The following is a 144,179-nucleotide window of genomic DNA, read 5'->3' as shown; positions in this document are numbered from 1 at the left end:
GGGCAGTCCAGAAATGTCCCATCAGTTGGTCCCTAGCGGGTGTCTTGACTAGCCCCTCAAAATCGAGGAGGGGAGGCTGGGCTCCTCCAGTGGTTCCCCAGGGGATTCAGGTTCCGGCGCCCCCTCCGACTCCGATTCCGGACCCGTCAACCGTTTGCTTTCGGGCTGCACAGGCAATGGGTAGTCCTCGCTCTCGTCTTCGGCCGGCTCTGACCTTTTCCTCAGCTCGTGCCTCCACAGGGCTGCAAACAGCGGACAATCTCGTCCAACTAGGAGAGGTACCGGCAACTCTAGTACGGTACTCATCATCAACCGGCAGTTGCCTTGTGGCGTCACGATGTTGGCCCATACGGTTGGATACCACTTTGTGTCACCGTGAACACAGGAAATAAACATCTCCCTACCATGTTCGGTCCCCTGGTTCAGCAGGCTCGTGGTTGCGAGCGTAACCATACTTCCGGAGTCTAATAGAGATTCCGTGTCGTGTCCGTCAACCTGGGTGCAGTTGATTCGTGGTGCACCAAACAGGAGGTGACGTAGTTAACTGCGTGACCCACCTCGCCTCCGGGGCTTGCTGATGGCATCGACTCCTCTCCAGCTGGGCAAATCCAGGCAATGTGCCCCGGGTGCCACACTCAAAACACCTCCTTTGGTCTCCATCTACCTGGGGTTGTCAATGGCGGGTCGGCCCTACCCCAGCCGTTTCTCCACGGGTTTGCGGTCCTTTGGCCCTGCCGACTGTCAGTTCGGGGTACACAGCGGGGGGGCGGTCCTTCCGTACCCTCGAACGGGTCCTCGGCCCGGCTCCCACTCAGCAGGGCCTGAGTGTTCTGATGCGTCTCCACTGCGTCCAGGAGGCCCTCCAAGGTCTGGAGCGTGCATAGACTCGCTGCCATCTTCATGTCGTGGGGTAGAGCTTGTAGGAATCGATCCAGGACCACTTTGTCTAGGATGGAGAGGGTGTATACGTCGGTAAGGAGCCATGCCCTGGTGACGCGCAGTAGGTCACTCATCTGGGCTCGGGGGGATGCGTCGGCTACGAACCTCCAGTTGTGGAACAGTTGAGCCCGATGGGCCAGGCTGTATCCGTAGCGGCTGAGTATCTCCTATTTGAGTCCATTGTAGTTAGCTGCCTGTTCGTCGTTCAGGTCCCAATACGCCTTTTGGGCATTCCCAGAGAGGAACGGGGCCAGCAGACTTGCCCCCTTTGGCCTTGGCCATCCTTCCCATAGTGCTGTCCGTTCAAATGTACAGAGGTATGTTTCGATGTCGTCGTCTTCCATTAGTTTGGGTAAAAACTGGTTTGGATGTGATTCAGTAGACGCCCCTCCTTGGAGCTTCCTGATTTCCTCAACGAGGAAAGCGTGCCTTCCTGAACCGCCTGTTGTGCTTGTTGGGCCCGGACGAACTGAGCTATCAACTCGTCCATGCTGATGCTTCGTAAACGTCAACCTTGATCTGACCACATTATCAGAATGCTCGCATTCTCCACCACTTGTGGCAGACCAGGGGGTTTGGTCGAAACGTTTAAACAGATCAGACACCGACAGAGTAGGATTAGCTCGGTTCCAAGGGTGTTTATTTGAATAACAAACCAAAAGAAATGAATAGGACTCTCCCATGTGACCCTCTCCGGGATACCGTCTTCTTGGCTCCGTGTCTTGCTGTATCCTGTGGGGAACAAAAACTGAGCTCCCTCCTTTTATCTCTCAAACCGTCCCCAACTATATGGGAATAACTTTGATTACTTTGATTACTCACCAACCACAATCAGCCCCAATTAGTCCTGGCCGGAGAGCCCGTCGAGACCTGGCACGTCCAGCAGAGGGAGCCATCGCCTCGTGATGTAGACTCCGTCTTTCACCAGGCCTTGACGAATCTCTCTCTGGTGGCTGACCTGCTGTACGCCACAGTATATATATATATAATATGACATTTTAAATGTCTTTATTCTTTTGGAACTTCTGTGAGTGTAATGTTTACTCAAACAGAGAGAGATGCTATGTTACCTACAGTTAGCTATGGCTATGGCTATCCATCACTGGAACTTTTCCAATTTAAGGTAGGCTTTTGATTTTATTAATTTATTGCCACCGGGGTCTGCCGGTGTAACTGCTAAACTGCTTGATAACTGTATACTGTACTGCATGATTGTAGCAGGTTTAATAATGTATTAGTTGTTGTAGTTATGCTGTTGCCTTGATTTTAGCTTATATGTTGACAACGATGTAAGCTGTGTGTAGCAGTTATGATATGAAGGTTTGGCTTGGAAAGTTTTTTTTGCCTGGTCACAGACAGCTGATGTGTTGAAGCGAAAGGGGGAGAAAAAAAAAATATATATATTTCACCTTTATTTAAAACCTCTTGACACTACAGGGGGTGCTGTTTCAACTTGGACATTTATCGTTCCCAAATTAAACTGCCTCGTACTCAATTCTTGCTCGTACAATATGCATATTATTATTACTATTGGATAGAAAACAATCTCTAGTTTCTAAAACCGTTTGAATTATATCTGTGGGTGAACCAGAACTCTTTCTGCAGCGAAATCCATGACAGGAACTGCGACGGTCTGAAAACGAGGCTCTGTTCTCAGATCAGTTTAAAGCTCTGTATGTATCCTATGGGTCGACATGAACTGCACCCGCCTTCCCCTGGATGTCAGTAACCAATGAGAAGTGGAATGGAGTGTCTACGTAGTTCTCAGAGCTTATAAAAGGCCAAGGATCGAAGTGAGCTCTCTTTTCGTCGTTCGTCATTTCCGTCTGTAATTTAATTCGATATAGGTGTTAGAAACATCATAACAAAGTTATTTTAAACCGAGTTATATCAGTTTATGCGAGTATATTGCTATTTTCGGAATTTCCTTAGTATTGCGTTTTGGGGATTTGGGCATGTTGTGGCCACATAGCTATTGTTAGCTGCTAATTCCGAAGTTGAAGACGACGTTTTACAACCAAGCAACGATTCTTTTGGACAAAGGACACCTTGCCCAAGATTCTGATGGAAGCTCGTCCAAAAGTAAGAGCTATTTATGATGTTATTCCGTATTTATGTGGAAAAATGTAAACGCATTTGTCCGCCATTATTGCGGCACTAGTCTGGCTGTAACGCACACTGTATGTCTAGTAACGTTAATTTTAAAAATCTAACTCAGCGGTTGCATTAATAACTAATGCATCTTTCATTTGCTGTCCAACCTGTATTTTTTTGTCAATCTAATCGATAAATAATCGTAAACTTAGGTGCCTTTCCAAGATGGCGCCGGCCAGAATGCATGACCTGTTGCCACTGATCACATTGTATAACCACGATTTGTGCTGCTAAATATGCACATTTTCGAAAACAAAACCTATATGCATTGTGTAATATGATGTTACAGGACTGTCATCTGACGAAGTATATCAAGGTGAGTCAAAAATTATATATCTTTTGCTGTATTGTTACGATCGCTAACCTGTGCTGCTGGTAAATTGCTTGTGTTTCTGGCTATTGTGCTAAGCTAATATAATGCTATATTGTGTTTTCGCTGTAAAACACTTAAAAAATCTGACATATTGGCTGGATTCACAAGATGTTGGGCTTTCATTTGCTGTACGCTGTGTATTTTTCAGAAATGTTTTAAGATGAGTAATTAGGTATTTGACGTTGGTCTCTGTAATTATTCTGGCAGCTTCGGCACTATTTCAGATTGCAGCTGCAATGTAGAACTGTGATTTATACCTGAAATATGCACATTTTTCTAAAAAAACATATGCTATACAATAAATATGTTATCAGACTGTCATCTTATGAAGTTGTTTCTTGGTTAGTGGCTATTTATATCTTTATTTGGTTGAATTAGTGATGGCTACTGATGGAGTAAAAAACTCGTGGAGTAAAAAAAGTGGTGTCTTTTGCTAACGTGGTTAGCTAATAGATTTACATATTGTGTCTTCCCTGTAAAACATTTTAAAAATCAGAAATGATGGCTGGATTCACAAGATGTGTATCTTTCATCTGGTGTCTTGGACTTGTGATTTAATGATATTTAGATGCTAGTATTTACTTGTGACGCTATGCTAGGCTATGCTAGTCAGCTTTTTTACTGTGGGGGGTGCTCCCGGATCCGGGTTTGGGAGGAATTAGAGGTTAACCAGGTAGGCTAGTTGAGAACAAGTTCTCATTTACAACTGCGACCTGGCCAAGATAAAGCATAGCAGTGTGAACAGACAACAACACAGAGTTACACATGGAGTAAACAATAAACAAGTCAATAACACAGTAGGAAAAAAATGAGTCTATATACATTGTGTGCAAAAGGCATGAGGAGGTAGGCAATAAATAGGCCATAGGAGTGAATAATTACAATTTAGCAGATTAACACTGGAGTGATAAATCATCAGATGATCAATGTGCAAGTAGAGATACTGGTGTGCAAAAGAGCAGAAAAGTAAATAAATAAAAACAGTAAGGGGATGAGGTAGGTAAATTGGGTGGGCTGTTTACAGATGGACTATGTACAGCTGCAGCGATCGGTTAGCTGCTCAGATAGCTGATGTTTAAAGTTGGTGAGGGAAATAAGTCTCCAACTTCAGCGATTTTTGCAATTCGTTCCAGTCACAGGCAGCAAAGAACTGGAAGGAAAGGCGGCCAAATGAGGTGTTGGCTTTTGGGATGATCAGTGAGATATACCTGCTGGAGCGCGTGCTACGGGTGGGTGTTGTTATCGTGACCAGTGAACTGAGATAAGGCGGAGCTTTACCTAGCATGGACTTATAGATGTGAGAGGAGAAATGTGAGAGGAAATGTGAGAGGAGGAGAGAGTGTAGAGAGTGTATAGATGCAAGAAGGAATTATACAACGATCTGGCTGTTATGAAAGTGAACTGTGTTATCAGGGGTGTATTCATTCCGCCGATTCAGTTGAAAAAAAATCTTAAACGGAAGCAAACGGAACAAAACGGGGATAAACATACCTGAATTTGTCCAATAGAAACTCATGTTTGCAACTGTTGGACTAATGATAGTGCAAGCCGGAATTGAAACATTCTGTTGATTTCCATAACAATTTTCTATTGTTAATCATTATTAATAACTCTTGTTCTATTGTAACATTGTGCTTTGGCACTATCAATATGTCATGCCAATAAAGCTAATTGGAGAGAGGGAGAGGGAGAGATCCTTCAGCCTGTATAACTTTATACTACTTTCATATAGTGAGTGATTGATTGGAAGACGTCTAGATTCTCACAGGTACACTAACTGGTTAAAATTTTGTTTATCTCTTTTAGACCCGCCCCCCTCAGAGAGAGACACACAGCTGCATTTTTTTACAAAAAGATAGATTCAGAGTTAGATTCATTTGAATTTTTCAGCAGGTACGTAATGCAGGATACTACCCTCCACAGCATGCCTTCGCTCCAGATCAAAACTCCAAACCTACAACATAATTTTGACCAAAATGAATCAGGGAGATTACTCCTTCCAAGGTTTTCTTTTTCCAAGCTATACGGAGGGTGCTCTAGCAAACAAACAGCAGAAACCTGAGGACACCATCCAACCTGGAACTGAGTGAGTAGTGTTTGGTCTGATGCTATTTTGAAAGCCAAGAAGAAAAATGTTGAGTGCTGAATGTTGAGTTAAGGCTCCCAGGCTTGCAAGGACAGACCAGATGCAAATTCAATTAGCACTAAGGTGTGAAGTAAAAGGTGTCGAGGCCTTTGGGCCCAACAAGTGGCAGGAGCCTTTTGACGCATCCTCTGAAGCCCCCTCCTGCTGTTCAAAGACCGTTTACTGGCATTTTCTACAAGAAATCTGCCTCCAGAAATATAAGCTTCTCCTATTGCCTGCTGCACTGCTGCTTGGATTCCACCTGGCGATCTGTTCGCCGTCTACCCTGGCCTGTCTCCCCCTGTCTGGTACAGGTACCCCCACCACACTCACCCCTCTCTCCCGAGCCGCGCTGTTGGGGCGAGTGACTCAGAACTTACAATGAGTAAGTTACACATTTTTTTCTTGTGCATTTTGCTATTTGCCTCATGACTCCTTCATGCTTTGTTGACTACAAACTTTCTTTACCCAACCGTGGAACAGACTATGTTTGTTCCCACACTCGGGACTCTGACTATCTATTGGTTACACAGACTTTTGGCCTCCCATCCCAGTCTAACCACCTCTCGCATGCTTTGTATTCATGTTACCTGATGAAATTGCTGTACAATATGATCTTGTTTCCATCTGATGCACATTTAGATGTCATAAATCAGCACTGCAGAGCTCTCCCTGTCCTATGTCGTACTTTGATTGTATTACTGTTGATGATATCTGGAAATGTGCATGCACACCCAATCCCAATGATGATAACATTCACTATAGCTTTGACCAATTCCCCCTAGGTTGTAAAGCTAGGGTTAATAATAATTAGGCAAAGACTCAGCTTCTGCAAAAGGTTGGTTCTTTATTCACAAGAACGTTCTAAAGTCAACCAAAATTTGAACAGTCTTTATAACCCCCTCTACGCACACACACACACACACACACACACACCTACACACACACACACACACACACACACACACACACACACACACACACACACACACACACACACACACACACACACACACACACACACACACACACACAGGTTTATCTCTTTTCTACCAGCCTTGGCAGTTTCTCGCCGTTCTCTCCTCTCCTCCCTAGATTAGAGAGGCAGAAGGGCTCTGTTGTCAGCTTTTTCAAAGTTATCATGTGTAGTCTACAAGCCTCTGTTTTCTCCACATATTTCTCCCTCTTAACTTGTCCCACACATGTATTAATGGAATATAGTCTTATACGTTTCAGGGTGGAATTCTTCAGTCATTACTTTAAACATATAAATTCCCTTATCATCCATCTACTGTTGCTAGCCCCAATTCTGACTTGTGCGCTGATATCTGCTTCACTGAGTTCTGCACTCGTAAAAGCCTGGGTTTTCTGCACGTTAACACGAGAAGCTTATTACCTAAAATGGATCAATTGAAAGTGTGGGTACAAAACTCCAATCCAGATGTGTTGGTCATTACTGAGACGTGGTTAAGGAAGAGTGTTTTGAATACTGATGTTAACCTTTCTGGTTATAACTGTTTTTGGTAAGACAGATCTTCCAAAGGTGGGGGATTGGCCAGGGATCACCTTCAGTGCTCGGTTGTATCAGTCTGGTGTTTTCTATAATGACCTTAGTGATCACTGTTTTATAGCCTGTGTTCGTAATGGCTCCCTCAGTGAAACAACCTGTCCTGATTTGTCATAGACGCTTGCTAAAAAACTTTAATGAGCAAGCCTTCCTTCATGACCTGGCCTCTGTAAATTGGTATAGAGTCAGCATGATCCCCTCTGTCGAATATGCTAGGACCTTCTTTTCTTATATTTTCAGTGGTATTGTTTACAAACACGCCCCCATAAAGAAAATAAAAATAAGAGAAATAAGAAGAGAAGAAAGAAATAAGAAGAAGAGAAATAAGTGCACTCAGGCTATCTGGAATACTTTACTTTAAGGAGCAGTTCTCTCTCTGTGGGTCTAACACCAAAAAGTTATGGAAAATGGTTAAAGACCTGGAGAATAAACCCTCCACCTCACAGCTGCCCATGTCCCTTGATGATGATGTGGTTGTTACTAACAAGAAGCACATGGCTGAGCTCTTTAATCACCACTTCATTAAGTAAGGATTCTTCTTTGACTCAGCCATGCCTCCTTGTCCGTCCAACATTTCCTCATCTCCCATCTTCTAATGCGACTATCCACGATGCTTCTCCCTCTTTTTCCTCTGCCCCGCTACAAAGTTTCTCCCTGCAGGCAGTCACTGAGTCCGAGGTGCTAAAGGAGCTCTTTAAACTAGACCGCAAAAAACCATCTGGGTCAGATGGTTTAGACCCTTTCATCTTTAAGGTTTCATCTTTAAGGCCCCTATCATCGACAAGCCTATCTCCAACCTTTTTAACCTGTCTCTCGTTTCTGGGGAGATTCCCATTGCTTGGAAGGCAGCCACGGTTTGTCCTTTATTTAAAGGGGGAGATCAAGCTGGTCATAACTGTTACTGGCCTATTTCTATTTGCCCTGTTTATCAAAAGTGTTGGAACAACTTGTCAATAATCAACTGACTGGCTTTCTTGATGTCTATAGTATTCTCTCGGGTATGCAGTCTGGTTTCCGCTCAGGTTATGGATGTGTCATTGCAACCTTAAAGGTCCTCAGTGATGTCACCATTGCCCTTGATTCTACACAATATTGTGCTGCTATTTTTATTGACTTGGCCAAAGCTTTTGATAAGATAGACCATTCCATTCTTGTGGGCCGGCTAAGGAGTATTGGTGTCTCTGAGTGGTCTTTGGGCTGGTTTGCTAACTACCTCTCTCAAAGAGAGTGCAGTGTATAAAGTCAGAAAGTCTGCTGTCTCAGCCACTGCCTGTCACCAAGGGAGTACCCCAAGGCTCGATCTTAGGCCCCACGCTCTTCTCTATTTACAGTAACAATATAGCTCAGACAGTAGGAAGCTCTCTCATTCATTTATATGCTGATGATTCTGTCTTATACTCAGCTGGCCCCTCCCCGGATTTTGTGTTAAATGCTCTACAACAAAGCTTTCTTAGTGTCCAACAAGCTTTCTCTACCTTTAACCTTGTTCTGAACGCCTCCAAAACAAAGGTCATGTGGTTCGGTAAGAAGAATGCCCCTCCTCCCACAGGTGTTATTACTACCTCTGAGGGTTTAGAGCTTGAGGTAGTCACCTCATACAAGTATTTGGGAGTATGGCTAGACGGTGCACTGTCCTTCTCTCAGCACATATCAAAGCTGCAGGCTAAAGTTAAATCTAGACTTGGTTTCCTCTATTATAATCGCTCCTCTTTCATCCCAGCATCTACGCTGCTGTGTAACTAGATGTTTCTTGCTATGGTGCTGTGTTCTGATAATATTTTCATTGCGAAACCCAAACGCATCGTTCAATATGCTCATGTTTGGTTGCTGAAGGGATGTCAATGATTGCAAGGATCAATCATATTCCTGCTCTACTGTTGTCAGTCAATAGCGGCTACAAACTAGTTGGTTAAGTAGAATTAGCCTCGGGTGTAGCCTATCATATAGGTACTCGTTTGTTCCCAATAACAGCTTTCGGGCAGATTCGGCGCATTCCATGAACACACATCCCATCATGGGGAATCATCCCTGTCATACAAGAAGGTAGTAGCATATGCTAGGCTAGCATACAGGCAATGCGTCAATATACATGAGTGAGTAGCAATGTTTTCTAATCATGAGCAGGAGAGGATGTTATCATGGTAATTCGATAGTATTTCAGTCATATGCATACGTTTATCTTTTAGTGCAGCATCAATATCACTAGTCGTTTTCACTGCGCATCGCACAGCTCATGAGAACACTGGAATTATGCATACTATCAGTGAGGGGCTATATTTCACAGGTCATCCCAGTCACATTAGCATTAGTAGTGTCTTGCACCGGCAGTCACACCTTAAATAATGCACAAATCATTATGACTATGGTTATTATCTTGGAACCCTATTCCCTTACACAATTTAAGATAGAACACAATTCAACTTAATTTGCAGACTGGTCTGGATTATTGTGCTTGTATTTCTACACTCTTGCTGGTTTCAGCTCTGAGCAATCAGAGTATCTGCGTTCATTAGTGCATATTTGTTGCATAAGTCACACTATTAGCATACATGTACGGTATCATTTCAGTCAACATAGTTATATGTACTTCATTCTCATTTGCATGAGTAGATTTAGGTCTAATCATGTGTCATGCATTTTACATAGGTGGTCCTCCCTGTCAGTCCATAATGCATTCTAGTAGTATTATTCTAGGGATTGATCTTATTCTATCATATGCTATTGTATTGTATGCAATTGTAGCGATCATTTAACTGTAGTCATCGTGTATTAGTACTGGTATTAAATAATTTTCTGTCCATTTTGTTATTTTCATGTCTTACATAAAAGTTATATTATGTGTTTAGGCCTCAACTCTTAATGGTGTGGTGAATGCTTGCACATTCAGGTGTTACGGATATTCTTTGCTTCATTTTCTAAACACAGTATGTATATGGTATGGCTGACTATATTGCATCATGGGAGTACGGTGCTGGTTCCGTATACAGTACATAACCTAGGTGGATGTTGTGTTATTCATGCATGTTCTGTATCATCTGCACATAGTTATGGCATGGGTGCTTTTACTGCTATTGCAAGAGCACACAGTGAGGTTGTGGTTACTAGTAGTGGTAGGGGGAAATGGTAGGGGGTAGTGGTAGTAGTGGTAGGGGGTAGTGGTAGTAATGGTAGGGGGTAGTGGTAGTAGTGGTAGGGGGTAGTGGTAGTAATGGTAGGGGGTAGTGGTAGTAATGGTAGGGGGTAGTGGTAGGGGGAAATGGTAGGGGGTAGTGGTAGTAGTGGTAGGGGGTAGTGGTAGTAATGGTAGGGGGTAGTGGTAGTAATGGTAGGGGGTAGTGGTAGTAATGGTAGGGGGTATTCCTTCCACAGCATCTGCTGGGGCATTGCAGTAAGATGGCACATCATTTTACGATAGTAAGCAAGTTTATGTGCATTATCATACATGCTTGTACGTAGTGCGTGTGCCCCTTATGTTCCGATTGCAGCTCACTAAGCGTGACTCATATCTACCAACTTGTGCTGGTCCAAATGTGTGGGTTCTAAATGAACTGTTCAGCAGTCAAGTAGCGTGATATCTTGTGCCACTCGAATGGCGTAGTCTGTCGTCAGCTAAACATTACTGGGTCTTTTCATCACTAGCATATATTCACAGTGGTACAGTCTCATTTTAAATTGATACTTCTGCCTAACCCTAACCTTTCGTGCTGAGTTTTTGAGTTATCACCCTGGACCTTGGTGGGGAATTTGACACGTATAGCTGTGCGATGACTAATCAAGGCTTGCTATAGTTTCACCGTGTTGGTTGGGCTGTTGATACTAGCATTAACTAGCATGTGGTGGGCTTGCTAAACACCCACGTGGCGATCAATGTTGACGATCAAGCATTCATTGCCTCTTATTGGAAGGTCTGTTAGAGCTTTCCCACATCTACACCAGCTCTTCACAGATCTACACACACCTCTGTGTTGTTTCACGCAACAACACAAGGCCTCTTATCCCCAGCTCTGACGTAGCTCAGAGAAAAGGTGTCATTTTTCTTCATGTAACAGAGTGAGAGGGAGTGGCGTGTACAGTATGTGTGTGAGATGGAGAGAGAGAGAGCAGAGAGCATATAGAGAGGGAAAGAGAGAGAGAGGGAAAAAGATAAATAAATAATCTCATCAGTTATAGAACCAATTGGCCTCTATGGTTGTGAGGTCTGGGGTCCACTTACCAACCAAGAACTCTACAAAAATGCAGAATTCTACAAAAATATCCTTCACTTTCGATGCAAAACTGCAAATAATACATGCAGAATTAGGACTATACCCGCTAAATATCCAAAATCCAGAAAGGAGCTGTTAACCACCTAAAAGGAAGCGATGGCCAAACCTTCCATCACAAAGCCCTAACCTGCAAAGAGTGGCATAATACCTGACCACTGTGACTGACCCAAAACTAAGAATAGCCTTGACTATGTACAGATTAATTAAGCATAGCCTTGCTATCTGCCATAGGCAGACCTGGCTCTCGAGAGATGTGCCCAAAATGAGGTGGAAACTGAGCTGCACTTTCTAACCTCCTGTCAATTGTATGACCATATTAGAGACACATATTTCACAGACCCACAAAGAATTTGGTAAAAAAACAAATATCTGTTTGGCAAAACACCACAGTGTAAATTCACAGCAGCAAGATTTGTGACCTGTTGCTATAAGAAAACGGCAACCAGTTGAGTGCAAACACCATTGTAAATAAACCAATAATTATGTAAATGTTTTCCCCTTGCCATTCGTACTTCAACTATTTGCATATTGCTCAAACACTGTATTTAGCTAACAATATAGCATTTTAAATGCCGATAATCATAAAAAAACTTTTGTGAGTAATGTTTACTGTTGCTTTATTTAATTGTTTTGTTTATTTCTTTATTCATTTGCAATGTAAATATGTAATCCCATGAAAAGAGAGAGAATAAAAGAGAAGGAGAATAAAGAGAGAGAATAAGAGAGAGAGAGAATAAAAGAGAGAGAGAATAAAAGAGTGAGAGAATAAGAGAGAGAGAGAATAAAAAGAGAGAGATAGAGAGAGAGTTCCAAACTGAGCAGCAGCTGCTGAAAAAAATGAGCTCCAACAAATATTGAAATTTACATTGTGAAGTACATTGGAAAAGGCAAGTACATTGAAAAAGCAACATCTCAGTCTGGCCAATGAAAAGAAAAGATTAAGATGGGCAAAAGAACACAGACACTGGACAGAGAGACACTGGACAGAGGAACTCTGCCCAGAAGGAAGCACAAATGCTGATGCTCCAGATACACAACTAGTCTAAAGAAGGCCTGTTTTATTGCTTCTTTAATCAGCAGAACAGTTTTCAGCTGTGCTAACATAATTGCAAAAGGGTTTTCTAATGATCAATTAGCCTTTTAAAATGATTAACTTGGATTAGGTAATACAACGTGCCATTGGAACACAGGAGTGATGGTTGCTGAAATTGGGCCTCTGTACGCCTATGTAGATTTACCATAAAAAATCTGCCATGTCCAGCTACAATAGTCATTTACAACATTAACAATGTCTACACTGTATTTCTGATCAATTTGACAAAAAAAAAAATATTTCAAAACAAGGACATTTCTAAGCGACCCAAACTTTTGAATGATGTACATTTTTTAAACTTTTTTTCAATGTACTTTACTCAAACCAGTGAATACCACTTATTATAAATCAGATCATTAACTATCAGCTCTTGGAATATCCAGGGCCTATACTCTTCACATTTTGGTTATAAAACAACAAATCCATCATAATCGTCCTGGAAACATGGTGCCGTGGAGACAATGATACTGGAATCATCTTTGGCATAAGCAGGAATTAGAACTGAATGAAATGAAAAAAGGTACTAACCACACTTGGCTAAAACTTAACAAAGGTGCAATCTATTGTGACAATGATGTATACATACAGTTGAAGTCGGAAGTTTTCATACACCTTAGCCAAATAGATTTAAACTCAGTTTTTCACAATTCTTGACATTTAATCCTAGTAAAAATTCCCTGCCTAAGGTCACCACTTTATTTTAAGAATGTGAAATGTCAGAATAATGGTAGAGAGAATGATTTATTTCAGCATTTATTTATTTCATCACATTCCCAGTGGGTCAGAAGTTCACATACTTTGAATTAGTATTTGGCAGCATTGCCTTCAAATTGTTTAACTCGGGTCAAACGTTTCGGGTAGCCTTCGACAAGCTTCCCACAATAAGTTGGGTGAATTTTGTCCTATTCCTCCTGACAGAGCTGGTGTAACTGAGTCAGGTTGGTAGGCCTCCTTGCTTGCACACGCTTTTTTAGTTCTGCCCACAAATTTTCTATAGGATTGAGGTCAGGGCTTTGTGATGGCCACTCAAATACCTTGACGTTGCTGTCCTTAAGCCATTTTGCCACAACTTTTGGAAGTATGCTTGGGGTCATTGTCCATTTGGAAGACACATTTGCGACCAAGCTTTAACTTCTGACCGATGTCTTGATGTTGCTTCAATATATCCATATAATTTTCCGTCCTCATGATGCCATCTATTTTGTGAAGTGCACCAGTCCCTCCTGCAGCAAAGCACCCCCACAACATGATGCTGCCACCCCCGTGCTTCATGGTGGTGGTAGTAGTAGTAGTAATGATGGTAGTTGTAGTACTAACGTAATGGTGAAGATGACAGTTAGTTATAGTTTCATTTTCCAAGTTTAGATTTTTATATTTATTATATTTCTACTATTGACTGTTACCATTTTTTATTTATTTATTTATTACAATTTAATATTATTATTTGTTATTCTTAATTATTTTGTTACAATGTATATTGTATACATTGTTGCTTTGGCAATATCGACACAACATTTTTCATGCCAATAAAGCAGCTTGAATTTGAGAGAGAGAATGAAAGAGAGAGAGAGAGAATAAAAGAGAGAGAGCATGAGAGAGAGAGCATGAGAGACAGAGAGAGAGCATAATAGCATAGGTGTCACAATCGTTATAATAAGTAGCCCATCCTTTATTTTGGAATAGAAAACTTTAAAGAACAAAACAACAAAACGAGCAAACGAAACATGAAGCTAGAAATAGTGCTCACAGGCAACTATACATAGACAAGATCCCACAAAGCACAAAGGGGAAATGGCTGCCTAAATATGATCCCCAATCAGAGACAACGATAAACAGCTGCCTCTGATTGGGAACCATAACAGGCCAACATAGACATATAAACACCCAGATGACCCACCCTCGTCACACCCTGACCTAACAAACATAGAGAATAAAAAGCTCTCTATGGTCAGGGCGTGACAATAGGAGAGAGAACATTGACAGATAAAGAAAGCAGAGAACAGAGAGAGAGCATGAGAGAGCGAGAGCGTGAGAGAGAGAGAGCGCGAGAGAGAGAGAGAGAGAGGAGAGAGAGAGAGAGAGCATAATAGCATAAGAGAGAGAACATTCACAGATAAAGAAAGCAGAGAACAGAGATAGAGATCACAGTGAGAGAGCCGAGAGAGGGAGAGATAGCCATCAGAGCAGCGATAAAGATGCTAAGTAAACAACAGGTGTAGACTAAGAATGAAATGCTTACTTAGAGAGAAAGAACATGTCTACAACATGCTGATCTCAGCTGATTCCTCCTTCCCGTCCAGACGATAGACATTCGTCCAACCAATGGCCACTACCACTGGCTAAAAGTTGTAAGTGATCCAACCAGTTACATACTGTTGTTTTGTTTTTGTGGTTTTTATCATGACTTCACTACATGTTTTGTGATGTTTTATTTGTGATGACCATGACTGTGTTATTGTATTCTACATGTGTGTGTATCAGTGGAGGCTCCTCAGAGGAGGAAGGGGAGGACCATCCTCCTCAGTGAAATTTCACAAAAACAAAAAAAATTGAAACATTAAAAATGTATCCTTTTTAGATAAAACTGTATTAAATATATTCATATGTCACCAAATAATTGATTGAATAACACTTTTTTTTGCAATGAAAGTCCACATTACCTTCAACAGCACAGTCTGGGGTAGCACCATGGTGCAGCCGGAGGACAGCTAGCTTCCGTCCTCCTCTGGCTACATTTACTTTAATACAAAACCTAGGAGGCTCGTAGGCCTCACCCCCTTCCATAGACATACATGGTAATTATTTCCACTTCCGGAGGACGTCCTCCAACCAATCAAAGCTTTTGCAGTATGAAGTGACATGTTGTCCATCCAGGGTCCAGAGTTTTCCTAGTTAGGTTAACATGTAAGGAAAAAAATTGCCCCACCGCTCTGGGACCTATGGTTGCACCAGCCTGCTTGTAGTTGTCAGTTATCGTCAGGTATGTAGATGATCAGGGCTTTATTCAGGAATGTTTCTTGGGATACTTTGATGTGTCAAGTGGGAAAGATGCACGGTCTGTGTTTGACTTCATGAATTTTGAGATGTCTGAGTTTAAGTTCATAGAGAAACTTGTTTTCCAAACATACGATGGTGCAGCTGTAATGGAACGTATCTGCTATTTAAATGTACAGCTAAGTCCCCTCCTGTTCCCTGATTAAGAGGTGATGACTACTCCACTCCACTACCTTTGTCAACTTTCTCCTGACATGAACTGAAGCCACGTCTCATGTGCCCACTCATTCACTGGCACATTGAATGTTTCCCCTCCAAGCACTGTGAGTACCCCTATACATTTTCTCTCATTCCTGTATGTAGAGTCAATTACATACACACTCACATTATTACACATCAATGATTTTACTCCTTGCTTGGACTAATTCATTCTTAGCTCATTTGTCTAACTGTGTTGTCACTGTTGTGTTACTGTTTTTTGTCTTCCCAGTCAAATCCTGTCCTGCACTGGTCAAGCCTCTGAACACCTCAACTCATTCCTCATACCCTCATTCAATCACTGCTGTGATCCCTTTCCCAAACAGTGTAAGTAGCCCTCTCGTTCCCATTCCCCATAATATTGTACTATAAATGTATTTATTAAATGCTTTAGGTTAAGAACTTCTTGCAGCACGGATCCCTTTAGCGGGATCATTTTCATAAACAACCGCTGAATTGCAAAGCGCCAAATTCAAAAATAATACTAAAAATATTTATAATCATGACATCACAAGAGAAATATACCAAAACACAGCATAGCTTGTTGTTAATCCACCTATCGTGTCAGATTTTGAAAATATGCTTTATAGCGAAAGCAATCCAAGCGTTTGTGAGTTTATCAATCACTAGACAAAACAGTAAGAACAGCTAGCCGCAAATTAGCTTGGTCACGAAAGTCAGAAAAGCAATAAAAATTAATCGCTTACCTTTGATAATCTTCGGATGTTTGCACTCACGAGACTCCCAGTTACACAATAAATGTTATTTTCGTTCAATAAAGATTTGTTTTATAACAAAAAAATGTTAAAAGGCACTTCCGGGTTGGATTTCCTCAGGTTTTCGCCTGCAGAATCAGTTATGTTATACTCACAGACAATATTTTGACAGTTTTGGAAACTTTAGAGTGTTTTCTATCCTAATCTGTCAATTATATGCATATTATAGCATCTGGACCTGAGAAATAGTCCGTTTACCTTGGGAACGTTATTTTTCCAAACATAAAAATTCTGCCCCTTAGCTGAAAGAAGTTAAAATAATTCGTTTTTTTTACGATATTTGAAACACACTTTGTCGTCTCCGTGCGTTACGCGCCTATACCGTGGGTCTCCCATCCTCCTCAATTTTGCAGGTCACCAACCTCCACTGGTGTGTATAAATGTATATTTAATGTGTACTTTATGCTGTATTATACAGGGCGCTTGGAAAAGAGACCTAGGTCTCAATATGTCTTCCCTGTCAAAATAGAGGTTAAATAAAAAATAAAAATAAACATCTTAGTGATTGGTTAGTGGGAATAGGTAGAAGCTGCCTTTAATCAATGATTCAGAGTCAGATATGTATTAATCCCTCTCATGGTTAAGGCTTGGATTAGGGGTAGAGTGATCTGATCCTAGGACTGTGGTCAGGGACGGACTGGGACCAGAAATCGGCCCTGGTATTTCTAACATACCAGCCCATTTTATTGAATTACCCACACCGGCCTATTTCTCCCTTGAGGCCCCCATTATTAGCCAATTAATCATAATTTTGTGCAATAAAAAAAAAAAAATGTAGACAGGCCCACTGGGCTACAGGTGGACCGGCCCATCTGGCATTTGCCAGAATTGCCATATGGCCAGTCCAACCCTGCCTACAGATGGACAGGCCCATCTGGTATTTGCCAGAATTGCCCTATCGCCAGTCCAACTCTGCCTGTGGTTGAGATTTACACGTTGGTGACTAATGTGTGAAAAAGAGGTGTCTGACCAGGCAATGGTGATGACACTACACAGTACACACGCACGCACGCACACACACACTACACTTTGCCACCTCTGTCACTCTTTCCGCAGAGGCCACGGAGGTCAGAGAGACACTGTCAGAGGTTCAACATGCTGTTAACCCCTGAGCTCCCCTACTTCCCCCCTTCATCCCCCTCTGCCTCTACCTTCCCACTCCTTCCCCCTTTCCTCCCCTTCCTCCCCCCTCTACCTCCCCCTACTCTTCCCTTCTCTACCTCCACCCCCCTAGCCCCCTCTCTAGCTCAATGCTACTATCAACAGGAAACATCTTTCTCACTCCAGGAAGTGTTACTCTCTAATTGGCCGACATGATTCGCTGAGAACTTCTGCACTCGGCCAATAGGAGGAGGATTATTTTAAGAGGTATAAAAGGAAGGGAGGCCCTTCCAGACATATCAGAGAGCAAACAGTTGTCTTCACACAGATGACTACTCTGTGTGTGTGTGTGTCTGTGTGTGTGGGTCTGTGTCTGTGTGTGTGTCTGTGTGTGTGTGTGTGTGTGTGTGTGTGTGTGTGTGTGTGTGTGTGTGTGTGTGTGTGTGTGTGTGTGTGTGTGTGTGTGTGTGTGTGTGTGTGTGTGTGTGTGTGTGTGTGTGTGTGTGTGTGTGTGTGTGTGTGAACACCCTGACAGCATTACTAAGCACATCTGGGTCTGTTGATTCAATAAACTCATAACGATACCACAAAACCTCCTGATGAAAAGAGGAAGTGAACACACAAACTGCAAAAAACGTTGACATTATCAAACAAGTTCATAAATATGACTATTAACACACAAAATGTATAATATTATTATAACAATAGTAGGTATAATCATTCTATTTTGCATTTGCCTGTTGGCCATCATCCATACACTCATAACATATTGTTACAGTAATAATGAATACATTTAGTGATTTGATTATTCAGCCATCTATAATAGATTACATAGTATTCCCTATATACCAGGGTCCATAGGGTATAGTCAAAAGTAGTGCACTATTAAGGTAATAAGGTGCCATTTGGGATGCAGAAATACAGTGTACATGTGTATGTGGGTGTAAGGGGAGATGGTTTGCGTGAGTTCCATTGTCTTTACATTGGCATTTCATCACAGTGTTATTTGGAACTGAATTGTGTTACTATTTCTTACTAACTGCATCCTGACCATATCATTCCACTATGGCACCATGCTGTTTTTAGACCAGGCATCATCCCCACTGTGATTGTTCAAGTTCTTGCCAACTTTGTCATGTTTTCTGTTTCAATGGAGAACCGACAGCATGAGAGCAGAGCCCAAAAATATGTGTGTGTATGTGTGTGTATGTATGTGTGTGTGAGCAAGCGACAGGAGCGCTGACGGAATTCCTTCATGAGTAAGCAACAGAGACAAAGCTCCGGAGACAAAGGGGTTCGGAATTCTCAGGAAGGAGAACAATCACGGAGCTTGCGCACATTCCAAGAAATGCACTAAACTCAAAATTCACAAGACCCATTTGTCAAATGGCACTCTATTCCCTATATAGTGCACTACTTTTGACAGGAGCGCTATGGGCCCTGGCGAAAAGTAGTCCACTACATAGCGAATAGGGTGTAATTTGGGACACATCGAATGTGTTCCGGCATTCTGGCGTAAGGCTCTGTCTTTCAAGAGATTGGAGGATAGCTTTTTGGTGTTTGGCAAGTGCAGCAAGGTGATTGGCAAAAATATATACCACTTGGAGTAGGTAGGGAAGTACAAAACATTTCAAAACATTGAAGATCGATGCAAATGCTGACGTCTTTTCTCCCTTTCATTGATGTTGAGGGAGGGAGTAAGTTTCAGCCTCTTCATTCAAACATGTGAGACTTTTTAGTGTTCAGTTGTTCGATCCAACTTTTTTTTTACAGGATCGATCAGAGCATTTATAGATTCTCTATCAAAAAGTTATTGGTCTGGTCTGCGTTTAAAACCAACAGGGAAACTCTTCACCATGAGGCTGGCATTGTTCTCTAACTTGTGGTACGTGTGGGTTACCTATGTGGTGTGCATCTCTGTTGAACTGGCTTCTTCTTAGCTTCTCTCTTTGTCTCTCCCTCCCTTATTTTTCTTCATTTTCACTCTCTCTTGCTCTGTCTATCTCGCTCCCTCTCTCCCCTCACAGTGCCTTGCAAAAGTATTCACCCCCTTGGCGTTTTTCCTATTTTGTTGCATTACAACCTGTAATTTAAATAGATTTTTATTTGGATTTCATGTAATGATATACACAAATAGTCCAAATTGGTGAAGTGAAATGAAAAAAATAACTAAACAAAAAAAAACGGAAAAGTGATGCGTGCAAATGTATTCACCCCCTTTGCTATGAAGACCCTAAATAAGATCTAGTACAACCAATTACCTTCAGAAGTCACATAATTAGTTAGATTGCACACAGGTGGACTTTATTTGTGTCACATGATCTGTCACATGATCTCAGTATATATACACCTGTTCTGAAAGGCCCCAGAGTCTGCAACACCACTAAGCAAGGGGCACCACCAAGCAAGCGGCACTATGAAGACCAAGGTGCTCTCCAAACAGGTCAGGGACAAAGTTGTGGAGAAGTACAGATCAGGGTTGGGTTATAAAAAAATATCAGAAACTTTGAACATCCCACGGAGCACCATTAAATCCATTATTAAAAAATTGAAAGAATATGGCACCGCAAACCTGCCAAGAGAGGGCCGCCTACCAAAACTCACCAGGCAAGGAGCTCATTAATCAGAGAGGCAACAAAGAGACCAAAGATAACCCTGAAGGAGCTGCAAAACTCCACAGCTGAGATTGGAATATCTGTCCATAGGACCACTTTAAGCCATACACTCCACAAAGCTGGGCTTTATGGAAGAGTGGCCAGAAAAAAATAAGCAAACATGTTTGGTGTTCGCCAAAATGCATGTGGGAGACTCCCAAACATATGGAAGAAGGTACTCTGGTCAGATGAGACTAAAATTATGCTTTTTGGCCATCAAGGAAAACGCTATGTCTGGCGCAAACCCAACACCTCGCATCACCCTGAGAACACCATCCCCATGCTGTGGGGATGTTTTTAATCAGCAGGGACTGGGAAACTGGTCAGAATTGAATGAATGATGGATGGCGCTAAATACAGGGAAATTCTTGAGGGAAACCTGTTTCAGTCTTCAGAGATTTGAGACTGGGACAGAGGTTCCCCTTCCAGCAGGACACTGACCCTAAGCATACTGCTAAAGCAACACTCGAGTGGTTTAAGGGGAAACATTTAAATGTCTTGGAATGGCCTAGTCAAAGCCCAGACCTCAATCCAATTGAGAATCTGTGGTATGACTTAAAGATTGCCTGTACACCAGCGGAACCCATCCAACTTGAAGGAGCTGGAGCAGGTTTGCCTTGAAGAATGGGCAAAAATCCCAGTGGCTAGATGTGCCAATCTTATAGAGACATACCCCAAGAGAAGTGCAGCTGTGATTGCTGTTAAAGGTGGCTCTACAAAGTATTGACTTTGGGGGGTGAATAGTTATGCACGCTCAAGTTTTCTGTTTTTTTGTCTTGTTTGTCGCACCACCAAAAATATTTTGCATCTTCAAAGCGGTAGCCATGTTGTGTAAATAAAATGATACAACCCCCCCCAAAATCTATTTTAAATCCAGGTTGTAAGGCAACAAAATAGGAAAAATGCCAAGGGGGTGAATACTTTTGCAAGCCACTGTAATCTCTCCCTCTTCATGACAAATCTCTTCAGATTGAAACAACTAACATGTTTGACAGTGTACGCACCAGTTGGGCCAGGGAGGAGGATGGAAGATGAGAGAGAAGAATAAATCTTAACAGGGTCCACCTCCAAGTCTGCAACAACAAATTACCACGGGCATTCGTCTTTTACTTTCTCAGACGTATATACACAACTGGTGTTCATGTGTGTCTACTACATCTGGGATTTGAAAACACACACACGTCACAGTTCAGTTTTCACATCACAGATTGATTGGACCACATGTACACCAACTGTCCTGCAGTAGGGGGAGAATGATTTCATGACAGTGTGTATAGACCAACAGCATCAGCACATGACAATAACACACATTTTCTTCCATGACTACATTTCTTCACAAACAGATCCACTTTAAAAACAAAGAGGCAGGCACACACACACACACACACACACACACACACACACACACACACACACACACACACACACACACACACACACACACACACACACACACACACACACACACACACACACACACACACACACACACACACACACACACACACACACACACACACACACACAGTAGTGTCTGGGCATGGGGTCAAATTAGAGGAGAAACCAAGACTCTCATTTAGCTCTATCATGTCACCCACATCAAGAATGACTAAAGAATTATAAATGAGGTAGAAATGTACGTATGTATTAGGGTTAGGGCAAGGAGTTTAAGGTCCAGAGTTGCTCCTGCAACTGGCACATGCTTTCACTCTCTATCTATTTGTCTCCCCTCCCGTCTCTCTCTCTACACTATATTGGGACATTTATTCCATTGTCCCTGGTGATGGAGTAAAACAGGTGCAGTAAAGCCATGTGAAACATGCAAAACAAAAACAACAGAGAGGAAAACTGTGATTACTAATGGTAAGCAGCATCACGTGATGCCGAACTGCACGCGTTCACACAGATGTGCACACACCAGAGGGGGCCCAGGGGAGTCTCAGACCCACTGAATGAGACATGAGTCCTCCTAAATGCAACAAAGTCAAACTTTGGGGGGTGGGGGGGGGGCTCTAAATAATGCACATTTAACCATTCTTCTATTTGTTTAAAATGCATTTTGTACGGCGACAGCAGTAATATTACAATAAAAGCTTATTCCAAATTAAACTAACTCCCCCACCTCTGTCATGGTTTAAACCATATTTTATTCATGCTGCACTTGTCATCCCGGGACATATCATTCCTTGCACTTTTCAGATGTCTCAACTTTTCTTTCTACAAAAAAATGTCATTTTGTCAGCCAGACGCATCAATTAATTTAGGTTACAAGAGTGTAGACCCAATGACAATCGGCGAATGTCATTACACTTTTTGGTGTTTTGTAACAGATGTCTCTTTCCATTCATCAAATGGCGTGGGTGCAAGGTGCACTGTTTAGATGCAGTTAGCCTACTTTTTAAAGGGATTTGTTTGACAATAAGATGAAAACAAAAAACATAATGACTGGTTGTGTTCATGCCAAATTAAAAGGTAATACAAAAACTAATGTCATTACTATTAGGCCCATAAAAAAATGATGTGCACGTGCAAGTATGTGCACATAGCTGTCCAGCGAAAAAAATGGAGACCCCCCAAATGTCACGGTATAATTTGAAATTTGGCAAACACACACACTCTGAGAAGGAAACGATGGCCTAACTGTGAGAAGATTCACTAGTAGTGAAAACAGGAAGTGGTTTAAACCAACGGCATTAAAGCAGAGAACACCACTCTGAAGCACCCAGCCTGCCTCTCTCTCTGACACTTCGACACTCAACAGTAATATGACACACAGCACTCACTAGTCTCTATCAATTACACTTTTAAGCATTTATCTTTTATCTTCATGTTATTCTCAACTCCATGAACATTGAACAGTGCAAACCTATGATAACACTTAATGTCAGCATTTGCCATGTTTTCAAGTCTACTCTCTGAACTTGTGCAATAACAACACTCATTTTTTATTTCCATTTCAAAATATTTTGCTACGATGTGCTTCATTGAACACAGCCCTGTTTGTGGAATGTCCAGGTAGCTTAACATAGCATACGGTGGCATGAAGGACAGGTAGATTAGTGGTCCTGTGTTATTATAACAGCTGGTCTGTGGTATGCCTGCCTGGTGTTAAGTGTGATTATGATCTGTTAACTGCTAGTATGACTGGGATGAGAGCCAGAGCAAAGCAGCTGCAAAGTTCCTTAAGAGGTTAATGCCCCACAGCTCCAGGCCAGTCATCTAACCTGAGTGCATTAAGTGTTTTTATCCCTGACCGTCCCTGCCCCTTATGGAATGCTGTTTGGGTCAACCTGGCCCCTGCCCTCGCTGGTCCCTATCTGTCACAGGTTGAAGTGTGTGACCTGTCCTGCCTAGTGGCTGTAGTAGGAGAACCCTGACCCTACTTAGTGCCTGCCTCTTTGTAGGAGTAGTGTCCAGACACGCTTAGACAACAACAACAAAAGGACAATTAATGGCGTCCAGTCATTATCATGGAGGGATTAGAGTGTTTGGTTTAGAGCAGAATGCCTGGTGCAACAAGACACTCTGACCACTGTTTAAGGCTCTTGTGAGCATCTAAGCGTGACAACCAGCTCTGACAGTATGGATGGGCTCCCAAATAAGATGGATCTGATAGGTGACTAAGGTAGGTGCAGCTGGGTGTTAGGGGTCTTAAGGGGGCAGTCAAGGTTGGGATAGGGGCCCCTCCAGGCTCCGAGGGGCCACAACCTCCTTCACCCTCAGATCAGCGTCCATTTTGACCTCTGAACCAAAATGGCCGTCGAGACTGATGAAGATGTTGATTGATCTAGATGGAGGGGGGTAAGAGAGAGTGGAAGGGGGGACAGAGTGAGAGGAAGTGACAGAGAGAGACAGAAAGAGTGTGATAAAAAGTGAGAGAGAGAGAGAGAGAGAGAGAGAGAGAGAGAGAGAGAGAGAGAGAGAGAGAGAGAGAGAGAGAGAGAGAGAGAGAGAGAGAGAGAGAGAGAGAGAGAGAGAGAGAGAGAGAGAGAGAGAGAGAGAGAGAGAGAGAGAGAGAGAGAGAGAGAGAGAGAGAGAGAGAGAGAGAGAGAGAGAGAGAGAGAGAGAGAGAGAGAGAGAGAGAGAGAGAGAGAGAGAGAGAGAGAGAGAGAGAGAGAGAGAGATGGGAGTAATGACCACACTGGCCTCCAAAGCCCCCCACTATGCATGCTATTGCTGAGCACTGGACATGTGTGTATAAAACACTCACTATTATTCAGTGTGTGAGACAGCGTGCAATGATCCCATCTTAGGACCAGTTGGGTGGTGAATAAGAAACACACAGAGAGAGAAGCACACATCATGGCTGAGTTATGTCAGCCAGTCCCTAGTGTGTGGTAACATTACCCTGACACAAACCGAGAGAGAGACGGCAGGGTAGACAAATAGATAGAGAGTGAAAGCATGTGCCAGTTGCAGGAGCAACTCTGGGACTTAAACTCCTTGCACTAACCCTAATACATACGTACATTTCTACCTCATTTATAATGCTTTAGTCATTCTTGATGTGGGTGACATGATAGAGCTAAATGAGAGTCTTGGTTTCTCCTCTAATTTGACCCCATGCCCAGACACTACTGTGTGTGTGTGTGCGTGTGTGCGCGTGTGCGTGTGTGTGTGTGTGTGTGTGTGTGTGTGTGTGTGTGTGTGTGTGTGTGTGTGTGTGTGTGTTCAGCAATTTACCTGTCTTACATCCTCTCGCTTGTGCACAGATGGGTGCAAATGGTGGAAATATTTGAGGAGTGTCCTTAAAAACATGATCAAAAGTGCTAATTTATGGCAGTTGGTTATGGCATGAATTTTGACAGCGGAACACAGCCTATTCAGCCATGACACACACTGTCCATTTCCGTATGGAACAAGATGAGCCTAATGTGCTTCTGAGGCCAGTATACTTCGTATTTAGAAACATAAAAAACAAATGTCCTCTCAATGAAGGCTTTTTTTTGTCTGCCCAATGCAATCGCAAAGTCAATAAAGGGTTTTGGCTCATGAGACCGCTTGGAAATACATCTTAATCACCAAAGCTTTATTAATTTAAAATATGAAGTTTGAGAGGAGTAAAACAGTGAGCTGACCTTCCCTTTTTATCTATGCATTGTTGTCCTGTTTTGGACGTGCATAAAACCCCCTCCATGACGTAGGCTTCGTGTCCTTGCCCATAATCAAACGAGAGATGAGAATCTCTGTGAATACCGGTGAACCTTGTATTTAGAAGTTACCTGTACAAATTACTTGTTTTCCTTTTAATTTTATTACAACCAAACTTATTAGAATTCTTCACCTTCCTGGTTTTATGGTGACAACATCCGTGGTGCGCTTGTAATGCAGCTTCTGGAGATGTGTGAATGCGATCTGATCTGTAAGATGGTTCCGTTTATGTTCATAAAACATAGGCCTATTTGGCAACAGTAGAATGGTGAGTGGACATTCCATTTCTCTTTATATTGGATCTTTGTCCAGCTACTGTGAAAAGTTTGGAGGTGTGTAAAACCCTCCAAAGTCTGCATTGTTTTAATATTATATGCACACGGGGAGAAATTATGGTGCCTGTAAGTGTGACATAGCCTATTTAAAACGAATTGTTGTTTATTTTTGTTTACAATTTGATTAGAGCTATTCTGTAACTTTTTATGCCTTATCAATAATGAATTTAATGTTGCTTATTGACAATGTTTGGCATGTCCATGCTCAGCCATAATGAAATGTACAGTAAGCCTAGACCCTAATTCAGTGTGAATGCTATTGAAGCCATGCAATTACTTAGAATGTGGACTGAAAATGGGTTCAAGTTAACGTACTTAGCAAAGATAGGTCTGCATTTTGTTATTTCGTTTCTGTAAGCTATTTAACAAACTATAACAGACTAATATTGGAATTGGAGTTGATACCAAGTCAATACATAAAAGACCATATATACACAACTTGAAGCAACCACATATTTCGCTATGGAGCACGTTCTGATGAGCCAGTGAGGGGCCAAGCCTCGGCACACCCACAACTTGTTTATTCATCAAAACCCAGCCCTTTTGTGCCAACACCAGCAAGTGCGCCGATAATTGTGATACTGAAAATAGCAGAAATATTTCTGACACACCCCTGGACCTATAGCACCACCGCCTGCGCTTAGATTTACAATTACATTAGGTTTGTTAAAAGAATGCCATAAGACTGATGATCTGCTTCTAACACCTACTTGATAGAACACGTCTATCCCTCTCCCGTCCACAACCTTCATCAGTTTTTTTTAAACCTTTATTTAACTAGGCAAGCCAATTAAGAACAATTTCTTATTTACAATAAGATCAACTGCCTGATCAGGGGCAGAATGACAGATTAGTACCTTGTCAGCTCGGGGACTTGAACTTGCAACCTTTCGGTTACTAGGCCAACGCTCTAACCACTAGGCTACCCTGCCGCCCATACCTTGTTAAGTGACTCGCTAGAGATCGGCCACACAGAGCTATTGTTAAGACACAACTTACATAACCTAAACACAGCACTACAGATAACACAAAGCCTACCCAACCTACACACAGCACTACAACTAACACACAACCTCCCAGACACAGAAGAACATCTAAAAGTTGGTCCCAAATTAACAAGTCACTGAAACTATACTGAAAGCATGTGAGGTTTTAAAATAATAATCTCATGGCCTCAAAGTTAGCAAAGAAGCACTACAAGTCTACATTCACAAATTATTCATCTCTATCAACCTCACATATAGTTATGTATATCAATGAAAAATAAGAATGCCCTCAATGACTGGCTGACTGAGAGAGTGGCTGTGTCCCAAATGGCATTCCCCGTATAGTGTACTACTGCTATGGGCTCTGTTCAAAAGTAGTGGACTGTATAGGGAGTAGAGTGCCTTTGGAACACAAACTCAGTTGCCTGGCCAGGTGAAGAAGAGGAAATGCCAAGAGCACTCCTTCCTACTAGAATGTTTGTATTAGTGTTTTACAAATGTCACCGTTTTGAGGTGTGTACACTATAAAGTGCAGTGCAGACTGGATCACTCCATCAACCTGAGTATGGCTTCAATGGGGAACCTGTGTATGGGCTGGGGCTAGTCAGTTGAAACAGCTGGCACAGTTTAGCTCGGCATGATCAAATGTGCTCAGTTCTGTCTGTGGTTGGAGTGCAATAGAAAAAACACAGGCCTCTTTGGTTTGCAGAGGACAGACTGAGGCTTTATACTGTTATATCTAAGTAACTGAGGGTATCCATCTATCTAACACTGAATGCTTCACAAATGTAGTGCTTCAAAGCTCAAAAGCATAGAAAATGGAGAATGACCAATACTACACCAAAAAATGCTGGGTTGTTTGATTGACACTTACAGGCGTTGGGTCACTTAGTTGGGTTGTTTCCTTTAGAAACTGCTTGGTTATTGATGCTGGGTGCTGGGTTATTGATGCTGGCTTATTGAGATATGACCCTGCGGAGCACCTCAAAAGACTAGTGGTGTGGCTTAGTAGGGGTGATGCTTTCAGATAGTTTTCTTTGGCCACCAGTGAGCGTAAATGTCATTCCGGTTCATCTGTTCTGTTGTATTATTGTCACATGTAAAGGTTGAACACTAACACTTCTGAAGCTTGAAAGTGACTTACACACGTGTATGAGTTTTCAAGACACTATGCATATCCAAATGTTGGGATATGTAAATAATACATATCCTAACAGTGTATCTCAATGTTGGGATATTATATTAGAATATGTAATGTGCAAAAAACAAAACATTTCATTTGCAGTGTACAAACTTAACTTGATGATATGCTATTGGACCAATAACAGATCTGATTAATTCATCTATATGGGCCAAATAATGATGATCCACACTTCTTCAAAAATATATACAGTATAATAATCTATTGAGCTCACAAGTAACACATGAATCTATTATTATGCTGGGAAATTATAATACGGCTTAAAGTACCTCAATGGATCATGAAGGAAATCACACTACAAGCTATCACCCTCATGCAATAAAATGCAAATTAATTACTTAAAAATCATACAATGTGATTTTCTGGATTTTTAGATTCCGTCTCTCACAGTTGAAGTGTACCTATGATAAAAATTACAGACCTCTACATGCTTTGTAAGTAGGAAAACCTGCAAAATCGGCAGTGTATCAAATACTTGTTCTGCCCACTGTATATCCAATAACGTTCCAACCGGAGCATTCCTTCGTGTCTGTAAAAGTTATGGAACTCAAGGCGATATCATGAGGAATGCGCGTGACCAGGAACTGGCAATCTGCCAGACCACTGACTGAAACACCTCCCATCCGGTCCCACATCACAGTATAAACTTCATTCAACGTTCTACCGACTGTTGACATCTAGTGGAAGGCGTAGGAAGTACAAACAAAACCATATCTTCCTGGGATTTGAATAGGCGATGAGTAGAAAAAACACCAGCCTCAGAATTTCCACTTCCTGTTTGGAAGTTTGCCTGCCATATGAGTTCTGTTATACTCACAGACATATTTCAAACAGTTTTAGAAACTTCAGTGTTTTCTATCCAATAGTAATAATAATATGCATATATTAGCATCTGGGACAGAGTAGGAGGCAGTTCAATTTGGGCACGCTATTCATCCAAAGTGAAAATGCTGCCCCCTATCGCTAAAAAGTTAATCTTAGACTTGGGACCGCACAGCCACTCCACTGAATAGGACGCTTATGATTGCTTTGCAATGCTTTCAGTTAGCCATTGATTCCTTCCAAACCACTCATTGTTGAATTTGTGATTTTCAACTTGTTGTTTATGTCCAATGGCCGATGAGCACGGATACGTTTTTTTTCTATAATTTCTCCTCTTTATTTCTCTTCATATGACAAGGATTAAAAAGGATTTGCCAGTAGATTGTCGACTTGATTCATGACGATGACTGATAGCTAAGATTTTCTTAGTATGATGTTGACATGATCAGGCCAACCAAAACTACTGTAGATATAACGTGATTTGACGTAATTTTATCTGTGTCCAATGACCTTGAACCTTCTTGGATGGGCAATTCTAATGTAACTCTATGGCAGCACCCAAGGGGCTAGAATTTTAGAGCTCTGCCCTTAGACTTGGCGATGACATAGTGTCCCTATGAGTGACAGAACACTGAGCCAATCCCGATGCAACGCTCCATATTTTCTGCTGGCTTGCCCCACCACCACAAAAAGCCCTGAGCTAGGCTGAAACACCTGCATTTTGAAGCTGCCTTACTCAAGAAAACAAAAAAGAGACCATGCGGCTTTATTAACTCAATGATATATATATATTTTTACATTGTTTGCAAACTGATATGTGACACGTATTAATGCCAAAATAACATGCAAAACAGGCAAGCCCCCCAAAAATGTATATATATATATATTCTTTTACATTTACGCTAAAAATGTGGGGCTTAAAACAGATGGGGCTCTGCAAAATATTTTAAGCATATGTTTCCTTTTCAGTCTCCTCCATCTCCACTGAATGATGTTAACTGTAAGGATTTCTTTCCTAATAATAATAAAGTAAAATCAACAAATGTACAGAAAGACCTGTGTGAAGGCCAATTTACCGAAGAGGAAAAACTTGAGGAAATGAAAACACCAAGGCTTGATGGTATACCAGTAGAGTTATATCAGACCTTTTTTGATGTACTCAAAGATCCATTATTAGCATGTTCTAACTACTCCTATAAAATGGTAAACGTTCAGGTACTCAATAAGGTCTGATTTCATTACTACTGAAACAGGACCCAGGTGGTAAGTATAAAGATCAAGTCCATTTAAAAAACTGGAGGACTCTTTCACTTTAAAATCCTGGTGAAATGCATAGCACATATAATTAAACAGGTTTTGCCAGATATTGTTCATCGGAAGGAACAATATCTGGCAAAACCTGTTTAATTGTCTCCCTTATCTATGTATTATGGCCATCAAAATGATAGCTATTGAAATCAGATCCAACAAAAACATCAAGGGGTTAGAATTCCACGGATTAAAAACAAAAGAGTCAATGTATGCCGATGTCTGAAGTTTTTTCTTAAATCCACAATCTGGATCCCTGCACAGTCTCATTTAAAATCTTGATCTCTTTTCTAGCCTCTCTGGACTAAAACCCAATTATGACAAGTGTACCATATTACGTATTGGATCGTTAACTACCTTGTAGTTTACCAATAACGTGAGCGGATGGTGAAGTAGACATACTTGCCATTTATATCGCAAAAACTATAAATGAACTTACCACAACTAATTTCAAAAGAAAGTTTGCAAAAATAGATACGATTCTGCAACCATGGAGAGGTTAGTACTTGTCTATTTATGGAAATATCACATTGGTCAACTCTTTGGTCCTATCACAGTTAACCTCTCTGGTACAAGAGAGGTTAACCTCGACAACAGCCAGTGAAATTGCAGGGCGCCAAATTCAAACAACAGAAATCCCATAATTAAAATTCTTCAAACATACAAGTATTATCCACCATTTTAAAGATAAACTTCTTGTAAATCCAACCACAGTGTCCGATTTCAAAAAGGCTTTACTGCGAAAGCACACTATGTGATTATGTTAGGTCAGCACCTAGTCACAGAAAACCATACAGCCATTTTCCAGCCAAGGAGAGGGCTCACAAGTCAGAAATAGTGATTAAATTAATCACTAACATTTGATGATCTTCATCAGATGGCACTCATAGGACTTCATGTTACACAATACATGTACATGTATATGGGCCATACAACAATCTCAGCTCTGTAGATTTAGCTGTAAAGAGACAGAATCACTAGATCATTTATTCTGGTATTATTCTATGTAGCTTGTTTCTGGTCACAGGTTCAGGAATGGTTAAAAAACCACAACATTCACTTAAAATTAACCTTACAAATAGCCTTGTTGGGCTATTTGGAAAGCCGTAGTCAGTCAATCAATAGTATAATAATACTCGTAGTAAAGGTTTTCATCTTTAGCTCACAATATGTGGATACTATACGATTACAAAAGTTCAAAATTCATGTGGAAAATGTATGGCACATGGAAACTAAAGGAGGGTTGTCTACGGTGATAGGTGGGATGGGCTGAGAGTGGCTAAGGTGTGCGATTAAAGAGCTCATGTTCGGTAATGTATTAGTGTTATGTGGTTGCTGTATATAAAAGTACCATGTATGTAAAATGTATATGTAAAGTCTGATATGCAAAATGTATATATAGCAAAAAAGCTGTAAAAACAAAAACATATATTTGTGTTCTTCAAAGAGTGGGTGGGTGGTGGTTGGGTTAATAAAAAAAGACAAAATAATAATAACTGAACATGATGAACAGGAATGACATTTACTCTTACGGGTGGCCACAAATAGTTATATGAAAGCCACGTCCCTAATAGGTCACCTCTCCTGAAGATAACCTATGATTGCATTAAAAAGACCCAGCTGCTGGGTCAACCCAACTGATGGTTAAAATAAAAACGGATGGTTAAATTACCCAAATGTGTGTTATCCAAACAACCCAACCTAACTGGCTCATTCAAAATAACCCAGCGTGTGTTCTGTCCAATATTTACCCAGCATGGGGTTACCAAATAACCCACATTACAACATGGACAGATATACTGTAGGACCAGGCAGCCCTACGAAATCTCTGGTTCATGTAGACCATTCTCATTAATAACAGGAAAATTGCCTTTCTTTGCACTTTGAGAGAAAAAAAAGCACAGCCAGCACAGGCCGGTGTGTGGCATGCCGAGAAACCAGTATCCTTCTGAATGTTAACAGATAATAAATTGGGCCCCATCTCTCCTCTACACTGCTTTCGCTCTACCTCTCGCTCTCTCACTTTCACTCAATTATATCCACATGTAGTTGTTACTAGCATGTTAAGGAAAGTGAGAGCTAAATACTTTGGAGAGGTGGGTTTCCCTAACACATAGTGAAAGCTAAATTCGTCTCTGAGACCTATGTTTGGGTTAGGGTCCTATCAGACTGTGGAATGTGTGTTAGTACAGAGGTGTTGTTGAATGTGTGTGTGTGTGCGCGGAGACTATTAATATGGACATTTACTACACAAAACCTCAAACACAGTTCATAATAATGTACTATTTAACCTTAATCATTACCACTTTTGTGTGTCTCCTACACTCTACACTGGAATCATACTGTATATATATATATATATATATATATATATATATATATATATATATATATACACTGATGAGGATGGATGCAGGGCACTAGTACACATATAGCACATATAGCACCCAATCTGTTTCACCTGTCTTTGTGATTGTCTCCACCCCCCTCCAGATGTCGCCCATCTTCCCCATTATCCCCTGTGTATTTATACCTGTGTTCTCTGTTTGTCTGTTGCCAATTCGTTTTGTTCATTCATACCTACCATACCTACCTACTGTTTTTCCCCTTGCTCCTGTCCTGTCTATAGTGCCTGTTTTCTAGTTTTCCCGGTTTTGATCTTTCTGCCTGCCCTGACCCTGCCTTCCGTCCCGTACCTTTGCCCCACTATGGATTACCGACCTCTGCCTGACCTGACTCTGAGCCTGCCTGCCGTCCTGCTTTTTTCACTGCCCGTGTTCGATTTAATAAGCTGTTGTTACTTCGACCTTGTCTGCACCTGGGTCTTACCTTCAAACGTGTTACTAATAATGTGGAAAAAAGTCTAAATCCCAGAAAGTCTAGATCTGTCAAATTGGTCATCTCAAGAAAGACTAATCATATTTTAAGATTTTGTAAGGTTTAGGGGAGACTTCTTTGGGCTTACGATTGTATTTATCACTAACAATCTGGTGGAAACATGATATGTACACATGTACTAAACAATATTACTGTAACTATGCAATCAGATAGCTTTTGTCCCGATAGTGCTAACTTTTGGTTGTTCTTTCAATTTGTTTTTGTTTGTTTGTTTGGGGTTTTGTTTTTAACATTGAAAGTTTTCGGTTCTTTAGTCATGGGAATGATTTTAAATTGCGTCCAAAATGGCTCCCTTATCCCTATATAGTACAATACTTTTGACCATGGGCCAATAGGGTTCTGGTCAAAAGTATTGCACTATGTAGGGAATAGGGTGCCTTTTGTCTTGACTGTTCTTTGCCTAGCCTAGTCCTACAGATGTCAGAACTGTGAACACAGGTCTTTCTCTCTCCTTTCCACAAATATTTGAGGTGAACTGAAATTAGAACAGGAAAGGGGCCAAGTCTTTGAATCTCACGCCATTCATTGGCACGTGCTAACCTTCTTCGGTTTAACATTTCTTCTTTCCCCCTCCGCCTCTTTTTTATTTTCCCCCCTCCAACAGGAGGTCTCAGGAAGTCTCTGAATGCTATCATTCTGGGATTTGGCCGTGTGTGTGTGTGCGCGTGTGTGAGAGCAGGAAAACGAGCCTGGCACTCTTCCTGAGTGGCCTGCGGTGGAAATAGTGTAATAAGACAGGCAAGGGGTGTGTGGTTAAAAATAACCAGCATATAAAAGCCTAGAGCAGGAGTAGAATCCCACTCACTCTCACACACACACTCCCTCCTCACTGACTCTCTAGCAGGACGTCCTAGCTGCCTGGCCTGTGCAGCTCTCCCTCGCTCTCCCGCTCCAGCTCCAGCTCATGACAGAGATGATATAAATGTAACACCCAGATAAGGAGTGGGTTACAATGGAATTGACAGCCCTCTCTGTGTAGTGAAGGGTAGGATGTGTACCAGTATGTCAGACCTACAGTACCAGTCAAAAGTTTGGACACACCTACTCATTCAAGGGTTTTTCTTTATTTTACAATTGTCTACATTGTAGAATACATTGAGATTCTTTTAAGTAGCCACCCTTTGCCTTGATGACAGCTTTGCACACTCTTGGCAGTCTCTCATCCAGCTTCACCAACAGTCCTGAAGGAGTTCCCACATATATTGAGCACCTGTTCGCCTCTTTTCCTTCACTCTGTGGTCCAACTCATCCCAAATCATCTCAATTGGGTTGAGGTCGGGTGATTGTGGAGGCCAGGTCATCTGATGCAACACTCCATCGCTCTCCTTCTTGGTGAAATAGCCCTTACACAGCCTGGAGGTGTGTTGGGTCATTGTCCTGTTGAAAAACAAATGATATTCCCACTAAGCGCAAACCAGATGGTATGGCTTATCGCTGCAGAATGCTGTGGTAGCCATGCTGGTTAAGTGTGCCTTCAATTCTAAATAAATAACAGACAGTGTCACCAGCAAAGCACCCCCACACTTCTTCCTCTATGCTTCACCACACATGCAGAGATCCGTTGACCTACTCTGCGTCTCACAAAGACACGCCAGTTGGAACCAAAAAATCTCACATTTGGACTCATCAGACCAAATGACAGATTTCCATTGGTCTAATGCCCATGGTTCATGTTTCTTGGCCCAAGCAAGTCTCTTCTTCTTATAGGTGTCCTTCAGTAGTGGTTTCTTTGCAGTAATTTGAGCATGAAGGCCTGATTCACACAGTCTCCTCTGAACAGTTGATGTTGAGATGTGTCTGTTACTTGAACTCTGTAAAGCATTTATTTGAGCTGCAAATTCTGAGGTAGTTGACTCTAATGAACTTATCCTCTGCAGCAGAGGTAACTCTAGGTCTTCCTTTCCTGTGGCGGTCCTCATGAGAGCTAGTTTCATCATAGCGCTTGATGGTTTTTGTGACTGCACTTGAAGAAACTTTCAAAGTTCTTGACATTTTCCGGATTGACTGACCTTCATGTCTTAAAGTAATGATGGACTGTCGTTTCTCATTGCTTATTTGAGCTGTTCTTGTCAAAATATGGACTTTACCAAATAGGGCTATCTTCTGTATACCACCCCTACCTTGTCACAACTCAACTGATTGGCTCAAACGCATTAAAAAAAAAAATCCACACATTAACTTAAGGCACTGTTAATTGAAATGCATTGAAATGCATTCCAGGTGACTACCGCATGAAGCTGGTTGAGGGAATGCCAAGAGTGTGCAAAGCTATCATCAAGGCAAAAGGTGGCTATTTGAAGAAAATCAAATGTAAAATATATTTTGATTTGTTTAACACTTTTTTGGTTACTACATGATTCCATACGTGTTACTTCATAGTTTTAATGAGTAGGTGTGTCCAAACTTTTGACTGGTACAGTATATATTTATTCCTTCTAGTCAGTGCATAGTTGTGAAATTGTGTTTTGTATTGCCCAATAGTCAAACTATTGTGTAAATCTTTAATTCAAGGAAAACCAGCTCTTTGGGCGCTACTCGTTCTGTAGAACCATTACTCATCAACATACAACCCTGTCACTGTCACTCAAAACAACAAGTTCATACGTGGTTCCTCTTCAGCAGACTTGCTTATGTTAGAGTGGGACAGGTTATAGCCAAATAAATCCGACCTACATAGTCAAGCAAATTAAACTCAATTAGCTCGAGTGGTCTATGCGAATGCCCTACTCATCTGCATCCTCAAGACATTTGATCAATCATGGTCCATTCCATCCCTTTATTAATGAATTATACCACAAAGATGCAACTAAAAAACTAATTGAAGAAAACTGTCCAAAACAAGCTTCAGTGAAGAGGCATTGTTGAGGTAGCCTCGTTCAACCATCCTGATCTCGCAAGCTTACACGAGAGCTCAGCGGTTAGGATGGTGGATCAGGCTTTTGTTGAGAATACCTTTTGCTCATTTAGGACTTTTTGATTGTAGAATGTAAGTCAAGTAAGTCAAGTCTCACTCTGTTTGAATTATGCTGAGTTCCTCACACTCTCGTTAGCTACAAGCATACTGTTCAGTATCACATAGCTTAGAGAGAGCTGTCTGGTTGCGTCCCAAAAGGTGCCGTATTCCCTATATAGTGCACTCTTTTTGACCAGGGCCCATAAGGGCTCTGGTCAAAAGTAGTGCACTATGTAAGAATTAGGGTTGCATTTGGGACGGAACTGTCTGATTCACACCCTGAGAGGAAGTGGTACGACAGAAGACCACTCTCACTGGTGGCTGTTCAGGGACAAGTGGTAGTGTTAGGGTTAGAGCCAGGGTTAGGGTCAGACGGTCAGGCACTCACACACACACACACACACACGCATGCACACACGCAAACACACTCTTCCGCTTCCTTTCCAGGACTACTGGAACTGACGCACGTTCCACAGAACAAAACACAGACTCCAGCAAAAAAATCCACAGACAAAAGAAGAAGAAAAACTTGAATCTCTCAGCAAGCAATAATGCTGTTCAGAGAGATTGTAATATCGCAACACCTTTTTATACCTTATAATAACGTCATTAAATCTATAATGGAGATGTTAAGAAAGGCTACCCAAAAATGTTATCTCCAGGATATCTTCAGTCGGAGATGACAACCCATCAACCTTAGTGAACTGAAAACATCAGTGTTACACTATGTTGCTCTTATACCTGTGTAGTAAAGCAATAACAACATTGTTACAAAGTAATTAGAGGTTGTAATGACAGTTAGCCCAAATATCTACAATCAATGGATAGGCCTACGTGTCAGTTGTACGCCTAACTGATTATTGTTGAGATAACATTATGCTTATTTAATCTCGTTCATGAGGCAACAACATAAGTGAGATAAAAGTGAAATAAAAAAATATGTAGCATTTTGTTTGTCACAATAACATGATAAAATGTGTCACAATAACAAGATATCTGAGATAAAGAAAAGACTGTTGCAATACTACGACCTAATTAGCCTCCAAGACTACTGGCATCAAAAGCAGAACAGGCAAATATTGCTTTCTTCTTGGTGGCAGACTTCTATTGGTAAAACACAGAAAAACAAAACAAAATACTTGGTAAGGAAAACAATAGTGTCGGGTCGGAGCTCCTCGGGCCGTCATAAATGAAATCAATGGCCCTAAAGGTGGCAATGCAAATGTCATCAACCCCATCAACATTCTGACCACCGGTTCCAACCACCATTCGTTACTTACACCTGAATAGGTGTAAGCCATCAAATACCTCCAACTTTTCCTGTTTAAATGTGACATCCCAAGTATACATACAGTAAAGAACACCTACCAAAGGGTAAAACAAGAAATACATTGAGACACAACTGCATTCAAGAAATTGGTTTGATGGGACGTCGTGATATCATCAGCCTCCCCTTCCTTGAGGAACAATAGAGGAGAAAAAAAGAACAAAAGAGGACCCCACTAATTGGAGACTGGGGTGCTATTGGGAAAACAGTTTCAGGTGATCCTGGCACCTGATATAGTTGCATTTAGGCAAGTCTGCTGAGCAGTGACAAAGCATCCTAGCACTAGTGAAAGTCAAGGAGCCACAGCTAAGGTTGGTGCCACAAGTCTACTAATTTCTCTTAAGTGGAGATTTTATATTTTCTCCCTCTCTCACCTGTCCATCTCATCATTTGAATTCCATGCTGTCAATGTCACTTGTCCACTCAAGCTTAACATTATTGTCATCTATCACCCACCAGGTGCCCTTGGAGAGTTCCTCAATGAGCTTGAACCCTTGATAAGCAAATTTTCGGATGATGGCTCACCGCTCTTCATACGTGGCAACTTCAACCTCCTGACGTCTGCCTTCAATTAATTTCTTTCCAACTCTCTCTTTCCCCTTCTTGCCTCTTTTGACCTCACCCTTTCCCAATCCCCTCCAACTCACAAGGCAGGCAATACGCGTACCCTCATCTTTACTAGAGGATGCTTGCCTACTGATCTCACTGCAACCCCCATTCAGGTCTATGATCACTACTTTGTTTCCTGTCTCCCTTTCCTCCAACACTAACCACTCAACCCCTACCTAGATGGTCATGTGCCATCGCAATCTTAGCTCTTTCTCTCCCACTATTCTCTCCTCTTCTATCCTGTCATCTCTCCCTTCTGCTCACTGCTTCTCAATCCTGTCTCCTGATTCTGCCTCTTCGAAACTACTTTCCTCCCTTTCATCACATTCCCAGTGGGTCAGAAGTTTACATACAATCAATTAGTATTTGGTAGCATTGCCTTCAAATTGTTTAACTTGGGTCAAACGTTTCAGGTAGCCTTCGACAAGCTTCCCACAATAAGTTGTGTGAATTTTGGCCCATTCCTCCTGACAGAGCTGGTGTAATTGAGTCAGGTTTGTAGGCCTCCTTGCTCGCACACACTTTTTCAGTTCTGCCCACAAATGTTCTATAGGATTGAGGTTAGGGCTTTGTGATGGCCACTGCAATACCTTGACTTTGTGGTCCTTAAGCCATAACTTTGGAAGTATGCTTGGGGTCATTGTCCATTTGGAAGACCCATTTGCGACCAAGCTTTAACTTCCTGACTGACGTCTTGAGATGTTGCTTCAATATATACACATAAGTTTCCGTCCTCATGATGCCATCTATTTTGTGAAGTGCACCAGTTACTCCTGCAGCAAAGCACCCCCACAACATGATGCTGCCACCCCCGTGCTTCACGGTTGGGATGGTGTTCTTCGGCTCGCAAGCTTCCCCCTTTTTCCTCCAAACATAACGATGGTCCTTATGGCCAAACAGTTCTATTTTTGTTTCATCAGACCAGAGGAAATTTCTCCAAAAAGTACGACCTTTGTCCCCATGTGCAAACCATAGTCTGGCTTTTTTATGGAGGTTTTGGAGCAGTGGCTTCTTCCTTGCTGAGCGGCCTTTCAGGTTATTTCGATATAGGACTCGTTTTACTGTGGATATAGATACTTTTGTACCCGTTTCCTCCAGCATCTTCACAAGGTCCTTTGCTGTTGTTCTGGGATTGATTCGCACTTTTTGCACCAAAGTACGTTCATCTCTAGGAGACAGAACGCACCTCCTTCCTGAGCGGTATGCCGGCTGCGTGGTCCCATGGTGTTTATACTTGCGTACTATTGTTTGTACAGATGAACGTGGTACCTTTAGGCCTTTGGAAATTGCTCCCAAGGATGAACCAGAATTGTGGAGGTCTACAATTTTTTTCTGAGGTCTTGGCAGATTCATTTTGATTTTCCCATGATGTCAAGCAAAGAGGCACTGAGTTTGAAGGTAGGCCTTGACATACATCCACAGGTACACCTCCAAGTGACTCAAATGATGTCAATTAGTCTATCAGAAGCTTCTAAAGCCATGACATAATTTTCTGGAATTTTCCAAGCTGTTGAAAGGCACAGTCTACTTGGTGTATGTCAACTTCTGACCCACTGGAATTGTGATACAGTGAATTATAAGTGAAATAATCTGTCTGTAAGCAATTGTTGGAAAATTACTTGTGTAAGTAGATGTCCTACCGACTTGCCAAAACTATAGGTTGTTAACATGAAATTTGTGGAGTGGTTGAAAAACAATTGTTACATCACTCCGACCTAAGTGTATGTGAACTTATTGCTTCAACTGTATGTGTAACCAAGGGTGTAATCTTTACACCAATTCTGTTGCAAAACGTTTAGTCTGTTTTGCAACAGAGTTTATATTTGACCAATTCAGGTAGGTCCCTCCCCGTTTCGTTTGCTCCCCTTTGGTTCTTAAAGAGTAAACAATTTCCATAATGAATACACCCCTGCTTGCAAGTGTTTGCCAACTTTCGAGTCTTACAACCCTGTTGTGCCGAAAAGCTCCCCCCTGCCAGAATGTGAACGCGCACGCACTCAATTCTTCATTGCTGAGGCTTGCTTGCTGGTTGAGATTTCTGATCACATTAGGCTGCGTTTCATTAGATTTTTTATGTCGGTTTGATCACAGGGGAGGCACTAGTAATGTCTGCAGTTTTCGGTTTGGCTATTTGTTTCAGGTGTATAGTCAATAAATAAATCTCTTTGCCAAAATTAGTCATCCCTCCCATGCATTATTCGACTAGTAGATGTTCTGGAATGTTTATCGCTTGCCAACATTTTACTCCCTCTTCTATGTTTAATATAACACACATACATGAATTATTAATTTGGTTGCCTAACCTGACGTGAAGTTTGTTCTCTAGAAAGTATTTGACTCTGATGTGTGCCACAGAAAGCATTTGACTTTAGCCACAATATAAGGAAATTAGAAGGGGGGGGTAATTTCGGCAAGGCCATTTTCTTGCCTGCCGAAACCCCCCCCCCCTTCTATCTTGGGACTGCGAGGCCTGGCACACTTCAGAATAATTTTGGCTACCTATCATGCCCTCTGATTGTGTGCCACTGGAAGTATTAGACTCTAGTCACAAAAGGAAGTGGCTATCCCCCATCCCAACTTGCTTTTCCTTCATTTTTTTACACTTTTTCTGTTTTAGTTTTTAAGAATGTAGGTAGAGTAGTAATAATAAAATAATAATAATTGTACTCTGTGCGAAAAAGAAAGTTCAAATATATAAGTCAACATGAGTAAATTGTTATAATAATAGAAAAAAATGTATATGTATAATAATAATAATTGAATAAACAAAACTATGACTGAATGTGCCTCCTTGGAGAATCCTCCCCAAAAGGTCCCTTCACCCTCAATAGGACACCCCCAGCACCTCCACCATCCCCATCAACCTCCCCCCACCCCTCAACCACAAAACACAATAATGATAATAATTGAAATAAAAAATACATACCAAGATATATATACACACACGTACAGTACATATACATAAACATTTTCACAAGACACTCAACTTACCTCTTATCTCTTTTCCTAAATCCGATATGCAGGTGACATTTCCACCTGGATGACAGCATATAATCAGCAAGACGGAGATGCTCTTCATCTGAGGGAATGCCTGCCCGTTCTCAGATGTCAGATAATCCCAGATGATCACATGTCATTTACATTCCAGCCCTTGTCAGCTCCAGCTTTGACTACTTTAATCCCTGCATTCTCAGATTCCCCTCTGTGATTATTCTCTATATTGTAATCAATAAAGTGTTTCAAAATGCTGTACTTTTATTAACATATATGTTCAGATCATTCCTGAGAGAGAAAGGGTGTTATATCTCCAGGTGGGTGTGGTAATTCCTCACCCATGCCAACAAGATGCTACTTCTTGTGGGGTCTTTGCCTTGAAAGTAAGTATAAAAGTAAAAGTAATGCACAATTAACCTACTGAAAGTATACTGACTACAAGGCAAAACAGAACTGTCAAATTAAATTATGTCAGTGTCGTTGTATACTTGCGAATTAGAATCTTAAGTGTAACATAATTTTGTTGGGGAAAACTGAAATGCCCATCAAATTTCTTTCCCAGTTTGCTGAATGTGTTCGGAAGGAGGAGTGTCTTTTCAAATACTGACAAAGATGTTAACATCATGAGAGAAGAAATAGCAGTCACTCTCCTCCAAAACACTGGTATGTTCAATTTCTAATTGAATATAATGGTAGATAAAAAAACATTTATATGGACCTTTCAAGGTTATCTTTGATCAAACTTCCCTACTCGATGGCCACTAAAACACATGTATTTAAATAATTATGTTACAAGAAAGCTATACTATTCCCTTGTTCCCTGTTCTCTCAGAAAAATACATGTAAAGATGTATAAACTACTTGACATTATGTTTCGCTAGATGACCTGAGCCAACTGTGCCACTTCTGTGGGGAGGTGGACAATAATGAGGAAGACATTAACTGGGTAATTGCGTGCTCACTTCTAAAGGCACATTTTTAGGAGTACGAATTTGTATAAGCAGTAATATTTCTAGAGGTAGTATCATCCGCTTTGTCTGATAATGAAATAATTGTAATTCAAGAAATTGTATTTGTTTTAAATATTTAAAAAAAAAATCATCATAAATTTCAGATTGGTTGTGACTGCTGCCCATGATGGTTGCACCAGTCCATCATTGGAAGATTATGTCTTCGCTGCCTGTCAGGACTAGGTTAGGCTTGAGTTCCAGTCGACGATATCACCTGGAAAACTTTGCATGAAAAGTGGACTAAATGTTCCGTCGAGCTGTTGCAGCTTTCCAGTATTTGATTATGTTATTTGTCTTTTTATATTTGATTTATTGTCATTTTCTATCTCATTATGCAAAGATCAAAATTTGTATTTCTTATTTAATGTTTGTTGACAAACTTAACTTTCTGTGATGTTTTTGTGTTATTGTGTGAATGTTTGTGTATTATCTTTATTTTCTTAACATTACAAAATGTTTCCTTATACTCAAATTTTGCCTTCTGTGACACACACTACATGAGTGTCAACATGAGCTACCAAAATGATTCTGAAGTGTGCCAGGCTTTGTAGTCCCAAGATAGAAGGGGGGAAAGAGAATTTCGGCAGGCAAGAATACCCCCCCCCCCCCCTTCTAAGTTCCTCAATTTTGTGGCTAGAGTCAAATACTTTCTGTGGCACACATCAGAGTCAAATACTGTCTATAGAACAAACTTCACGTCAGGATAGGCAACCAAATTAATAATTCATGTATATGAGTGTTATATTAAACATGGAAGAGGGAATTAAATGTAGGCAAGCAATAAACATTTCAGAACAACTGCTCATCGAATAAGACATGGGAGGGATGACAAATTTTGGCAAAGAGATGTATTTATAGACTAATACACTTGAAACAAATAGCCAAACCAAAACTGCAGACATTACTAGTGCCTCCCCCGTAATCAAACCGACATAAAAAATGAAATGAAACGCAGCCTAATGTGATCAGAAATCTCAACTAGCAAGCAAGTTGCAGCAATGAAGAATTGAGTCTGGCAGGGGGAGCTTTTCGGCACAACACCGGCTGCGTCATCATATTGGAGGGAGGTTCCCCAGAGCTTTATAGGCTCACCTGAAAGGCAGAGTGGGGAGAGAGACAGACAGCAACTCAATTAAACCCAACCAAATCATGAGAAAACAAAAAGATAATTATTTCCAATGTGTCAAGTAATTAACAAAAAAAGAGCAAACTAGAATGCTATTTGGCCCTAAACAGAGAGTACACAGTTGCAGAATACCTGACCACTGTGACTGACCCAAACTTAAGGAAAGCTTTAACTATGTACAGACTCAGTGAGCATAGCCTTGCTATTGAGAAAGGCCGCCGTGGGCAGACCTGGCTCTCAAGAGAAGACAGGCTATGTGCATACTGCCCACAAAATGAGGTGGAAACTGAGCTGCACTTCCTAACCTCCTGCCAAATGTATGACCATATTAGAGACACATATATCCCTCAGATTACACAGATCCACAAAGAATTCGAAAACAAACCCGATTTTGATAAACTCCCATATCTACTGGGTGAAATACCACAGTGTGCCATCACAGCAGCAAGATTTGTGACCTGTTGCCACAAGAAAAGGGCAACCAGTGAAGAACAAACAACATTGTAAATACAACCCATATTTATGTTTATTTATTTTCCCTTTTGTACTTTTAACTATTTTCACATCATTATAACACTGTATATATACATAATATGACATTTGTAATGTCTTTATTATTTTGGAACTTCTGTGAGTGTAATGTCTGCTGTCCATTTTTATTGTTTATTTCACGTTTGTATATTATCTACTTCACTTGCTTTGGCAAAGTTAACATATGTTTCCCATGCCAATAAAGTTCCTTGAATTGAATTGACAGAGCGCAATAACTTAGCTCATTGGAGGTCTGCTTTATATACCGGAGCTAAATTTACCATCATCCTGAACGTATTTCCTCGGCTGCGCACAATTGGTCCAGCTACTCGGCTATCATATTTATAAGCTTGGAGAACCTCCTACTACCATTCAAACTTGCTCATGATTTTGAAGCGCAACTTCGGAAGAGCAACGGTTAGATAGAACGCACTGATTCTGGTGCGAGGTGAGCGCAAAAGGGCACTCACTCACTGAATCAACTTTGACATAAAATAAGGTATCATCTTTTTTTAAATGTCTTTATCCGGGGTGGTTTTGCCATCCATCTCGACATTTGCAAACCAAACGAAAAGTTGTGAACATGTAAGTAAGCCTACAGACCTCTAAAACGTTTATGTTCATAGCCTTCTGTTTGAGATTTAGCTGTGTGTTTTATGTCTAATGCCGTAATCCTCTTGGTTGTTGCAGAAGTGGAAAAGCGAGACGGACAAACCCATTTCTTCCAGCTGCTCCATGCTTGATATGGTACAGAACATGGACTGTCGCAGTATCGGGAGAAAGGACGACGGGGATCTTTGTAATTACTTAGATCTGGATTTTATTCTGGCCAACACCACTGGCTCAGACAGCATGACTACCGCTGCGCTGGGAGCAGGTTTAGCGGAGTATTACATGTCCTCGACGGATCATCCAGGCAACCTGTTCACCACCGAGAACCCCATGCCATCCTACCCGTCCAGTGAGCACAGCTCCCCGCCTCCCCCCTACAGCACCAACCTGATGGCGGAGCTTCTCAGGTACGAGGGGGAGAACAGCTACGTGGTCGGTATTACGCGCAACACCTCCAGCATCCAAGGAAGGTTGTATGTGAACTCTACGCCGTTTCCCAGACAGGACATTTTAGATAACATCAAAGTGGAACCTTCCATGGACGGTTATGGACCTGTTATGGACATGGTTCCCCAGAGGTGTACGAAAATCAAGCAAGAGGGTAACGTGTTGTGCATGATGTCCTTCGAGCAGCCGAGAGTAGCCATCTCCCCGCGGGCAGCCAGAAACATGACGCCACCGCTCAGCCCCAACGATCAGGGGAGCTCCGAGTGCCCCCAGCAGGACCCGATGTGTCACTCCATGAGATTCCCACATAACTACCACTCCTCAGCGGCGTATCCACACCACCACCCCGGGGCGCCTCAAGCCACCCAAATGCAGATTGGACCATACCAAGGTGCTCACCAGTTCGGAGTGTACGAGGAGGGACTCAGCATGCAACCGAACACACAAAGGGTACTGCTGACGCCCCCATCTTCTCCGCTGGAGCTGCTGGAGACCAAACCAAAGAGAGGTCGCCGCACCTGGCCAAGGAAGCGCACGGCGACGCACACATGCACATTCGCTGGGTGCGGAAAGACCTACACCAAGAGCTCGCATCTGAAGGCGCATCACAGAACGCACACTGGTAAGATAAATATCTTAGCTTTTTTTTAGCACTTTATGCACCATAACATGTAACATTACACACCTTTACGCACCACCGCATAATTTTACAGGGCCATATTCTTGGATAATAAATGTAGGCCTACTCAAGAGAGCTTATGCTTCTTTTGTTCTGTCTCCTCAGGTGAAAAGCCATACAATTGCGTCTGGGAAGGCTGTGGCTGGAAATTCGCTCGCTCCGACGAACTGACCCGCCATTTCCGCAAACACACCGGTCACCGGCCCTTCCAGTGCCACCTGTGTGATCGCGCCTTCTCCCGGTCTGACCACCTCGCGCTTCACATGAAGAGGCATATGTGATGTGATTGATGTACACGATGACTGATTTGGGGTTATTAAGAGGTGTCCTTTATGCCTATGTTGATTAGGCCTATCGGTCTTTTTGTTTAAATATTTAAACATTCCATTTTGTTATACATAAATATATTGAAAAAATGTTATTATTTTGTAATAACGTAGCTGGTACTACCTTGGTTATATTTGTTATATTAAATCTTTATAACGCTTGGTAGGGTGTTTGTTTTTGAGTAAACAGTCCCTATGTGGGGCTGGCCCTGTACTTCTTTTCTTTCCTTTACAAAACTGGAGTGCTGTGATTGACACAAGTGCCTTTCTGACTGTGTGCTATTGTAAACACTGTCTATGGCAAAACTACAAGGTCACCAAAATAACAAAACAAGTTTACTTAGTCTGCTATGAAAGACAATGTTTTGATGTTTAAACTGCCTGAATGTTTTTTTGGAATGTCCCAAATTCTGTAACTTGCCTTTACACTCAACTGTGTTCTGTTTTCATGGAAATCTTACACTTTTGGATGAAATTGTATGGTTCAAGTGCAAACAGACGGGTCCAGCCCCTTTGTACATTACCAGGGCTAGATGTCCTGTGTATGATTATTTTTTACTGAAGTCTATATGCATTTTATACTGTAAATTGTGTATATATTATAAATATTTAAATACATTTCAATGTATTATTTATTTGTATTACATCCTTGACTGACATCTCAATGTGTTCAATTATGCATTTAACCGCACAGCCACCAAAGACTCCTTTTTCTGAGAAAGTTGTTCACACATTATACTATAGCTTAGTGAACCACATCCACCCCATAATATGGGCTTTATATTTAGACTATAAATAGATGGTGAAGAACAGACCTAAGATCCTACAGACAACCTATTACACAGTTCAGTAGACTATAAGCGTAGACACAGTGCTACTCTATATACCCCCTCTCAACCTCGAGACTTTGGTTAAATTGAAACAATGATATTTTCCAGCTGTTAGTCAGCCCAGGCCAGCTTCTTGTGGGTTAAGCCTATAAATACAAACATTACATTTCCATAATTACAGAGAGAGAGAGTGGCTGGGCTGACATCTGGACAGGACATGACAGGGGGCACAGCACAACACAGCAGTCCCAAATGCCACTATATTTCCAACAAAGTATATTTATTTTTTATGGAATAGGGTGCCATTTGGGACGCATTTGTTTCTGATGGGTAAATTATACATGGACATCAAAAGGGTCTTACAATGAACTAATACTGAAATTATACCCATGGGGCAGGTTTCCTGGACAGAGATTAAGCCTCCTGCACTAAAACACACTTTCAATGGAGCCTCTCCATTAAGCATGGTGCTTAACTCAGAACTAGGCTTAATCTGTTCCAGGGAAACTGGTGCATGGAGTAGTAGATCACAGTTTAAAACATTCTTGGCGGATAAAGATAATATATCATGAGTGTACTTCCATTTATAAAAAAATTGACATTGACAGAGTTTTCTGGCGTGAACTTAACTGTGGACTTTACTAAAAGAAGCCAAAGACTATCACCACCAAAGACAGAGGGAGGAAAATGAAAAGACTATAATACAGTTTATCACACTCATCGAGCTGAGGTCACACAAGTTTGACAGAAATACAGTTTGTTTCAGTTACTATAAAAGTTAAATGAGCGCCAATAAAACCACACCTCCCATTATAAGTGGCACCACTCTGTCCCTGAAGGAGACACTTTTTAATACAACCACTATGCTGATTAATCAAATAAATATGTATGGTACTGTACAGGACAGGTAGGAACAGGCAGCTGCACCTAGTACATCTCACTCAATACCTCTGCATTTACATTGTGTATATGTCTCATACAATGAATTTACATACAGTAGGTTGTTAAATTCAATGTTATTTTTTTTTCTTCTATTAAGTCCATTTTGGAGAGGATTTTACAATTTGCAGAAGAACAAGGCCCATCATAGTATTTTAGTTCAATCTACCAACAACTTGTTAGAATACATCAAGTAAAAATAAAAAAAATAAAAAAGAGAAGTAAAAGTCAGGCTAAAAATAACTAATTGAGCAGTGAAATGCAAATCTAACGTTCTCATTTCACTTTTCTGTTCTTGTGAAAGACACTTTTACGACAGAGCGAGAGAGAGAATAGACCTAAGACACTACCATTTCTTGGAATGTTATATGAATTGCATTTATACAAAGAGGATTACAATTATTTTGAGAAAAATCCCAGATTTTACACATGAAATTAGCCATTTTGGTTGTGGATAAATAAGACATTGTAGCACATTTTATACATATTCATGTACATTATTTTCGCTTTCGTGTGACCAACACAATACACCTTCAGGCCAGCACTGGAGAAAGGTGCTGCAGCACATAGTTGAATACACACACACATTGTGGCTTTGTCCCAAATGGCACCATATTCAATATACTACTTTTAACCAGGGTGCATAGGGAATAGGGTGCCATTTGAGACATTATATAAGAGTTCCTTGAATAAACACACAAATAACCCTCATCGTCAATGAATACAACAATACCGTTTTACATGGACGCTTTATAAGGCATTAGAACCCCACATCCTCGCACTGAGTAGTGGCCATGATCAAACTGGTGCTTATGAGTGTTGCAAGGCAGGATTAATCGAACTGTGACCAGTGTCAAATTCAATACTGCACAAATTAGCTAAATGTTTTGCAACGGAAAACAAAATTGATTGTTTCTTATTGGGTAAGCCTCCCCGTTTCAGTCTGTTTTCTTCTGTTTGGTGCCTACTCAATACAATCCAGCTGCAAATGTAAGGCTATTGCATGGTAAAGCAAAGTGAAGGGAAGACATGAACGTTGTATGTGGTGTCGGTCTGCAAAGAACTACACCATGATGATGTAACAGATATCCATATGAATTTGATGGTTTGGGAAGACTCATTTCTTTCATTTCCCTTCATACAACATTAAAGAACAAAAAGAAAACGGATGCCATCGCTATTTGCTGGTCAGCTATTCTTCTGGTAGTTTGATGACACTTTGCCATGATATTGATAATAATAGAAAATGTTGCATTCCTTCAATTAAAAAATACATAATTAAAAGTAATTACGGGTTAAACCTATGCTGTACTAATAAACTTGCATAGCTTAAATAAGAGTATATGTGTATATAACCTGTTAGATGAAATTGTAGGAAAACAAAAACAGTCCTAATGCCCTACTAGTTGAATACATCCTCCACAACAGATGAACCAAATAAACACTTCAATCAGCCTACTAAAGGCATTAGAGTTTAGCATGAAGAAATCAAAAAGGAAATCCAAATCACTCTAAATGTTCTTGAAGCTCTGGTGAAAGGCCGCCACCCTTATCCTTCAAGTCAGATGAGGTGGGTTTTGACCTTGTCATTTTTCTGTTCCAATAAAAGGATGTAAGGCAATGAAGTAGAAAACCCCAAGATTAACAAATAAACAAAATGTTTCAATCCATAATCTAAAAGGTGGTAATTTTTTCACCAAAAACAGATTTGCACCAGAAATAAGAAACCCAAACACGCTTGCTGACAAAGAGTAGGGTACGTTTATACTTTCAATATTAATGTTCTTAAGCACTTATTAAAGGGTATATGATATAGTTTATAATACAGTTATAACAGTGCATTTACAGATACTTTATAAACCACAGATGCACGATTTTCCCATATATAAATAATTAAAATGAAATTAAAATGTTACAATTTTAGATTTTTCCTCACAACAAACCGAAGCAAAGTCCAGCATCCGTCTCCCCATCTAATAACTATGGGGTCTACTAGTCAGAATGACCACTGGCCGTAGCCAAGTCAGAGTTAAATCACTCTGGATTTAGGCTGTAGTCAGGGTTAAGTCAAGCTTAAGTCGGGCTGAAGTGGAGATCCGCTGTAGTTGATTATAGTTGCGATGTAGCTGACTAGAGTTCCATTGAGGCTGATAATGACAAAGAGGTTGAAGAAAGAGAGGATTTGGTAGGTTACGGTCTTCATATAGTCTGGCTTCAGTGGAGCTGGATTGGTAGAGGGGCTGCAGTCCCATCAGTAAATCCTAGAGCTGTGGTGAGAGCGAGGCTGCTTTCTTGCTGTAGTATTCAGGGTCTTGAGTAGCTGAAGCTGTAGGTAGATGGGCTGCCATCTGAACATCACAGAGCTGTAGTGGGAGGCTGTTGTCAGGGTGAAGTTGTAGTTGTTGTTGGGCTGTAGGAAGGGTTGTAATTGAGGGCTGTAGATGCACTGTTTTCAGGCTGTTGTCAGATAGTAGTATTTGGGTTGTAGAGGAACTGTTCCTAGTCTAGCGGGGTTGTAGTCCAGCTGTATGTGGGTTGTATGTTGCTAGTTTGTAGCATTGTTTTGGCTTGTAACATGATTGTGGTCAGGCTGTGAGTTTTATGAGTGTCTATCAGGGTTGTTGTTGTGAGTGTGTAAAAGGGCTTTTAGTTTTTAGTCAGGTAGTAGGCGGGTAAGCCTTAGTAAGGAAAATGGCTAGTTCCAGGACCTCCTGTTATGTGTTGTGTTGTTGTTGTGAGTATGTGACAGGGTTCTTAGTTTTCAGCCTTGCTGTGAGTGATGGCCAGTTCCAGGTCCTCCTGTTCTTGTAGATGGAGTCTCCTCAACCTCTCATGTTCCTCCCGCTTGCGCTCACTCTTAGCCCACGCCAGCTGCTCCGACTCACTTCAAAACTACAGGAGGGTAGGGAAAGACGTTAGGCAATAGATACAATGGCAGAGATGCACGGCAACAGCACATATACCTAAAGCATGAATGTCAATTTGGAGACAATAGTGAGGGATAACAACATGAAATTAAATTATAGTGGTTGAATTGCGAAGATGAGTCAATATAATCAAAATTTAGTTAACAGCGGTCATGACTTCCAACTGTAATAAAAACAGTTTCTTGGTGATTCATTTAATTGATGGGTGATTGATAAATACTGAATTCTTCAAATCAATGAGAGAAATTTGAATGAAACATTTTTGAAAAAGCAATGCGTTTTCAAACAAAAAAATAAAAAAATATGATTGCTGGTGTTACCAACTGTAATGTGTCTCCATTTTGTATATTTTGTATAAAACCACCTGATTAAGGATGTCAATAGGACCGTGCTCACCCATTAGATTGTGCTCATCTATTCAAATTGTGGATAGGTTTTTTGCATGCAAAGAATTCGCTAGTAATCTTACCTTGACATTTTCAAGTCCTGGGTGAAAAATTAATTACAAAACAATGCTAGTGTCCCGTCCCGTCCTGACCTTAGTTCCTTTTTTATGTCTATATTTTGGTTTGGTCAGGGCGTGAGTTGGGGTGGGATTCTATGTTTTTCATTCTATGTTTTGTATTTCTATGTGTTTGGCCTGGTATGGTTCCCAATCAGAGGCAGCTGTCTATCGTTGTCTCTGATTGAGAACCATACTTAGGTAGCCTGTTTTCCCACTTTTGTTTTCTGTGTCTGTGTTTTCACCATACAGAACTGTTTCGATTTTAATTTCTTTCATTCACTTTGTTATTTTGTATTTTTCGTGTTCTGATATAATAAATTATTATGGACACTTACAACGCTGCATTTTGGTCCGATCCTTCCTACTCCTCATCCGATGAAGACGAAGATCGTTACAGCTAGACATAAAATGTACAAATCATGCGCATACCCCCAGCACATTAACACACACGCATACACAATGTGCCCCCACACACGTTGGCAATAGGTAAACAGCATCACCAATGGTAGGACAATGAAACAGCAACAAACACAAAATAAAATGCAAAGCCACCACACAGCAGCAGATCTACCAGAGAGCATGATGACAAAATACAGACATTCAGAGGGGCAAAAAAGTATTTAGTCAGCCACCAATTGTGCAAGTTCTCCCACTTAAAAAGATGAGAGAAGCCTGTAATTCATCATAGGTACACTTCAACTATGACAGACAAAATGAGAAAAAAAAATCCAGAAAATCACATTGTAGGATTTTTTATGAATTTATTTGCAAATTATGGTGGAAAATAAGTATTTGGTCAATAATAAAAGTTTATCTCAATACTTTGTTATATACCCTTTGTTGGCAATGACAGAACTTCTAAGCAAATAGGGCTTTCTCCTATAGAGCTCAATTTTAATGGAATGGTCTGCCTACCCACGTGAGAGATGCAGACTCGGTGTCAACCTTCAAGTCTTTATTGAAGACTCATCTCTTCAGTAGGTCCTATGATTGAGTGTAGTCTGGCCCAGGAGTGTGAAGGTGAACGGAAAGGCACTGGGGCAACGAACCGCTCTTGCTGTCTCTGCCTGGCCGGTTCCCCTCTCTCCACTGGGATTCTCTGCCTCTTACCCTATTACAGGGGCTGAGTCACTGGCTTACTGGTGCTCTTCCATGCCGTCCCTAGGAGGGGTGCGTCACTTGAGTGGGTTGAGTCACTGACGTGGTCTTCCTGTCTGGGTTAGCGCCCCCCCCCTTGGGTTGTGCCGTGGCGGAGATCTTGGTGGGTCTCAGCCTCCAGTATGTATGCTGCAGTAGTTTATGTGTCGGTGGGCTAGGGTCAGTCTGTTATATCTTGAGTATTTCTCCTGTCTTATCCGGTGTCCTGTGTGAATTTAAGTATGCTCTCTAATTCTCTCTTTCTTTCTTTCTCTCTCTCAGAGGACCTGAGCCCTTGGACCATGCCTCAGGACTACCTGGCATGATGACTCCTTGTTGTCCCCAGTCCACCTTGCTGTGATGCTGCGCCAGTTTCAACTGTTCTGCCTGCGGCTATGGAACCCTGACCTGTTCACTGTGATTACTATTATTTGACCATGCTGGTCATTTATGAACATTTGAACATCTTGGCCATGTTCTGATATAATCTCCACCCGGCACAGCCAGAAGAAGACTGGCCATCCCTCATAGCCTGGTTCCTCTCTAGGTTTCTTCCTAGGGAGTTTTTCCTAGCCACCGTGCTTCTACACCTGCATTGCTTGCTGTTTGGGGTTTTAGGCTGGGTTTCTGTACAGCACTTTGATATATCAGCTGATGTAAGAAGGGCTATATAAATACATTTGATTTGATTTGAAAAAATCATCAAATAAAATAATAAAAAACTTAAGGCTTAGGGGGCACTATTTTCACGTCCGGGTGAAAAGTGTGCCCAAAGTAAACTGCCTGCTACTCAGGCCCAGAAGCTAGGATATGCATATAATTGGTAGATTTGGATAGAAAACACTAAAGTTTCTAAAACTGTTAAAATTATGTCTGTGAGTATAACAGAACTTATTTGGCAAGCGAAACCCCGAGGACAAACCATCCAGGATTTTTTTTTTGAGGTCACTCTCTTTTCAATGGAGTTTCTATGGGAATCTAAAATTCTAAGGCAGTTGCTTGCAGTTCCTATCGCTTCCACTAGATGTCAACAGTCTTTAGAAATTGTTCGATCTTTTTCCTTTGAACAATGACGAAGTAGTCCTGTTCAGAACGAGGGTCGAGTGAAGTGTAATGTTTGTTAGAGGCGCGTGACCTGAAAGCACGCTCCACTTTGTTTTCCTCCGGTATTGAACACAGTTTATTCCGTCTTAAATTGTATCGATTATTTACGTTTAAAAATACCTAAAGTTGGATTAGGAAAGTTGTTTGAAATGTTTGGATCAAGTTTACAGGTAACTAATTAGATAATGTGTAGTCATGTTGCGCGAGTTGGAAACGGCGTATTTTCTGAATCATATGCGCCAAATAAATGGACATTTCGGATATATAAATGACAGAATTTATCGAACAAAAGGACCATTTGTGATGTTTAATGGACATATTGGAGTGCCAACAGAAGAAGATCTTCAAAGGTAAGGCATGAATTATATGTTATTTCTGACTTTTGTGTTGTGCCTGGCGGGTTGAATTATGATTGTCATGTGTATGTTTGATGGGGTGCTGTCCTCAGATAATAGCATGGTTTGCTTTCGCCGTAAAGACTTTTTGAAATCTGACACTGTGGCTGGATTAACAAGAAGATCATCTTTAAACCCATGTATAATACTTGTATGATTTATGAATTATTATTATGAATATTTCTGTTTTTGAATTTGGCGCACTGCTATTCACTGGGTGTTGTCAAATCAATCCCGTCAGCGCCTGAAGGGATCACTAAGAAGTTTTTAAAAACCTGTTTGAAGAACTAAAACTGTCATGTTTGACTCCAAAACAAACAAAAAAGATGATGAATTATGTTCAGTTTGAGTTTTTCTTCTTGGGCAAAAATGTAATGCGGTTTTCAAGCTTTTTTTCCAATAGGGTTTTCAAGCTTCTGTATCTGGTGGGTCACGTTGAGACTGACTTGAATTTACATTTTAGTCATTTAGCAGACGTAATTTAGAGGAGCAATTAGGATTGAGTGCCTTGCTCAAGGGCACATCGACAGATTTTTCCTCTAGTCCGCTCGGGGATTCGAACCAGCGCCCTTTCGGTTACTGACCCAACAATCTTAACCTCTAGGCTACCTGCTGCCCCTAGACTCAGGAAGATGACGTTGCCATGAGTAGCACTGCAGACATTGGTCGCTTTCCCTTGCTCAGACATTGATTGCATCAACTAATGGTTGCGTACCACATCAGCTGTGCAGTCGGGCACCAGATTGCTATAAACAAGTTGGTCGGGATCCTCTTCTCAGACATTGCTAACGCATGCCATATTTTACAACCCCTAGATAGGTATTATACACATCAGCTAACCACATATAGCAGTCTGGTGCCCAACTGCACAGTCAATGATTTGGCAAGCAACCATTGGTTGATGCATTCAATGTCTGAGCAGGGGAACCAGGGCTCTACACTGACCTTTTTTACAAGGTGAAAAATGTAGGCACACACATTAAAAAAAATTTAGGTAATAAAGCTTGAATCCTTCATTCCTCCTCAGTCCTTAATGATTACAAGCATACCCATAACATGATACAGCCACCACTATGTTTGAAAATATGGAGACTGGTACTCAGTAATGTGTTGCCCCAAAAATAATACTTTGTATTCAGGACAAAAAGTGAATTGCTTTGCCACCTTTTTTTTGTAAATTACTTTAGTGCCTTGTTGCAAACAGGATGCATGTTTTGGAATGTTTTTTAAAATTCTGTACAGGCTTCCTTCTATTCACTCTGTCAGTTAGGTTAGTATTGTGGAGTAACTACAATGTTGTTGATCTATCCTCAGTTTTCTCCTATCACAGCCATTTAACTCTGTAACTGTTTTAAAGTCACCATTGGACTCATGGTGAAATCCCTGAGTGGTTTCCTTCCTCTCCAGCAACTGAGTTGGGAAGGACGCCTGTATCTTCGTAGTGACTGGGTGTATTGATACACAATCCAAAGTGTAATTGATAACTTCACCATGCTCAAAGGGATATTCATTGTCTGCTTTTATCCATCTACCAATAGGTGCCCTTCTTTGCGAGGTATTGGGAAACCTCCCTGGTCTTTGTAGTTGAATCTGTGTTTGAAATTCACTGCTCAACTGAGGGACCTTACAGATTAATTGTATGTGTGGGGTACAGAGATGAGGTAGTCATTCAAAACTCATGTTAAAACACAATTTTTGCACACAGAGCGAGTCCATGCAACTTATTATGCAACTTGTTAAGCAAATACCATCTGAGCAGAGGAACGTGCCCATTGAGATGAGAGCGATGCAAGAATTTGCTCTCATACAGAGTATGTGCGCATATACACTGGTGCGCTTCACGCTGCCACAACATGGTATTAAAAGGACCAGAACAGAGGAGAGGCCTGCTGCATTTAGTATCACTATTGCACCTCCTTTGTCGGCAGGTTTTATAATGATACTGGAGTCATTTTTCAGTTCCATAAGAGATTCTTTCTCTGCTTTGGACATATTGTGGAATACCTTGAATTATTTTTTCTTATCCAGGAGATTATGTACATCTTTCTCAACTATGCGCCAATATGTTTCAAGAGAGGGATTTCTTGTTGGTAAAAATGTGCTTCCACTAAAATATGTATTTTCCGTTTTCATGTCCTCAGGGCGAGAGTCAGGTTCATTGTCATTCAGGTTATCAATCGGAAAAACATCAGCACTGTTTCCTGGCTAAGAAAAAAATAATACAAGGTATTCCACAATATGTCCAAAGCAGAGAAAGAATCTCTTATGGAACTGAAAAATGACTCCGGTATCATTATAAAACCTGCCGACAAAGGAGGTGCAATATTGATACTAAATGCAGCAGACTATGAAATGGACATTCTGAGAACTTAGTGATGGTGAATTTTACAAAAGACTCCCAAAGGACCCTACTAATCAATTCAAGTCTCTGATCCATGATAAATTGTCAAATGAAGGGGAAATGACAAAGACAGAATATGAGTTTATAACCACACCTGTCATATATGCTCTACCCAGAATTCACAAGAGCATGACACCACCTATACAAGGCAAGCACATTTGTGAGTAGTAATGGATCTCTGACAGAGAATACCTCTACCTTTGTAGACCATTTTGTGAAACCCTGGGTGATCTCCCTCCCCACGTATACTAGAGACTCTACTGATTTACATTTTTTTTATTTTTTTTATCTGTGTACCATATACCTGGAAATTCTATTCTGTGTACTTTTGATGTTACCAGTCTATATACTAACATCCCCCATCAGGGCGGCCTGGAGGCCCTCAAGATCTACCTCAATGAACAATCCCCTAACGCTCTACCCAGCAACAATTGTATTGCGGACTTGGCAGAACTGGTTCTAACCTCCAACTATTTTCTCTTCGGAGGAGACTTTTTCCACCAGACCAAAGGGACAGCGATGGGGTCCAGTCTATATACTAACATCCCCCATCAGGGCGGCCTGGAGGCCCTCAAGATCTACCTCAATGAACAATCCCCTAACGCTCTACCCAGCAACAATTGTATTGCGGACTTGGCAGAACTGGTTCTAACCTCCAACTATTTTCTCTTCGGAGGAGACTATGGCTCCAAATTATGCTAACCTATATCTAGGAATGTTTGAAAAACAGGTGCTGCTGAATCCAGACCTTAACCCTTTTCTCTCCAATATTCTCCTAATTCAGAGATTTTTGGATTACATTTTCGTGACCAATTACAGGTAGCCAGGAAGAACTTTTGGAACTGGGGACTTTAATGCAGGGAAACTTAAATCTGTTTTACCAAATTTCTATCAGCATGTTAAATGTGCAACCAGACGAAAAAAAATACTTGTGAGCACCTTTACTCCACACAGAGAGACGCATAACAAAGCCCTCGTTTTAGCAAATCTGACCATAATTCTATTCGCAAGAAACAATTAAAGCAGGAAGCATCAGTGACTCGGTCAATAAAAAAGTGGTCAGATGAAGCAGATAGTAATCTACAGGACTGTTTTGCTAGCACAGACTGGAATATGTTCTGGATTTCTTCCTATGGCATTGAGGAGTACACCACATCAGTCATTGGTTTCATCAATAAGTGCATCGATGACGTCATCCCCATAGTGACTGTACGTACATACCCCAACCATAAGCCATGTATTACAGGCAACATGCGCATTGAGCTAAAGGCTAGATCTGCCGCTTTCAAGGAGCGGGACTCTAACCCGGAAGCTTATAAGAAATCCCGCTATGTCCTCCGACGAACCACCAAATAGGCAAAGTGTCAATACAGGACTAAGATCGAATCGTACTACATCGGCTCTGACGCTCGTCGGATGTGGCAGGACTGGCAAACCATTACAGACTGCAAAGAGAGGCACAGCCGAGAGCTGCCAAGTGACACGAGCCTACCAGATGAGCTAAACTACTTCTATGCTTGCATCGAGGCAAATAACCCTGAAACATGCATGAAGGCACCAGATGTTCCGGAGGACTGTGTGATCACGCTCTCCGCAGCCGATGTGAGTAAGACCTTTAAACAGGTCAACATTCACAAGGCCGCAGGGCCAGACAGATTACAAGGACGTGTACTGCGAGCATGCGCTGACCAACTGGCAAGTGCATTCACTGACATTTTCAACCTCTCCCTGTCCTAGTCTGTAATACCAACATGTTTTAAGCAGACCACCATAGTCCTTGTGCCCAAGGAAGCGAAGGTAACCTGCTTAAATGATTACCACCCTGTAGCACTCGCGTCTGTAGCCATTAAGTGCTTTGAAAGGCTGGCCAAAGCTCACAACACCATTATCCCAGAAACCCAGACCCACTATAATTTGCATACCACCCAAACAGATCAACAGATGACGCAATATCTATTGCACTCCACACTGACCTTTCCCACCTGGACAAAAGGAACACCTTTGTGAGAATGCTATTCATTGACTACAGCTCAGTGTTCAACGAAAAAGTGCCCTTAAAGCTCATCAATAAGCTAAGGACTCTGGGACTAAATACCTCCCTCATCAACTGGATCCTGGACTTCCTGACGGGCCACCCCCAGGTGGTAAGGGTAGGTAACAACACATCTGCCACGCTGATCCTCAACACAGGGGTCCCTCAGGGGTGCTTGCTCCGTCTCCTCCTGTACGCCCTGTTCACTCATGACTGCACAACCAGGCACGACACCATCATTAAGTATGCCGATGACAACAGTGGTAGGCCTGGACCGAGCACGCCCACATTCTCATCGACGGGGCTGTAGTGGAGCAGGTTGAGAGCTTAAAGTTCCTTGGTGTCCACATCACTAACAAACTAACATGGTCCAAGCACATCAAGACAGTCGTAAAGAGGGCACGACAAAACCGATACCCCCTCAGGAGACTGAAAAGATTTGGCATGGGTTCCCAGATCCTCAAAAAGTTCTAAAGCTGCACCATCGAGAGCATCCTGGCTGGTTGCATCACTGCCTGGTATGGCAACTGCTCGGCCTCCAACCGCAAGGCACTACAGAGGGTATGTGTATGGCCCAGTACATCACAGGGGCCAAGCTTCCTGCCATCCAGGACCTCTATACCAGGCAGTGTCAGAGGAAGGCCCTAAAAATTGTCAAAGACTCCAGCCACCCTAGTCATAGACTGTTCTCTCTGCTACCGCATGGCAAGCGGTACCGGAGCGCCAAGTCTAGGTCCAAAAGGCTTCTCAACAGTTTCTATAAAACTTCTGAACAATTCATCAAAATGGCCACCCAGACTATTTACACCCCCCCCCCCCCCCACCCTTTGTTTCTACACTGCTGCTACTCACTGTTTATTATCTATTTATAGTGACTTTACCCTTACCTACATGTACAAATTCCCTCAAATAAACTGTACCATCGCACATTGACTAGGTACATATATAGCATCGTTAATGTTATGTAATTTTCTTGTGTTTCTTTTTGTTTACATTTTCGTACTATATTTTATTTAGTAAATATTTTCTTAGCTCTATTTCTTGAACTGCATTGTTGGTTAAGAGCTTGTAAGTAAGCATTTTCGGGCACATGTGAGAAATAAAATGTGATTTATTTTGATTTGATTATAATCAGGTACTTAAAGGAGCCATTCACCCAAAAACACAAATTCCTATAATTTACAGCCTGCCAGAAAATCTTTGCCAGTGTGTGTGCCAGGGTTTCCGTTAGAAAAATCTAGCGCCGGACAACATGACCAGGAAGATTTTAATTTACCGGATATTTGAGAAATTTACCGGACATCCATATGCATTCAGATCAGACCTGGCTCAGCCAGCGCCATCAATAAGCAACATTTTCGTGTCCTTAAAAAGCCTATAACAAATTACAAAAACACTATTTATTGTGTGAGGAAAACTTTGAGGAATGAGGAAAACTTTATAGCCTTTAAAAAGAAAATGTTACTTTTTTTTATACAAAAAACAATAACTGTCACATCGCGGTTTAGCTGTCGGAGATATGAGCACTAAATGCAACAGGGCATTGCATACACAGGCATATAGGCTTATGATATATACAGTTGAAGTCGGAAGTTTACATACACTTATGTTGGAGTCATTAAAACTCCAAAAAACTTTCAAACACTCCACAAATTTCTTGTTAACAAACTATAGTTTTGGCAAGTTTGTTAGGACATCTACTTTGTGCGTGACACAAGTAATTTTTCCAACAATTGTTTACAGACAGATTATTTCACCTCTGATGTACTGTATCGCAATTCCAGTGGGTCAGAAGTTTTATACACTAAGTTGACTGTGCCTTTCAACAGCTTGGAAAATTCCAGAAAATGATGTCATGGCTTTAGAAGCTTCTGATAAATGATGTCAATTAGCCTGAGTCAATTGGAGGTGTACCTGTGGATGTATTTCAAGGCCTACCTTCAAACTCAGTGCCTCTTTGCTTGACATCATGGGAAAAATCAAAAGAAATCAGCCAAGATCTCAGAAAAAAAATTGTGGACCTCCACAAGTCTGGTTCATCCTTGGGAGCAAATTCCAAACGCCTGAAGGTACCACGTTCATCTGTACAAACAATAGTACGCAAGTATAAACACCATGGGACCACGCAGCCGTCATACCTCTCAGGAAAGGGACGCATTCCATCTCCTAGAGATGAACATACCCGAACATACTTCGGTGCGAAAAGTGCAAATCAATCCCAGAACAACAGCAAAGGACCTCGTGAAGATGCTGGAGGAAACAGGTAAAAAAGTATCTATATCCACTGTAAAACGAGTCCTATATCAACATAACCTGAAAGACCCCTCAGCAAGAAAGCGGCCACTGCTCCAAAACTGCCATAAAAAAGCCAGACTACGGTTTGCAACTGCACATGTGGACAAAGATTGTACTTTTTGGAGAAATGCCCTCTGGTCTGTTGAAACAAAAATAGAACAGTTTGGCCATCATTTTTCTCTCCAAAACTCTTGAACGTGCCGTCCTTGGCCAGCTCTCCTGCTATCTCTCTCAGAATGACCTTCTTGATCCAAATCAGTCAGGTTTCAAGACTAGTCATTCAACTGAGACTGCTCTTCTCTGTGTCACGGAGGCGCTCCGCACTGCTAAAGCTAACTCTCTCTCCTCTGCTCTCATCCTTCTAGACCTATCGGCTGCCTTTGATACTGTGAACCATCAGATCCTCCTCTCCACCCTCTCCGAGCTGGGCATCTCCGGCGCGGCCCACGCTTGGATTGCGTCCTACCTGACAGGTCGCTCCTACCAGGTGGCGTGGCGAGAATCTGTCTCCGCACCACGTGCTCTCACCACTGGTGTCCCCCAGGGCTCTGTTCTAGGCCCTCTCCTATTCTCGCTATACACCAAGTCACTTGGCTCTGTCATATCCTCACATGGTCTCTCCTATCATTGCTATGCAGACGACACACAATTAATCTTCTCCTTTCCCCCCTCTGATAACCAGGTGGTGAATCGCATCTCTGCATGTCTGGCAGACATATCAGTGTGGATGACGGATCACCACCTCAAGCTGAACCTCGGCAAGACGGAGCTGCTCTTCCTCCCGGGGAAGGACTGCCCGTTCCATGATCTCGCCATCACGGTTGACAACTCCATTGTGTCCTCCTCCCAGAGTGCTAAGAACCTTGGCGTGATCCTGGACAACACCCTGTCGTTCTCAACTAACATCAAGGCGGTGACCCGTTCCTGTAGGTTCATGCTCTACAACATTCGCAGAGTACGACCCTGCCTCACGCAGGAAGCGGCGCAGGTCCTAATCCAGGCACTTGTCATCTCCCGTCTGGATTACTGCAACTCGCTGTTGGCTGGGCTCCCTGCCTGTGCCATTAAACCCCTACAACTCATCCAGAACGCCGCAGCCCGTCTGGTGTTCAACTTTCCCAAGTTCTCTCACGTCACCCCGCTCCTCCGCTCTCTCCACTGGCTTCCAGTTGAAGCTCGCATCCGCTACAAGACCATGGTGCTTGCCTACGGAGCTGTGAGGGGAACGGCACCTCCGTACCTTCAGGCTCTGATCAGGCCCTACACCCAAACAAGGGCACTGCGTTCATCCACCTCTGGCCTGCTCGCCTCCCTACCTCTGAGGAAGTACAGTTCCCGCTCAGCCCAGTCAAAACTGTTCGCTGCTCTGGCACCCCAATGGTGGAACAAACTCCCTCACGACGCCAGGTCAGCGGAGTCAATCACCACCTTCCGGAGACACCTGAAACCCCACCTCTTTAAGGAATACCTAGGATAGGATAAAGTAATCCTTCTAACCCCCCCCCCCTTAAAAGAGTTAGATGCACTATTGTAAAGTGGTTGTTCCACTGGATATCATAAGGTGAATGCACCAATTTGTAAGTCGCTCTGGATAAGAGCGTCTGCTAAATGACTTAAATGTAAATGTAAAATAATGACCATCATCATGTTTGGAGGAAAAGGGGGGAGGCTTGCAAGCCGAAGAACACCATCCCAACCGTGAAGCACGTGGGTGGCGTTATCATGTTGTGTGGGTGCTTTGCTGCAGGAGTAACTGGTGCACTTCACAAAATAGATGGCATCATGAGGACGGAAAATTATGTGGATATATTGAAGCAACATCTCAAGACATCAGTCAGGAAGTTAAAGCTTGGTCGCAAATGGGTCTTCCAAATGGACAATGACCCCAACCATACTTCCAAAGTTGTGGCAAAATGGCTTAAGGACAACAAAGTCAAGGTATTGGAGTGGCCATCACAAAGCCTTGACCTAAACCCCATAGAAAATTTGTGGGAGCAACTGAAAAAGCGTGTGCAAGCAAGGAGGCCTACAAACCTTACTCAGTTACACCAGATCTGACAGGAGGAATGGGCCAAAATTCACCCAACATATTGTGGGAAGCTTGTGGAAGGCTACCCGAAAAGTTTGACTCAAGTTAAACAATTTAAAGGCAATGCTACCAAATACTAATTGAGTGTATGTAAACTTCTGACCCACTGGGAATGTGATGAAATAAATAAAAGCTGAAATAAACCATTCTCTCTACTATTATTCTGACATTTCACATTCTTAAAATAAAGTGGTGATACTAACGGACCTAAAACAGGGAATTTTTACTAGGATTAAATGTCAGGAATTGTGAAAAACTGAGTTTAAATGTATTTGGATAAGGTGTATGTAAACTTCTGACTTCAACAGTATATACAGTGCATTTGGAAGTATTCAGACCCCTTGACTTTGTCCAAATTCTGTTAAGTTTAAAGCCTTATTCTAAAATTGATGAAATAAAAAAAAATCCTCAATCTACACACAATACCCCATAATGACAAAAATAAAAACAGTTTTTCAGAATTATTTGCACATTTATCAAAAATAAAAACAGAAATACCGACTTTACATAAGTAATCAGACCCTTTGCTATGAGACTTGAAATTGAGCTCAGGATCATTTTTATTTATTTATTTTATTTAACCTTTATTTAACCAGGTAGGCAAATTGAGAACACGTTCTCATTTACAATTGCGACCTGGCCAAGATAAAGCAAAGCAGTTCGACACATACAACAACACATAGTTACACATGGAGTAAAACAAACATATAGTCAATGATACAGTGAAAAAAAAATAAGTCTATATACAATGTGAGCAAGTGAGGTGAGATAAGGGAGGTGAAGGCAAACAAATATATGTATAAATAAATAAAAATATAAAAAGGCCATGGTGGCGAAGTAAATACAACACAGCAAGTAAAATAAAACTTAAAACACTGGAATGGTTGGTTTGCAGTGGAAGAAAGCGCAAAGTAGAGACAGAAATAATGGGGTGCAAAGGAGCAAAATAAATAAATAAATACAGTAGGTAAAGAGGTAGTTGTTTGGGCTAAAATTATAGATGGGCTATGTACAGGTGCAGTAATCTATGAGCTGCTCTGACAGCTGGTGCTTAAAGCTAGTGAGGGAGATAAGTGTTTCCAGTTTCAGAGATTTTTGTAGTTCGTTCCAGTCATTGGCAGCAGAGAACTGGAAGGAGAGGCGGCCAAAGGAAGAATTGGTTTTGGGAGTGACCAGAGAGATAAACCTGCTGGAGCGCGTGCTACAGGTAGGTGTTGCTATGGTGACCAGCGAGCTGAGATAAGGGGGGACTTTACCTAGCAGGGTCTTGTAGATGACCTGGAACCAGTGGGTTTGGCGACGAGTATGAAGCGAGGGCCAGCCAACGAGAGTGTACAGGTCGCAGTGGTGGGTAGTATATGGGGCTTTGGTGACAAAACGGATGGCACTGTGATAGACTGCATCCAATTTATTGAGTAGGGTTTTGGAGGCTATTTTGTAAATGACATCACCGAAGTCGAGGATTGGTAGGATGGTCAGTTTTACAAGGGTATGTTTGGCAGCATGAGTGAAGGATGCTTTGTTGCGGAATAGGAAGCCAATTCTAGATTTAACTTTGGATTGGAGATGTTTGATGTGAGTCTGGAAGGAGAGTTTACAGTCTAACCAGACACCTAGGTATTTGTAGTTGTCCACATATTCTAGGTCAGAGCCGTCCAGAGTAGTGATGTTGGACAGGCGGGCAGGTGCAGGCAGCGATCGGTTGAAGAGCATGCATTTAGTTTTACTTGTATTTAAGAGCAATTGGAGGCCACGGAAGGAGAGTTGTATGGCATTGAAGCTCGCCTGGAGGGTTGTTAACACAGTGTCAAAAGAAGGGCCAGAAGTATACAGAATAGTGTCGTCTGCGTAGAGGTGGATCAGAGAATCACCAGCAGCAAGAGCGACATCATTGATGTATACAGAGAAGAGAGTCGGTCCAAGAATTGAACCCTGTGGCACCCCCATGGAGACTGCCAGAGGCCCGGACAACAGACCCTCCGATTTGACACACTGAACTCGATCAGAGAAGTAGTTGGTGAACCAGGCGAGGCAATCATTAGAGAAACCAAGGCTGTCGAGTCTGCCGATGAGGATGTGGTGATTGACAGAGTCAAAAGCCTTGGCCAGGTCAATGAATACGGCTGCACAGTATTGTTTCCTATCGATGGAAGTTAAGATATCGTTTATGACCTTGAGCGTGGCTGAGGTGCACCCATGACCAGCTCTGAAACCAGATTGCATAGCGGAGAAGGTATGGTGGGATTCGAAATGGTCGGTAATCTGTTTGTTGACTTGGCTTTCGAAGACCTTAGAAAGGCAGGGTAGGATAGATATAGGTCTGTAGCTGTTAGGGTCAAGAGTGTCCCCCCCTTTGAAGAGGGGGATAACCGCAGCTGCTTTCCAATCTTTGGGAATCTCAGACGACACGAAAGAGAGGTTGAAAAGGCTAGTAATAGGGGTGGCAACAATTTCAGCAGATAGTTTTAGAAAGAAAGGGTCCAGATTATCTAGCCCGGCTGATTTGTAAGGGTCCAGATTTTGCAGCTCTTTTAGAACATCAGCTGACTGTATTTGGGAGAAAGAGAAATGGGGAAGGCTTGGGCGAGTAGCAGAGGGGAGGGCAGTGCTGTTGTCCGGGGTAGGGGTAGCCAGGTGGAAAGCATGGCCAGCCGTAGAAAAATGCTTATTGAAATTCTCAATTATAGTGGATTTGTCGGTGGTGACAGTGTTTCCTATCTTCAGAGCAGTTGGAAGCTGGGAGGAGGTGTTCTTATTCTCCATGGACTTTACAGTGTCCCAGAACTTTTTTGAATTTGTGTTGCAGGAAGCAAATTTCTGCTTGAAAAAGCTAGCCTTGGCTTTTCTAACTGCCTGTGTATACTGGTTTCTAGCTTCCCTGAAAAGTTGCATATCACGGGGGCTGTTCGATGCTAATGCAGAACGCCATAGGATGTTTTTCTGTTGGTTAAGGGCAGTCAGGTCAGGAGAGAACCAAGGGCTATATCTGTTCCTGGTTCTACATTTCTTGAATGGGGCATGCTTATTCAAGATGGTGAGGAAGGCATTTTAAAAAAATGTCCAGGCATCCTCTACTGACGGGATGAGATCAATATCCTTCCAGGATACCTCGGCCAGGTCGATTAGAAAGGCCTGCTCGCTGAAGTGTTTCAGGGAGCGTTTGACAGTGATGAGTGGAGGTCGTTTGACCGCTGACCCATTACGGATGCAGGCAATGAGGCAGTGATCGCTGAGATCTTGGTTGAAAACAGCAGAGGTGTATTTGGAGGGCAAGTTTGTTAGGATGATATCTATGAGGGTACCCGTGTTTACGGAATTGGGGTGGTACCTGGTAGGTTCATTGATAATTTGTGTGAGATTGAGGGCATCAAGCTTAGATTGTAGGGTGGCTGGGGTGTTAAGCATGTTAAAATTTAGGTCGCCTAGCAGCACGAACTCTGAAGATAGATGGGGGGCAATCAGTTCACATATAGTGTCCAGAGCACAGCTGGGGGCAGAGGGTGGTCTATAGCAGGCGGCAACGGTGAGAGACTTGTTTTTAGAGAGGTGGATTTTTAAAAGTAGAAGTTCAAATTGTTTGGGAACAGACCTGGATAGTAAAACAGAACTCTGCAGGCAATCTTTGCAATAGATTGCAACACCGCCCCCTTTGGCCGTTCTATCTTGTCTGAAAATCTTGTAGTTGGGGATGAAAATGTCAGAATTTTTGGTGGTCTTTCTAAGCCAGGATTCAGACACGGCTAAAACATCCGGGTTGGCAGAGTGTGCTAAAGCAGTGAACAAAACAAACTTAGGGAGGAGGCTTCTAATGTTAACATGCATGAAGCCAAGGCTATTACGGTTACAGAAGTCATCAAAAGAGAGCGCCTGGGGAATAGGAGTGGAGCTAGGTACTGCAGGGCCTGGATTCACCTCTACATCACCAGAGGAACAGAGGAGGAGTAGGATAAGGGTACGGCTAAAAGCTATGAGAATTGGTCGTCTAGAACTTCTAGAGCAGAGAGTAAAAGGAAGTTTCTGGGGGCGATAAAATAGCTTAAAGGAATAATGTACAGACAAAGGTATGGTAGGATGTGAATACAGTGGAGGTAAACCTAGGTATTGAGTGATGATGAGAGAGATATTGTCTCTAGAAACATCATTGAAACCAGGTGATGTCATCGCATATGTGGGTGGTGGAACTGTGAGGTTGGATATGGTATAGTGGTCAGGGCTAGAGGCTCTACAGTGAAATAAGCCAATAAACACTAACCAGAACAGCAATGGACAAGGCATATTTACATTAAGGAGAGGCATGCTTAATCGAGTGATCAATAAGGGTCCAGTGAGTAGAGGTTGGTTGGGGTCACGGCGATCCAGACAGCTGGCCGGGTAGATGGCTATCGGTAGCAAGATAGCATAGTATGGAAGTCTATTTGTAGATGTCTCGTGCGTTTCCGTCGGTAGGTTAGTGGGGTTCCGTGTGGTAGAGGGGATCAATCCAAATTGGCAAAATAGATATAGTGACCCAAGAAAAAAATAAAAAATAAATAAATAATAATAATAATTGTCCGATATACTTATTCAGATAGCAGCCGATAAGACAGCTAACGGTTAGCGGGCCCCAGATGAGCGTTCAGGTAACGTCGGGACGGAGGTGCCAGTTGGATAACTCCCTCGGGCAGATAACGTCGGCAGTCAGTCGTGAAGGCCCGGTGGGGCTCCGTATCTGCAGCAACAACAAAACAACAAAAAAACGGGTCCGGATAGGTGGCTGTAGCCCAGGAATGGCTGATGGAACTCCTCAGCTGGCTAGCTCCGGAATGATTTGAGTTTGCTCCGGGATCGACGTAAGCCAGTAGTCACACGGTTTGCAGCTAGCTAGCTGCAAATGTCCAGAGCCTGCGGCTGAAATCCGGGGAAACTGAGAGAAAAAAAGTCCCGGAATGCTCCGGTCCGAGTCGCGTTGCACAAAAGTGCCGGTAGATTATCGAGCTAAAGGAATAGCTGATGACCACAAAACGTGGGCAGCTGAAACACCAACGCTAGCCAGCAGACCGGCTAATTTCTGGGCAGCTACAGATTAGCTTCTGGCTAGCTATCGGATAGCTTCTGGTTAGCTTTCTGGCTAGCTTCTGAATTAGCCCCTGGCTAGCTTCCACGGTGGTTTTTCAGATTTGAGGTAAATAATACTTTTTTGTAATTGGTGAAGCGGGTTGCAGGAAAGCTTTTGCAGGGAAGCTTTTGTAGTTGAGTTCTTGGATAATAAAATATATAAAAGATATGCGAAGAAAGGTGTAAATATATATATATACAGGACACGACAATACGAAACAGAAATGACGTCTGAACTGCTAAGCCATCTTGGCTTTATCATCCTTGAGATGTTTCTACAACTTGATTGGAGTCAACCTGTGGTAAATTAAATTGATTGGATATGATTTGGAAAGGCACACACCTGTTTATATTAGGTCCCACAGTTGACCGTGCATGTCAGAGCAAAAACCAAGCCATGAGGTCGAAATAATTGTCCGTAGAGCTCCGAGACAGGATTGTGTCGAGGCACAGATCTGGGGAAGGGTACCAAAACATTTCTGCAGCATTGAAGATCCCCAAGAACACAGTTGCCTCCATCATTCTTAAATGGAAGAAATTTGAGAGCTGGCCACCCAGGAGCTGGCCACCCAGGCCAAACTGAGAAATTGGGGGAGAAGGGCCTTGGTCAGGGAGGTGAACAAGAACCCAATCGTCACTCTGACAGAGCTCCAGATTTCTTCTCTGGAGGTGGGAGAACGTTCCAGAAAGACAACCCTCACTGCAACACTCCACCAATCAGGCCTTTTTCAGCGGTAGGGACTGGGAGACTAGTCAGTACAGAGGGAAAGATCAACGGAGCAAAGTATAGAGAGATCCTTAATGAAAACCTGCTCCAGAGCGCTCAGAATGGGATGAAGGTTCACCTTCCAACAGGACAACGACCCTAAGCACACAGCCAAGTCAAGGCAGGAGTGGGTTCGGGACAAGTCTCAATGTCCTTGAGTGGCCCAGCCAGAGGCCGGATTGAACCCGATCTAACATCTCTGGAAAGACCTGAAAATAACATCTCTGGAGAGACCTGAAAATAGCTGTGCATCGACACTCCCCATCCAACCTGACAGAGCTTGAGAGGATCTGCAGAGAAGAAGGGGAGAAACTCCCCAAATACAGGTGTGCCAAGCTTGTAGCGTAAGACTAAGCTGTAATCACTGCCAATGGTGCTTCAACAAAGTACTGAGTAAAGGGTCTGAATACTTAGGTAAATGTGATATTTTAGTTTTTTCCTTTGTCATTATGGGGTATAAATTGTGTGTAAATTGATGAGGAAAAAAACGATTTAATACATCTTAGAATAAGGTTGTAAGGTAACAAAATGTGTAAAAAGTCAAGGGGTATAAACACTTTACGAATGCACTGTATATCAAGGTATTTTGCACTTACCTCCCTATCTCTGCAGAACTCAATGGAGTATAATTATTGTAGGCCTGCAGTGACAGATCTCACAGCGCATTGGAGTATAATTATTGTAGGCCTGCACTGACAGGCACGAGCGGTCTTTCAATCATGCAGTTGTGAAATGCATTTTTGAGATCAAAGTGAGCTGCATGTGCATATTTGTTGATATTCATTGCTAGTTAGTGAGTTATTTGCCGAGTTATAACTAATTTCAGCAATACTAATCCTGCAAAAGTCATGGTGTGTGTATCACCTGCGTGAGTGAGAGAGAGACATTGCGCAGCAGGTAAAATAATATATATCCTACAACAGACTAACTCGATAGCAAATACAATACACAGTAGTTTGGATAACCGCAAACGGCTATAACCGTGGCTATAACAGCAAATGTAGGCTATAAGCGCAAATCGCCTACACGCAGTTGATACAGGTGTGCAGTTGATGAAACCAATGCTGCATACTCCCATTGTGAAAGTGTCTCTCAAGCAGACAAAATTGGCTAGGATTCTCCTTTATTCAATACTGGCCATGTAATTCTGACAAAGTAAAAAATCAATATTATTAGAATAGTCTAATTGAAAAGTAGCCTAACTCATATGCTGTAAATATCTCCCTGGCCTGAACACTGAATATTTTAGCCTTACAAATAGATAAACATCTTAGTTAGCTACCTCACCAACCTTAGCCATTTGATCCCTGTTTCACTGAGTGAAGGAATGATTTTATAAAGAAATACAACTTATTTTGTGGTTATTTTAATGTTGCAGGGTGGCCAAACATCCTCCAGGAGAGTCCTGGAGAGAAACTAGGTGTGCAGGCTTTTTCTCCAGCCCTGCTCGAACACACTACATTGTAAAAAATCAGCTGCTCAACAGGACCTTGATAAGCTGACTCTGGTGTGTTTGAGCAGGGTTGGATCAAAAGCCTGCACACCCAGTAGCTCTCCGAATGGAGGGTTGACGGACCACATGTTTTATACAGTAGCCTATCAGTGCAATATCTTACTTTGTGAGGGCTTAAGTGCCTTGCTCAAGGCCACAACGGCAGGATTTATAATACATGGGATCAGAGACCAGCAGAAATCCAGTCAATACCAGTGATAATAATGAATGTATGGTTCCTTGCATCATACAACATTTTTAGTCACCTTTTTGGCCCATTGTGATACAAACCATTTATTTTTGGGGGGGCAAAACACTTGAGCTTTCGGACAAGTAAAAAAATCTGTCCTACTTGTCCAAAGGACAGGTGGCTAAAACATGAAATGTAACGGATATTAAACTTTGGACACATTTTGTGTGATGATGTAGGCTAATCTTTATAGTTGCTGACATATCATAGTTTCTGAAAAAATAACACTACTTGATGCCTGTCTGCCTCCTGCGCAGCTTTGCCAGTGTTTGCAATGATGCTGAAAAGAATAACATTCAATCACTAATTAAACTGCGTGTCTGTGTCTTGCTGCATTCCACCTCTGGGAAGCCAAACGTTCTAGGAAGCCGAGCGTGTATCCAGACCGGTAAAAATTGCCTGACAAAAGGGAGAGTTTGTTTTGCATCGCCCGGTGCCCTAGTTATGCCATATATACTGATATCGTGGCGAGAGTAAATAGCCGCATGTAACTCAGCAGCAAAGAAGAACATGAACTCACCAGACTGCTTGTTTGTGTCATGCTTATGTTTGCAATACTGACAACAAAGTTTGTTTGAACATGTCGATAATGTATTTTGTGTAAAACAAAAATAGCTGCATGTAGCCTACTCCCCTCCTAAAAAAAAAAATGGAAATCGCACTTATGCTTACTGAGGCATGGAATACAACAGTTTGAACAGTTTTGTGTAGAACATGACATTTCTAGGCTACACCAGTGACCAGACAAAGGTGATCAAGGAGGGGGGAGTGGCATCAGAGCACTCAGCACAGCAGAGTGAGAACTCAGCCACGTAAAATAAAAATCCTGCACATTGGGATAAGCCCAAGAGGTATTCTGCTCTAGATGTTCTGAGATGGCAACTACAAGCAGAAAGCAACAACAATGGCCGGGACTGGACAGTCGTAGAACCACTAAGCTCTCACGTACATAATCAAACCCTTAGAGTGAGCCTCTAGAAGCAGCATTGTTGGAGAAACGAGGAAGAACACTCCTACCCAACCCAAGATGGCCTAAAGGAGAACTTTTACCTGGAAGGTTTGGAGAAGGACACATCATAAATATACTATTAAAAGTTGCCATTCTTCTTGAATATGTAAAGAGTACAGTACTTGAATATGACATACAAATTCTCATATTAGGCCGGCTATGGTTTAAAACTTTGTGACAATAATGGATTTGTTACATGCGCTACACAAAACATATTTGGTGTCAATTGATTGATGACAGATTGATGTTGCAAAATAAAAATCACGTCTCGTTATATAAAGAATCCTGCACCAAAAAGTGCATACTTTGTGCTCTTTTTTTGTGGCTTCGATCTTCCGTTTACATTTACATTTAAGTCATTTAGCAGACGCTCTTATCCAGAGCGACTTACAAATTGGAAAGTTCATACATATTCATCCTGGTCCCCCCGTGGGGAATGAACCCACAACCCTGGCGTTGCAAGCGCCATGCTCTACCAACTGAGCCACACGGGACCACCTTCGTTTACACTAAGGTGTTTCGCATTTCGCTCCGCAGGTAGTATTACATTTCATTTCATTACAGTACAACGGTTTGATTTGTCTGATCTTAGCTAGCTACATAGCCGTCTTTGTAACAAAGATAATTGTGTAGTTTAGAGTAATTATCGTAATTACCGAGGTTAGCTAGCCAGCTATTTTTCGTCCTTCTAACGTAGTCAACACTGCTAGCTAGCCAGCAGCTAGCCAGCTAGCCAACGTCTACCGTCTACCGAATAGCAGCACTGTAGAAACTATTACATTACAACGGAACGACTTGATTAGTGTAGTGTTAGCTAGCTACATAGTTGTCTTTGCTGTCTTTGTATCCAAGATAATTGTGTAGTTTAGAGTAATTGTCAAGGTTACCTAGCCAGTTATCGAGGCTACCTAGCCAGCTACACTTTCAAACTAAGTCAACAACGCAGCCACTGCTAGCTAGCCTACTTCACCAGCCAGCAGCACTGTATCATTTTAGTCAATAAGATTTTTTGCAACGTAAGCTTAACTCTCTGAACATTCGAGACGCGTAGTCCACTTGTCATTCCAATCTCCTTTGCATTAGCGTAGCCTCTTCTGTAGCCTGTCAACTATGTGTCTGTCTATCCCTCTTCTCTCCTGTCTGCACAGACCATACAAACGCTTCACACCGCGTGGCCGCCGCCACTCTAACCTGGTGGTCCCAGCGCGCACGACCCACGTGGAGTTCCAGGTCTCCGGCAGCCTCTGGAACTGCCGATCTGCGGCCAACAAGGCAGAGTTCATCTCAGCCTATGCTTCCCTCCAGTCCCTCGACTTCTTGGCACTGACGGAAACATGGATTACCACAGATAACACTGCTACTCCTACTGCTCTCTCCTCGTCTGCCCACGTGTTCTCGCACACCCCGAGAGCTTCTGGTCAGCGGGGTGGTGGCACTGGGATCCTCATCTCTCCCAAGTGGACATTCTCTCTTTCTCCCCTGACCCATCTGTCTATCGCCTCCTTTGAATTCCATGCTGTCACAGTTACCAGCCCTTTCAAGCTTAACATCCTTATCATTTATCGCCCCCCAGGTTCCCTTGGAGAGTTCATCAATGAGCTTGACGCCTTGATAAGTTCCTTTCCTGAGGATGGCTCACCTCTCACAGTTCTGGGTGACTTTAACCTCCCCACGTCTACCTTTGACTCATTCCTCTCTGCCTCTTTCTTTCCACTCCTCTCCTCTTTTGACCTCACCCTCTCACCTTCCCCCCCTACTCACAAGGCAGGCAATACGCTTGACCTCATCTTTACTAGATGCTGTTCCTCCACTAATCTCATTGCAACTCCCCTCCAAGTCTCCGACCACTACCTTGTATCCTTTTCCCTCTCGCTCTCATCCAACACTTCCCACACTGCCCCTACTCGGATGGTATCGCGCCATCCCAACCTTCGCTCTCTCTCCCCCGCTACTCTCTCCTCTTCCATCCTATCATCTCTTCCCTCTGCTCAAACCTTCTCCAACCTATCTCCTGATTCTGCCTCCTCAACCCTCCTCTCCTCCCTTTCTGCATCCTTTAACTCTCTATGTCCCCTATCCTCCAGGCCGGCTCGGTCCTCCCCTCCTGCTCCGTGGCTCGACGACTCATTGCGAGCTCACAGAACAGGGCTCCGGGCAGCCGAGCGGAAATGGAGGAAAACTCGCCTCCCTGCGGACCTGGCATCCTTTCACTCCCTCCTCTCTACATTCTCCTCTTCTGTCTCTGCTGCTAAAGCCACTTTCTACCACTCTAAATTCCAAGCATCTGCCTCTAACCCTAGGAAGCTTTTTGCCACCTTCTCCTCCCTCCATGGTGCTTGCCTACGGAGCTGTGAGGGGAACGGCACCTCCGTACCTTCAGGCTCTGATCAGGCCCTACACCCAAACAAGGGCACTGCGTTCATCCACCTCTGGCCTGCTCGCCTCCCTACCTCTGAGGAAGTACAGCTCCCGCTCAGCCCAGTCAAAACTGTTCGCTGCTCTGGCACCCCAATGGTGGAACAAACTCCCCCACGACGCCAGGTCAGCGGAGTCAATCACCACCTTCCGGAAACACCTGAAACCCCACCTCTTTAAGGAATACCTAGGATAGGATAAAGTAATCCTTCTAACCCCCCCCCCCCCCCCCTTAAAAGAGTTAGATGCACTATTGTAAAGTGGTTGTTCCACTGGATATCATAAGGTGAATGCACCAACTTGTAAGTCGCTCTGGATAAGAGCGTCTGCTAAATGACTTAAATGTAATGTAAAAATGCTCTGGGGTTTTAGGGCTCTGGTCAAAAGTACTGCACTGTATAGGGAATAGGATGGCATTTGGGATGTAGACTGACTCGAAAGCTGTAGAAAAGACCATCACTTTCTCTGTGCTCTGTGACTGTAGTAGCAGGGCTGTAGAGGAAAAAAAACGGACTTTCTCTCAGTCCTGTCAATGGCATTAGTTTAGCACTTTCTTTCGTATTTGACATGTCAGTCTCTTCAAATTCGCTCTCATTTGTCTAAATGTTGCTTGTATGTATTCATGAAACCCTGACAAAGACAGCTTGCTGTCGAAATGTTGGTGAATAAATTACTGCATCGGAGTGTCTATTCTTTTTCTTTTAATGTATGTATTTTGATTACCTGCTGAGAAGCAAATTGCCCTTCCAGGATGATAAAGGTTTCTATTCTCCTCTCTAGAGTCCTTTCCTCATTTAGCAACACATTGGCAGTAGCAGCACAGTGACAACAGCCTTGACTACAGTTTACATTCTTCACACATTTTACATAACGACATCATCCAGCCACTGGTTTCTCTCATTTAAATTAACTTGATAATGTACAAAATAATGTATGTATGGAAAATGGAGGGATGTCCATGAATTGTGTTAATAGTTAGAACAATGAAGATCTGTTATCTGTGTGGTTGCAACACTATTCATTTAATATAATATGACGGTCTCTCTATTGTTGTCCTGACATACACCACTTAATGTTTGTTTACTAATGACAACAGCCATAGGTGATGAGCCTTGACCGAACAGTTCAAATGGACTCAATATTACTGGATGTCAGAAGTGTGTACTTAGAAAAACCGATATACATTATTGGGTTCACTAGCTAATGCAACTACAAAATTGTTGTGGTGGGCTTTGCTTGATGGTGCATCAAGCACTGTAAAGTGTGTTTCAACCCATGTGAAATGCGTGGGTAAATGAGGATTTATTTAAATACATTTGGAACATGCTGAACAGCTGAAGGCACAGCAGGGTGACAAAAGGAGCACCTGTAGTAGCTAGTCTACCCTTCACTGCTCCTCTCTGAGAGATTTAAGAGATTCGAGAGCAATGATGAAGGTGAATAGTTGACACATCACCACATCTGAAATGTGGCTGCTGCCAGTGGAGTGACAGAGACTTCACAGAGGAAGAGAGGCACAGGGTACACACACACACTGAGGGAAATGTGGGCAAAATGTGGGTATATTCAAATGTTGACACATTTAGCTTTGCTAAATCTCCTTTTTGAATGCTGAGTGAAATTAAGCCTAAAAATAGGCTTAAACTATTTTTCCCATTCTAACTACCCATTCCCTCCACTAAAATTACCATATTTTCGAGGCACTGGTTAATTCACATCTTAATCCGGACACCACCTCAGTAGATGGTTTGGTTGGTAAACAATATGGTAATCAGTCTGTGCTCAAGCAAAAACAGACCTTATCTGTACCAACAGCTTTCCTGTTTACTACCTACTTCTAAAGAAGAAGAAACCGGGTGCTCTGCACATTCACTATAGAACGACAGAGGGGGAGAGAAAAGGGAAGTACTAACAAGGCGAGCACACACAAGTTTAATAAGACAGTGTTAGACCAAAAATGAGTTGCTCTGCAATGCTGACACATCAAAACCTCTCCTACGTCTACCTAACTGACATTTCCCCAAGTACACACAGACACAATTAACTAAGCAACTACTTAGATTTTTTTTTTTTTTAACAATTAATTAGATAAACAGATTTAACAATAGAAGCATTTTTTTTTGTTGACTTGTGGCATTTTGACCCATGAAAACTTTTTTCAACCTTTTTTAAGGGGTTTCCCGGGTGGGGCAGCGGTCTAAGGCACTGCGATAGAGGCGTCACTACAGACCCGGGTTCGATCCCGGGCTGTGTCGCAGCCGGCTGCGACCAGGAGACCCATGAGGTGGCGCACAATTGGCCCAGCGTCATCCGGGTTAGGGGAGGGTTTGGGCGGCCGGGATGTCCTTGTCCCATCGCACTCTACCGACTCCTTGTGGCAGGCCGGGCGCATGCACGATGACACGGTCGCCAGTTGTACGGTGTTTCCTCCGACACATTGGTGCGGCTGGCTTCGGGGTTAAGCGAGCAGTGTGTCAACAAGCAGTGCGGCTTGGCGGGGGTCGTGTTTCGGAGGACGCATGGCTCTCGACCATCGCCTCTGCCGAGTCCGTACAGGAGTTGCAGCGATGGGACAAGACTAACTACCAATTGGGGAGAAAAAGGGGGAAAAAGTAAAATACAATTTATACAAAATATATATATATATTGTTTTATCTAGTCTTTTTTGTGAACTTACACACCTCAGTCTTCAGTATCTGTTTTGTTCCTTTGATGTAACAAGAGTAAAAAGTTTTTTTTTGGTGACTTAAGGATGAACTGTGTATTATGCCAACTATTACAGTGAGTTGTAGCTTGTAATAATCCGCACACGTGCACACACACACTTACCATAGGGAGGTGCAGGTCTGTCAGGCACGTTTTTCTTTGGATGCATAACAGGATTGTCTGGCTTCTTATCCCAGCATAAGAAAAAAAACAAAGCACACAAATCCAAAATGAACACTTTAAAACATAGTTATTAAACAGAAGCTTTAAAGAGCCTACATTTTGTCTGGACAGTCATACAGTGGTTCTCTTTCAGTCAGACAACTTTGGTACAACATAAACTCAGCTAAAAAAGAAATGTTCCTTTTTCAGGACCCTATCTTTCAAAGATCATTCGTAAAAATCCAAATAACTTCACAGATCTTCATTGTAAAGGGTTTAAACACTGTTTCCCATGCTTAAACAATTAATGAATATGCACCTGTGTAACGGTCGTTAAGACACTAACAGCTTACAGACGGTAAGCAATTAAGGTCACAGTAAAGAAAACTTAGGACACTAGAGAGGCCTTTCTACTGACTCTGAAAAACACCAAAAGAAAGATGTCCAGGGTCCCTGCTCATCTGCCTGAACGTGCCTTAGGCATGCTGCAAGAAGGCATGATGCAGATGTGGCCAGGGCAATAAATTGCTATGTCCGTACTGTGAGACGCCTAAAACAGCGCTACAGGGAGACAGGACAGACAGCCGATCGCCCTCGCAGTGCTAGACCACGTGTAACAACACCTGCACAGGATCGGTACATCCGAACCTCACACCTGCAGGACAGGTACAGGATGGCAACAACAACTGCCCGAGTTACACCAGGAACGCACAATCCCTCGATCAGTGCTCAGACTGTCCACAATAGGCTGAGAGGCTGGACTGAGGGCTTGTCCAGACATCACCAGCAACAACATCGCCTATGGGCACAAACCCACCGTCGCTGGACCAGACAGGACGAGTCACGGTTTTGTCTCACCAGGGGTGATGGTCGGATTCGCGTTTATCGTCGAAGGAATGAGCGTTACACCGTGGCCTGTACTCAGGAGCGGGATCGATTTGGAAGTGCAGGGTCCGTCATGGTCTGGGGCAATGTGTCACAGCATCACCGGACTGAGCTTGTTGTCATTGCAGGCAATCTCAACGCTGTGCGTTACTGGGAAGACATCCTCCTCCCTCATGTGGTACCCTTCCTGCAGGCTCATCCAGCATAACAATGCCACCAGCCATACTGCTCGTTCTGTGCGTGATTTCCTGCAAGACAGGAATGTCAGTGTTCTGCCATGGCCAGCAAAGAGCCAGGATCTCAATCCCATTGAGCACATCTGGGACCTGTTGGATCGGAGGGTGAGGGCTAGGGCCATTCACCCCAGAAATGTCCGGGAACTTGCCTTGGTGGAAGAGTGGGGTAACATCTCACAGCAAGAACCGGCAAATCTGGTGCAGTCCATGAGGAGGAGATGCACTGCAGTACTTAATGCAGTGCATCCAAACCAGTTATGTTTGCTGTTTCTTTTTTTTGCTGAGTTTATTATGGGGAGTCGCGACTTCGGTTGAAGGTTCTACAATCATGCCTGACTAGGCCAATGAAATCCCCACCTTGCTGGAAGCCCCGCGTTCCAAAGGTGATAAGCGTCAAGCCGGATTCATTCCTTAACTTATTCCGCTTTTCACCTAAGTGTGAACAGGAACAATTCTCGCTACTAAAACAAACAATTGGAACAAGAGGGTGTCTTACATTGCGCCAACTAAACTGTCCCTTAGTTCGTAAGGTTCCCATAAGTTTCTTAATCACAAACAATTACCTATTCTTCAAATTGCTTGGCCTGGCTATATCAATAAGATGGCTAACGCGACCGAACGACAAACAAGCTGGGTTCGAGTTTGCGACCATGTCTTGGTGGTTCCGATAGTGACTTCCTGAGTTGCGGAACGTGGAGATGGTTTGGGTCGTTGGTCGGCTTGAATGTCTCCCGGCTCCTGTGCGCTCTGTCGCCGGTTACGGGAGATTACTCGAGGAGAGAGGGCAACCAGGTTCTGTGGGTATCCCCCTGCTCCCTGTGTCTGCCTTAGTTATGCACCTCTTGCCTCTCTTCCCAAAACAGTCCAGGTCCCACCTCGGTGATCTGGTCCTACGTAGACTTTTGAGACCAGGCTAGCTAACAAGCGCTGCATACTAGCTATTCCTGCCTCCCCACAGTGGAGTTGCTTGGGTAGCTTTCTTGTTTAGTATACGTAGCATTAAGTCTCTTGGTTATTCTAAACGGACCGTGCTGCAGTCAAAGAGGTTAGCTAGCCTAGCTTAGGCTAAAGAGCCTCCTGACAATGGCAACCCCATTCCTACTTAAAATTCCTGGAGTTGGAGGGATTAGAGAAAATGGGGGTGGCATGCTCCTCTAATGAGGAAGTAGTCCCCAAGCAGCTGCACCGCTCCACAAAAACATTACTGTGACACCAGTGCCCCCAAGTTTTGTTACGACAAAAGGGGTACTATGTCAGCCATTGCCGGAGCCCTCTGTGCCCATAAGGGGGCTGGGCTTCATGCAGCCTGTACAATCTCACGGAAGCACAACATGTGTTGGAAGCATTTCCATGTTTAAAGTCCCTCTGGTACCCCACATTCCATGGTGTTCACATGGTTAAATGGGTACATCAATCTCCACAGGGTGGGAGTAACAAGTTGGATGATTTGCTCTCTGTCTACAAGGGTGCACCCCTGCCCCATAGGTGGCACATTATTGAGATGCATTGCTGATTCCTGCCTGTAGGCTCACTCTTCCCTATGAGGTGTCTAGTGACGCAGGTTATCGGCCCTGTAGGTGATTGATGGTTAGTAGCGAAGTCGAAGGAACTAGCAGAGTTGGACACAACCATGCTATTATCCCATATACAGTCTCTGTGGTTCATATGAACTCCAAAATGTCCCAGTCCACAATGTTGCTCCCCGTCCTGTCAGACGGCACCTCACGGGAGGCTCGCTGTCTGCTCTTACTAATGGCGCACATGCGCAGTATTGCCTTGGATCATGTGAACAGTAACGTCAGGGTGCAGGTTAAAATTTGTTGTGTGTCCCCCAATGTTTCTACAGCAGCATCAAGTTGACTGTTCCCGAGGCCTCAGTGCCCATTTTCAAGGGTTATATCCTCCTGTCTCCAGAAGCTGTCAACCCGAGTGGTTCTTATGTCGGAGATCCAGGACGGCTGGTACAGACGTTATTACCTGGTTTCGAAAAGGGACGGGACTTTGCATCCCTTGTAGACCTACATGGCCTTAGCAAGCACCTAAGAGTGTAAAGAACTTAGAATGCTCACGATCTTCTGGCTATTACAGCCGATTGGCTGGTTGCGGGGAGGCAAGCAGTGTTAGACACATCCATGCTACTGTCTCTAGGGCTAGGCTTCATTAAAAAAAAATGAAAAAGAGCTGTCTGACTCCATCTCAACGCATTACATTTCTGTGTCTCGAGCTAGACTAATTCGCATACGTGCTTCTCTATTCCCACGGTGGGTTTCCCGGGTTCCGGCGGCTCTGCCTAGCAAATTTTCAGCTGGGTCACAGTGCATTTTTGCCAGAGCCTACTGGAGGTGATGGAAGTCCTTCCCCTGGGGCTATTGTTAATGTGGCCCTTCTAGCGCTGAGTGCTAGCCACTCGCAGCCAAGGCCGGTCGCGTCGGGTGTCTCTGTCAGGCCTTTGGGTCATTGCCCAATGATGGGACCTTCTGCTAATGTCAGGGGGCTCCCATAGGCCAAGTTGTATCCCGCAAGGTGCTCACGACAGACGTACCTCCCCGAGGAACGTACTGCATATCAGTTAACCAGAGCTACTAAAGGTGTATCTGGCGCTCAGGCACTTCCCCCTGCTTTTGTCAGGCCAGCTTGTGCTCGTCAGAAATGACAATATGTCAATGGTGGCCTGTATCAACAGACGGGGAGAGACTATCCCTCCTAACCTTAGCTCGCTCCCTATTGCCGGGGAGCAGTGCGCACATGGTCTCGCTTTGGAGATGCATGTCCACGGTTGCCTCAACTTGGGTGCAGATCTTTTATCCAGTTGGGACCCTCTCTCTCAGGAGTAGAGGCTGAATTTTTGGCAGGGCTGATGTTTATCTTTACGCATTGCAAGAAATTATCACACAGTCATCCAGAACAGCTGGTACTCTCGTGCATGCTTCTGTGTTGCTTGCCTCGAAGCGAGCATAAAAAGTCATTTAGCTGGTCTGGTAGGCTCACGTCATCTGGGTTTCCCTTTGTACAGTCCGTAATAGTTTTCAAGCCCTGCCACAACCGACGGTCGTCAGAGCCGGAGTAGTAGGATTCAATCTTAATCCTGTATTGATGTTTGCTTGTTTGATGGTCCATCTGAGGGCATAGCGGGATTTTTTTAATAAGTGTCCGGATTAGTCTCCCGCTCCTTGAAAGCGGCAACTCTAGCCTTCAGCTCAATGCGGATGTTGCCTGTAATCCATGGCTTCTGGTTGGATTATGTACGTACGGTCACTGTGGAGACGACGTCGTCAATGCACTTATTGATGAAGTCTATGACTGAGGTGGTGTACTCCTCAATGCCATTGGATGAATCCTGGAACTGCACATGGAAACAAAGATCATACTTTTTTGAGAAATGTCCTCTGGTCTGATGAAACAAAAATAGAACTGTTTGGCCATAAGGACCATCATTATGTTTAGAGGAAAAAGGGGGAGGCTTGCAAGCCGAAGAACACCAATCCAACTGTGAAGCATGGGGGTGGCAGCATCATGTTGTGGGGGTGCTTTGCTGCAGGAGGGACTGGTGCACTTCACAAAATACATGGCATCACGAGGGAGGAAAATGATGTGGCTATATTGAAGCAACATCTCAAGACATCAGTCAGGAAGTTAAAGCTGGGTCGCAAATGGGTCTTCCAAATGGACAACAACCCCAAGCATACTTCCAAAGTTGTGGCAAAATGGCTTAAGGACAACAAAGTCAAGGCTATCACAAAGCCCTGACCTCAATCCTATAAAAAATGTGTGGGCAGAACTGAAAAAGTGTGTGCGATCAAGGAGGCCTACAAACCTGACTCAGTTACACCCAGCTCTGTCAGGAGGATTGGGCCAAAATTTCACCCAACTTAGTGTGGGAAGCTTGTGGAAGGCTACCCGAAACATTTTGACCCAAGTTAAACAATTTAAAGGCAATGCTACCAAATACTAATTGAGTGTATGTAAACTTCTGACCCACTGGGAATGTGATGAAAGAAATAAAAGCTGCAATACATTATTCTCTCTACTATTATTCTGACATTTCACATTCTTAAAATAAAGTGGTGATCCTAACTGACCTAAGACAGGGCATTTTTACTAGGATTAAATGTCAGGAATTGTGAAAAACTGAGTTTTAATGTATTTGGCTAAGGTGTATGTAAACTTCCGACTTCAACTGTAGCTTCTCTGTTCTGCCGGTCAATGGAAAATCCCGCCAGGTCTATATTATATAAAAAATTGCACTGTTGGTTAGGGCTTGTAAGCATTTCACAGTCAACCTGTTGTATTCAGAGCACGTGCTCTGTGAGGGACATCCTTATGTTTCTACAGGAGTTTTTCGAGCAGGGGCAGGCATTCTCTACGTTAAAATTGTACATGGCCGCTATCCCAGGGTGTCACGTGGGAATTGATGGAGCCTCACTGGGGGCCCACCACCTGGTTTTGAGGTTCCTGGAAGGTGTACGTCGTCTCAGACCAGTCTCTAAACCTATTGCGCAGCACTGGTTTTGGAGGCACTTTGAGCCTCTAGATCTGAAGATCCTATCCTACGAAACCTCCCTGCACATGGCTTTGGCCTCGGCTAAACGTTTTGGGGACCTCCACACGTAGTCTGTACACCCTCCTGTACTCAGTTCGCCCCTGGGTGACTAAGAGTTTTTGCTTCCGAATGTCCTGGCTATGCCCTATAGGTCCTTAGCTGCCTACTTTTGTTTCTGAAGAGCAACAGAAGTTACATGCCCTGTGTCCGGTGAGAGCTTTAAACAAATACGTTGAACGGACCCGGGATGTCCGGTAATGTGATCAGCTTTTTGTTCAGCTCACGGCAGGAAACTCTCTAAGCGGTTTCTCTCCAACTAGATTGCGGAGGCTATGTCCCTGGCATATAGCAGCAAGGGGCAAGGGTTACCTAGTGGTGTATGCGCCCACTCCACCAGGGGTCTGTAAGCTTCTTGGGCGTTGTTTAAAGGGTTGACTATAGGAGATATTAGTGCTGCGGCGAGTTGGGCATCACCACACACTTTTGTGAGGTTTTATCTCTTGGATGTCACTGCTCTCAGTGTGCTTACAGCTGGGGCAAGGGAAAGTCACTAGGCAGTGCACGTAATATCCACACTGATGCATCTGGCGGGGCCAGGTCTGGGTGGTCTGCTATGGACCATTTCATTTAGTATTTTTGGGGGTCGGCTTGGGGAGTGATTATCTTTCTCCATAGTATGTTGTACCAAAGTTGACTGACTGAAAGAGAACATAACTTTATGACTACAACTAAAAGTTCCCTGAAGGAGGGAAACGAGGTATAACAGCTGTTTGGCCCCGCGTCGCCTGTTCCTGGGCTCGGTGAAGAGCGGTAATAAATTAAGGAATTAATCTGAGCCTCACGCATATCAGCTGTGGAAAACAGGGTTTCCAGAGAGGCAGGGATTATTAGATCATTCGAAGGAAGTTGCGAGAGTACGATATATATTACTTACATCCACAAAGCACTCTAACTTACATTGTTTGACATTTGACTAAAGTCTGCAAATCCATCCTTTCCTCCAAAAGCATTGCCATCAAAAGAGTTCACTGTTCCAAAGTCATCTACAAGAACATTACAGCCATAAACACACTTATGAAAACAACCGAACACTTAATATGGAAATATATTGTGAACAAACTAGCTACTAAACACTGACTGAGCCTGAAACTACAAATTCACAATAATTTGAGCATTTTGCTTATTCTAAAAAGCCTTAGGTGCTATTTCCAGAACAGGGGGTATGTGGCGTGACTGTTTAAGTTTCCATGACTTGCCAAACCTGAAAAGCCTGAAGACTGACGTATTCATCTGATTCATCTAACTAATTACAGAACTGAGGTGGATTACTGTTAGCAGCATTGTGATGGAGTTGTTTTCAAAACACTGTGGTATGCCTTTTGAAATACCGGGAAAAAAATTGACCAAAAAATAACAAATTGTAACAAAATATGTTTGTTGTTACTTCGGAGCTATTGTGACAATAAAGGAGCGCATTCATGTGTGTTACTGTGTTACGCAGTGTTTTCCTTCCCGTGGCATAGCTCTAAGTCTCCCCCCCCAGTGTGTGCCTTATTCCTGTGGAGGTCTGTCGTTTCACAGGTGCGTAGGAGTGTGTTACCCCTAATTTAAACCAACTTTCTCCTCTTTCAGTGAATAAGGCATAAGGGCGATTCCATGCCAGCGGGAGCTGAAATATTGTTGGTATCTCAGATTGTTCTGGCAATTGTCACATAGAAACTTCATTAGGGAGGAAGTATGTTTGAAATGCTTTTTATATTTGTAATCACAATCAATTTTTTAGAACATCATGATGAAAGTGGCCATTTTAGGCCCATTTTAGACCTATACATGCCTCCTGTAATACAATATGATATGTGAACCGTACATGATACAGACAACATATTGGTGTCATAATATATCCCTTATAGTGTGCTCTAATATATGGAGCATGACTTGATTTTGAAATGTAAAAAATCTTATTCATTTATTAATTTTTAAAAAATTCAAAATAATTAATTTATTCAAAATAAATATCTAAAAACTACAGTTTTTGATTTTGTTCATTTTAAGACATTGTTTGGAACAACATACTCTACAAGTACATCAAATTTGCAGAGTGGACTCTCTGCTAGGTCTGAAAGTATGATCAATTTTATGAGCGCCACCAACACAGTGAATGGGAAAATTGATTCAAAGGGAACTCCCTCTGCTGGTGACTGGTTGAATGTCCAATCCTAAAGGAGGGCTGTGATTGGTTTATGACTTATAATGTAAATTACTATGTATAAAATGGGTTATATTATTAAAAGTACCAGATAGTGTACACTTCACATTTCCAGAGTAGGCTGAGTGTTCAAATCATTAAGAACACCTGCTCTTTCTATGACATAGACTGACCAGGTGAATCCAGGTGAAAGCTATGATCCCTTATTGATGTCACCTAAATTTACATCAATCAGTGTAGATGAACGGGAGGAGACAGGTTAAATAAGGATTTTTAAGCCTTGGGACAATTGAGACATGGATCGTGTATGTGTGCCAAGACAAAATATTTAAGTGCCTTTGAACGGGGTATGGTAGTAAGTGCCAGGCGCAGCGGTTTGAGTGTGACAAGAACTGCAATGCTGCTGTGTTTTTCCACACTCAACAGTTTCCCGTGTGTATCAGGAATGGTCCATCACCCAAAGGACATCCAGCCAACTTCACACAGCTGTGGGAAGCAACTCAATATTAGGAGGGTGTTCCTAATGTGTACACTCAGTGTGTCTTTTTGCAGGCTAAATCAATAAGGGTAGTTTTGAGATATTAATAATAATATTTTTTTATGTTGAACAAATGAATGTGAAAATGTATATTTCAGAATATTGACATACTCCATATTTGAGGGGAAACCAAATGTGCTGCATCATGTCCGGTTCACAGATCATAGGTTCTTACAGGAGGCATGTATAGTTAGAAAAAAATTAACTAAAATGGCCAATTTCATCATGATTTCCAATTTGAATCTGGCGGAGATTTGTCCATAATGCCCACCAGTTCAACAGTAGGGGATCAAGGGAATGTACAGGGGATAGAGAGGAGGAAGGAGAGAGAGGGCGGAGGAGAGCTGAAGTGTTAAAGCAGTGTTGCCAGTGTTCTGGTGTGCTGGACACACACACACAACACAGTTTCTGTTATGTTCAGCCTACGCTGCACCTCCTGTTTTTCCAGGGTTATTTTTAGTTGGCCAGCAGTTAAATGCGTTGGTAGCCTACTAAATATAGACCAAGCCACAGGAAAATATGAAGCCACTGAGTTTAAATTGGATGCCATTAAACTTCTCACGAGACACCAACCCTGATCCGGTAGCACCCCCCACTGAGTAGCATAGCTAGCATAGCGTCACAAGTAACTTGTAGCATCTAAATATCGTTAAATCACAAGTCCAAGACACCAGATGAAAGATACAGGTCTTGTGAATAAAGCCACCATTTCAGATTTTTAAAATGTTTTACAGGGAAGACACAATATGTAAATCTATTAGCTAACCACGTTAGCAAAGGACACGATTTTTTTACTCCCAACAGCTTTTTCCTGCGTCAGTAGCTATCACTAATTCGACTAAATAAAAATATATATAGCCACTAACCAAGAAACAACTTCATAAGATGACAGTCTGATAACATATTTATGGAATTGCATAGTTTTTTGGGGGAAAAATTTGCATTTTTCAGGTATAAATCACAGTTCTACATTGCAGCTGCAATCTGAAATAGTGCTGACCCAGCCAGAACAATTACAGAGACCAACGTCATATAACGAATTACTCATCTTAAAACATTTCAGAAAAATACACAGCGTACAGATATTGAAAGCCCAACATCTGGTGAATCCAAACAATATTTCAGAGCTATATAGCTATAGCTATACCAGGCAGATTCGGCTAGGCGCCCACGGCCAGTTCACATGCACAACAGATATGATATAACATCGTAAATTGGGTCTTACTATGGCTGATCTTTCATCAGAATGTTGATCAAAGTGTCCTTTGTCAAGATGAGTCGTTGGTTCCGTTCAGAATTGTTCCTTTCCCACTCCATTTAGCACAGGTACTGGTCGAGTGGCACGGATCTCTCAAACGTAAATAAATTCAGACAACGGAACACCACAAAACTCCCGAAAAAATTCAAATAATCTGATTAAACTATATTGAAAAAACATACATTACGATGATCTGGTCACATGTATCAAACAAACTTCGAGACGGAGATAGTTTTCATCCATAATGGCCGCACAACAGAAGACAATCGCAGCTACAAGTCGCACGATTTAGACAACCGGAAGTTGTCGGTCACGCCAAAGAATTAGCTCTCATTTGACGTCAGTCCCAGATAAACAAGATATTTTTCCTCTGACGTCCTCTTGACACCCAGAGGAAGGCCAATGAGGTGTGTTTCGGGTCATAGGGGGCACGACCATATATAGGCAGAGCGTTGAAGCTGGCATACACATCTTGCTTTTTTCTTCTTGGTCATGGAAAGTGCTGTCAAATGACTTCTGTATCACTCAGAGACAAAATTGAAACGGTTTTAGAAACTAGAGATTGTTTTCTTTCCAATGGTATTATTTATATGCATATAGTAAGAGCAATAATTGAATAAGAGGCAGTTTAATCTGTAGAGCAAATTATGCTAATGGAAAAATAGCACCCCCTGTATTCTCAAGAAGTTTTTAACTAATGCCAAGAAATAAAGTCTAAATGTAACCAGGGCAGGAATGAACGAGAGCTTTTCTTCAGAAATCTTGCACAATTCAACTGACTTTCTCTCTCTCACTTAATGATCTAGAGATAAGGGTATGATTATTCTGTTCTGCTTCTAAATCTTGTGAAACTCCCCCCGAATTACTGTTTTGATATTTTGACAGCTTGTTGTAAAACACGGAACATGATCTCAATAACTGATAAGGTGCTGAAAAGTCAGTTATATCTAGTTAGTTTTCAACCTAAATGTAATTTACCTTACACCAGATCATTACAGCTAAAGTGTCACCAGCAAATAGCACCCCACACCATCACACCTCCTCCTCCATGCTTCACAGTGGGAACCACACATGTGGAGATTATCCGTTCACCTACTCTGCGTCTCACAAAGACACGGCGGTTGGAAACAAAAATCTCACAATTGGATTCATCAGACCAAAGGACAGATTTCCACCGGTCTAATATCCATTGCTCGTGTTTCTTGGCCCAAGCAAGTCTCTTCTTATTATTGATGTCCTTTAGCAGTGGTTTCTTTGCAGCAATTTGACCATGAAGGCATGATTCACGAAGGTCTCCTCTGAAGAGTTGATGTTGAGATGTGTCGGTTACTTGAATTTCCTCTTGTGGAGCATTTATTTGGGCTGCAATCTGAGGTGCAGTTAACTCTAATGAACTTATCTTCTGCAGCAGAGGTAACTGGGTCTTCCTTTCCTGTGGCAGTCAACATGATAGCCAGTTTCATCATAGCGCTTGATGGTTTTTGCGACTGCACTTGATGAAGTTTCAAAGTTCTTGAAATGTTCCTCATTGACTGACCTTCATGTATTAAAGTAATGATGGACTGTCATTTCTCTCAACTTATTTGAGCTGACATAATATGGACTTTACCAAATAGGGTAAAATCTTCTGTTTATCTTCTGTATACCACCCCTACCTTGTCACAACACAAAATAAATTCCACAAATTAACTTAAGGCCCACCTGTTAATTGAAATGCATTCCAGGTGACTACCTCATGAAGCTGGTTGAGAGAATGCCAAGAGTGTGCAAAGCTGTCAAGGCAAAGGGTGGCTACTTTGAAGAATCTCAAATATAAAATATATTCATGATTTGTTTAACAATTTGTTGTTTACTACATGATTCTATATGTGTTATTTCATAGTGTTGATGTCTTCACTATTATTCCACAACATAGAAAATAGTAAAAATAAAGAAAAACCCTGGATTGAGTAGGTGTCCAAACTTTTGACTGGTACTGTAGGTACAAAAAAATAGAACAGTTTTAGACATAAGTGAGGCCTGAAGTGCTTTCTTAACCTAAAATAATCATTTGTAATTTGTATATTTTTACTCAAACCTCCTTTGGGCTGGATTAAATGGGCTCACAGGCCGGATGTGGCCGTAGTTTGCCCACCCCTGGACTAGCTCTTAGTGCCAACGTGGTGTGTGTGGTGTAAAATAAAGGTTGTGTACAGCAGATGAGAGGTAGCTACAGTATATATTGGACTGTACATTCGTTTGAGTGCCTTCCTTGTATTTATACTTCAGCTACGTTAATCTATTTTTATTCCATTGAGCTCCATCTTTGATTGTATTACTTTACTACTCCTTTTGTTCTATTCTTACAGGCCATTATCAATAAAATGTCACAATACGATGCAGTGCGTTCAATTAGGCTGCTGGGGATAAATGTGTAGTTCTGACTATGCTCTTCAAGAGGTGATGATATTACAACCAAAAAGTGAATGTTATTTAACAATCCCTTGAAAATGACACACAGTTGTCAATGGTTTTAGCGGAGATGGGGGTCTCCTTGGCCCCCAGCAGGCAAATCGAACACTCTGCACCTTATTGTGACTTTTTATTGATAACGACATATTGTTGTCGCATTGAGAGGTGAACCTACAAGTAAGTAAACACGGCTCATGTCTACAATGTGCATTCTGTATGACAAATAAACTTGACTTACCTCTGCATTTGAGAATTTTTTTCTTTTATACAAATCCCAAATATAAATTAATTGACCTGAAAGGCTACTAAAGTGTGACTTTGTCCTCTTGTTTCTTGGATAATTACATTGTTTTGTTCACAAGCTAGGTTGTTTTTCAATATTTGTTTGAGTTTGCTGCAACTGTCTGCTGGTAGTGAAGAGACACAGATTCACATCTCTGACAGACATGGAGTGCCCTGTCACCATGTTTTTTTTGCACCACCCCTTAAAGGTGCAGCAAAAAACGTCTTACCTAATGACTCAAATATTTGCGTGTACATTGTGCTTGATTGAACATGGAACACTCCAAAAACCTTTTAGTAGTTTCTTATCAGTAAAACACCCAAATACTTTAATTTTGCTCCTAAATGTATTTGTGTGCGCCTACATTTCAACGTATGCACTCCTTGTAAAAAATGTCAGCCCTGAACTACAATAACAAATAAGATGCATCACTCCGCATTTTGTAGCATGGTAGGCACTTTGTTGATTCTTGATATTCAGTTGTAAAACTGTATCTGTTTTTACTATTGTACCTTAGGGATTTTTGAAAGTCGGGACAATCATATTTTAATAATTTTTTTGCATTATTTTAGCTCAAAAATTACATTTGGGAGAATTTTCTAAGAGGAAAGATTTGCTTTTGGAATTTTCAAAAGATAAGTAATGTTATTAATTTCCATGTCCAGTGGTTCGTTCTTTAAAAGATGCAGCGTACTGCAGCACAGCTTGCGTGGTGCCGCAGAATTTTATGCCACATTATTTTAGAGCCAACCACTGGTACCATTAATGCTAGTTAGTGCTAGTTTGACCACCAGAGGGCATCATTGAGAAGCATTTGATAGCCTTCAATAGTGGCTGTACTAGAGAATTTAAAACCTTTTTTTGTAAGAACATAGTATATGGGACCAATTTTAAGAAATTTTGCTTAATTAATTTCATTAATAATATGGTGTTTCTGTTCCAAAAAAAAAACGAAAAACCCTCTGGGTTTCTGTTAGGATGGAATGGAAAATATGGCGCTGTACAACTTGATGGTCGGGAGGCTACAGTACTGGGCTACTTAGCTAAAGAATCCCTATGTCGTGCGGGCATGCGGAAGACCGAGGTTCAATTCCCCGATGGGGAGGAAGGAGTAGGCTGTCCTGGTAAATAAGAATTTGTTCTTAACTGACTTGCCTTGTTAAAGTAAGGTTACACTAAGAGCGTAACATTTCTACACCATAATTGTAGTCTAGCCAATATCCAAACGGAGAATCAGTCAAAATAAAAATCTCATTGATTTATCAAGGACCAGTCCCTGTGCTTGTCTCAGAGCAGCACAAAACGGTGCTAAAATAGTTGTAGGCTATTGCTTCAAATCCTATTGCTTCTAACTTCAATATGCTCTTTAAAAATATAAGACTTACACAATTTTTATTAGCACATTACTCAACACTAGTGAGACTCATGTCGTCTACGGTAGGCCTACAGCATATCGAAAAATCTGACGTGACTCTCCGCCAAAAGCCACCTCATGGGTCTCCCGGTGGAGGCCGGCACGGGTATCTGTAGCAACGCATTTTGCATTGCGATGCAGTGCCTTAGACAGCTGTGCCACTGGGGAGGCCACATCCACAAAGTATCAAAATACAGGAAGGTGTAACAACAGTTTTGGTAAGTAATACTGAGGTCGTGCACAATTATCAGTTTCTATTTAGGTTTATGTCACCCATTCATTGTCAGAGACACAGTAGGACCCAAAAGCATACTCAGTGCTCTAACTCCCCCTTGCGCTGGTCTGGAGCAATGAAGTGGTGACGCAGGGTACCGTACCTAACCACAAATTACCTCTAAGTACCGTAGCATAATCACAAAACTTTTAGTGGAGCAACCACTGTAGGCTCTATGCCTGGAAATTCCCTTGTCTGGAGCAAAGGATCCCAATTTCAATAGCTCCAAAAAGTGCTAATTTTTTAAAATAAAATAGTTCAAATTAACATTCACTGAAAAAGGATCTTATGTAGTTTCTTGAAATAGCACTCTCGGAATTTAAAAAAATTGGTCCAGAGATTTGGTCAACTGTCAGATTTGTCTGAAAGCCTAAATTAATCAGGAATGTCCTCATTACATGTAGGGCAACAAGGTCACTCATGGTCTGTAAAGTTATCTACTTTACAAAAAATATTGAAATCACCATTGTCACAAGCAGGGGTTGTCTGCCGGGCAGAAAATCTTTGCCAGTGTGTGTTTCAGTGTTTCTGTTAGAAAAATTTGGTGCCGGACATGACCGGAAAGACTTTCATTTATCGGACATTTGAGAAATTACCGGACATCCATATGCATTCAGATCAGACCTGGCTCAGCCAGCGCCATCAATAAACGAGGAATATTGGTCAAATGAGCCACATTTACGTGTCCTTAAATAGTCTATAACAAATTACAAAAACACTATTTATTGTGTTTTGATATGTAGCATAAGGAAAACTTTATAGCCTTTAAAAAAATAAATGTAAATATTTTTTTTTTACTAAAAACAATAACTGTCACCTCGCGGTTCAGCTGTCGGAGATTTGAGCACTAAAGGCAACAGGGCATTGCATACACAGGCTTATGATATATATATATATATATATATACATACACACACAGTGCATTTGGAAAGTATTCAGACCCCTTGACTTTGTCCAAATTTTTTAAAATTACACACAATACCCCATAATGACAAAACAAAAAACTGTTTTTTTGAATTATTTGCACATTAACAAAAAATTAAAACAGAAATAGCGACTTTACAAAAGTAATCAGATCCTTTGCTATGAGACTTGAAATTGAGCTCAGGTGCATCCTGTTTCCATTGATCATTCTAGTTTCTAAAACTTGATTCGAGTCCACCTGTGGTAAATAAAATTGATTGGATATTATCTGGAAAGGCACACACCTATCTATATAAAGTCCCACAGTTGACAGTGCATGTCATATCAAAAACTAAGCCATGAGGTCGAAAGAATTGTCCGTAGAGCTCCTAGACAGGATTGTGTAGAGGCACAGATCTGTGGAAGGGTACCAAAAAAAAAATGTGCAGCATTGAAAGTCTCAAGAACACAGTGGAACCACCAAGACTCTTCTTAGAGCTGTCCACCCAGCTAAACTCAGTAAACAGGGAGAAGGGCCTTGGTCAGGGAGGTGACCAAGAACGCAATGATTACTCTGACAGAGCTCCATAATTCCTTTGGAGATGGGAGAACCTTCCAGAAGGACAACCATCTCTGCAGCACTCCACCAATCAGGCCTTTATGGTAGAGTGGCCAGATGGAAACCACCCCTCAGTAAAAGGCACATCCCACTTGGAGTTTGCCAAACGGCACCTAAAGGACTCTCAGACCATGAGAAAAAATATTATCTTGTCTGATGAAACCAAGATTGAACTCTTTGGCCTGAATGCCAAACTCCACGTCTGGAGGAAACCTGGCACCATCGCTACGGTGAAGCATGGTGGTGGCGGCATCATGCTGTGGGCATGTTTTTCAGCAGCAGGGACTGGGACCTAGTCAGAATTGAGGGAAAGAATAGAGCAAAGTACAGAAAGATCCTTGACTAAAACATGCTCCAGAGCGCTCAGGACCACAGACTGGGGTTAAGGATCACCTTCCAACAGGACAACTACCCTAAGTACACAGCCAAGACAATGCAGGAATGGCTTCGGGACTAGTCTTTGAATGTCCTTGAGTGGCCCAGCCAGAGCTTGGACATGAACCCGATTGAACATCTCTGGAGCAACCTGAAAATAGCTGTGCAGCGACGCTACCCATTCAACCTGAATGAGCATAAGAGGATCTGCAGAGAAGAATGGGAGAAACTCCCCAAATACAGGTGTGCCAAGCTTGTAGCGTCATACCCAAGAAGACTCTAGGCTGTAATCGCTGCCAAAGGTTCTCCAACTAAGTACTGAATAAACGGTCTGAATACTTAAGTAAATGTGATTATTTCAATTTTTTATTTCTAATAAATTAACATTTTCTAAAAAACTTGTTTTTCCTTTGTGATTATGTGGTATTGTGTGCAGATTGATGAGGGGGATAAAAAACAATGTAATACATTTTAGAATAAGGCTGTAACCTAACAAAATGTGGAAAAAGCCAAGGGTTCTGAATACTTTCCCGAAGGCACTGTATATCACACAATTAAAAAGACAGATAAAACTTAATTTAGCCAACAAATGCCTCAACATAATTAGACAAAACACATTTTGCATATTTAAAGAACTGGTTTCAATTAATTGGTTTACAATAATGACAATGATATACAATAATAATAAATGATAAAACAAATTATTATAAATACATGCAAGTTCCAAAATTGCATCCTACCTGAATAGCGAGTTGCACAGTAGCCTTCATATTGCCGCGCCAACGTTCTTCTCATCTTAGTCCACCACAATATTAAAACTAAGGACATTCCTCTTGTAGATTGTTCACTTTAGGCATAGTCCTTTTTTCTCTAACTTTGGTTTTACATCAATGAAAAAGGCCTCCATCTTCAAAATCAACAGTAGCCTAGGTAAGGCTCCTTTCTAGCTCTCTCAGCAGCAGGCGCACCTGCGCGCAAGGAGTGCTGCTGAAGCACGAATTCGCTATAGACAGCCTCTCCGGGACAATTTGGCTGGCTCCAATTTTATTTATCGCATTTTCATTTATTTATTTTTGCCAAAAGCCGGCAATTAGGCCTACCGGCTAACAGAAACCCTAATGTGTGCGTGTGTAGGCAACATGCTCGGTCCATTTGGAAGTATAGTCTAGTAGCCTACTGATGTCACAAGCATGATAAAAAAAATTAGGGAGAGAGATTTTCAATGGATGGAATGGATTAACCTTTTCAACGCTAGTTAAGGATCTTAAGGATCCCTTACAAAATAGTTTGTGGCATATTTGCTGCAAACGAAATAGTGTGACAATTTTTTTTGCCAGAAGTTTGCCACTAGTGGTGCATCTGCAGCAAACCTTTGGCAACAATATTTATTGCCACGAATGGCAAACAGTTCGCCAGAGGTTTTTTTCTGGCAGACAATTCTCTCAAGATTCAATCTGTGGCAAAAACATTTATTTCCACTAATGGCAAACAGTTTACCAGAAGCCGTTTCTGGTGAACACGAGTTCCAAGACCAGTAACCATTGATGACCAATCAGGGTGAATAGAAACATCTCTATTCAAAATGGAAACCAAGCTATTTAGATAGCTAGCTAGCTAACTACCTACCTACCAATGTTGTGTGGTGAGTGTCTAACTTATTAGACTTCCTAATAAACTTAAACATTTTATTAGCTAAATGATGCCTAGTTAGCAATGTCTTGTTTTATGGGATAGAGTGAAACATTTTGTTGATACCAGTTTCAATCTGTCAGAGCCACTGTCTTGCTAGCGCTTAGCTAGCTATCATATTGTTGCACAATTAATAATGTGATAGGTTGTTAGCTAACTAAAAACATTTTGGGGTGAATAGGTTGCTGCCTTTTAATACCATGTCAAAATCCTAGTGTCATGGTTCAGTAGCATGTTAGCTAACAACAGCTAAGCAACAATATGAGTTTATTTGACATCAAAGCAAAACTTCACTTTTGCAGATGGATAAAAAAAGAGATTGATAAGGTAAGCAAATGCATGTATTCTCATAAATGTAATTCATTCTTTGTAAAAATTTGGTCTTTCAATTAGATCTTTCATTGCTTTACACTAGTAGGAGCTAGCTCATCTTGATCGTGTAGTTCCTTCTCTCTTTCTAGAAGCAATCAGTTACAAGGAAAAATACAGATTGAAGCCTTCAATCAAACTGAGGACAGAGAAATGTGTGTGCACCAGACAGGTCAAGACTTCTTGCATGCTGGGTTGTTTGGATGTCCAAATTGCTGGGTTGCAGGCATTGGGTCAATAGTTTAGTTGTTTTCTGTAAAAAAAGGTTGGATTGTTGGTGCTGGGTTATTAAGGTTGAGCAAGTGTCGAGACCTGGCAACTTAAAAAAGTATTCTATTTGTTATTTTTTAAATGTTATTTAACTAGGCAAGCCAGTTAAGAACAAATTCAGCCTACCGGGGAGCAGTGGGTTAACTGCCTTGTTCAGGGGCAGAACGACAGATGTTTACCTTGTCAGCTCAGGGATTCGATCAGCAACCTTTCGGTTACTGGCCCAACGCTCTAACCACTAGGCTACCTGCCGCCCCAGGTAGTGCGACTTAGTGACTGACTGGGTGGAAACCAGCTAACTTTATTTCCACAAACTAAGGGTGTTTGGCTGACTGAAAACGGTAAGTAACAAACGTTACGAACTATGAATTTGATGGTCATTCAGGTTAAATAGGACAACCTATCAGAATTAGGTGGTTTGAGCGTTAGTTAACGACCATTAGCTAGCCATTTTCTGTGCATATACCTCTGGCTGTTGTAACGTTTGCTAGCTAACATTAGCCTCGCTACTAATGCTCGCGAGGCTATGTTATTGGCGCGTTTTCACAGAACATTGCTAAATGTACAGTGGGGAGAACAAGTATTTGATACACAGCTGATTTTGCAGGTTTTCCTACTTACAAAGCATGTAGAGGTCTGTAATTTCTATCATAGGTACACTTCAACTGTGAGAGACGGAATCTAAAACAAAAATCCAGAAAATCACATTGTATGATTTTTAAGTAATTAATTTGCATTTTATTGCATGACATAGGTATTTGATCACCTACCAACCAGTAAGAATTACGACTCTAACAGACCTGTTAGTTTTTCTTTAAGAAGCCCTCCTGTTCTCCACTCATTACCTGTAGTAACTGCACCTGTTTGAACTCGTTACCTGTATGAAAGACACACTCTCACACTGTCCACACACTCAATCAAACAGACTCCAACCTCTCCACAATGGCCAAGACCAGAGAGCTGTGTAAGGACATTTTGCTGGTTGTTTGCTTAAGCTATTCAAGTATTTTCTGTGCTATATATAAGGGATAATGTATACTTTATAAACGTAGAAAAGCATGCCAAATTGCTAAGGAAATATGCCCTGGAGCTTTACAAAGCGCTATAAAATAAAATAAAAGGTTGAGATTTTTATTACACATTTTAATAATCTAATGTAAGACATCAACAATAAACACCTTTAAACACTTGTTGGACAATAAACATGGAGGCAACATCAATTCATTTAGTTGCATTTTATGGAAAGATTTAAGAATGAAAAGGTTTCTTCTTTACATGGTGTGATAGCAGACATATTTGGTCTATGAAAATATATATTTAAAATGTTAATACTAAGAAAAATATTTGTGGGAAAAATGTACAGGTTGTCCCGTCTTTCAAGAATCTCTTATCTAAATTATTTACTTTTAACATTGGAGTCCTGTAAAAAAAAAAAAAAAAGGGGGAATTGAACAACATTACTAGAAATAACAGAAACTAGAAATACATCTATTGTTTTAGAAACATTATAAAGCATGCTCATCCATTATTTGTGATTTTTGGTGTATTTATGGCAAAATATATTTTGGCTGGTAAACAATGTGAGTAGCTGGTAGATTTTTCCATCTACCTGCCACAGTGGCTGGTGGACCAAAAAGTAAATTTCCCATCTTATACCCAACCCTGCTTACCTGTAGGCTTGGAGCTGGGCCAGGAGCTGTGGGAGGTGAAGAGAGCACTGCAATCAAATGGACTGCCACTGGGCTGAGACAGAGACAATGAAAGGAAGATAAAAACACTTAAAAGGCCCAGTGCAGTCAAAAATTTGATTATCCTGTGTTAAACACTCACCAGCCAGTTTATTAGGTACACCAGCCCATTCACAAAAACAGATCGCTCCTACATATGTGGTTTGCTATATAAAGCAAGCAGACAGGCATCAAGGCATTCAGTTACAGTCCGATTGAACGTAAAATTACCTAAGCAACTTTGAGTGTGGTATGATTAGGGCTGTGGTGGTCATGCATTTTGTCAACTGGTGATTGTCATGCAAATTACTGCCGGTCTCATGGTAACTGACCGGTCTATTAACATAAACACGTTTAGCATCTCCTGGGTCCATGCATAGCCCACAAGCCACTGATGCAGACCTTTGGAACATCTACATTTAAAAAAGAAATAAAGCCATTTAATATAGCCCACACCATCACAATAAATCCATCATTTATTTTAGACAGGTGTAAAGAAACATGATAAGAAAATTTTGCCTATTTCAGAAGAGCAGAATAGCATATTCTAAATTGTCCTTATGTTAGGCCCTGATCTGGCTATGCCATGGGCTACACTAGTTCATTTAGCAGACAAAATTTGCTTAGAATTCCGTGGCATTATTTTATAGCATGAAGAATACAATTGAACAAAGCTGAATCAAATTTAAAGGATATTTTCCCCAAATGATTTCAGAGGGAGTGCTCACATGGGCAATTGTGTGTTTAGCAGTTAACAAAGAAACAGGTCTTCCCTATATGCTTAATTTAGAGTTATTTATGCAACTTTAGTTTTGATACAAACGTCAGGCTATATGTTTTGATTTTTAATACATGATGCGACAAATGATGATTTGAAAAAAGTCGCATGAAAGGCATGAGATCTGCTGTTACTTGCGCAGGTTGCACATATTTCATCTCATTCACAATTTGACAAGCAGTTAATAAAATTCTTATCCATCAGACTATTCTTAATTTAATCTAGTCTTTACATATTGCCTACTAAAATATATGGAATTCTTTTTTTATTTAGAATTCTCAGCTAGCTAAAAGTCACTTGGGGCCCAGAGAGGGGAGAGGTCAGGCTTGTCTTTTACATGTCTCTGGTAATATGCAGAATATCAGAAAGGGAGCGGTCAGAATGGAACATTGTCTTCATATGTGAATGTATCTGTTAAACCATGTGAAGGGATGGCGTGATTAAGGGGTAACCAACTATCTCTTGGCTCCACAATGTCTGTGCGCAAGTCACTCCCCTCAGTGAGCTTGTCCAGGAGTGGGGAGAAGAGTGGGTTTACTTGAGATGGGAGAATAGAGTTGACAATTGAGTTATGCCTTGGATGAGGTAATGTTTTGGTACTATGAAGTACCAGGAACGAGATTAGAACCTCGTCTTAGAGACCAAACTGAACGATAATTTATAGCTAATGCTATCTGGCTATGGGATACTCCTTTCTCAAGTAAAAGGCCCTTTGTGAAGTTTTCCTAAGATCTGTGGTTCGTCATGTAAGTTGAGAGGGGTGTATCTTTGCTATAAAAGATCTCAGTTACCATTATATTGAGACTCTGAACTTTTCATTAGAGATAGTGAATTGTTGAGAGTCAAATGCTATTGCAAAAGCTTAATTATTATTAAAGGTGAAGTTTAAGTATAACTCTGACTGGTGTGTGGTTTGTAACTCTCCTCATTTGGTAATACAGGAAATTGCCACGACATTTGTCATATTAAAAAAGATTCTACTAATGTCTCCAGTCATATAACACGTAGTAGAATTGCATGAAATGTGTTTAAATAAGGTAACATTTTTCCCATGAAAAGAAAGAAAAAACTTATCCAATTTAGCCTATCGCAGGGATCGTCAACTATATAGACAGCCGCGGGCCATTTTTTTTCTTGTCTGGATAGTCGGGGGGCCGGAACATAACTGAAAATAATTTACAAACCGCAAATTGACCGCAGCAAGAAGCCCAAAAATATATAATAGTTGACTAAAATATAATCATTTCAAATTATGCTTACATTTGTATGGGAATACTTGGGAACAGATTTCCTAAATTAAAATCACTTGAAGCTGATTTCCTAGTGTTTTTACAGTCTATTATGTCCAAAAGATAAAAAAAATCAATTTTTGGTGAATAAAAAAATCGAATTACAAAGTTCAGAAAACTTGGGTGGACAGATAAAAACCACCTCAGGGCCAAATTCGACCCGTGTGCCACCAGTTGGGGAACCCTGGCCTATAGCCTACTCTACTCTATACATCAGGGGTCGTCAACTGGCAGCCGTATGATAAATTTGGCCCGTGGGTGGTTTTATTTGACCCCAAGTTTTCTGAGCAAAAAAAAACAACAAACACTTATTTTGGTGGGGGGGATTTTCATTGTTGGACATAAAAGATTGTAAAAACACCAGGAAATCAGCTCCAAGTTATTTTAATTTAAGAAATCTCTTCCCGACTATTCTCACGCATAATAGAGAGACAAGTGATAATATACAACTCGTCTCCTTCCTGAGCGCTATGACGGCTGCATGGTCCCATGGTGTTTACACTTGCATACTATTGTTTGTACAGATGAACGTGGTACGTTCAGGCGTTTGGAAATTGCTCCCAAGGATGAACCAGAATTGTGGAGGTCTACAAATTTTTTTCTGAGGTCTTGGCTGATTTATTTTGATTTTCCCATGATGTCAAGCAAAGAGGGACTGAGTTTGAAGGTAGGCCTTGAAATACATCCACAGGTACACCTCCAATTGACTCAAATTATGTCAATTAGCCTATCAGAAGGTTCTAAAGCCATGCCATCATTATCTGGAATTTTCCTAACTGTTTGAAGGCACAGTCAATTTAGTGTATGTAAACTTCTGACCCACTGGAATTGTGATACAGGGAATTATAAGTGAAATAATCTGTCTGTAAACAATTGTTGGAAAAATTATTTGTGTCATGCACAAAGTAGATGTCCTAACCGACTTGCCAGAATTATAGTTTTTAACTAGACATTTCTGGAGTAGTTGAAAAATGAGTTTTTATTACTCAAACCTAAGTGTATGTAAACTTCCGACTTCAACTGTATATACAAAGAAATGTCAATTGAAAAAAGGCACAACGAAACAAAGTGCAGCTAGTTTGCAGTCTTTCCAGCTTCAGCATGAAGTGATTGTGTTACCTGTGTTGTTGGCTTGCACCTCTGAACAACAGTGTCCTGACGAGTGAGCACATTTTCAATGCCAGGCGAAATCGCACCTCATTAGCTCATTTATCCAAATAAATGTCACTAGAAAACAGCTTAAACAAATGCAAAAGTGAGTACTTCGCTGTTATTCTGGCTGCATGATAAGAACATTACCAACCAGTATGGGAATGGAACATTTAGAACGAACGGGTTGCATCCAGACACAGAACAAAAATACTGAAGGACTGAGTCGCATCTCTAGCAACCGAACCGATAGAACGAACGACCAGTCGGCTTGGGTAGCAACCCAAGATTTGTGTCGGGACTATATCTTATGGAATGATGAAAGACAATGAATAAATTCATCAAAATAAAGTTTATGAAAATATGTTAATCATTATTTGAATATGTTGGTAACCCGTTCTACATAAGTGACAATGCCCTCAAAGACGGTGTTTGTGTAACGGATGTGAAATGGCTAGCTAGTTAGCGGGTACGCGCTACTAGCATTTCAATCAGTTACGTCACTTGCTCTGAGACTTAAGTAGGGTTTCCCCTTGCTCTGCAAGAGCCGCGGCTTTTGTGGAGCGATGGGTAACGACGCTTCGAGGGTGACTGTTGTTGATGTGTGCAGAAGGTCCCTGGTTCGCGCCCGTGTCGGGGCAAGGTGACGGTTTAAAGTTATACTGTTACGTTGATGCTGTTGACACGGATCACTGGTTGCTGCGGAAAAGGAGGAGGTTGAAAGGGGGGTGAGTGTAACGGATGTGAAATGGCTAGCTAGTTAGCGGCGTGGCCTTTGTGGAGCGATGGGTAGCGATGCTTCGTGGGCGACCGTTGTTGATGTGTGCAGAGGGTCCCTGGTTCGCGCCCGTGTCGGGGCGAGGGGACGGTTTAAAGTTATACTGTTACATTTGGAGGACACAGTGTACAGTATTGGCGCCATTCACCATTTGCCGGCCCTTGACTTCGTCTGGGGCCTAACAACATCTGTGCCAATATATCCTCCATATGCTCCTTGGCGTCTCAGGGATTATCACTTCATTATACAATGGGTGGGTCTAATCCTGAATGCTGATTGGTTAAAACCGCATTCCAGCCAGCTAGCAAGCAAGGGATAAGAACTTTGCCAGCCAGTATGGCAATGGAACATTTAGAACGAACGACTGTGTCGCATCCATAGATACAGAACAAAAAGACTGAACGACTGGGTCAGTCTCTAGCAACTGAACCAATGAAACAAACGACCAGGAGGCTTGGGTAACAACCTTAGATTTGTGTCGGGACTATATCTTATGATGAAATAAACTCAGCTAAAAAAGAAACGTCCCTTTTTCAGGACCCTGTCTTTCAAAGATAATTCATAAAAACTTCACAGATCTTCATTGTAAAGGGTTTAAACACTGTTTCCCATGCTTGTTCAATGAACCATAAACAATTAATGAACATGCACCTGTGGAACAGTTGTTAAGACACTAACAGCTTAGAGACGGTAGGCAATTAAGGTCACAGTTATGAAAACGTAGGACACTAAAGATGCCTTTCTACTGACTCTGAAAAACACCAAAACAAAAGATGCCCATGGTCCCTGCTCATCTGCGTGAACGTGCCTTAGGCATGCTGCAATGAGGCATGAGGACTGCAGATGTGGCCAGGGCAATAAATTGCAATGTCCGTACTGTGAGGCGCCTAAGACAGCGCTACAGGGAGACAGGACGGACAGCTGATCGTGTGCAGGTGTAACAACACCTGCACAAGATCGGTACATCCAAACATCACACCTGCGGGACAGGTACAGGATGGCAACAACTGCCCGAGTTACACCAGGAACGCACAATCCCTCCATCAGTGCCCCCCCAGAAATGTCTAGGAACTTGCAGGTGCCTTGGTGGAAGAGTGGGGTAACATCTCACAGCAAGAACTGGCAAATCTGGTGCAATCCATGAGGAGGAGATGCACTGCAGTACTTAATGCAGCTGGTGGCCACACCAGATACTGAATGTTACTTTGATTTTGACCCCCCCTTTGTTCAGGGAACACATTATTCCATTTCTAGTTGTTGAATCTTGTGTAAATATTTGTATGAACATAACATTTACACATGTTAGGTTTAGTATAAATAAATTAATCAAAATCATGTTGTTTTCAATGAAAATATGTAAATCATTATATGAATATGTTGGTAACCCACTGTATAAAAGTGATAATGACAGAGAAGCCGGTGTTTGAAGGACTTCGTCTCGGGCCTAACACACGTGCCAATATATCCTCCAAACACCAACTTATCTAGCATTATCACTTAAATAGCATATTGGGCCTATATTAATTCTAGCTACTTTTGAAGCACATGTTGTGCTCTAGAAACTAATATTAAACTCCAATAAAGAAATGTGTTTAATATAAAAAGCTACATTGTGTAAAAGGACTACCTATTGAGATGCATTACATAGAAAATGCAACTCTGTCACCTTAACTTCTTGGGGATCAAATCCCGTTAACAGGATCGATTTGACAACATCCGGTGAAATGGCAGAGCGCCAAATTCAAATTAAATTACTATAAATATTAAACTTTCATGAAATCACACATGCAATACACCAAATTAAAGCTACACTTGTTGTTAAATCCAGCCAACGTGTCAGATTTCAAAAAGGCTTTACGGTGAAAGCAAACCATGCTATTATCTGAGGACAGCACCCCATCAAACAAACACAATCATAATTCAACCCGCCAGGCGCGACACGAAACTCAGAAATAACGATATAATTCATGCCTTACCTTTGAAGAGCTTCTTCTGTTGGCACTCCAATATGTCCCATAAACATTACAAATGGTCCTTTTGTTCAATTAATTCCGTCGTTATATGTCCAAAATGTCAATTTATTTGTCGCGTTTGATCCAGAAAAACACCGGTTCCAACTCGCGCAACAAGACTACAAAATATCTAATAAGGTACCTGTAATCTTTGTCCAAACATTTCAAACAACTTTCCTAATACAACTTTAGGTATTTTTTAACGTAAATAGTAGATCAAATTTAAGACGGGATAAACTGCGTTCAATAGCAGATAAAAACAAAGTGGAGCGAGCTTTCAGGTCACACGCCTCTAACAAACAGTACACTTCACTCGACCCTCGTTCTGAACTGCCCTACTTCTTCATTACACAAAGGAAAAACATCAACCAATTTCTAAAGACTGTTGACATCTAGTGGAAGCAATAGGAACTAGATCCCCATAGAAATCCCATTAAAAAGAGTGACCTCAACAACAACAAAAATCCTGGATGGTTTGTCCTCCGGGTTTCGCCTGCCAAATAAGTTCTGTTATACTCAGACATCATTCAAACAGTTTTAGAAACTTCAGAGTGTTTTCTATCCAAATCTACTAATAATATGCATATCCTAGCTTCTGGGCCTGAGTAGCAGGCAGTTTACTTTGGGCACACTTTTCATCCGGACGTGAAAATACCACCCCCTAGCCTAGAGAGGTTTTAACTTCTCTAGGATAGGGGGCAGCATTCGGGATTTTGGATGAAATGCATGCCCAAATTAAACGTCCTGCTTCTCGGGCCCAGAAGATATGATATGCATATAACTGGTAGATTTGGATAGAAAACACTCTAAAGTTTCCAAAACTGTTAAAATAGTGTCTGTGAGTATAACAGAACTGATTTGGCAGGCGGAAACCTGAGAAAAATCCATTCAGGAAGTAGTTTTTTGTTGTTGTTGTAGTTTTCTATTCAATGCCATTACAGTATCCATTGACTTAGGACTCAAATTGCAGTTTCTATGCCTTCCACTAGATGTCAACAGTCTTCAGAAATTGTTTCAGGCTTGTATTCTGAAAAATGAAGAAGTAAGAGCAGTCTGAATGAGTGGACCCTGCCGTGTCACAGAGCTTTATCTTGTGCTCGACCGAGAGAGTGCGTTTCTTGTTTACCTTTTAAATTGACGACGTTATTGTCCGGTTGAAATATTATCGATTATTTAGGCTAAAAACAACCTGAGGTTGAATATAAACATTGTTTGTCATGTTTCTATGAACTTTACGGATACAATTTTGATTTTTTTGTCTTGCTGTTTTGACTGCGTTTGAGCCTGTGGATTACTGAAGAAAACACGCGAACAAAACTGAGGTTTTTGGGTATAAAGAGACATTATTGAACAAAAGGAACATTTATTGAGTAAATTAATGTCTGCTGAGTGCAACAATATGAAGATCAAAGGGATTCATTTTATCTCTATTTCTAAATTGTGTAACTGTTCTACCTGGCTGGCTACTGTTTGTAATGATTTGTCTAGTGGGCTATGTTCTCAAATAATGTAAGGTATGCTTTCGCCGTAAAGCATTTTTTTAAATCTGACACCGTGGTTGGATTCACAAGAAGTTAATCTTTAAACCTATGTAAAATATGTTTTGTTTTCTGAATTTTTATAATGAGTATTTCTGTATTTGAATTTGGCGCCCAGCAGTTTCACTGGCCGTTGAAGAGGTGGGACGCTACCGTCTCACGTGCCCAAGAGAGGTTAAGAGCCTCAAGAGTGACGACACGCAAGAGATCATTCAACGCAATGATCATTGACCTTCTAAAGAAGCTGTCCCCGTTTCCCTTCTTTCTGTGCCCCCAAATGTATAGATATGCTGGTAGCTAATGAGCTAACAGGACTGAACAAGGTGCAAACACATGCCCATGGTGGTTTCGGAACGACCCAAGAAATGGTTTAACAGGGCCTAAAAACTAAACAAAAAACTTTCTGGTTCTACCAGCCACTCAGAATTCTTATCAGCCGATACATACATTCGCCAAAAAAACACCAAAAACTGAGAGAAAACATAGTTTACACATAGTTTACTTTCTTCAGGTTTTCGGAATTTCCCTCTCAAAATGACACTTTTATTTTTATAGAAAACCAACTAAATTGGATGTTCCAAGTCCACAACGATTCTTGAACCACATAACAGAGTTCAGTGTGTCAAATCGGAGAGCCTGTTGTCCCAGACCTCTGGCAGTATCTATGGGTTCAATTCTCGTGGGCCGACACTTTTCTCTGTATATGTCAATGATGTCGCTCTTGCTGCTGGTGATTCTCTGATCCACCTCTACGCAGACGACACCATTCTGTATACATCTGGCCCTTCTTTGGACATTGTGCTAACAAACGAGCTTCAACGCCATACAACACACCTTCCGTGGCCTCCAACTGCTTTTAAATGCTAGTAAAACTAAGTGCATGCTCTTCAACCGATCGCTGCCCGCACCCGCCCGCCCGACTAGCATCACTACTCTGGATGGTTCTGACTTAGAATATGTGGACAACTACAAATACCTAGGTGTCTGGTTAGACTGTAAACTCTCCTTCCAGACTCATATTAAGCATCTCCAATCCAAAATTAAATCTAGAATCGGCTTCCTATTTCGCAACAAAGCCTCCTTCACTCATGCCGCCAAACTTACCCTCGTAAAACTGACTATCCTACCAATCCTTGATTTCGGCGATGTCATTTACAAAATAGCCCCCAACACTTTACTCAGCAAATTGGATGTAGTCTATCACAGTGCCATCTGTTTTATCACCAAAGCCCCATATACTGTCCCTCACTACATATCTGTCGCCAAACCCACTGGCTCCAGGTCATCTATAAGTCTTTGCTAGGTAAAGCGCCGCCTTATCTCAGCTCACTGGTCACCATAGCAACACCCACCTGTAGCACGCGCTCCAGCAGGTATATTGCACTGGTCATCCCCAAAGCTAACACTTACTTTGGCCGCCTTTCATTCCAGTTCTCTGCTGCCAATGACTGGGACGAATTGCAAAAATCTCTGAAGTTGGAGTCTTATATCTCCCTCTCTAACTTTAAGCATCAACTGGCCTACCTGGTTAAATAAAGGTTACTTTTTTTTATAACGAGTCTACTGTAGAGGTCTGGGTAAGAAAATATCAAAAAATATTTTAGTGTATTGTTGCACATTCATGGGCTCCCGAGTGGGGCAGCACTCTAAGTGCATCTCAGTGCTAGAGGCGTCACTACAGACCCTGGTTCGATTACAGGCCGTATCACAACCGGCCGTGATTGGGAGTCCCATAGGGCAGCGCACAATTGGCCCAGCGTCGTCCTAGTTAGGGTTTGGCCGTCATTGTAAATAAGAATTTGTTTTTAACTGACTTGACTAGTTAAATAAATACAAAATTAAAAATGAATTTCAATTGTGCACCTCAAGAGGCTGGTGTTTGGCTAGCGGTGTTTCTGTACTGAATGAGCAATGGCAGAGTTTGCAAAAAAAAAGACCACCCGATTGATACAAATCGTCAAGATATCATATTCTGCCAGCTAAGATTACTTTGCAGTTATTATTTAATTTTGAATGGGAAAGCCTTTAGAAATGACTGTTTCGGTGTCGCCAACTAGCTACACAAAGTGGTTGACACAGGCCTTCCCATGCCATTACATCTTCAGAAAGTTGCAATAAATTCAAAATCACTAATATTCTTTACATGTAGGCTTTGGATTGAACAAATCTGCGCAAAATGTTGGCTCTAGGGCACAACTGCACAGTGAAGCCTATCATTATAACAATTATTAGCTGGGTGATTTTTTCCTCGTCGCACTGGTGCTGCCAAATAAATTTAAATGTCAGGTTGCACAGAAAGATATCTAAGAGCATATGTAGAGCCCAATAAAATAAGTTTGATTTTTTTGCCTACTTCCGTTTAGTTTTTCCCCAAATTCAGTTTACTCCGTTTTATTTTTCCAGATATCACCCTTTTTTACGTTTTCGCTCTCAAAAAAATCACACTTACTCAGTAGAAAAACAACAATGCTTCAATCACATCAGGAGAGGTCTGGGAAAAAATCTAATAATTTTCATTTTTGGGTGTAGCAAAAGACTTTGGTAAGCGGCGTTTCTGTAGAACACGTGATTGCAGAGTTTTCTAAACAAATCGCCACTGGATTGATGCAAATTATCATGATACCAGGCATGCACTAGCTACTTTGTAGTTAATATAGAAGGTTTTAGGGAAAGCCTTTCCATCTTCCAGAAGACGGCTATCATTATTAGCATCATCACACACAGGGGTATTCCTGCTTTAACTCTTCAGAAAGTTGAAGGAAAATACAAATCCCTGATCCATTTTGTTAATGTATTATGATAATCGTGGGTATATTAATACATTACCTCTCCATCTCCCAATCTCAGTTTATCTCAGCAGTTTACCTGCTGTCTCGACCTCTGAATTCTCAGCTATGAAAAGCCAACTGACATTTACTCCTGAGTTGCTGACCTGCTGTACCCTCTATAAAACACAATGATTATTATTTGACCCTGCTAATCATCTATGAACATCTTGAAGAACGATCTGGCCTTATTGGCCATATACTCTTATAATCTCCACCGGGCACAGCCAGAAGAGGACTGGCCACCCCTCAGAGCCTGGTTCCTTTTCAATACCAGAACATGAAAAACGGTTCAGCACTAGAATATATATGTTACTTTCGGTACTTCAGTCAAATGTTTCTCACGTCATATACAGATTGAGAGGATCAAATCGGTCTAGTAATTTGTCGGAATCTTCTCAAGGGGTAAGTAGTAAACTAGCCAGGCAACTTTCGCTTGAAGCTGACAGTGCGATCCACTTTTGAGAAGCACACAAAAGGGAGAATTTTTTTTTCTTCTTCTAACGAAAACATACCTCCATGTGTAACAGTATAACTTTCGTCCGTCCCCTCGCCCCTACCTGGGCTCGAACCAGGGACACTCTGCACACAGACAACAGTCACCCACGAAGCATCGTTGCCCATTGCACCGATTGAAACGCTGTTAGCGCGCACCACCGCTAACTAGCTAGCCATTTCACATCGGTTACACATGCCCGCTGCTTGTTGACAAAGCTGACTCCAGAAACGAACTATGGGAATACTTTGCTTACAGAGCAGATGATGAAGGGCAGCCCACCAAAACAACTACGCAAAAGTTTTACAATGCAGTGCAAGGGAGGTTAAGTTGCAAAACAACATAAAAAAAACGTTTACACATGACTTTCGCATTGTAACATTCTACTAGCAACTACATTTGCATTATTTTTGAGTAAAAATGACATGAACATATATTCAGCACGTCATTCATGTAAGCATTATAATATGACAACACAAAAGTAATGTGAAATGCACTCGTAAATTAAGACATCAATATATTTATACTACTTCGCGTTTGAGTGGCAGTTGAAATGCACTCTGGGAATCGTAGTATGCTGGTAAAAGCCATTGTATTTCTATGGTGTGTAGACTCTTGCAATAGGCCTATAGAAGCTTCAGAAATGAGCTTCAAAGTGTTTATGTAATTTTGGAACTTACCAAAAAGTATTCAGACCCCTTGACTTGACAACTTCCACATTTTGTTATGTTACAGCCTTATTCTAAAATGGATCAATCTACATACAATACCCCAAACCGACAAAGCAAAAACAGGTTTAGACATTTTCGCAAATTTATAAAATCTAAACTGAAATATCATATTTCCATAAGTATTCAGACCCTTTACTCAGTACTTTGTAGAAGCACCTTTGGCAGCGATTACAGCCTCGAGTCTTCTTGGGTATGACGATACAAGCTTGGCACAGCTGTATTTTGGGAGTTTCTCCCATTCTTCTCTGCAGATCCTCTCAAGCTCTGTCAAGATGGATGGGGAGCATCGCTGCACAGCTATTTTCAGGTCTCTCCAGAGATGTTCCATTGGGTTCAAGTCCGGGCCACTCAAGGACATTCAGAGACTTGTCCTGAAGCCACTCCTGCGCTGTCTTGGCTGTGTGCAGAGGGTCGTTGTCCTGTTGGAAGGTGAACCTTCGCCCCAGTCAGAGGTCCTGAGTGCTTTGGAGCAGATTTTCATCAAGGATCTCTCTGTACTATGCTCCGTTCATGTTTCCCTCGATCCTGAGTAGTCTCCCAGTCCCTGCTGCTGAAAAACATCCCCACAGCATGATGCTGCCACAACCATGCTTCACCGTAGGGATGGTTCCAGGTTTCCTCCGGATGTGACACTTGCCATTCAGGCCAAAAAGTTCAATCTTTGTTTCATCAGACAAGAAAATCTTGTTTCTTATGGTCAGAGTCCTTTAGGTGCCTTTTGGCAAACTCCAAGCAGGCTGTCCTGTGCCTTTACTGAGGAGTGGCTTCCGTCTGGCCACTCTACAAGACTCAAGAAGACTCAAGGCTGCAATTGCTACAAAATGTGCTTCAACAAAGTACTGAGTAAAGGGTCTGAATACTTTAATGTGATATTAGACTTTATTTGAATACATTTGCTAACATTTCTAAAAACCAGTTTTTGTTTGTCATTATGGGGTATTGTGTGTAGATTGAGGGAAAAAAATGATTTAATCCATTCTAGAATAAGGCTGTAAAGTAACAAAGAGTCTCAGATATTGTTTTGCATAAAGACATTTCTGATATTCTTCTGTTATTTAATATGGTGTTTAATTTTTGAAAGAAATTGAATATAATGGCATCGTTTCGGTACCGAGTATCGTGATACTAAACCTGGTATCGAAGTCATAATTCTGGTATCGTGACAACACAACGTGTGTGCGTTGGTCCCTGCTACTCACCTTTCCCAAGGTACTGTCTGAGAGGCCTGATTTCTTTAGGAATTGAGCAGCATCTGCAGCTCCTACTTTCCCAGATCTACCTGCAATGGAGAATTGATATGGAGGTCATGTAATGAATTGGGTTTTCTCCTCTATATAGCCACTATGCTCATTCGTTCTGCATTTCACTACATCGGAACTGTAATATAATGCAATGCAGAATGAACAAGAAGAGTGGCTAGCCTCTGTAGAGACATACCAAGTAAATGGACTAAACCTTAGCCTTAAACAAACAAAACATGAATGGCACAAATGATCACACTCAGCAGTGGATATTTACCTGTCTGTAGTAGACCTCGTAAGCTGGGTTTCCACTCGATAACTACAAGGAAATCAAGAAACATCAGGGGAGAGTAGTGAAGAAATGGAACCTTTACTTACACATTAAGGCCTACTTACAGTGCCTTAAGAAAGTATTCATACCCCTTGACTTATTCCACATTTTGTTGTGTTATAGCCTGAATTCAAAATGGATTAAATATAATTTCTCACCCATCTACACACAATACCCCATAATGACAAAGAAAAAAAACATGTTTTTAGACATTTTTGCAAATTTATTGAGAATGAAATACAGAAATATCTAGTTTACATAAGTACTTTGTAGAAGCACCTTCGGCAGTGATTACAGCTGTGAGTGTTTCTAGGGAAGACTCAAGAGCTTTGCACACTTGGATTCTGCAACATTTGCCCATTATTCCATTCAGAAGTCTTCAAGCTCTGTCAAATGGGTTGCTGATCATTGCTAGACAACCATCTTCATGTCTTTCCATAGATTTGCAAGTAGACTTAAGTAAAATCTTTAACTCGGCCACTCAGGAAAATTCACTGTCTTCTTGGTAACTAACTCCAGTGTAGATTTGGCATTGAGTTTTAGGTTATTTTCCGGCTGAAAAGTTATATCTCCCAACGTCTAATGGAAAGCAGACTGAACCAGGTTTTCCTCTAAGATTTTGCCGGTGCTTAGCTCCATTCTGTTTATTTTTTATCCTGAAAAACTCCCTAGTCCTTAATGATTACATTGTTACTCTAACTTCCGTGACGCATACAAAGCCCTCCCTCGCCCTCCTTTCGGAAAGTCTGACCACGACTCCATTTTGTTGCTCCCAGCCTATAGACAGAAACTAAAACAGGAAACGCCCGTGCTCAGGTCTTTTCAACGGTGGTCGGACCAATCTGATTACACACTTGTGTGTAAAAGGTAGTTGTTGTGAAATTGTTAGATTACTTGTTAGATATTACTGCATGGTCGGAACTAGAAGCACAAGCATTTCGCTACACTCGCATTAACATCTGCTAACCATGTGTATGTGACCAATAAAATTTGATTTGACAAGTATACCCATAACATGATGCAGTCACCACAATGTTTTAAAATATGGAGAGTGGAACTCAGTAATGTGTTGTATTGGATTTGCCCCAAACATAACACTTTGTATTCAGGACAAAAAGTTAATTGCTTTGCCACATTTCTTGCCTTGTTGCAAACTGTATGCATGTTTTGGAATATGTTTATTCTATTCCTTCTGTTCACTGTCAATTAGGTTAGTATTGTGGAGTAACTACAATGTTGTTGATCCATCCTCAGTTCTCTCTTATCACAGCCATTGAACTCTGTAACTGAAATCCCTGAGCGGTTTCCTTCCTCGCCGGCAATGGGGTTAGGAAGGACGCCTGTTTCTTTGTAGTTACTGGGTGTATTGATACACCATCAAAAGTGTAATTAACTTCACCATGCCCAAAGAGTTATTCAATGTAAGTTTTTCTTACACATCTACCAATAGGTACCCTTCTTTGCAAAGCATTGGAAAACCTCTCTGGTCTTTGTGGTTGAAGCTGTGTTTGAAATTCACTACTCGACTGAGGGACCGTACAGATAATTGTATGTGTGGATGAGGTACTCATTCAAAATTAATGTTAAACACTATAAATGCAAACAGAGTGAGTCCATGCAACGTATTATGTGACTTGTTAAGACATTTTTTAATCCTGAACCTATTTAGGCTTGACATAACAAAGGAGTTGAATACTTAATTTGTATTAAAAAAAATATGAAAAAATGAACAACTTAATTCCACTTTCATATTATGGGTGTGTAGGCCAGTAACAAAACATCTCAATTGAATCAATTTTAAATTCAGACTGCAACACAACAAAGTCAAGGGGTGTGAATACTTTAAAGATGTAGCCTACATTGTCACAGCTCATAATAGATATAACCTGTTTTAGCATGGACATTGCCAGGGCATAAAATTACCTTTTTGGTCCAGCTGTGGGAGGTAGATTTTAAAACCTACCAGCCACTCAGATTTTTAAGCAAATAAAATATTTTGTTGTTGCTAAAATTACACCAACAAAACACACAAAAAACAGATGAGCATGCTTTGTAACATCTAAAACAATAAATGTATTACTAGTATGACAATGTGGTATATTGTTTCATTTCATTTTTGTGACCGGAGTCTTTTAACCAAAATATCACAGATGAGACAGAAATGTTCACCTGCCCCTTTAAGGGTGGGAGGTTACTGTGGTAATGCAACTCTAGTCATGTTTGTGCCTGTGAGATGGAGTGTAATGCAACTCCAGTCATGTTTGTGCCTGTGAGATGGAGTGTGACTAGTAGAAGCGTCGTCTTTTCTTCCCTAGCAGTTGAAACTCAAACATAGAAAAACAACCTAGCATGTGAACAAAACAATGTAAATAGCCAAGAAACACAAGGATAAAGTCTCACTTCAGTAGACTTTCATTTCAAGTAAATTAGACCAACTTTTACACCTGTGCACATCACTTCTAAAAAGTAATCTTTCACTCAGCTCTTCACGTGCGCACATACCCCTGCCAGCAGTGTTGCAGCGCGTGGTGGAATAGGATATATAGGATTCGTAGTGCTTTGACTTTGTGTGATTAATTTACCAGTTATGAAACAAAACAGCAGAAATACTTTGAAAACAGCTACTGCAGCATTAATTTTATTATAAATGGGATCATACTTGACCATTTTTATTCACAAATGCGGGTGAAATGTGAAGCCCTGACCAACCGCCAACAAGGCTGGTGAAATGGACATCTTACCTGCCAATTACAATATCTATCCGCATTTAGCTGATAGCGGGTGTTAATTTTAGGCCCTGGTCATTGCCATTGGGGGCTTCCACCATTTTCAAGTAGTCCACTGGATGGGGATGAGTTGGGAGCAATCAGCCAATAAAGAAGAAAATGGACTACTTCAAAATGGAGATAGCCTTAATGGCACTGCCCAAGCTGTCACAGACACTACAATGGCAAAGATACAAAGATGAGTCCTCTATCTATATCTATGGACTGTTGTTCACACGCATATCTGCCCTCTCATTGGTTAGAATGGTCAGGTGTCATTGGCTAGAATGAGCCCACCTGACCATTCTAGCCATAGAGAACCTGCAAGTAAGCATTTTGTTGGACGGAGTATACCATATGTTTCCTGTACAGAGGAGGCTGATGGGAGGTTATATAGGAGGATGAACTCATTGTAATGGCTGGTGGGGGAAGGTATAGAAGGATGGCTCATTGTAATGGCTGGAATGGAATAAGTTGAACAGTATCAAACACGTGTTTGACTCCGTTCCATTTATTCCATTCCAGCTATTACAATGAGGCAGACCTCCTATAGCTCCTTCCATCCAACTTGATCTCGCCTCCTCCCACCCATCTTTGAAGACATGTATTTCCATTGTTAGAGCGGTCAGTCGAATATCTTGTCAATTTAATAGACAATCTCTGCTAACGTTTATTAAACTAACACCATTTTCCCATTACAAAAACCTTCGAAAAGTATTACATTTGTCAAGTATTTAGCATTACCTGGGAGAGAGTCATGAGCGCCGCCATTTTTCCTGCAGTCTCGGGGGTGCGCATACTCTTGAAGCGAGAACGCGCCTCAACACTGACAGCTCAACATTGGGTGCGTTCGGTCTGGATTCAGTCTGGAGTGCCAGATAGCGCTCAGAGTTGATAGCGCTCAGAGATTGTCCGTTCGTAAATTCGGAGCGCACACTGGACGCTCTGGCCGAGGAGTAGGGTTGATCCGAGCGTTCTAACCTCACAACCGCACCCAAGCTAACTGGAATAAGTTAGCTAGCTTGCTAGCTACTTCCAGAAAAAAATGTTTTACTAGGCAAGTCAGTTAAGAACAAATTCGCTGGGCCAACTGAACTGTACGCCACCATATGGGACTCCCAATCACGGCCGGATGTGATGCAGCCTGGATTCGAATCAGGAACTGCAGTACCTTAGACCGCTGCGCCACTCGGGAGCAGAACACCAAATGAAATAACACCTCATCTGACCATTTTACTTGCACTAGCAGAGCTGGTTGGGCTGTTTTCATGCTATCCAGAGCGTTGGTGACTGTAACTGTGCTGCTGGCAACAATTCAATTACGTTTTTTTGCCAATGTTTACTGACACTGACCATATTCAACAACGAGAGTGCTCTGAAATCAGAATAGATAGCCAGAGTGAATTTACGATCGCGGCCTATGTTGACATCAGCGGTGAGGGTCATGACTGCACACGGGGAAAAAACGTGTTCTTTTCTCAGTGACAAAGAGAATAAAAATAGAAGTTGCATGCATAACGATGTAGAATACAATTGAATCGACCTTACATTGTCATAAAGTTTCTGGAAAAAAATCTGTTGGCTAAGACATTATTGTCATTATTATAGGACACATACATTCAATTGATGGGAATAAATACTCAAGTTGGATCACTTATTGCGGAGGCATTTTGCTCACTTACTGTACTCATTTATTCAACGGACGCAATATTGTTCTAATTGGTGTCCAGTATCCAATGTTTTTCATTGTTATGTCGCCCCCATCTGGATCAATTGTTTTAGTACTACACTAGAGGTTAAATTGGTTCGTCATGACAGTCAGACTCTTCTCTTAAGATTGTATTCCTTCACATAGAACATCTAGAGGTAAAACAATGTGTAGGAGTCATTGATAAGACAGCATAGTTAATACATTATCTTAATTAAACTTTGGTATAAATAACATTCTGTTGATGTTGCTGTTCAACATGGGGTTGAAATGACAACAATGAGATGTTTGGTATGGAGTCACACAGCCCCTTGGAATTGTTTAGGATGGAATGCCATTCAACTATCACCACACATTCAAAGGGAACCAATGGGTATGTTTACAAATTCCCAAATAAAATATTTCAAATTCAAAGTAGGAAAAAAGATAATTGACAGTCACAGCAATGAACAAGGAGGGATAACTGATAATTGAGAAATTACTCATATTTCACAAAACCATCATACACAAGAAACCAAGTTTGTTTTAACGTCCAAGCAAGTTATCTAATAGAACACTTATGGAAACAAACAGGAAAGACCAACGAAATGGCGTGAGGAAAATGTATTGCAAAACAAAGTGATGTAATGAGGATAAGTCACAGTATAATAATGACCTGATGTTAATGACTGGCGTGAAGCTCCAAGTGCTACGTTACATCACAAATGGAAGCCTATTCCCTGTAGAGTGCACTACAGTGCCCATAGTGCACTATAGGGAATAGGGTGCCATTTGGGACGCAAACCTTAACAAATAAATGTGGAAAGACCACCAGGGGGCAGGCTTTGCCCACTGATAGTAACACAGCCCTGCATGTGAGTACAGGGGATCATAGACAGTTAAGCACAGCTGGCACCACTAATAACCTATTCTCTTCCTCCTACATAAGACACGGGAGAACCAGCAGTGGGGAGAGCTCAGTGGGAAAAGGACGTATGGAACGGATGACGTATCTGACAGACGACAGAAGAAAGGAACGGAATACCTCTTGGGAATGGTAAACACTGATTCTCACCACCACCAGAAATGAGCTCTCCACGAACGTATAGTTAAGACGGTGACACACCTGTGATTTATGTTATAGTTAAAAGTTACTCACCTTGTTTTCCTTGTTCCTGTGAAGATTTGTTGTCCTTGTGAGATCATCCCTTGTTGTGTGGGCATGTGGGAGAAGAAAAGATACCTCAATAGAGTACTTTTTTCTACGTCAATCTGCTCCCGACTCGTTTAATCCAGCTTCCGCTGTAGAGCAACAGACAAAATACTTGGTCCGCTCACATGAATGATTATATTTTGACTCTTTAAACATTCAATGGTTAAGAAAGTATTTCCAAACAATGACTAAGGGATGTCATCATGACAGACATTTAACCAGTACATTTAACCAGTACCAGTAAGTTACTGGTTAAATGTCTGTCATGATGACATCCCTTAGTCATTGTTTGGAAATACTTAACCATTGAATGTTTAAAGAGTCAAAATATAATCACTTGGTGAATCAATGAGGGGGGGGGGAACTGCATAGAGAAGAGATGACAGGGGGATATGGCTTACAGTTATACAGTATTGGACTGATTGTGGGCATAAAGCACTTAGCTAACATACTAGCCAATCAACCATGACATACAGGATTGGGAGGACCTAAACTCGGCAAAAAAAAGAAACGTCCTCACTGTCAACTGCATTTATTTTCAGCAAACTTAACATGTGTAAATATTTATATGATAAGATTCAACAACTGAGACATGAACTAAACAAGTTCCACAGACATGTGACTAACAGAAATTGAATAATGTGTTCCTGAACAAAGGTGGGGTCAAAATCAAAAGTAACAGTCAGTATCTGGTGTGGGCACCAGCTGCATTAAGTACTGCAGTGCATCTCCTCCTCATGGACTGCACCAGATTTGCCAGTTCTTTCTGTGAGATGTTACCCCACACTTCCACCAAGGCACCAGCAAGTTCCTGGACATTTCTGGGGGGAATGGCCTTAGCTCTCAACCTCCGATCCAACAGGTTCCAGACGTGCGCAATGGGAATAAGATCTGGCCATTGCTGTCTTGCAGGAAATCACGCACAGAACGAGCAGTATGGCTGGTGGTATTGTCAGGACAAGCCTAAAGGAAGGGTACCACATGAGGGAGGAGGATGTCTTCCCTGTAACGCACAGCGTTGAGTTTGCCTGCAATGACAACAAGCTCAGTCCGATGATGCAGTGACACACCGCCCCAGACCATGACGGACCCTCCACCTCCAAATCGATCCCGCTTTACAGGCCTCGGTGTAATGCTCCTTCCTTCGACGATAAACGCGAATCCGTCCATCACCCATGGTGAGACAAAACCGCGACTCGTCAGTGAAGAGCACTTTTTGCCAGTCCTGTCTGGTCCAGCGACGGTGGGTTTGTTCCCATAGGCCACGTTGTGCCGGTGTTGTCTGGTGAGGACCTGCCTTACAACAGGCCTACAAGCCCTCAGTCCAGCCTCTCTCAGCCTATTGCGGACAGTCTGAGCACTGATGGAGGGATTGTGCGTTCCTGGTGTAACTTGGGCAGTTGTTGTTGCCATCCTGTACCTGTCCCGCAGGTGTGATGTTCGGATGTACCGATCCTGTGCAGGTGTTGTTACACGTGGTCTGCCACTGCGAGGACGATCAGCTGTCCATCCTGTCTCCCTGTAGCGCTGTCTTAGGCGTCTCACAGTACGGACATTGCAATTTATTGCCCTGGTCACATCTGCAGTCCTCATGCCTCCTTGCAGCATGCCTAAGGCACGTTCACGCAGGTGAGCAGGGACCCTGTGCATCTTTCTTTTGGTGTTTTTCAGAGTCAGTAGAAAGGCCTCGTTAGTGTCCTAAGTTTCATAACTGTGACCTTAATTGCCTACCGTCTGTAAGCTGTTAGTGTCTTAAAGACCGTTCCACAAGTGCATGTCAATTAATTGTTTATGGTTCATTGAACAAGCATGGGAAACAGTGTTTAAAACCTTTACAATGAAGATCTGTGAAGTTATTTGGATTTTTATGAATTATCTTTGAAAGACAGGGTCCTGAAAAGGGACTTTTTTTATTTTTTGTGTCTGTCTTATCTGGATCAGGGGGAAAATGTGTGAATCACTGGAAGTCAAATGTCACCCACTCTCTCTCTCTCTGCACAATCCCAACGGCATCCTATTCCCTATATTGTGCACTACTTTTGACTAGGGCCTATAGGGACACATTTGGACAAGCTCTCTTCCTTAGTAAAGTTTGCAACCCGAAATGGGCCCAATGACTTCTCAGGGGATGGCTGCGAAGCAGCCATGCAACTTCCTGGTTACTAGAGTCAGAGTGAGGGACACTCCAAATCCCAATTCAACCTCTACCCCCTAGGCATGTGTCAATCTCAAAGGATTGGATCGATGGCAGCTTCATCTTGCCCTATGTTAGGTCAGGTGGGAGTGTCAAGTGTCCTCTTCAGTTCCTTCTTCTGTCTCCTCATCTTCCTCCTCGGCCTCAGTGGCTTGGTCTTTGTTTTTCTCATCCTCTTTTCTTGTCTTCCTCCTGTTTCATGTTCTTTTCTGGCTCCTGTGGCAAGTAGAAGTAAAGGGGTGTTAACAAATAAAACTGTAAATAGACAGGTATTGACAGTGAATTGTAAGCCTTATTGTGGTATTTGGCATGTTTGCCATTTCTGTTCCAGCGCTAGCACACCTGATTCAACTAATCAAGGAGTTGGTGATTAAAATCTAATTCTGTCATGCTTCGTAAACAACAATTGTAGATTAACAGTGAAATGCTTACTTCCCAACAATGTAGAGGAAAAATAGACAATTGTAACACAATGAATAGACATACTCAATAACTAACCATAACTTGGCTTTATAAACATGGTACCAGTACTGAGTCGATGTGCAGAGGTACGACGTAATTGAGGCAGATACATTACATGTCCAGGACACTCATCGAACATCTCATTCCAAAATCATGGGTATTGATATCGAATCACCCCTTTTCTGCTTTAAAAGCCTCCACACTTCTGGGAAGGATATCCACTAGATGTTTGAACATTGCTGCGGGGACTTGCTTCCATTCAGCCACAAGAGCATTAGTGAGGTCGGGCACTGACGTTGGGAAATTAGGCCTGACTCGCAGTCGTTGTTCCAATTCATCCCAAAGGTGTTTGATGGGGTTGAGGTCAGGGTTCTGTACAGGCCAGTCAATTTCTTCCACACCGATCTCAACAAACCATTTCTGTATGGGCCTTGCTTTGTGCACAGGGGCATTGTCATGCTGAAAGGGCCTTCCCCAAACTGTTGCCACAAAGTTGGAAGCACAGAATCGTCTATAATGTCATTGTATGCTGTAGCGTTAAGATTTCCCTTCACTGGAACTAAGGGGCCTACCCCAAACCATGAAAAACAGCCCAAGACCATTATTCCTCTTCCACCAAACTTTACAGTTGCCACTTTGCATTGGGACAGGTAGCATTGTCCTGACATCTGCCAAACCCAGATTCGTTCGTCGGTTGCGAGATGGTGAAGCGTGATTCATCATGCTGTCGTGTCTTTGGCTATGCCGGATTAAGTAATATGACATGCTATTCTATAAAATAATTTCTCTAATTAAAATTACCTGATTAAGCTAACCAGGTTAATGTAATTAACTAGAAAGTCGAGGCACCACGAAATAATTTTTATAGAGCTGTTATCTTCCAAATAAACTCTTAAAGACCTGGTAATCTTTTACGTCAGTAGCAGTCAATATTTAATCCTCACCTGATTTAGTATTTAGTTGTAAATTCTTGGTTATCTTCACGAACCCTGGCTAACAAGTTGAATCAGCAATACAAAATTTGGTTTAATTATTTATTTACTAAGTACCTAACTAATCACACATAATTACATATACACGGAATGAATCATACACGGATTACAAATTATGTCATAAAGAAAACGTCCCTGGTGGACAGAACAGCTACGACGGCTGGTTACACAAAAAGAGGGGGTTGGGCTTGAATGAAAGAGCGGAAAGACTGAGTAACAAAGGGAGAAGCTATGCTATCGTAAATACAGAATCTTATGCATTCTAAACCTCCCATTTGAAAAAGGAAAATGCAATAAATATTTACTCTGAGCTGCACTTCAATAGGTTGGTTGTAGATGGAAGGCCGTGTTGCCCAACAGAGATCTTCCTTGTCCCTTGAAGAGTGTCTCTGGTGGTAAACTGGGACGTTGTAGTATCGTCGTTGTGTGGATGTGTGGAGACTGGATACGTCGTCCGTCCTTTCCTAGCCCACGTTTATAGCGGCCGCTGCTAACTCAACGGCTAGGAGGTATCACTTCTGGAGTGAATAAGAGTTCAAAGTTCATACCAAGTTGCCATACTTTTAAGCTCATGTTATATTCTGGCTGGTATAGTAGAAATTCATCCTTCCGGGGTGTAGGTTGTCACCTTCACATTGAAATTCGATGCTAATTTCGTTAGATTCTTGCTGAGTTTGGCTTAGTTCTGTAGGTGGTCTTTATCCTTTCTTCGTGGGGACCTCAAGTCCACACGTCCTTGGAACAGCTTATTATCTGAACCCTTTTAACATAGGACTGTCGCCCTAATGTCCTCGGAACAGAAAGTTACATTTTCATCAAGGGCTTTATATAGGAGGGGAGAGAAGGGCGTGTTTCATAGTTTATAACCAATGTCTGTTCACATGGGCAAGGCCACTGAGTTGAGCATAGTTTACTCTATGACAAACCGTTATCTCATTAAGAAACGAAATTACATTTCATCTTTTCACAAATAGTTTCATATTTAAACATTTAAATTGCACAACAATTCCATGTGAATCTGATAACTATAATGTGTAGACTTTCCAAGATACAGTTTGTCATCCTATCATCAGCAATACTGTCTCAGACGCCAACTGATCTGGCATCATATTCATTTAGTACCAACGCATATTTTCAGCTGGTTGGATTACCGATATATGGTTCCTTTACCCCCACCATTTGATGTTCCCAGACTCTCTATGTTTAACAAAGGCTTTTCAAGAGTCCTTCTGTAGAGTCAAGAGAGAGGAAAGGGAGAAAGGTATTTATGGGTGTCATAAACTTCCCCCACTCAGGCCAACGTCATAACAATGCACTGGGTTATCAATCTCAGGATGGATCCAGACTCCCTTGTATACTGACCAAAAATGTAAACGAAACATACAAAAATGTCAAAGATTTTACTGAGTTACAGTTCATATACGGAAACCAGTCAATTGAACTACATTCATTAGGCCCTAGTCTATGGATTTCACATGACCAGGCAGGGGCGCATCCATGGGTGGGCCTGGGAGGGCATAGGCCTAGCCACTTGGGAGCCAGGGCCAGCCAATGAGTTTTGAGTTTTTCCCCACAAAATGGCTTGGGAGTCCTCAACAACCTGCCTCAGCCAGTTTTGCAACAAACAATGTAGTTCATTCTCACGAATTGTCTTCCCTATGACCTACAGTGTCTTGCAAAATATTCAGACCCCTTGGATTTCTTCACATTCTATTGTGTTGCAAAGTGGGATTAAACTTGATTTAATTGTCATTTTTTTCTACAATATACACAAAATACTCTAACGTCAAAGTGGAAGATTTTTTAAAATAGTTTCTAAGATGCATACATTAAATAACAAAAATATAGTCGTTGCATAAGTATTCAGCCCCTTTGTTTAGGCAAGCCTAAAATAGTTCAGGAGTAAAATTTGGCTTCACGAATCACAAAAATTTACGTTGACTCTATGAAATAATAGGGGTTGACATGATTTCCAAACCCTTCCTCTGCCTCCCCATACAACATCTGTAAGGTCCCTCAGTCAAGTATTGAATTTCAAACACCAGGGAGCTTGTCTAAACCTCATATAAAAGGGTAGTGATTGGTCGATGGGTAACAATAACAAACCAAACATTGAATATCTCTTTAAGCATGGTCTAGTTAATAATATTGCTGTGCATTATGATTTAAACCACCCATACACCTCAAAGATACAGTCATCCTTCTGAACTGAGCTGCAGAAAAGGAATGAAACTGCTCAGGGATGTTACCATGAGGTCGTTAGTGATATTAAAAAAGCTACAGTTCAATGGCTGTCATGGTAGAGAACTGAGGATGGATCAACAACATTGTTGACAGAGTGAAACACAAAAATATAAAATACAAATATTCCAAAACATGCATATGGTATGCAACAAGGTAATAAAGTACAATGGAAAAGGAATGCACTTTTTGGCCTAAATGCAAAGCCCTATGTTTGGGGAAAACACAACACGTCACTGAGTACCTGCCTCCTTATTTTCAAGCATGGTGGTGGCTGCATCATGGTATGGGTATGCTTGACATACCAGGGAGTTTTCAGGATAAAAAGAAACAGAATAGGGCTAAGTACAGGCAAAATCCTAGAGCAAAACCTGCTTCAGTCTGCTTTACTCCAGACACTGGGAGATGAATTCACCTTTCAGCAGGACAATAACCTACAACACAAGGCCAAATCTACACTGGAGTTGCTTGCCAAGAAGACATTGAATGTGGACAGTTTTGAAAAAAATATTCTCAAAATACTATGGCAAGACTTGAAAATGGCTGTTTAGCCAAAATTTTGACAAAGCTTGTAGAATTTTGAAAATAATAGTAGGCAAGTATTTTATAATACAGGTGTGCAAAGCTCTTAGAGACCCAAGAACACTCACAGCTGTAATTGATGCCAAAGGTGTTTCTAACATGTATGGACTCAGAGACCTGAATACGTATGCAACAACTATATTTTATTTATTGCATTTGTAGAAATAAAAAATAAACAATTATTCCACTTTGACATTAGAGTAATTTGTGTAGATAAAAAAAAAATCGTACAAAAAATGTGTTAAATTAATTTTTAATCCTACTTGTACGACAACACATTTGAAGAAATTCAAGGGGTCTGAATACTTTTGCCTAGTGCCTTCAGAAAGTATTTTTACCATTTTACTTGTTCCACAAGAACTGTAACAAGTGTTACAGTCTGAATTCAAAATGTATTAAATATTTTTTAAATCTCACCCATCTACAGACAATACCCCATAATGCCAAACTGAAAACACTTTTTTTAGAAATCTTTGCAAATGTATTGAAATCCAAATACAGAAATGTCTAATTTACATAAGTATTCACAGCCCTGAGACATTTTAGAATCACCTTTGGCAGTGATTAAAGCTGTGAGTCTTTCTGGGTAAGTCTGTAAGAGCTTTGCACACTTAGATTGTATAGTATTTGCACATTATTAGTTTCAGAATTCTTCAAGGTCTGTCAAGTTGGTTGTTAAACATTGAGAGACAGCCATTTTCTAGTCTTGCCATAGATTTTCAAGCTCATGTAAGTCAAAACTGTAACTACTGTAGGCCACTCAGAAATATTCAATGTCATCTTGGTAAAACTCCAGTGTATATTTGGCCTTGTGTTTTAGGTTATTGTCCTGCTGAAAGGTGAATTTGACTCCCAGTGTCTGTTGGAAAGCAGACAACCAGGTATTCCACTAGGATTGTGCCTGTGCTTAGCTCTATTCTATTTATTTTTATCCTAAAAAACCTCCCTAGTCCTAACCTCCCTAGTCCTAACCGGACCCTAACAGGTCCGGGACAAGGTAGCACGTCCGGTTAACAGGTCAGGGTTCCATAGCCGCAGGCAGAACAGTTGCATTAAACTCTGGCGTTAAATGTGGCATTTAACTCTGTAACTGTTTTAAAGTCACAATTAGCCAAATGGTGAAATCCCTGAGCTTGTTTCCTTCCTCTCCGGCAACTGAATTAGGAAGAACGCCTATATCTTTGTAGTGTCTGGGTGTATTGATACATCATCCAAAGTGTAATTAATAACTTCATCATGCTCCAAGGATTATTCAATGTCTGCTTTTAAAATGTTTACGTATCTACCAATAGGTGCCCTACTTTGTGAGGCATTGGAAAACCTCCCTGGTTTTTGTGGTTGAATATGTGTTTGAAATTCACTGCTCGACTGAGGGACCTTACAATTATCTGTATGTGGTGGGTACAGAGATGGGGTAATTATTTAAAAAATCATGTTAAACACTATTATTGCACTCAAAGTGAGTCCATGCAACTTATTATGTGACTTGTTAAGCACATTTTTACTCCTGAACGTATTCAGGCTTGCCATAACAAAGGTCTTGAATTCATAAGAAATTAATACATTTCAGCTTTTCAGTTTTGCAAATTAATTAATTTGTAAAAATATCTAAAAACATATTTCCACTTTTGACATTATGGGTTATTGTGTGTAGGCCAGTGGCACAAAATCTAGATGTAATCCATTTGAAATTCAGGCTGTAACAAACAGTCGAAGGATGTGATATCTTGTCCATTCCCTTTTTGTTATTCTTCTGATGAAGGCCACTGACGGCCGAAACATTAATCTTTTAATTTGAATAAAACAATGTGAGGGAAGAGCGCCCTTCTCAAATCGAACATTAATCTGCGCTGCTCGGTCATGTTGTGAACAAGGTGCATCGTCCAGAAACATACAACTCCATTTTAATGTCCATGATTTTGGAATGAAATGTTCAACAAGCAGGTGTCCACATACTTTTGGTCATGTAGTGTACATTCAATACAGTACAGTAGCTACTAGCTAACTTAGTCCAGTTAGGCTAGCAAACTAGCCAACGTTAGGTTACCTCTAATCGAGAATCTTCCGTTTTGTTAAAGGAAAAAATATATTGTATCGCATTACTTCTCAGCTGGCGTCGAAATGGATTACCCATTAGTTCAGACTGAAAATCCCTCTGATAATCTTTGGCCATTTAAGCATCAATTTTGTGCTTGATTGTAATTAGCACAGCCAGGAACAGAACACATCACCAATGATGACAAACGTTAGTGAAAAAAAATGGCATCACTTGTTTCATCAATTATTTTTTTCCTCCGCATAGGAGATTCGATTGACCGCTCTAACTTTTCCCACCTCAATTTCCTTCACCCTTACAGGGCACTCCAGGAACTCAGGATCATGATCCCCACCACAATTGCAACACGGTCGTCCTTCTACACACCATTCTTCAGTATACTCTGTTCATCTGCACACACTTGAAACATGGCCAAATCCTTTACAATTCTTACACTGCAGTGGTTTGGGGACAAAAGCTCTTACATAACCAAGCTTCACATGCGTAGGTAATTGCTCAAAAACAACAGGACAGACAGACGTTATTATTTTTTTCCATTCACCCAGCAAGTCAGGTGCCGGGCACCAACCACACCAGAAATTCTCTTCGGGTATACAACCTGAACATCCGTCATCATCCCTGAGATGACTGATGGGTGCTCTACTCCGATGTTCAAAACACAAAACTTCTGTTGTCCAGATTCTTTTGAGGCCCACGGTAATTTTCATCTGCTCGTCAGAAATACAATGAATCAAAATAAGACCACTCCTGGTCACTTTGACAGACTCCACTTTTCCAAGCGCATACTTCACAATTTTTGACACCTCAAACGGGTCCGACATATGCATCCTTACTCCACAATCCGAATCCCAACAAGAAGCGATTCATTATCATTTACACACGTATCCTCCACTCCAATTTTAGACAATTTCCTTTTTGTTCCAGTTTTTCACATTACTGTTGTCTATTCAGTACATTTGTTTTCACCAAATTTCCTCAATGCGCTGCTTAATTCGAATTTATCAACCACTTTCGCCATCTTCCTGTTGTTTGTTTGAAGTAAAATAACGCCATCTAAATCCAAGTTTGTGGGCACGCCCCATCTACCTGCATTCGCTATGAATGCCAGACTTTGTGGTTCAGTATGAGCAGATGAATACACAGGAATTCGAAACTTTAGCATTTTTTATTTATTGAAATTCCAAAAATAATGAAGGATACAAATTCAAATGTGTTACAGAAATCTATGCATCCTTCTTAAAAATGGTAACACAAAACATCACAAACAGATAAACACAAAAACAGAAACACAAAAGAAATTTGAAAAGCTTAAAAGTATCAATTGATTTCACTAACTTATTCTTACATAGCATAGCATTCAATGTGGCAAAGTAATTATTTAAATCTACCTTTAAAAATATTGAATAGAATGCTTTTTTCTTAAAGGTATTTTATGGATGTAACATTTAGCTACAATTATAATCAAATTCATCACATACTTTTCGTTAGTGGAGAATGGAGTCTGGAGCTGGAGTCTTACATCTCCCTCTCTAACTTTAAGCATCAGCTGTCAGAGCAGCTTACTGTACCTGTACACAGCCAATCTGTAAATAGCACACCCAACTCCCTCATCCCCAACTACCTCATCCCCTTACTTATCCTCTTGCTCTTTTTCACCCCAGTATCTCTACTTGCACATCATCATCTGCACATCTATCACTCCAGTGTTAATGCTAAATTGTAATTATTTCGCCTCCATGGCCTATTTATTGCCTTTACCTCCCTACTCTTCTACATTTGCACACACTGTACATGGATTTTTGTATTGTGTTATTGACTGTATGTTTGTTTGTGTAACTCTGTGTTGTTGTTTTTGTCGCACTACTTTGCTTTATCTTGGCCAGGACGCAGTTGTAAATGAGAACTTGTTCTCAACTGGCCTATCTGGTTAAATAAAGGTGAAATAACATTAAAAAATATATTTTTTCACTCAAGTCCAGCCAGAGATCCACCCAGAACATAGTCACATACACACATTGGAAAAACAAATGCATAGGTGATTCTGTCGCTGATTGACAAAATGTAAATTTCTCATCAACATTTCTAACACTGTATATTTACAAATACTTTTGTTAGATGGGTAACATGAGTTATTTTAAAGAGTGTTTCTCTCACTTTCTTTGTGAGCAGATATTTGTATAATGAAGTCCATACCTTTTGATCAATTTTCCTCATCAATCTACACACAATACCCAATAATGACCAAGCAAAAACAGGTTTTGAGAAATGTTTGCAAATGTATTACAAATAAAAATTGCTGCCAAATGTTCTTCAAAGTATTGAATAAAGGGTCTGAATAATTCTGTAAATGTATCAAATTTGAGAATTTTTAAAAACCTGTTTTTCTTTGTCATTATGTGGTATTGTGTGTAGATTCATGAGGGAAAATAACAATTTCATCAACAGTGAAGTGGTCAGATTACTTTCCGAATGCACTGTATCTTAATACCTTTAAAAATTCTTATGGCTGCAAGCCCTAAATCGGGATCAATATGACAACAGCCAGTCCAAGTGCAGGGCGCCAAATTCAAAAACCATAAATCTCATAATTAAAATTCCTCAAACATACATGTGTCTTATATCATTTTAAAGGTAATCTTGTTGTTAATCCCACCCAAGTGTCCGATTTCAAATAGGCTTTTCAGCGAAAGCACTACAAACGATTATGTTAGGTCACCACAAAACTATAAATAATCAGCCATTTTTCCCAGCTAATGATAGCATCACAAAAACCAGAATAGAGATAAAATGAATCACTAACCTTTGATTATTTATCAGATGACACTCATAGGACTTCATGTTACACAATACATGCGTGTTTTGTTTGATTCAATTCATATTTATATAAAAAAATCTGAGTTTACATTGAGGCGACTAGATTCACTAGTGGCAAAAACATCAAGTGACTTTGCATAGCCCATCGTTTCAACATGAATACTCATCATAAATAAAGATGATAATGCAAGTTATACACATTGATTAATAGATATACCTCTCCTTAATGCAACCGCTATGTCAAATTTTTTTTTTAAACTTAAAGGAAAAATAACTGCATGCTATAATCTGAGACGGCGCTCAAATTAGCATGTCACAGTTGCAGAGATAGCGTCACTATAAACAATAAAATATATTATAAATATTTCATTACCTTTGTTGGTTTCGATCGGAAAGCAGAGCAGGAACTCCAGGTCCACAATAAATGTTTGTTTTGTTTGAAAAAATCCGTTATTTATGTCCAATTGTTAGCGCGTTTGGTAAACATATCCAAATGCTAATTCTGGTCAGCTTCATATCGGACAAAACTTCAAAATGTGATATTACCGGTCGAAGAAACATTTCAAACTAAGTACTGAATCAATCATTAGGATGTTTTTAACATATAGCTTCAATAAAGTTCCAACCGGAGTATTCCTTCTTGTCTGCGTGAGCCATGGAACGCAAGTGACTTGCATGAAGAAAAAGCATGATCAGGAAATGGGTGCTTGATGGACACCTGACTGATTCTGCTCTCATTCTCTCCCACAACACCATAGAAGTCTCATTGGAATTTCTATTGATTGCTGACATCTAGTGGAACCCCTAGGCAGTGCAACCCCAGTCATACGTCAATTGGACTTCTTTTGGGACTCTGTTGAATACAGACAATCTCAGATTTCTGACTTCCGGTTTTGATTTCAACTCAGGATTTTGCCTGCCAATATGAGTTCTGTTAATCTCAGAGAAATAATTCAAACAGTTTTAGAAACTTTGGAGTGTTTTCTATCCAATATTAATAATAATATGCAAATATTAGGAACTATGACTAAGGAGCAGGCTGTTTGAAATGGGCACCTTTCATCCAAGCTACTCAATACTGCCCCTGCAGTTAAAGGAATTATGGGATACTAGTAGATGAAAAAAAACCTGAGCTGTGAAGAGGTAGAGGAATGGACTAATTGGCAACTTTGCCACACTCTGTAATGACAGATGCTTGGTGCCGAGAAGCAGGTACAGGGAGTGAACATTTTATTAATACACAGACATGAAACAGGACAGGACACTGTCTGGCCATGAAAAACATGATGACATTAATGCTGACCTGGGGATGAAACAGAGGAACAGACAGATATAGGGAAGGCAATCAAAACGTGAAGGAGTACAGGTAAAATCAAATCAAGTCCAATTTATTTTTATAGCCCTTCTTACATCAGCTGATATCTTAAAGTGCTGTACAGAAACCCAGCCTAAAACCCCAAACAGCAAGCAATGCAGGTGTAGAAGCACGGTGGATAGGAAAAACTCTCTAGATAGGAAGAAACCTAGAGGAACCAGGCTATGAGTGAGGGGTGGCCAGTCCTCTTCTGGCTGTGCCGGGTGGAGATAAGTCCAACGAAGCGCTGATGCACGTAACGAAGGTGACAAGTGTGCATAATGATGGGCAGCCCGGTGCCCTCAGTGCCTCTTTGCTTGACATCATGGGAAAATCAAAAGAAATCAGGCAAGACCTCAGAAAGAAAATGTGGACCTCCACAAGTCTGGTTCATTCTTGGGAGCAATATCCAAAGGCATGAAGGTACCACGTTCATCTGTACAAACAATAGTACGCAAGTATAAACACCATGGGACCACACAGCCGTCATACCGCTCAGGAAGGTGGCGCGTTCTGTCTCCTAGAGATGAACACACTTTGGTGCAAAAAGTGCGAATCAATCCCAGAACAACAGCAAAGGACCTTATGAAAATGCTGGAGAAAACAGGTACAAAAGTATTTATATCCACAGTAAAACAAGTCCTAAATCGACATAACCTGAATGGCCGCTCAGCAAGGAAGAAGCCACTGCTCCAAAACCTCCATAAACAAAGCCAGACTACGGTTTGCAACTGCACATGGGGACAAAGATCGTAGTTTTTGGAGAAATGTCCTCTGGTCTGATGAAACAAGAATATAACTGTTTGGTCATAATGACCATCGTTATGTTTGGAGGGAAAAGGGGGAGGCTTGCAAGCCGAAGAACACCATCCCAACCGTGAAGCACGGGGGTGGCCGCATCATGTTGTGGGGGTGCTTTGCTGCAGGAGGGACTGGTGCACTTCACAAAATAGATTACATCATGAGGACGGAAAATGATGTGGATATATTGAAGCAGGATCTCAAGACATCAGTCAGGTCACAAATGGGTCTTCCAAATAAACAATGACCCCAAGCATTCTTCCAAAGTTGTGGCATTAAGGACAACAAAGTCAAGGTATTGGAGTGGCCATCACAAATCCCTGACCTCAATCCTATAGAACATTTTTGGGCAGAACTGAAAAAGCATGTGCGAGAAAGGAGGCCTGCAAACCTGACTCAGTTACACCAGCTCTGTCAAGGTACTATATTTTTACTTTTACTCAAGTACGACAATTGGGTACTTTTTCAACCACTGAATATTTCAGGCCTCACTCTACTGTTTAGTTCGTGCATCGCTTCACTATCGCTTCACTATCAATCAACATCTCTCTATAAAAAAGGCAACCATTGTTTTTCGAGTCAATGCATATCACTTGGTTATAATATCTTTGTACCAGGGTTATATTATCTCTGTCAACCTGTGTGAGTGTGCGTGTGTGCAAGTGCATGGCTTCAGCCCGTGTGTGTGCATGCACGCAATGCGTCCTAGTGTGTTTTCCTCTGTGACCGGCATCCTTTTTTCTCCACAGGGGAATATCTCCACAGAAGAGAAGTAAACTGAAGCCAGCCAACTAATCGCCCCCGCCTGCCCCACCAACTGCTCTCCAATTGTGTCAAGGCTAAGGGGGTTCAGAACCCAGAACCTGTGTGTCCTTTTGAAAATCCTTCTTAATCAAACCACATTAATCACGCTCCTTTCCCTTATTATTTCCAGCGTGGAACACATCCTCTCAGTCCTGTTAACTGCCAACTGGCCCCTGCATCGCCAAGCATAACATCAAATAATAACAGCACATCATCATAGTGTGGGTTGTTAATTAATGAGTGGTATTAATTAGTAGTTACAGGTGTTCGGTTTTCACTCCACGAAGTGGGCCCTTGGGCAGCGTTTACACAGGCAGCACAGTTCTGATCTTTTGGTCTACTATTTGCAAAAGATATGATCTGATTGGTCAAAAGACCAATTAGTGGCTAAAAGATCAGAATTGGGCTGCCTGTGTAAACGCAGCCATGGTGACTTAGGCTACATGGGGAATCAGTTTGGCAGCGGCTAGTTTAATTAACCCACAATGCATGGATTGCAGTTACTCCTTGGCCATAGACTGCGTTTAAGGTAAGGAAACAAATAGGTAAAATCTCCAAACTATCCCTTCTATTGTTGGCCAAGTACCAAATACACCTCCAAACCAAATATCCTGGCCCTAATATGGAAGTAAGCAGAGTCTGTCCTGTCACTGTCTGTCCTGTCGCTTTGCACTGATAAAATTCAGCCGTCCATTGCAATACCCTTACAGTACAAGCTTAATTGCATCCAGAGTATAAATCAATAATCAATGCTTGTAGCTCAGATCTGTCTTTACGAGTCACTCAACAAGCTGACAAGGTGCCACACAGAGTATTCTCTCTGTCAGGATTTTAAACCAAGAAAGAAAGAAAACGTTTGTAAACATAGCTACATTCATTTAGTTGAACATCCTTTACACAGAATCTCTTTGTTTTTGTTATCACATTTGTTGAAGTTGGTCATCACACAGAACGTATTTTCTCCTTCTTCTGATCACATGTGCAGCCAGGTTTTATCCATAGACTGAATGTGCTCCTTAGCCTTCATCCTCAGCACTGCGATGTCGGAGCTACGTTCCACTTGCTCATGCATTGGGTACTTATCGTTGAAGGTGGGAGGACACTGACAGGGAGACAGGGCCATTAACTGCATGCCCTGCACCATCCCCTGGTGCACCTTGCCATGTACTGGAGGGCTGTTGAGGAAGCGTTGGCTGTGGGAGTGGCTAGGGTAAGCAGACTGGAGGTAAGGGCTCTGCCCTGGGCCCATGTAGCCGGGGATAGGGGTGGCACTAGTCATGGGAGAGGTCAGCCAGGGGTTAGACATGGGCCCGTCGTTGGAGGGCATGGGCGGCCGGTTGAAGGACAGCATGGGGGAGTCATGGAGCTTCATGGAGCTAGAGTCCATCTTCTCCTGGTGTCGCCACTTAGCCCGACGATTCTGGAACCAAACCTGGACACGGACAGAGAGGATATAGTATTATTACTATACAGTAGTAGTGTCAGTTATAGATAGCTTCCAGCTCCTCATAATGAAAGTGGGCAGTATGATTAGTGTGTAACAGTATAACTTTAGTACGTCCCCTCGCCCCGACCCGGGCGCGAACCAGGGACCCTCTGCACACATCAACAACTGACACCCACGAAGCGTCGTTACCCATCGCTCCACAAAAGCCGCGGCCCTACTAGCCGCGGCAACACTACTTCTAGGTTTCAGAGCAAGTGACGTAACTGATTGAAACGCTAGTAGCGCGTACCCGCTAACTAGCTAGCCATTTCACATCTGTTACACTCACCCCCCTTTCAACCTCCTCCTTTTCCGCAGCAACCAGTGATCCGGGTCAACAGCATCAATGTAACAGTTTAACTTTAGTACGTCCCCTCGCCCCGACCTCGGGCGCGAACCAGGGACCCTCTGCACACATCAACAACGGTCGCCCACGAAGCATCGTTACCCATCGCTCCACAAAGGCCGCGGCCCTTGCAGAGCAAGGGGCAACACTACTTCTAGGTTTCAGAGCAAGTGACGTAACTGATTGAAATGCTAGTAGCGCGTACCCGCTAACTAGCTAGCCATTTCACATCCGTTACATGTACATAAATAGTAGGAGTAGTAGCAGAAGTTTAGAGCATCATCAAAATTACAGTGGACTGTATAATGCACTGCTGCTGTTGTATTTCTAGTAATATTAGTAGTAGAAGTGGTCATGCCAGTTAGTAATGCTAGTCTAGTGATAGTAAACAGCCGGAGGATCCATACCTTGTACAGTATTATCAGTGCATACTGATAGTAATAGTAGTACTAGATAGTACTAGATAGGCGGAGACTCCATACACTATAATTAATGGTGTAGTAGTAGAAGTAGAGGCTCCATACCTGGACGCGGACCTCAGGGAGGTTGACCTTAATGGCCAGCTCCTCCCGGCTGTAGACATCAGGGTAGTGGGACTTCTCAAAGGCCATCTCCAGCTCGTGGAGCTGGTAGGTTGTGAAGGTGGTGCGGTTACGCCGGTGCTTCTTCTTGGGGTGGTCCTCCTCTGGGGGTTCCGGGGACTTCCCCCCATCGCTGTCCATCCTCTTCTGGAGATCGCCCAGGTCCCCATCACACTTATCACTGCAGAAAAGGCCTGACTCTGAAGGAAGAAAGTAGAAGACAACAGACGTGTTTGTTTAGATATGTCTATTGCATGAGCCTTTCGGGTCATCCGACAGTGCCAGTTTTGCTTCCCAAATGTGGCATACTAAGTCTTGCTTTCACATGATTGGAAAGTTTTTCCTTTTGGTGGAAATGGTATATGGTGGGTATAGTGTTTGATGTGAACTAGTGTTTTTCACAACAAAGGACAGCGCTGTCACGTCTGCTCCCGCTCTTCCCCTCCCCCTGGCGCTTGAGGGCGCCAGAATGCCTTTGCATCACTCACTCCTGCCATCCATCACGTACACCTGCCTTTCCTCGTCACGCACATCAGCGTTATTGGACTCACCTGGACTCTCTTATCACCTGTTCATTTCCTCCCCTATATGTGTCAGTTCCCCAGCTCTGTTCCCCGCTTCTGCATTGATTGTTTTCTGTTTGCTAACGCTGTTTATGTCTCGTTCCATGTCCGTTATTTATTAAATGTTACTCCCCGTACCTGCTTCGTCTCTCCAGCGTCATCTTTGTGACAGAATGCAGAAGCCATCACACGAAGCATCGGGGAGTACTGGCGTTCTGGTTGGTATAGTGGCATCGGCTCTGGGTCACCACCGATGGAACCGGGGGTGCCTAGCCTGCTCGTCGGGCTTCCACGCCCTAGCAGGCTCGAGAGGTTTCCTTGCTCCGGTTGGCTCGGATGGCGCCCATCCCACGTCGGGCCTCAGCTGGATCGTCAGTTCTTGTCTGCCCAGCCGGTCCAGGAGTTTTTTGTTTGTTTGTTTTTTGTTTTGTCGGTGACGTCGGGGGTGGATTCTGCCGCCGATGGAACCGGGGGTGCCTAAGCCAGCCCGTCGAGCTTTCATGCCCTGGCTGGCTCGAGAGGTTTCATTGCCTCGGTTGGCTCGGTGGCTTCCCATCCCACGTCACACTCCACCGGATCATCGGGTTTCCTCAGCGGGATCGACAGGCGTCTTGACTCAGCCGGATCGTCAGGCTCCCATGCCTCAGCCGGCTCGCCAGGCTCTCACGCTCCTGCCGGTTCGTCGGGCTTCCACGCCTCAACCGGCTTGCCCAGCGCCCATGTCTCGGACGGTTCGCCCAGGTGGGACGCCGGGTGGCGCCCCTAGAGGGGGGGTACTGTCACGTCTGCTCCCGCTCTTCCCCTCCCCCTGGCGCTTGAGGGCGCCAGAATGCCTTGCATCACTCACTCCTGCCATCCATCACGTACACCTGCCTTTCCTCGTCACGTGCATCAGCGTTATTGGACTCACCTGGACTCTCTTATCACCTGTTCATTTCCTCCCCTATATGTGTCAGTTCCCCCAGCTCTGTTCCCCGCTTCTGCATTGATTGTTTTCTGTTTGCTAACGCTGTTTATGTCTCGTTCCATGTCCGTTATTTATTAAATGTTACTCCCCGTACCTGCTTCGTCTCTCCAGCGTCATCTTTGTGACAAGCGCCTTCTGCTTAATCTATGGTAGACAATTCACAATCACATGGCATTCAGCCACAGTTCCAATAGCCATACCACTTAGAATACATGCACACTATAATGCATAATTCTAGGTAGCTACTGTAGCATGCTGCTTAAGATGGATATTGCAACAGAGGATAAAGGCAATGCAAGCTGCAGGCCTCTTCACTGAGGGTGACGTCATAATGTCTTTCACTGCATTCCTTTGTCCCAGTAATCCCATGGGGACAGATGCCACCTAATAAACCTGAACGTCCCCGTGTGCCCTGGGCTGACCAGCTCTAATCTACACAAAAAACGTTACTTGGCCTCTCTACCGGCCCAAGAACCAGAACTTATTTTCGAAGAAAACGGGGTGAAGTTGAAGAGCCCACCACACATGGTGGATGGAGGGTAGATCCCATTAGAGCTTGATAATTATTGAATCCATATCAATTGAGATTATTATCAGATTCATTGGCTTAGTTAATATCCTGTAATGATACAGTAATGGATAATTGTTATGTCATGTTATGATAAACAAGTATTTTTCCCAATGAAAAGGGAAAAATAATCAGTACAAGTATAAATATATTGTAGCTTTACTGTAGTAATAAACTGTAGTCTCTGAATCTTTGCATGAAATGAGAACCCGAGCACAGTGTGTTTTCAACTGGCATTGCCTTTTCTCTTGGATCAAAGATTCTAAGCAAACATTGCGACTACTCATTTTACTGGACAAAATGTAAAGTCTTTACTGGTCAAACTATTGTTTCTCAATCTGTGACCAACATACATTCCTCCCCATTGACACTTTCCTTGTACTATTGTAGTGTGTCTCTAGTGACACGTCAGATCCAGAAATGCAATGGAAAACTAGACTAGACCTGCTCCATGAGATTGTGCAAATATTTAGAATCACGTCAATATCAAATCAACAAAAATTGACATAAGTCATTTCACATGCACCAATGCATGCACATTGGTGTTGTGGCTGCATATGTAAATTGAATCATGTAATAAATGCAATGTATCAATTAATTAATTGAACCAATCAATCAAAACAACCATCGCACTGATCATGGAAGGCAGAGTGCTGTGTGATGTCCCCCAGGCTGGCAAGGTGTCCGTAGGGGTCTGACTGGATCTGCTTCCCCTGGTACTCCAGACCCTCTGTGTCCACTTTATGGGCCCCCACGCCCTCCACGGGGGTGAGCAGGGGTTCCTGGTCTTTCCTGAAGCCCAGGATCACATCAATGCTGTGGACTCGACCTCCTACGCTAGACCCCCCTCCCTTCACCATGTCATGGTAGTTGTCTGGTGACATGCAGCCGTCATCCACCATTCCCAAGGTATCCATTGACAAATGCATCCGGAAGAGCTTTCAGGGAGCTCGATATGTTGTCCAGCTTTTTAAGTATCGAAACTCCAAGTAACGAGTTCCTCCTTCTGCTTCTGTCTATTTGACTGAGCAGATATAGTTGGACCTGACAGGCAGACAGTAGTACAGGTGGTCTCTGGTCACTTCTCCTCACATAGGGATTATATCACGAGAAAGCAAGTCAGAAGAGAAATGAAGGCTGCTTCCATTTTTTTATTTTTTTATTTTACCAGGTAAGTTGACTGAGAACACGTTCTCATTTGCAGCAACGACCTGGGGAATAGTTACAGAGGAGAGGAGGGGGATGAATGAGCCAATTGTAAACTGGGGATTATTAGGTGACCATGATGGTTTGAGGGCCAGATTGGGAATTTAGCCAGGACACCGGGGTTAACACCCCTACTCTTACGATAAGTGCCATGGGATCTTTAAAGACCTCAGAGAGTCAGGACACCCGTTTAACGTCCCATCCGAAAGACAGCACCCTACACAGGGCAGTGTCCCCAATCACTGCCCTGGGGCATTGGGATATTTTTTTTAGACCAGAGGAAAGAGTGCCTCCTACTGGCCCTCCAACACCACTTCCAGCAGCATCTGGTCTCCCATCCAGGGACTGACCACCACCAACCCTGCTTAGCTTCAGAAGCAAGCCAGCAGTGGTATGCAGGGTGGTATGCTGAACACATTGGGGGTTGCTGATCTTGTCTTTGAAATGTCCTGTCTGTCTACAAAACAGAATTTGGGGAGTTAGACATTTTAGTCTCATAAAAACACAGTTTGCTGTACTGAAAGTTCTGTTGTGAAAGTACTTATATTCCACTTGCATATGGCACTTGTTGATATTACAACCAATACAGACAGTATTGGTTGTAATGTTACTTCAGTGACAAGTAATTTCCCTTCAGTTGGAAAACTGTGGGCATATTTGATGATGATATGCACAATTCACATCTGACATTTCTGACAATTCTGCATTCTTCATGTTCCATGCTTGACTGAAAGCAACCAAACCCAAACTTTTTTTTCTGTATCTTTGTCATACAAACTTGTCCAACAGTTTGCATTTAAAGGTATTTTTCAGTAGAATGTTTTTACTTAAGAGGTAAAATCTGACTCATACATCAATTTTGAATGCAAAAGCATACATTCATTGATGTAATTTGTTGAAATATTGATGTATGTCATTTGTTTTCGTCAATAATATGTTTAAAATCAATACCCATTTGATTAGTTCAAAAATATGATCTGAGATTATCAACAGGTGTTTGTAAAATAAATGTATTTATTATCATAATGTTATAGCTAGCTACAAATATCAGAAAAATAGATATAGCATAGAATTTACAAGTTATAAGATTATATAGTAAACATGGGTTTAAGAATAAATATCTGTCTTTGATTTTATAGTTTTGAAAGTTTGCAGGAGAGGCAATAGATGCATTCAGATAAAGTACACCTTATGATATTGGAAAAACAATGGCACAAGACTGCAATGAAACGAAAATAATAGTACTTTTTGTAACAAAGTATTAATAGTACTATCAACTCAAAATAAACAACAATATCACTAGTGACATAAGTAAGCGTACGTATCTATATCCAGGTAACTTAGTTATAGAACACACATCCTCTTCCAATGCCGAGCCATGAGTTGTGGTTCCTCTATCAGACAAGTTGCAAACGACGGTGGATGGGAGTTCCATTAGCTGTGCACTTGCTCCTCCCAACCTCCTTGAAAGTCTGCAAACATATACAGTATGTGAGCAAAGTAATAAGTATCGAAACTCCAAGTAACGAGTTCCTCCTTCTGCTTCTGTCTATTTGACTGAGCAGATCAAAAAAGGAAAAAAGAAAATTGTCACATGCGGCGTGTACAACAGGTTTATACTTCACCGTAAAATGCTCACTTATGAGCCATTCCCAACGATGCATATGTTTTTTTAAATAAGAAAAAGAAAAATTGTGTAACAAGAGTAATAAAATACACAAGAATTAAGGTATACAGTGCATTCGGAAAGTATTCAGACCGCTTCCCTTTTTCAGCATTTTGTTACGTTACAGTCTTATTCTAAAAAGGATTCAATAAATAAACATTTTTATCAATCTATACACAATACCCCATGATGATGAAGCGAAAACAGATTTTGAGATTTTTTTGCAAATGTATATTTTAAAAAATAACAAGAATTCAGACCCTTTGCTATGAGACTCGAAAATGAGCTCAGGTGCATCCTGTTTCCATTGATCATCCTTGATCTTTCTACAACTTGATTGGAGTCCACCTGTGGTAAATTCCATTTATTGGACATGATTTGGAAAGGCACACACCTGTCTATATAAGCTCCCACAGTTGACAGTGCATGTCAGAGCAAAAACCAAGCCATGAGGTCGAAGGAATTGTCCGTAGAGCTCTGAGACAGGATTGTGTCGAGGAACAGATCTGGGGAAGTGTACCTAAACATTTCTGCAGCATTGAAAGTCCCCAAGAACATAGTGGCCTCCATCATTCTTAAATGGAAGAAGTTTGAAAACACCAACACTCTTCCTAGAATTGCCCCCCCGGCCAAACTGAGCAATCGAGGGAGAAGGGACTTGGTCAGGGAGGTGACCAAGAACCAGATGGTCACTCTGACAGAGCTGTCAGAGTTCCTCTGTGCAGATGGGATAACCTTCCAGAAGGACAACCATCTCTGCAGCACTTCACCAATCAGCCTTCATGGTAGAGTGGCCAGACGGAAGCCACTCCTCAGTAAAAGGCACATGACAGCCAGCTTGGAGTTTGCTAACAGGCACCTAAATACTATCAGACCATGAGAAACAAGATTCTCTGGTCTGATGAAACCAAGTTTGAACTCTTTGGTGTCACGTCTGGAGGAAAGCTGGCGCCATCCCTACGGTGAAGCATGGTGGTGGCATCATCATGCTGTGGGGATGTTTTTCAGTGGCAGAGTCTGGGAGACTAGTCAGGATCGAGGGAAACATGAACAGAGCAAAGTACAGAGATATGCTTGATGTAAACCTGCTCCAGAGCGCTCAGGACCTCAGACTGGGGTGAAGATTCACCTTCCAACAGGATAATGTCCTTGAGTGACCCAACCAGAGCCCGGACTTGAACCCGATCTAACATCTTTGGAGAGACCTGAAAATAGCTGTGCAGCAATGCTCCCCATCCAATCTGACAGACCTTGAGAGGATTAAGGTAACTGTAAAAATTCATTTTGAAAGAATTTCCAGTTGCAAGGGATCTGTGGGAAAATGGAAGATCGTCGTTATTAGACTTTTACATCACCAGGTAATTGTGTATTACTAAAGTGTAATATCTCTCATAACAAACCATAATAACATTGGATAGATAGACATGTGGATGTGACAAGAGCAGGATCATATGAAGGATAGCATCACAAATTAATAGATAAATACCACAATACAACAGTTGCATCAGTAACCTCAAATGTAATCAATACACATTTAATGTAAATTGATCCCATGTAGGCCATGAAACATTTTGCATTACAGTGCTATTTGTTAATGTTCTGATCTTTTCATATAGGCTATTGGCTCACTCTTTATATATTTATTGATCGATAATAATGTCAGGATTATTAGACAAATGGCAAGACGTTCAGCTGGAGAAACAGCTTGTTGAAATGTCGTGCCTGCCCTTACAATGCGAGGTCCCACCCTGAACAGCGGGTCATCAAACTGGGCTTTATCAAGCCTGTAATAGACCTGGAACATCACATCGTCGAACCCCAGCTCCAGCACCAGATGATAGTACACTCCATACCAGCTGCGTGACATCAGCATGGGGTGAACACACATGGAGCGTTGTCACCGCAGGTTCCATCGTTGACAGATTGGCACAATAGCCAGGGGCAGTAGCAGTGCATGGGTAAAATCCCTGAGGAAGCCAAACCAGTAAAAAAAACTATGTTACTACTTATGTTGTGATATTTGCTTTGTTTGCTCTATAACCCATTAGTTCATACTCAACTGTGATATACCATAAGGCCCGAGACAATTAAAAGACAATAGTCACACAGTGGCGGAATAAATTAAACTACACGTTTGTTTCCTCCCAAAACCGGAGAGCAACATCTGTTCGGTGAAATCCACAAAGCAAATATTGCATGGTCAAGCAAGTTAATGTTAGATAGTTTACTAAACAACTACTGATTTAGAACCACAGAGTTACCACAACTCAGCACAAAGGTAACAGGAGCACTGATTCCGCTAATTCAGCACCATTACAACCTAAACCTTTAAACATCATCAAATCAACAAGGCTATACAGTATATGCTTAGTTTAATACACTGAAAACAAACTTAAAGATACCAAAAACTATTTAGTCAAATCAATGTTGCTAAATATCATGTGGCTTTCCATGGTACTGATTTCTGTATCTGTGTGTGTGTACGCGCAAGTAGAAATAATAATACGTTGACTCACCCTACTTGTAGACTAGTTAAATGCCAATGCCATCCTCTCTTTCATGTTGGCAAAACGGTCTATGGCTCTGTCATACAGTACGCTATTCGTTTTTGTTGTCATAGCCTACCTAGCTAAAATGCTTGCTAGCCTAACTTCTTTGCATGAGCAACAATGAACCAGCTAAGTTAGCTAGCTAGTTAACGTGAGTCTACTAGGCTACATTTAGGCTACATATTCAACTTCAATCATCTCAGGCCAGTGACACAATATATGAATTTATGGTTAGATTATAATCACCATCATAATCAATGGCCTGTACAGAGAATTTAGTCAAAAACCACAAGTCCAAATTCCCAACTCTATCCATGGCATAGGAAATGATTGATTTAGCAAGCTAGCTACTGCAGGACATTAACACAAGCAGACCAGAAACAGACACGTTTTTCTGACAATGATGATGTGTTGCTTAAGATGTGATTTGATTGGTGTGAAGCCAAATTCAAACCAGCCGTACTTTTTTTTTTACCCCCTTTTTCTCCCCAATTTTGTGATTACAATCTTGTCTCATCGATGCAACTCCCCAACTGGCTCGATAGAGGCTAAGATTGAGTTATGCGTCCTTCAAAACATAACCCGCCAAACCTCACTTCTTAACACCCGCTCGCTTAACCCGAAAGCCAGCTGCACCACTGTCAGAGGAAACACCTTTCAACTGTCTACCGAAGTCAGCCTTCAGGCGCCCGGCCCACCACAAGGAGTCGCTAGAGTGCGATGAGCCCAGTAAAGCCCCCCGGCCAAACCCTCTCCTAACCCGGACAGGCCAATTGTGCACCGCCCAGTGGGACTCCCGGTCACGGCCGGTTATGACACAGCCGAACCCCAGGCTGTAGTGACGCCGAAACACTGCGATGCAGTGCCTTGGACCGCTGTGCCACTCGGGAGGACCATGTCATACTCTTTTGTTCCAGACAGCTTCAGATACATGGGCTACACATACTGAGACAGAGGGGTGCTGTCTCCCTCACTCGGATGATTTCTCAGGTGAGATTCTGCCACTTGCGAATTGACAGACAGTTATGAAGACACAGAGAGACAAAATATAAATTATTATTATTTATTTTTTGGGGTTAAATATTTGTGGAAGCCTGGTTTCCCTTGACATCCATGAATACACGCCAATGGCCAGGAGTTTCCTGTTTGCGATTCATGATGAAATGGAGATGTGTGGAAATATTAGCGGGAAGACATTTCATTCGGTGTCAAGGTGTCGATAAGGTCTTTTTAAAAATGTGCCTATCATATACAAATAACCAATGAAATACATTTGTATTAGTCATTTTAAAAAGCTTCAATTATTTACCTGTGAATAAAGTAATGAAACGAAGTTAAATTAAACTATTTAACCATTTAATAACCAGACCTTCATACAAACTAGGCTGAATTCTTGATGCACAACCGAACGTGTTGCTCTATGCTGCCAGCATGCCTACAAGCAAGCCAGTCTTGGCGGCCGAAGCGGCACGTGGCAAGTTGCTGCTGTATACTCTATATGGGCCGTCATAGACTTCAATGGGAGAAGGGTGGCGGGCGGCAAAACTCAAGCAAGCGGTTTGTGGTGCTGGCTCCCGTGAGAGGTGCCACTGGCTCGGCACTCGAGATGAAACAAGCTGAGGTCTTGAGTGGCTGCCACACATGGTTGACGAATGAGCAGAGTTAATCTTGTCAACCAATCAACAATGTTTTAATGACAATATCAAATCAAATGTTAATCATCACATGCACAGAATACAATAAACCTTACCAATAAATGCTTACTCACAAGCCCTTAACCAACAATGCTGTCTTTGTCCTTTGTCCTTGTCTCCACCCCCCTCCAGGTGTCGCCCATCTTCCTCATTATCCCATACCGGTGTTCTCGGTTTGTCTTTTGCCAGTTCGTTTTGTTTCGTCAAGCCTACCAGCGTTTTCCCCATGTTCCTGTCTTTCTCTAGTTCCTGTTTTCTAGCTTTCCCGGTTTTGACCATTCTGCCTGCCCTGACCCTGAGACTGACTGCCGTTCTGTACATTTCTGACTCTGCTCTGGATTACTGACTGCCCTTTACATGTCGTTTGCCTGCCCCCCAGTTGTTGTAATAAGCTTTTGTTACTTTGAAACTGTCTGCATCTGGGTCTTCTCCTGAGGTGTGATAGTACGAACTGGCCATGACATACCCAGCAGACTCGGACCAGCTCCACAACGCTGTCTCCTCCCAAGGAGCCACTATTGGAAGACACGAGGAGTTGCTTTGTGGGCTTATGGAAGGGTTCCAGACCTTGGCCGAACGCCATGACCATGCATTGAACACATTGCTGGAGAAATTCTGCGGGTTTGTCTGTCAGGCAGCCTTCCATGACAGTAACCTCCCAGCCCCTTAGAAACCCAGCTGTTAGCAGCACGACTTCCCTAGCCACCCTGGTTTCTCAAGAACCACACTTACCTCCCCGGAATGGTTTGCTGGCTGGGAACCTCGTGCAGTGTTCTCTCATAATCGAGCTGGAGCCCTCCTCATTCCCCTTGGACCACACAAAGATAGTGTGCTTGAACACGCTGATGTCCGGGAGGGCTCTCACCTGGGTTATGGCCATGTGGGAACAACAGTTGGCCGTATGCTTCAGTCTGGAGGAGTTCGTTGCAGAGGTGAAGAAGATTCTCCATTGTCTGGGAGAGAGGCTGCCCGGAAGTTACTCTAGCTTCGGCAAGACTCCCGCAGACTAAGCTGTGAATTTCCGCACGTTGGCAGCTGAGTGCCTGGAACCCAGAAGCGCTGTTCGACATGTTCCCGCACAGGTTATCGGCGGAGTAAAGGATGAATTAGCAGCCCGGGTACTATCAACAGATCTTGACTAACTCATTGCCTTGACCATCCGGATCGATGGGCGGCTAAGGGAATGAGGGAAGGAGAGGAGGTCCGACTCCACTCGCTCACCCAAGGATTCCATCTTGCCTCCGAGGCATCCCGGAAGTCCCCGACGTCTCCGTTGTCGAGAGGACACAAGGCTACCCGGTTCCCCCGAGAGTTTCCGAAGTCTGCCGATTCACCTCTTCCCGAGCCAATGCAACTAGGCAGAGCTAGACTGTCACCAGCAGAACGTCTACACCGGATTCACACAAAGAGTTGCCTGTATTGCGGGACTACTGGTCATTTCGTGTCCTTCTCCAGGCTCACCGGTAGGGGTGAGTACTCTGGGGGGGGGCCATGCGGAGAACTTTTCCTCTCCCCTTACTCGCATCTCTTTCTATGCGATCCTGCTGTTGGGGAACCAGTCGAAATCTCTCTGGGTACTCATTGACTCTGTGGCAGATGAGAGTTTTTTGGACGGTACCCTGGCGTCCGAGCTGGTCATCCCCACTCAGCCCCTCTCCATTCCCATGGACGTTAGAGCGCTGGACGGGTGCTCTATAGGCCGGGTCACCCACAATACCACTCCCATCAAGCTACATGGGTCAGGGAACCACAGTGAGGCTATCCAATTTATGCTTATTAAGTCTCCTCAGGTTCCCGTGGTATTGGGATTCTCTTGGCTCCAGCAACACAATCCCCTAATAGACTGGACTGCTGGTGCAATCATTGGCCCGTTTTGCCATGCCCATTGTCCAAAGTCAGCGCAGCCTGCCCCAGGACGTCTTTCTGTGGGCTTGGCAGATGCCCCGGACTTCTCCGCAATTCCTGTGGAGTACCAGGACCTCTAGGGCCACTTCACTTCCTCTGCACCGACCCTATGACTGCGGGATCAACATTTTCCCAGGCACCACACCGCCGCCGGGGGCGACTGTGCTCTGTCGGGTCCGGAGACCAATGCTATGGAGACCTACATCGAGGACTCCCGAGCTGCAGGGTGTAGCCGTCCTTCTGCCTCTTCCCGCCGGCGCAGGGTTCTTCTTTGTGGAGAAAAAGGACAAAACCCTGTGCGCATGCATCGACTACTGGGGCCTCAATGACATCACGGTGAAGAACCGCTACCTGCTACCACTCATCGCCTCTGCCTTCGAGCCGCTCCAGGGGCCCTCCATTTTCTTGAAGTTGGACTTGCGGAACGCCTATCATCTGGTGCGGATACGGGAAGGGGACAAGTGGAAGACTGCCTTCAACACGGCCAGCGGTCACTACGAAAAGGCTTACCTGCCACCTGGGCCCTGGTCGGACCCTGGCCTTTGTGCGGCAACGCTTTTGGTGGCCTAACATGGTTCCGGATGTCTCAGCGATCGTCACCGCCTGCACGATCTGTGTGCAGAACAAGACTCCTCGGCAAGCTCCGGCTGGTCTCCTTCAACCACTGCCTGTCCCTCACTGTCTCTGGTCTCACATATCCCTGAACTTCGTCACTGGTCTTCCCCCGTCTGATAGCAACACCGCCATCCTGACTGTGGTGGACCGGTTTTCCAAAGCCGCCCATTTCATTCCTCTTCCCAAGCTCCAGGGTCCTCAGTTCTCATCCCGATTCTGGAAAGCGTTCTGCACACTTATTGGGTTGTTGGCCAGCCTGTCCTCTGGGTTCCACCCTCAGTCCAACGGCCAGTCAGAGCGAGCAAATCCAGACCTGTAGACGACTCTTCGCTGCCTTGTGTCCGCCAACCCCACCACCTGGAGCCAGTAACTTGGGTTGAATACGCCCGCAACATCCTCCCCTGCTCTGCCACCGGGCTCTCACCTTTCGAGTGTTCCCTGGGTTATCAGCCCACGCTTTTCCCGGAGCAAGAGGAAGAGGTCGGCATACCCTCGGCCCAGACATTTGTCTGCCACTGTCGCCATACCTGGAAGAGAGCCCGGTTGGCTCTTCTGAAGACCACCTCCAGGTATCGACGAGGTATTTACTCCACTACATTCCTCAAGAAAATAATGTACTTTCTACTCCAAACATTTTCCCTGACACCCAAAAGTACTCATTACATTTTGAATGCTTAGCTTGACAGGAAAATGGTCTAATT

At 42.1% G+C, this 144,179-nt stretch overlaps 2 protein-coding genes and 2 long non-coding RNA genes across 13 annotated transcripts; 1 reads left to right on the top strand and 3 right to left on the bottom strand.

Annotated features, from left to right (window-relative positions):
• Positions 1-43,920: 43,920 nt before the first annotated feature.
• On the top strand, positions 43,921-46,232 carry LOC139560532 (Krueppel-like factor 2). The gene is made up of 3 exons (XM_071377395.1): positions 43,921-44,135; positions 44,241-45,231; positions 45,394-46,232. Exons 1-3 carry the CDS (start codon positions 44,067-44,069, stop codon positions 45,567-45,569), a joined length of 1,236 nt encoding a protein of 411 aa, XP_071233496.1. The 5' UTR covers positions 43,921-44,066; the 3' UTR covers positions 45,570-46,232.
• LOC139560533 (uncharacterized) lies at positions 45,707-113,533 on the bottom strand. Of its 10 annotated transcripts, none has more exons than XR_011671973.1 (7): positions 112,877-113,533; positions 109,314-109,355; positions 108,995-109,074; positions 96,143-96,215; positions 76,124-76,187; positions 51,151-51,212; positions 45,707-50,275 (listed from the first exon to the last, which is right to left on the bottom strand). It is a non-coding gene; the product is annotated as an uncharacterized lncRNA (long non-coding RNA). The 10 variants fall into 10 exon arrangements; XR_011671976.1 differs by lacking the exon at positions 51,151-51,212 and adding an exon at positions 95,877-95,892 and having other exon boundaries at positions 112,877-113,529; XR_011671978.1 differs by lacking the exons at positions 45,707-50,275; positions 51,151-51,212 and adding exons at positions 73,573-75,876; positions 95,877-95,892 and having other exon boundaries at positions 112,877-113,530.
• A 2,015-nt stretch (positions 113,534-115,548) lies between these two features.
• On the bottom strand, positions 115,549-127,396 carry LOC139560534 (uncharacterized). The gene is made up of 2 exons (XR_011671979.1): positions 126,747-127,396; positions 115,549-117,442 (listed from the first exon to the last, which is right to left on the bottom strand). It is a non-coding gene; the product is annotated as an uncharacterized lncRNA (long non-coding RNA).
• Positions 127,397-130,305: 2,909 nt separating this feature from the next.
• LOC139559994 (retinal homeobox protein Rx1-like) lies at positions 130,306-134,772 on the bottom strand. The gene is made up of 3 exons (XM_071376504.1): positions 134,469-134,772; positions 131,689-131,945; positions 130,306-130,764 (listed from the first exon to the last, which is right to left on the bottom strand). Exons 1-3 carry the CDS (start codon positions 134,770-134,772, stop codon positions 130,306-130,308), a joined length of 1,020 nt encoding a protein of 339 aa, XP_071232605.1.
• Between the last annotated feature and the right edge of the window lie 9,407 nt (positions 134,773-144,179).

Source organism: Salvelinus alpinus, chromosome 30 (genome assembly GCF_045679555.1).
Source record: "Salvelinus alpinus chromosome 30, SLU_Salpinus.1, whole genome shotgun sequence".
In the NCBI taxonomy this organism is placed as follows: Eukaryota; Metazoa; Chordata; class Actinopteri; order Salmoniformes; family Salmonidae; genus Salvelinus; species Salvelinus alpinus.
Note: the sequence above shows the minus strand (reverse complement) of the source record. Positions and strands in the feature narration are given on the sequence as shown.

Bases quoted from the DNA above. Each gene is read 5' to 3' on its own strand.
- LOC139560532 (XM_071377395.1), top strand. From the start codon at position 44,067: ATGTCTTTATCCGGGGTGGTTTTGCCATCCATCTCGACATTTGCAAAC. The intron at 44,136-44,240 runs GTAAGTAAGCCT...TGGTTGTTGCAG, and splicing joins AAACGAAAAGTTGTGAACAT to AAGTGGAAAAGCGAGACGGA. The intron at 45,232-45,393 runs GTAAGATAAATA...CTGTCTCCTCAG, and splicing joins GCATCACAGAACGCACACTG to GTGAAAAGCCATACAATTGC.
- LOC139559994 (XM_071376504.1), bottom strand. From the start codon at position 134,772: ATGCATTTGTCAATGGATACCTTGGGAATGGTGGATGACGGCTGCATG. The intron at 131,946-134,468 runs GTTGTTTTGATT...TTCTTCCTTCAG, and splicing joins CTTCCATGATCAGTGCGATG to AGTCAGGCCTTTTCTGCAGT. The intron at 130,765-131,688 runs GTATGGAGCCTC...GTCCGTGTCCAG, and splicing joins TCCCTGAGGTCCGCGTCCAG to GTTTGGTTCCAGAATCGTCG.